The 144,179-nt window shown below is 43.1% G+C and overlaps 2 protein-coding genes and 2 pseudogenes across 4 annotated transcripts; 3 read left to right on the top strand and 1 right to left on the bottom strand.

Annotated features, from left to right (window-relative positions):
* The first annotated feature begins 11,510 nt into the window (after positions 1 to 11,510).
* Positions 11,511 to 12,614, top strand: LOC130865120 (40S ribosomal protein S15-like; annotated as a pseudogene).
* Positions 12,615 to 23,131: 10,517 nt separating this feature from the next.
* Gtf2h1 (general transcription factor IIH subunit 1) lies at positions 23,132 to 53,270 on the bottom strand. Its single transcript, XM_057756433.1, has 15 exons — positions 53,080 to 53,270; positions 44,540 to 44,708; positions 41,986 to 42,178; positions 40,964 to 41,126; positions 38,868 to 38,961; positions 37,453 to 37,602; positions 37,245 to 37,324; positions 33,845 to 33,972; positions 33,643 to 33,730; positions 32,113 to 32,201; positions 30,439 to 30,556; positions 29,102 to 29,192; positions 28,544 to 28,659; positions 26,166 to 26,258; positions 23,132 to 24,098 (listed from the first exon to the last, which is right to left on the bottom strand). The coding sequence occupies exons 2-15, from the start codon at positions 44,691 to 44,693 to the stop codon at positions 24,012 to 24,014; spliced, it is 1,644 nt and encodes a 547-aa protein (XP_057612416.1). The 5' UTR covers positions 44,694 to 44,708; positions 53,080 to 53,270; the 3' UTR covers positions 23,132 to 24,011.
* A 398-nt stretch (positions 53,271 to 53,668) lies between these two features.
* Hps5 (HPS5 biogenesis of lysosomal organelles complex 2 subunit 2) lies at positions 53,669 to 94,140 on the top strand. Of its 3 annotated transcripts, none has more exons than XM_057756423.1 (23): positions 53,669 to 53,949; positions 57,725 to 57,873; positions 60,182 to 60,292; positions 60,422 to 60,486; positions 61,339 to 61,531; positions 62,872 to 63,005; positions 66,330 to 66,542; positions 66,834 to 66,905; positions 73,343 to 73,431; positions 74,382 to 74,560; positions 75,304 to 75,462; positions 76,495 to 76,681; positions 77,342 to 77,465; positions 79,123 to 79,263; positions 79,792 to 79,863; positions 80,131 to 80,702; positions 85,027 to 85,147; positions 85,527 to 85,682; positions 86,540 to 86,659; positions 87,540 to 87,653; positions 90,140 to 90,246; positions 90,924 to 91,194; positions 92,963 to 94,140. In XM_057756423.1, the coding sequence occupies exons 2-23, from the start codon at positions 57,766 to 57,768 to the stop codon at positions 93,021 to 93,023; spliced, it is 3,369 nt and encodes a 1,122-aa protein (XP_057612406.1). In that variant the 5' UTR covers positions 53,669 to 53,949; positions 57,725 to 57,765; the 3' UTR covers positions 93,024 to 94,140. The 3 variants fall into 3 exon arrangements, with proteins under 3 accessions (XP_057612406.1, XP_057612408.1, XP_057612407.1); XM_057756424.1 differs by having other exon boundaries at positions 53,874 to 53,891; XM_057756425.1 differs by lacking the exon at positions 79,792 to 79,863.
* Positions 94,141 to 109,117: 14,977 nt separating this feature from the next.
* LOC130865106 (40S ribosomal protein S26-like) lies at positions 109,118 to 109,442 on the top strand (annotated as a pseudogene).
* The last annotated feature ends 34,737 nt before the right edge of the window (positions 109,443 to 144,179 follow it).

Here is a 144,179-nt window from a genome sequence, read left to right on the forward strand (position 1 = left end):
GGGACAGGGCAGCTTTCAACAATAACTCAGGTGTCTAGGCCTGTGGGACAATGTCCTTATTCAGTCAAGGATGGGACCTGTCAGCTTGTTAAATATGTCCCAGTTGGAAGGAGGAGACTGGCGGAAAGGCAAGAGTGGATTGGGGCTGAGAGCCTTGAAGAAAGGACCTGTGAAGGTACCTCAGGCAGGTTCCAGTCCCCTACATCAGGACACACAACAACAGCCACTCCAAGCACAGCCTCCCTCCTCCAGCACATCAGCCGCTTTCTGACTCCAGGATGAACAAGAATGGTACTTGCAGGGGCCAAAGGTGGGTGTCTCCTTGTTTGCCTTCACTGACTCTTGGAGGTAGACAAGATCATTCCCATTTTCCAGATGAGAAAACCAGGACTCGGAGAGAGTACTGACTTTTCCAAGCCTGTGCAGTTTCTAAACGATTTCAGCCAAGACTTTAACCTGGCGCTCACTGACTCGAAACCTGTCTTTCTCTCTCCAAGGCCTTATGCTCACAAAACCCTGCATAGGACAAGAAACTACCCAGGGGGCTCAAGCCAGTCTTAGGTGCAGGAGCCTCATAGGTGGCCCTGGGTGTCTCTGCCTATCTGCCTGCTTCAGCAGTGACTCTCCCTGGGCTGATGCTATCTTGGTTCTGATTTTCGGATTGGACAGGACCTTCCGTCACCAGCTTTCCCGAGTCTCCAGCTTAGAGGTGGCAGATGGTGGAACCTCTCAGCCCCCACAATCAAGTGACCAAGCCCTCACAATGAATCTGTGCACTCTGCTGTCGCTTCTGCTTGCCTGGAGAAATGTGACCGATATGGTCTATACTGTAGACCTTCTACGCCCACACTGAACTCATAAAATAATTCGGGAAACCTATCACAGAGCAGAGCACCCGCCTGGGCCCCGCCAGCTCTTCTTTGGGTACAGTCTCTTTAAAGGAAAAATCTACAAAGAAATCCTTTGACTCAGGTACTGTCTGGGCTCCAAGAATGGCTGGTACCCCCGGGCGGTGGTGGCGCACGCCTTTAATCCCAGCACTCGGGAGGCAGAGGCAGGCGGGTCTCTGTGAGTTCGAGGCCAGCCTGGTCTACAAGAGCTAGTTCCAGGACAGGCACCAAAGCTACAGAGAAACCCTGTCTCGAAAAACCAAAAAAAAAAAAAAAAAGAATGGCTGGTACCCAGCATGTACTGTGAGGTTTTTCCTAAGGTAGGCTTAGCCAAAGGATGGTGCCCACTGAGTTCAATTCCCGGCAACCACATGGTGGCTCACAACCATCTGTAATGAGGTCTGGTGCCCTCTTCTGGCCCGCAGGCATACACACAGACAGAATATTGTATACATAATAAATAAATTAAAAAAAATTGACTCTTGTGTTTGGGCATCTCTCTCTGTCACCACACTCTGTGAACTAGTGAAAAGGAGATTTCCCTCTCATCTCCATAGCCCTGGCACAGACAGTTTCTGTTTAACTTTAATTTTTATTTTGCATTAAAGGCCTGCTATGTAACGGGGCCATATTAAGTGCCAGGGATACAAAATGAGCAAGACAGTTAGCTGTGGCACATACTCATAGTTCCCAGTTACTTATGAAGAATAGAAGAAACTGGGAAGATAGTTTAGGCTCAGGAGTTTGAGACCAACCTGTACAGCATAGCAAGCTCTGCCTTCTAAGACCGAGATAGAGGGACTGACAACATCAGTAGTAAAAATCCAAGATGGAAGCCAGTCTTGGTGGTTTACACACCTGTGATCCCAGCACTTGGGAGGTAGAAGGAGAAGGATCAGAAATTCAAGGCTAGCCTTGGCTACACAGTGAGTTCAAGGCCGGCCTGGGCTGTAGGAGACTTGGTCTATAAAACAAGCAAACAAAGGTAAGCAAAGCAAAATAGTATCACAGTACCAGAGGAGAAAGCACCAGCTGAGGTCATCTGAACGATAAAATCAGGGAAGGCTTTCTGCAAGAGGCAGCTTCAGAGCTGGGTGAGAAAAGGATTTCAACTATGTGGATTAAGCGTTGAGAAAGTGGAGAAAAAGGGATGAAGCAATGCTGAGACCACAAGCTACACGGCATGTCGGGACGTCTTTAGCCTCCGGTGTCAGGCTAGGACGCTGATTCGGGTTTTGGCAGTCAGAAGTCACTGAAGTTTCTAGAGAATGGGAAAGACAGGTGAAAGCGAGGTGTCTGAAAGGCCGTCGGAAAGAGGGTGCCTTGTTTGGTGACCATACACAGCACACATGCACAGGACACGTGAGGACACGGAAGAGGCCTGTAGCCACATCTATCCAGGACCCTCCACACCCCACAGCCCCTCTGAACACTCACTGCCAGTCTGCCTGTTTTCACCTTGTCCGTGACGGCAAGGCCGATGGCTCTCCTGAGATGCAGGGCCCAAGACGCAGAGGACCTCATGTGCCTGTGTCCTTGACCTGTTGGGGAGTGCTGTGTGCGTGCCAAAGTAGAGGTTCCTCTCTCTCTCTCTCTCTCTCTCTCTCTCTCTCTCTCTCTCTCTCTGACACCTGAGAAACTGCTTTGTGTCACACACCCCCTCCCGCAGTCCCCAGCCCATTCACCCCCCAGATGAGGGGTGTGAAATCTGAAGACTCCGCCCCAGCTTCTCAGGCTTTCTTGGTGCCACCTCCTGGGGTCTGGATGATAGCTCCTAGGATCCCAACGCCTTCTCCTCCCCCTCTGCTCTTCTAGGCACTCTAAATGGTGCCTCTGTTTCCTGTTGGACTGGACTTTTCATTAATCTCTCTGAGGTTCCCTAAGAGACTCCATCTTAGGGACTCCATGCCCCTCCAACCAGGTCTTACCCTGGGGAGAAGAGACAACGGTGTCCTTTGCTCTCCACTCTTCCTGGGAGAACAGGGGTGTCCCGTTGGCAGGCCCCAGATAAAGATTGTCACAGGAAGTGACTTTCAAATTGAGGTCAGTGCTGCAGAGGGAGTCCCAAACCCCACTAGTCCCCAGTGTGGGGTCCCATAGCAAAAGATGGCAAGGAGGATCCTGAACCCTGTGACAGTCCTTTCCTTCTGCTACTTTGGGTGACATGGCTTAACAAAGATGAGTGAAGTGCTCGGTTTGCCGAAGAGGAGGCACTGGCAGGGTGGGGGCGGGGCGGGTGTCTCAAGTCCCCCCCCCAGCAGGCAGGGTGGGGGCGGGTGTCTCGAGGCCTGTGTTCAGAGCAGGCATGGTGGTGCATATCCACAGCCCAGCATTTGGGAGACAGAGACAAGAGGACCAGGAGTTCAAAGGCAATCTGAGCTTTGCAGTGAATTTGAGGCCAGCTGGGCTATGGGGTGGGGGTGGGGAGAGATTTCTGATAAGAACCTATCATTCTTTGAACTCTGTACAGATTGTTTTAACCTTCTTCTACAGAATAGAGAAGTATATTCGAAGTCTTGACTCAAAGAAACAAGGGTAAACTATTGAGAAATACCGGGTGTATCCAATCCAATTAAAAGTATGAAATACAGTCGTAGAGGTCTATTTGTCATTTCCTGGGGCTGAAAGGGGAAGGGACAAGGACTGAGCTGTGAGGCTGCTGGCTGCTTTTCCTTTAAACTGTTTACACAACACTTGTGTGGTCACGTCTCCTAAAGCAGGTTCTAACTGGACATGAAGCTAGGCAAAGCTCTCTGCCCTGTTTTTTGAGCATGCTCAGAGGTCTCCTGCCCTAGAAGGCAGTCTAACCTTTTCTGGGGGGGGCGGGTCTGTGGGTCTGCTCAAGGCCTAAAGGGGCAAGCTCGCCAGTGCCTACAGCAGAGACCTCTGGCTGTGGCGGGGCTGACAGGAGAAGGCTCTGTTTGTAACCTTTTTTTTTTTTTTTTTTTGAGACAGGGTTTCTCTGTAGCTTTGGAGCCTGTCCTGGAACTCCCTTTGTAGACCAGGCTGGCCTCGAACTCACAGAGATCCGCCTGCCTCTGACTCCCAAGTGCTGGGATTAAAGGTGTGCGCCACCACCGCCCGGCTGTTTGTAACCTTATAAGGTTCACTGTGTCCTTTATTTGTGTGCGGCTCATGATAGTTTCGCCATGCCTTCTTATTTATTTATTTATTTATTTATTTATTTATTTATTTATTTATTTATGTTTTGTACCGAAACAGGGTCTCATTTATCCCAGTCTGACCTTGAACTCTGTTATGTAACCATGAATGACCTTGAATTTCTGATTCTGCTGCTTCCACGTGATAAGTGCTAGGATTGCAGGTGTGCACCCCCAGGCCCGGTTTATGTAGCACTATCAATGAATCACTGGTCTTGGTGTATGTGTGAAGGCACTCGATCACCTGCGACACATCCATAGTCCCCCACCCCCACCCCATCCACTGTCAAAGACTTTTGACCCTAATCGGGAGACCTTCCAAAACCAGAATAGGAATGCGGACGTTGTGCTGATAATATTACCAAAGCACAGAGTATTTAACGGCTTCAGATCACGCACCACATGCATTTCAAATTTCTCTACTAGCTTTCCTTGGCCACTGCCTGGACTCTCCTGCCTAGCAGCCCTGGACGATAGTAGGGAAACAGTTGCCCTTTGCTCTCTAGATAACCAGTGGCAAAGGTGATCAGTCCTGCCCAGCAGAATCACCCAGGGTGGTGGCAGGAAGGTACAGGCAGCTCACCAGACCACAAGGGTACTTTGAGGTCATCTAGTCAGCTTCCCTTTCCTGGCACCTCCTGAATCTTGCACGACCCGCGTGCGTGCAGGGCCAAGCCCTGTCTTTGGTGCAAATGCTTGCAGCCTAAGGTGAAATCCAAGCATATCCGAAGGTCCTTCTTGCCCCAGTTGTAGTCGTGAGACAGGCGCTTCAGAGGTCTTCATAGCCTGGATATGTCTGTACTTAGTGACTCTGCTTCCCTTAGCCCCCAGAGAGGACATTATTAATACAGGGGACCCAGAGAAGGGAAGTGAGGTACGCTTGTCTGCGGTGGTGATTCAGACGCCAGACTCTCAGATCCAGGCTTGGGCTTTCCCTTGTGAATCTGCGCGCCCAGGCTTTTCTCCCTGGCCTTGGGGTGTGGCTCTGCTGCTGGTCTCTGGCTTCTGGGTTTTTCCACTGTACCAGGTCTCGTGTAGCAGCCCTTGCTTGGCGGTGGGGGTGGCAATTGGGCCTTGAGGATTTGCTCCGCAGGAGGCCACACCCCAGCTGTTAAGGCTGCAGGCATAGAGACTACCTCTCCAGGTCCCTTAAACTGAGCTGACTCTCAAGCACCAAGTTCCTCCTCCCCTTTAAAAAAAAAAAAAAAAAAAAAAAAAAAAAAAAGAAGAAGCTGCTTCTTAATTGTAGACGGGTCCAAGCTGTGCCAGCATCTCCATGGCAACCAGAGCTCACAGCTTCTTGCCATCCTGCCTGTATCAAGCACTTGCACATTTGTAGGGCTACCTTGTAGATCCCAAGCTTGGCTGTGGCCTCAGGCTCAGGTCCACACACCCTATCAACACATGGACCAGTGTTTAAGGAGGCGATTCAACTAGGGGTTGCCCTGAAGACCTCAGAGTTGTTTGAGGAAGGTTTGAAATGGGAAAGATTAGGAACTGCCTTTTTTTTTTTTTTTTTTTTTTTTTTATGGAGTTGGCCCAACTAATTTCTCTTGGTAGGCTAAGGTAGGCTCCAGTGTTTAGACTTTTTCAGGGCAATGGGTGAAAGTTAAAATTCCACTTTGTTAGTTAGCTCTAGACTTTGCTCCCTGGACGTGGAAATGAGGACGGCAGGAGACGGACCGCAATTCTTGGGCCACCTCCATTCCATCAAAAGGCCCCTGGGCTGTAGAGTGTGCCAGATTCTCAGCAGGCTGCTTATCCGTGTGCAATTAAAGACTCCAGAGAGAGAAAGAGATCAGCAGGGGAGGGAGGAGAGAGAGAGAGAGAGAGAGAGAGAGAGAGAGAGAGAGAGAGAGAGAGTCAAGCCAAGCTAATTTGCACCCTAGTTGGCAAATCAGCTCCTCAAAGGGGTGGGGGTGAAACAGGAAAACAAGGCCGAAGAGGAGTAGAGGAGCCGGCTTCCTCTTGGCCCTTGGCGCCTGACTCCTTGGCTTCCAGCCCTGGAGGAGGCAGAAGACAAACCTGAACCTTTTCCATCCAGTCATAGCTCCCAGCTTCCAGGCCAAGCCTTCGTTTCCTCTTCAATTCCTTTCTCATTCCTTCAGGGGGAGTTGAGTCTTTGTTTCACTAGCTCTTTGGAGGTCTGTGATGCAGAAATCGGGGTCGGATTTAGAAAACAGCAGGGAGGAGGATTTGGGTCTCTATGGGCTGGTAATTGACATAATAAAGACTTGGGGGAATCATCTCAAGGAGCAGGGCCCTCAGAAGAATGGGGCCTCTCCACTGTTTGTAGAGAAAACCACGGATTTGAGCTCTTTGGAATTGTTTTTATTTTATTTTTACATCTTTTTGAGACAGGGTCTTGCTATGTCCTTGAACTCCTTACCCTTCTGCCTCCACCTCCCAATATAAGAACACAGTGTTAGGATCTAGCCACCGCTTTACTTGGTCCTCCTGTCTGAGTTATTGACAGGCACCTACTGGGATCTGAAGATGGGATTTCTCACCTGGAAAGTGAGTTGAGGATGGAGGATCACACTCATCCGGCCCCCTTCCTGCCCGGGCATCACAAAGCCAAACAAGGGACCTCCTCTTTCTCAGCAAGGACTAGAGGAGGTTCCTGCATCTGCCTCAGGATCTCTGATTCTCTTCAGAGACCCTGCCATAATGTCTGTCACTGCTGCTAGGACCTGAACACTCTGCAGAGCCCCCACGATGCTGTTGACCCTCTCTCTGTCTATCCATGGCATCAATAAATCTTGTAATAAATCCGTTAGTCCCTGTAGGACTCAGCCAGTCATGATAAGCTTAATAGGAGCAGACCACCCAAAGGAAGTCCTTAACTTTTAGCCATTATCACCTGCCAGTGTAGGACCCACCATCGATAAGCTTAATGGAGGCCTGAGTCTCAGCAGTTTACCCTGAAGCAATACCTGATTACAGGAAGGACCACAAACTGAGATTCCCCAGGCATCACCTAGAACAGACCATCCAAAGGAAATAGTTAACTTTCCAACCTCTGTAGATAGGACCACCTGCCAGCACACTCACTAGGACACCACTAGACAAATGTCAGCCAATCAGGGGTCCTGAATCTTAGAAACCCCTCATCCCCACCTTTACTACTATAAATTTTATTCTAATTGAGCTCGGGGCTCTCGATTATTCCAATATGGTGGACATACAGAGAGACCGAGTTTGCAAACTTGTATAAAATAAAGGTTCTTTGCTTTTACATATAGGACTCGGTTTCCTTGTTGGTTTTTGGGGGACTTCATAGAACCAGGCATAACCGTCCCCAGGACCCTATTTTGGGATCTTTGTGCTAGGATTACAGGCACGCATCACCACATATAGCTTGAAATTTTTTTCTTTTTCAAAACAGGGTTTCTCTGTGCGACTGCCCTACCTGTCCAGGAACTCGCTCTGTAGACCACGCTGTCCATGAATTCACAGAGACCCACCTGCCTCTGCCTCCCGAGTGCTGGGATTAAAGGTGTGTACCACCACTGCCTGGCTCTTTTTGATTGTTCTTATTCTGTAATTGATTTAAAAAAAAATTCACAGCTTAAAGGCAATATGAGATAGTTTATTCTGGAATCATTTTGAGCGGCCATGGTCTGGGAACACAGACTAAGGTTATCCTAAATTCCATGTTCCAACACGGAAGCATAAATCAAGGCAAGTTTGAAATTCACTTGTGGGTTCATCAGAGAGGCAGGTACAGAGAAATGGGGGTAGTTTTTTGAAAAAGTTTCTGTATCCTGATAAGCCTCTCCGCCGATGCCAACAATCCAAATCAAAGCAAATCAAACCAATTTAGAAAAAGCCCAGGTTTACTGGATAAAATGCTCCTGGATGATTTTCCAGCTCCCCCAGAGAGGAGACGGGGAAGGAAGCCCAGAAAACCACGCATCTGTTTTCTGGAGGGCGGTTTAAGTTAAGTCCCCTGTGGGAGTGATCTCAAGCATCTCTAGGGGAGAGGTCATCATTTGGTGGACTCTCTGAGATGCAGCAGGGTTTGGAGAGAGATGGGAGAAGGGGCTTGGAGTGGAACTTCCACCTGAACATTCCAGAATCTGGGTATATGATGAAGCTTCCACCCAAACATTTTTCTCTAGGCCTGAGGCACTTTCTGAGCTTTATGGTTTGAGAAAGCTATCCCTTAGTCACAAGACGTTAGCTCTGGCACAGAGGTGGACCAGAAGTGACTGTTCCAGAGGGCTAGAACTAGCCCCAGTTAAGGCAGCTAACCTCTGGGACGAGCAATGCAGCATCTCTAAGTACTGGAGTTCCATCAGTCAGTCTGCAAACGCAGCTTCCTTTCAGGAGTTCATATCATACAGGAGACCAAACCTCAGGGGGTCCATTCTTTGTAAGAATTGCAATAACAAGCTGGGCGGTGGTGGCGCACGCCTTTAATCTCAGCACTTGGGAAGCAGAAGCAGGCAGATCTCAGTGAGTTCAAGGCCAGCCTGGTCTACAAAGTGAGTACCAGGATAGATAGGATGGTTATACAGAGAAACCCTGTCTGGACACCAAAACAAACAAACAAACAAAAAAGCCCAAACAAACAAAAGTTGCTCTCTGACCTCTACACACTTGAGCCTGTGCGTGCACATCCACAAGCTTGGACATTCACAAAAAAAAAAAAAAAAAAAAAAAAAAAAAAGTTATGGAAAGATTTTTTTGCCAGGTGTGGTGGTGCATGCCTTTAATCCCAGCACTTGGGAGGCTGATGCAGGCAGATATCTGTGAGTTCAAGAGCAGCCAGGACAGCCTGGGCTACACAGAGAAACCCTGCCTCAAAATAAATAAATAAATAAAAATTTAAAAAGAGAGACAGACAACAAGAGGAGGCCTCTTGTTGGTTCCTGGCTGCTTAGCTCCAAAATAACCACACAGATACTGTATTAATTAAATCACTGCTTGACCCATTAGCTCTAGCTTCTTATTGGCTAACTCTCACATCTGAATTTAACCCATTTCTAGTAATCTGTATATCGCTACATGGCTGTGGCTTACCAGGTAAAATTCTGTCCAGCTCCAGCGTTCTGTTTAGTTTTCCCCTACTACCTAAGTTCTGCTCTATCAACAGGCCAAGTCAGTTTCTTTATTCATTAATGGTAATCACAGCATACAGAGGGAAATCCCACATCAACAGAAAAAAAGATTTTTTTCTCCTCCTCCTCCTCCTCCTCCTCCTCCTCCTCCTCCTCCTCCTCCTCCTCCTCCTCCTCCTCCTCCTCCTCCTCTTCTTCTTCTTCTTCTTCTTCTTCTTCTTCTTCTTCTTCTTCTTCTTCTTCTTCTTCTTCTTCTTTCAAGACAGGGTTTCTCTGTAGCATTGGCTGTCCTGGAACTATCTCTTGTAGACCAGGCTGACCTTGAACTCACAGAGATCTGCCTGCCTCTGCCTCCTGAGTTCTGGTATTAAAGGTGTGCACCACCGCCGCCTGGCAAAAAAAAAAAAGATTTTCTGTAATAATCCCTTATACTGACTGAACATTTCCTATGCAGTAACCCTTTTAAATGAAGCATCTAATTTCTTTCTTTCAGTTATTCTGCTGAGTATGGCCTGTCACACTGGTTTACAGAATGAGAATTTTAGACCAAGTCAGATGTGATAGAGAAAATGAAGACATGAAATGAAATTTCAAAGACATGAAATCCATGTAATCTTGGCACGTGTTCTCTGTGGAGACCAGGTCTCTAATAAGAGCCGGGACAGGGCAGTAGATACACCCCCTTAGCATGCACAAGGCCCAAGGTTCAATCCCTCAGCACCTCATAAACTGGGGTGATGCACACCTACAATTCCAGCACTGGGGAGGTGGAGGCAGAGGTAGAGGAGGCTATTCTTAGCTGCACAGAGAGTTTGAGCCAGCCTGGGTTATACGAGACTCTGTCCCAAAACAAAACAAAAACAAAGAAGAAAAAAAGCCAAATTGAAACCCCATGAAAGGTAAAAAACAAAACCCAGAGCAGAGACAATGCCTCTCCACAGCTCCCAAGTGAACTGCCAGGCCTCCCTGAAGAGCCTCTCAGAAATCTAATGAAGCAGAAAAATCAATGAGGCTGACTAGAGGTGCAGCTGCGCGGAGGCGGCTGAGCTGGGCCGCAGGAATGCGCTGGTTGGTCCAAGCGACCTTCAGGAACAGTTCTTACCGGCAACGTTGCTTATCAAGTTCAAGGGGCAAGGGGCAGGATGCAGGGCCGGGGTGGGGGGTGGGGGCTGTGCAAGCCTGGAGGGAGGAGATGCAGGATGGAGGGGGATGTGGGACCTGGGGAGGGACGCAGGGCCCAGGCGGGGTGGGGACGGGATTCAGGGCTGGGGATCATGTGCAGGGCGTGGGGGTGGTGGTGCAGGGCATGGGGCTGTGTGTACAGGGCCCCGGGGTGGGGCATGAGGGCATGGTTGCAGGGCCCAGGATGGCACACCTTGATGAAGCAATGAGGTTCTCTCTCTGTCTCTCTCATTCATGCCCAGATTTCTGAGAATATGGACATGGCTCCTCTTCCCCACACCAGGGAGAGAAGCTTTCGCTTTTCCAGGGCCTAAGTGGGTGCAGGCAGTAGGGCCCCCAAACACCCTGCACTGTCCCCACAGGGGCAGCCTTTGAAGGAGGAGTTAGACAGGTACTTACCCACACTGGCTTGTGTTCTAGGCAAGTCGTTTAACACGGTACATCCTTTATGTCTGGGAAATAAAAACAATGGCCCTACCTCATAGTGTCATTATTATTACCATCGTTATTTGATGTATGTTTGTTTTGTTTTTGAGATAGGGTCTCACCAGGTAGCTCTGGGTGGCCTGGAACTTGCTATATAGACCAGGCTTACTTTGAAATCACAGAGATCCCAAGAGCTGGAATTAAAGGTGTGCACCCCCACCCAAGTCTGACCTGGTTACATTTAGGGAAAACACAGACCTGATGCAGGCTGTCCTGTAAGAAATGGGTTGGAGTCTGTGATCACTTTTCTAAAGCTTATCAACTTCGGACTACCAATGAGACTCTGAATTTTAGTTATTCATTATTTACTTACTTAAAAAGCAGAATCTTACTCTGTAGCCCAGGTTGACTTGGAATTTACTACTAAGCAGCTCAGGCTAGCTCCCAGCTCCTGGCAATTCGCTACCTCTGCAAAGCTCAGAGATCTTGGTCCTGCACCAAGATCTGTTCTGACTGCTTGCTCAGGCGAGAGCTGCCCCAGAAACTGCTCTCCCCATCTTTCTTTCCGCTGAAGGAGGAACAGATCGGGTTGGAGAGATGGCTCAGTGGATAAGAGCACTGGCACCTCATCCAGGAGATCTGGGTTCAATTCCCAGCACCCAATGGCAGCTCACAACTGTCTGTAATTCCAAAACCTGATACCCTCATATACATATGCAGGCAAAAACACCAATACATGTTAAATGAATATATTTAAGGGGGGGGGGCTCCGAGTCGCTGCCAAGATGGCCGAAGTGGAGCAGAAGAAGAAGCGGACCTTCCGCAAGTTCACCTATCGCGGCGTGGATCTGGACCAGCTGCTGGACATGTCCTATGAGCAGCTGATGCAGCTCTACAGAGCCCGGCAGAGGCGACACCTCAACCGCGGCCTGTGACGGAAGCAGCACTCGCTGCTCAAGCGCCTGAGAAAGGCCAAGAAGGAGGCGCCGCCCATGGAGAAGCCCGAGGTGGTGAAGACCCACCTGCAGGACATGATCATCCTGCCCGAGATGGTGGGGACCATGGTGGGCATGTACAACGGCAAGACCTTCAACCAGGTGGAGATCAAGCCGGAGATGATCGGCCACTACCTGGGCGAGTTCTCCATCACCTACAAGCCTGTGAAGCACGGCCGGCCTGGCATCGGTGCCACCCACTCCTCCTGCTTCATCCCCCTCAAGAAGCTGTGGCCAATAAAGACTCATGTTCAAAAACAAAACAAAACAAAACAAAAAAACAAAAGGGAGGGGGGCTGGAGAGATGACTCAGAGGTTAAGAGCGCTGTTTGTGTTCTTCCAGAGGTCCTGAGTTCAATTCCCCGCAACCACATGGTAGCTCACAACCATCTGTAATGAAATCTGGTGCCCTCTTCTGGCCTGCAGGCATACACACAGACAGACATGATGTAAATGCATGAGAGTTTATGGCTATTGCCACATACTGGCTGCCCCTCACAAAAATTGAGACAGGCATTTCTGCAGAAGAGGCTGTGGCTTCCCTTATGATTAGAAGGATGCAGTCATATGCTGTCACAGAGCAAGGAGAGTGAGGGATACATTTCTGGCTCACCCCTATACTCTGGCCTGCTGAGGTTCTGGGTTGGATTCTTGGCTCTGCCATTCCCTGGGAGAATTTGATCAGTTACTTGATTTTGTAGGGTCAGTATTGAATGAGAATAACATTTTATAAGTTGTGAGGCTTAAATGTAAAGATTTAGGCACCTATTAATGTTAGTAACCTTTCCAAATCCTTTTTAGCGGTGCAGAATGTTGAATCGGACACACTTCTTAGCTGGCTCTCAGCAGCCTACACTCAAGAGAAGCTCCGAGACCTTTGACACCACTGCCTAGCAACCTGTTGCTGCCTTGTCAGGGCCGCCCTTCCGTGTGTCAGCTGCTGGCTGAGGATGGGAAGGAAGAAAGCTTCCAGCTAATTGTCAATTACCAGCTCCTCCTCTACCCCAGGGCTGCAAGCCAGAGAGCCTCAGTGCAGAGAAAGTGGCTGCTGGGGAGGCTGCTGCAGTCCTTACAGACTCCTGAGGCTGGAGCTGAGCTTCAAAAGTCTCTGCTGATCCTGAAGGGTACCTGCACCCGTCAGTTCTCCTCAGCAAAACACAAGTCACCTGAGGTGCTTGTTACTTTTTTTTTTCCCCAGACAGAGTTTTTCTTTTCTTTCTCCCCCCACCCCCTTCTTTTTCTTTTTCTTTTTGGTTTTTAGAGACAGGGTTTCTCTGTGTAACAGCCTGGCTATCCTGGAACAAACTTTGTAGACCAGGCTGGCCTTGAACTTACAGACATACACCTGCCTCTGCCTCTCAAGTGCTGGGACTAAAGGCACATGCCACCACAGCCCAGCTACTTGTTACATTTTCTTTCTTTAAGACTAGAGTTGAAAGCTGGGTGGGTGTGATGGCAGTGTCTTTAATCCCAGGCAGCAGAGGCAGGTGGATCTGTGAGTTCAAGGCCAGCCTGGTCTACAGAGTGAGATCTGGGACAGCCACAGCTGTTACACAGAGAAACACTATCTCAAAAACAAAATAATTAAAATATAAACAAAATGTAGAGTTTTTTTTTTTAAATTATTTATTTATTTATTTGTTTATTTATTTATTTATTTATTAAGTATACAGTATTCTGTTTGCGTGTATGCCTGCAGGACAGAAGAGGGCACCAGATCTCACTACAGATGGTTGTGAGCCACCACGTGGTGGCTGGGAATTGAACTCAGGACCTTTGGAAGAGCAGGCAGTGCTCTTAACCTCTGAGCCATCTCTCAGCCCCCAAAATGTAGAGTTGAAATATATAACTATGAACAGGGTGGTGGTGGCACACGGCTTTAACACCATCTCTCAGGAGGAAGAGGCAGAGGCAGAGGCAGGAGGACCTCTGTGAGTTCAAGGTCAGCCTGGTCTACAAGAGCTAGTTCTGGGACAGTCTCCAAAGCTATAGAGAAACCGCGTCTCGAAAAACAAAACAAACAAAATGATGTAAATGTAAGAGGCTGAGCCAGAGCTTGTGCATGCTAAACACACACTCCCATGCCAGTCAAGATAGACTTTTACATTACAGAATTCACATTCAGGACTAGCATGATGGCTCAGTGGGTGAAGGAGCTTGCCAGCAAGCCTGACACCTGACTGAATTTGATCTCTGAACCCCACATGATGGAGGACTGGCCAGCTCTCACAAGTTGCCCTCTGACTTCTACATGTGTGCTGTTACACGTGAGTGTTCCTTCCAAAGTAAATAAAAAAATGAAAAGATTCAGTTATTTTTATATGCATTGGTGCTTTGCCTGCACGTATGTCTGTGTGGGTGTGTTGAATTCCCTGGAACTGGGAGTTATGAGATGGTTGTGAGCTGTCATGTGGGTGCTGGGAATTGAACCCAGGTTCTTTGGAAGAGCAGTCAGTGCTCTTAACCACGGAGTCATCTATCCAGCCCTAATAAAATTAATTTAAAAAAAGCACATTCATAGCCGGGCGGTGGTAGTGCACGCCTTTAATGCCAGCACTCAAGAGCAGAGGCAGGCGGATCTCTGTGAGTGTGAGGCCAGCCTGGTCTACAAGAACTAGTTCCAGGACAGGCTCCAAAAGCTACAGAAAAACCCTGTCTCAAATAACCACTAATAATTAAAAAAAAAAAAAAAAAAAAAAGCACATTCATTCATTTGTATTTACTATTCTCTGTTTTGTTTTTTCAAGACAGGATTTGTCTGTATAGCTTTGGCTGTCCTGGAACTCGCTCTGTAGACCAGGTTGGCCTCAAAGTCAGAAATTCGCCTGCCTCTACCTCCTGAAGGCTGGGATTAAAGGCATGCGCCACCACGGCCCAGCTTTGTTTATTATTCCTAATACTGAATTTTGTCAATTTAGAAAACACTGGGCTAGTGAGGTTAGAAGCATGAGCTAATTAGAGGGTTTGCTGTTTTCAACTGCCCTCCGGTATCCCAGGCTGGCCTCGCCCTTGCTGTGAGGGGGAGGATGTCTTTGAACTCCTGACTCTGCTGCTGCCTCCAAAGTGCCATGCCTGGTTTGTGTGGTGGTGGAGAGTGAACCCAGGGCTTCCTGCTTGCTAGGCAAGCATTCCACCTTCCGAGCTTAACTTAGGGCAACTAACTTACAGGGATTGTGTAGACATAGCCCTCTTCCCTAGCCCCTCCAATTCTCAGTTTTTTTTTTTTTTTTTGTTTGTTTTTCGAGACAGGGTTTCTCTGTAGCTTTGGAGCCTGGCCTGGAACTAGCTCTTGTAGACCAGGCTGGTCTCGAACTCCCAGAGATCAATTCTCAGTTCTTTTTCATTGTTCTTTAGTAAATCTGTTTTCACTCTGGAAAAAAAAAACAAAAAACCAACAAAAACCCAAGCTCATTCAACCCAAAAAGGCCAGCCAGGGATTGTGAAGTGCCCTGACTAGCGGTAGCGCAACCATCTTCCTTCTTTTCCCAGCACTCTGGGGTGTGGGCGACTGGCTGGAAGCAAGCACACAGACACCCATCCCATGCTCTGGGAGTTGGGAGAATGAGAGGCGTCCTCTCTGAAAGCGCAGCAGACCATACCTTCCAAATGTGTTATGGGCCTGGGCTTGGGTTACGTGGCTTCTGTAGTTCCCCATGTGTGCAACAGTCCCCTGTTTAAAGGTGCCAGGATCCTTTTATTATTTTACATTATAAACATGTATGTGTTGTTATTGAAAAAGTCTGACATAACTTCTGAGTGGCCTGAGGAAAGGGAGTGAGGTTTATGGACAGGGCCAATCTAGCTGCCATCACAGGAGATAAAGAAACGGAATAAAGATGGCGTGCCAGCCTGCCAGAATGAAGCGGCTGACGAGAGATGAGGGGTGGGGGCAGGTCACTAGACACGATGTTTTCACACGTGCCCTCTGGCCCCTTTGACCTTTTAAATTATGTAGCCGTCTGGCTTTACTGAAAAAGTTAGCTCTCCACCAGTTACACCCCCACCAGGCAGAGTTACTTAGCTTTGGCTCGCAGCCTGGAGATGGTAAGTAATAGCTAATAAACTACAGGATACGTATGGACCTCTCATTTGGGGCCAGGCACTAATCTCCGTGCCTCAGGTTTATTGCTCATTTAATCTTTACAGTGAGTCTGAGTCATGCTATCATGCCTGTCTAGCAAATGAGGAAACGGAGGCACCATCAGGTTGGTTTTGCAAGACCGTTCCTTCTTGCCTACGTTACTGCTATCATGTGAAACCCCATATTTAGATCTCAGGACATGTGGAGTGATGGTCTTGAAAATAAGCCCTGTGGACCACTGAATGGTGTCCAGGTGTTTCCAGTTAACGTCACAGTCTTACCCCATCACTGCTATGGAGTAACTATGGCCCCCAGTGATGCAGGCAAGCACTCTACGTAAGCTACATCCCCAGTGCCAGCGTCTTTCATGAGCTCCTCTCACATGAGGCATCTCAGGTGAAGAGTGACTTCACAGGGCAAACGCCCTGTTCAGTAGAGACCATCAGACCCTTTCTGTAGGTTAAACCAGCACAGGCTGTGGGCAGGCTGGGGAAAGTGCTCAAGGTCACAAAGCCAGTGAGCTAGTGGTTGGGACTGAATCCAAACTAGCGGAGTCCAGAGTCTGTGCCCTGTTGGCCAGCTCTGTAATGCCAGGTCTCTCCTGCAGCCAAAGCATCGGTTACCCACGCTTCTCTCTGCTCCCCAATCTCTGGGTTCAAATGCAGAACAGTAAGGATCTCTTAGTACAAACAAAAGTTCCAGGATTTGTTTCAGTCTGGGCATCAATAAGAACAGGTGCCAGAAATGGGATGCAATGGGTAGGGCTTCACAAGAGCCTGGCTTGGAGAAGCAGGGCTGCTAACAGATTCCTCCCTCTGCAGAGCTGAGCCCCTTTTGCCAAGGATTATCCAAAGGGCCATGTGCATAGGTGTCGCTGTCTGAAAATCTCAGGCTTCAGGTTAGAAAACAGAATTCAGCCAGGCCGTAGTGGCACAAGCCTTTAATCCCAGCACTTGGGAGGCAGAGGCAAGAGGATCTCTATGAGTTTCAGGACAAGCTACAGAGAAACCCTGTCTCAAAAACACAAAAACAAAAAACCCACCAGAATACAGAGAACTGTCTATATTAGAGCCAGTGTGAGCCCGAGGTTGAAGTAGAGTCTTTCTACTCCACTATTATATCTAAAAAGATTAGCTATGCTTTTTTTTTTTTTTTTTGAGGCAGTCCATATAATGTAGGCTGCCGCAAACTTACTATGTAACAGTGTCTTAAGAGTTTCTACTGCTGCAAGAAAACATCATGAGCAAAATCACTTGGGGAGGGCTTATTCTATCTTATGTTTCTGGATAGCAGTCTACCAACGAGGGAAGCCAGGCAGGAGCTCAAGTAGAGAAGGAACCTGGAAGCAGAAACTGAAGCAGAGGGTATAGAGCTGCTTACAGGTTTGCCCAGCCTGCTTCCTTGGAGCAGTTAGGACCACCCACAGTGAGCTGGCCCTCCACCAGCAATAAGGAAAAGTCATCACAGATGGCTCACAGGCCAATGTGGTAGCGGTGTTTTCTCACTAGCCAGCACACAGGATGGCCTTGAACTCCTGACCCTCCTGCTGGTGATGGGGTTGCAAGTATCACCACACCTAGTACTTTTAATTTTTTTTTTTTTTTGGAGACAGGGTTTCTCTATGTAGCCCTGGCTGTCCTGGAACTCACTCAGGCTGGGAGATAAGCCTGCCTCTGCTTCCAAGTACTGGGATTAAAGGTTTTTAAGTGCTGGATGGTGGTGGTGCATACCTTTAATCCCAGCAGAAGGGAGGCAGAAGAAGGTCGAGTTCTGTGAGTTCGAGGCCAGTCTGGTCTACAGGGCAAGTTCCAGGCCAGGCTGCAAATCTACAGGGTTTTTAAGTGGACACCACTGGGCACTAACAGGTATTTCACAGCTGTTCCTTACTGAGCTAGTAGAGAGGATACATTTTAGAGTGTGAAGGCCTTTGACATCTAGTGAAGCTGAACTGATAGCTGACAAGAAGGCAAATCCATGGAATTAAACATTTCTTGACTATCACCAGCATGTAGGTGAGCCTTGTTTGATTTGCTTATGATTACTGTAATTGGTGCACCAGGACTTAGGTTTGCAAGTTTGCTATTTATTTCTGTGACAACAGGTTAGTAATAAAACAAGATTATCTGCACTTTTTTTTTGAGACAGGGTTTCTCTGTGTAGCTTTGAGCCTGTCCTGGAACTTGCTCTGTAGATCAGGTTGGCCTCAAACTCACAGAGATCCATATGTTTCTGCCTCCCGAATGCTGGGATTAAATGCATGCACCACCACTGCCTGGTCTAGGAACCCCTATTTCTTTTTTTTTTTTTTTTCTTTTCGGTTTTTCAAGACAGGGTTTCTCTGTGGTTTTGGAGCCTGTCCTGGAACTAGCTCTTGTAGACCAGGCTGGTCTCGAACTCACAGAGATCCGCCTGCCTCTGCCTCCCAAGTGCTGGGATTAAAGGCGTGCGCCACCACCGCCCAGCAGGAACCCCTATTTCTAAAAACAAGGTATTGCCACATAGCCCTGGATAGCCCACAACTCATGACAGAGACTAGGCTGGCCCTGAATGATGTAGTGGTCCTTCTGCTTCTCCCTCCCTGGTGCTAGAATGACAGGTGTTTGCCATCCTGCCTGGCAAGGGGCTGGATCTTAACCTACAGTCTGTCATGTGTCTTAGGTGAAATACATTTTTTTTTTTGAAAGACTGTTTTGTGACTATAAGTTTGAGAACCACTAGATGGCAAAGTTCCAGTCTCTTCTGTGACTTTAATACACATCCAAATAGGGAGGTGGATTACACACAAGGCTAATCACTCCTTAATCAGGTTAAGGCAATGTCCCAGCTCTGGGCAGTTTAAGGGCTGAAAATAACTAAGACTGCCCTGGCCTCTAGAACTCGAACAGCTGAGTCTTGAACAAGCTAAACTGGGAAAGGGCAGAGGTAACCCTGAGGAATCCCAGGCAAGACATGATACTGGAGACAGAGATCTAAGTTTAAAACAGGCAGCTTTCCATCCTGGCCCTGGTGTCCATAGCACAGGAAGGTACTTCCTGGGGACCCAGCAACCCATTACCTTGTGAACTTTCAATCTTGTAATGCTTCAGACTAAAGGAAATATCACAAGGTCATGCAGTGTGACTTCAGAGCTGACTAAGCCGTCTAACCTTAGTTCATTCTATCAGCTTCTTTGCGGAAGGCAAGACATGCTTTCTGAACCGCGGCACCTTGCAGCTCATGGGCTCTCCTACCAGGGGACCCTGGGATGTACTTTGCAGAGAAGGAAACCAGAGGCAAGGGTACAGCAGGATGGCCAAATGAAAAGCCAGCGTGTGACAGCCTGGGCTGGGGATTACTGCTGTCACAGATATGTCTGTCATTCCTCAGTGACTAGGAGACACTTTGCAGTTCGGGGTATATCCCAACTGTGACCTAAAGTCAGTTACTTAGTTAAGACTATTTCTTTTTTCTTTTTCTTAAAAAAATATTTTAAAATTTTATTCTTTTCTTAAAATTTATTTATGTATACAGTATTGTCTGCATGCCAGAAGTGGGAACCTAATCAAATTACAGATGTTTTTATTTCCTCTTTTCTATATATGTCTATATTGTGTGAATGTTTCTGTATTATGAGTGTGCTGCCTGCATGTTAAGTGCACCACGTGCATGTTGGTGCCCAAAAGAGATCCCTTGGAATTGGAGCAATGAACAGTTGAGCTGCCACGTGGCTTCTGGGAAGCAAACTTGAGTCTTCTGTCAGAGCGGCAACATTCTTAACTACTGAGCCATCTCTCTAGACCTCCAAACTCCAAATCACTTCTAATCTGAACAATTTTTAGTGTCCGCTACTTCATTGGTTATTTTCAAAAGGAAGTGAGATATGGCAGTTATGTGTTCTGGATAGGGCTGGCTTATGCCACCCTGTCACCAGCTGCCATTACAGTCCAGGATTTGGGAGGTGGGGTGATACTAGGCTTTGCAAGTGGGTGGTTAAGGTTCTTTCTTGTTTGTTTTTGTGGGACAGGGATTCTCTGTGTAGCCCTGGCTATCCTGGAACTTGCTCTGAAGACCAAGCTGGTCATTTTTTTTTTTTTTTTTTGGTTTTTCGAGACAGGGTTTCTCTGTGGCTTTGGAGCCTGTCCTGGAACTAGCTCTTGTAGACCAGGCTGGTCTCGAACTCACAGAGATCCACCTGCCTCTGCCTCCCGAGTGCTGGGATTAAAGGCGTGCACCACCACCGCCCGGCCCTGGTCATTTTTTTTTTAAAAATTACAATTAGAAAAAAATTTTATCAGTGTGTTGCCTGCACGTATATTCACACATCAGAAGAGGGTGCTGGATCCCCTGGAACTGCTGGGAACTGAACCTGAGTCCTCTGCAAGCGCAACAAGTGCCCTTATAACTGCGGACACATCTCTCCAGCTCCTAAAGTTCACATTAAAAGAAAAAGAATTACGATTATCGAGACAGGCTCTATGTAGCTCTGGTTGTCCTGGAACTCACTATAGACCAGACTGACCTCAAACTTAAGAAATCTGCCTCCCCAGTGTTGGGATTAAAGGCGTGTGCAACCACACGCAGCTGAACAATTATTTTTAATCGCTTGTATGTGCATGAGTGCGGGTACCCAGAGATCAGAGGTATCAATCCCCCTGGAGCTGGACTGACAGTTGCCTCATCCAGTGCTGGGAAGTGACTGTAGGTCCTCTCAAAGAGCATTATGTGCTCTGACTGCTGTAAGCCTTATCTCCAGTCCCTAAAGTTTACTTTAAAAGGATCCCAAAGCCAAACTATTTCATGCCTAAGACAGACATAAAATAGAACTGCTTCTCTTGATCCCTTCACACTCCTGGGACATGGTTACATACATGTATTATTATTTTTTTGGTTTTTCACAGGGTCTCTCCATACATAAAGACAAGCTCAAGTAGCCCTTGGACTTGCTATGTAGTTAAGGCAGGCCCTGATTTTCTGATTCTTTTGCCTCTACCCCCTCATGTGCTCATATTACAGGGCACCATCATGCCTGGAATGGTACTTGGGACTGAATCTAAGGTCTCTGATGTCAGGAGGATGCTATACAAGTAAGCTACATGCCCATCCCATGAACTCAACCTTTCCTGCTCTGCTTATAGGGCTCCACCTTCCTCATCTTTCTAGTCCCAATTACTCCAAAGCATGATAGAATCCGGCTTCCCTATCTGTCAAACCTTTTCTTCAAATCACAAACCCAAGAGTCGGGCGGTGGTGGCGCACGCCTTTAATCCCAGCACTCGGGAGGCAGAGGCAGGTGGATCTCTGTGAGTTCGAGGCCAGCCTGGTCTACAAGAGCTAGTTCCAGGATAGGCTCCAAAACCACAGAGAAACCCCGTCTCGAAAAAACAAAAAACAACCAAAAAAACAACCAAAAAAAACAACCACAACAAAAAAACCAAACCCATTCAAACAACTTCATAGTCAAACCTTTTCTTCTAGCTCTGCCATGCCTAACACATGGGGCCTGGATTTCTGACCTGGGCACAAAATAAAAATGGCCTAAAAGTCATTTACAATTAGAATTAAAACCAAGTTAGGTACAGTAGCTCATGTCTGCTGTAACTATGACACACAAGAGGCAGAGAGAGACACTGCAAGTTCGAGGCCACCTTGTATACGCAGGGAGTTCCACATTAGTCTAAGCTACATAGTAAGGCCATTTCAAACTGAACAATTAGCCCCAATCTCCACCAAGTCTCCAATTTTAACATTTTCCTTGTTCCCCTAGTACTTGAGTGTCTTTCAAACCTTTACCATGCTCTTCCCTAGAACAAATGATTTCCTTCATAAAACCTTAATTCCCACCGGGCGGTGGTGGCGCACGCCTTTAATCCCAGCACTCGGGAGGCAGAGGCAGGCGGATCTCTGTGAGTTCGAGACCAGCCTGGTCTACAAGAGCTAGTTCCAGGACAGGCTCCAAAACCACAGAGAAACCCTGTCTCGAAAAACCAAAAAAAAAAAAAACCACAGAGAAACCCTGTCTCGAAAAACCGAAAAAAAAAAAAAAAAAAACAAACAAACAAAAAAAACCCTTAATTCCCTATGGGTTTTACTGCCTAGCTCAGACTGGTCTGGGTCTCTGAAGCCTCCTGTTTCCACCTTAAGTGCTGGGACTACAGAATGTTCTATCATGCATGCCAAAAATGTTTGATGGTGTCTACTCCAATCTCCTACACTTTTGTTCTTCCTTAAGCTCCTTTATGTGTACCATTTCATCTTATTTCTTGGCGAGAGTGTCACTATGTAGCCCTGGCAGTCTGTCCTGGAACTATCAAGGTAGACCAGACTGGCCTCAAACTTAGAGCTCCACTTGCTTCTGCCTCTAGAGAGCCATCACACCATCATTTCCTCTAACGACACCCCACAGTTGTGCTTATGTCTGTCTTTCTCAACAGACATCTTTCCTTATTTGCTATTACTCTGAGCAACTGTCTTACTAACACAGCTGAGAAGCACTCTGGCCTCTCTTCCATTTACCAGTTCAGAGCCTATGCTTCCAGTGTGATAAGCAGGCGCGGTGGCAGAGGACTTTAGTCCCAGCACTCAGGAGGCAGAGGCAGGTGGATCTCTAAGTTCAAGGCCAACCTGGTCCAAGAGCAAGTTTCAGGACAGTGAGGGATTCACAGAGAAACCCTGTTTCAAAACAACAACAACAACAAAAGAATAATCAGTGTGGAGCCAGGCACTGGTGGCATACCCCTTTAATCCCAGCACTCTGGAGGCAAAAGCAGGCAGATCTCTGAGTTCGAGGCCAGCCTGGTCTATATGGTGGCCTGCCTCATAAAGAGAGAGAGAGAGAGAGAGAGAGAGAGAGAGAGAGAGAGAGAGAGAGAGAGAGAGAGAGAGAGAGAGAGAGAGAGAGAGAGAGAGAGAAAGCAGTTAGGTTCTCACAGAACAAGAAACCACAGCAGTGCCCAGTTAAAGGGGCACAGCACCTGTAAAGGCTTATAGTGTTTAATACAAGTGGTTTGCAGAAGCCGGGCGGTGGTGGCACACGCCTTTAATCCCAGCACTCGGGAGGCAGAGGCAGGCGGAGCTCTGTGAGTTCGAGGCCAGCCTGGTCTACAAGAGCTAGTTCCAGGACAGGCTCCAAAACCACAGAGAAACCCTGTCTCAAAAAAAAAAAAAAAAAAAAAGTGGTTTGCAGAGATGCAGGAGGTGACCCATGGGGAACAGAATGGGGCACAGACTCTGGAAACACGGCAGGTGTGTTATCAATGTCAGTGTCACACTTAGGTTCTTCTGGGACTCTGCAGTAATTACCAACTCACCAAGACAGCAGCACTCAAGACACCAAGAAGAGCAGGTATGAGAAACTTCCTTTATTTCTTCTAAACAGGTGAAAATAAGCAATTCTTATATTTCTCACTTGTAAGATTTTTAAACTCTTAAAAATGCAATTTCTTCTTTTCAAAGCACATGCCATCTTTAAAAAATTCTCAGCAATATACATTTGCACCCAAGAAATACATGCAGCATCATTGTCGCCCGACAATATTCTGCACTAAGCCACTGACTCCTGTAGATGTGCCTCTTAACTTGGGAACTCCAAAGCACAGGCTTCAGTGCAACACTTATTTCCGTAGGAAACACAGGACCAGTGGTGTCTTCTGACAACTGCTTCCTGAGGGCTGAGCAACAGCCTCCTTCGCCCTTGTTTAAAGTACTCTCTTTAACGTGCTGATGTAAGGGACAACTGGAGTTCAGAAACATTGGAGAATCCTGGTGGGGGATGGAGGAGGGATACTTAGGGCTACCCTGTGCCATAAACTTAGGGAAAAAAAATTTACCCAGAAAACAAAACTGAAAAATCCCTCAGATTTTATCAATGCACCCTTTAAGTAATTTTTTTAAAATTATTTTTTCTTTTAATTTTTGAAAGCAGCTTAACGTAAATCAAAAGCAGTTCCTGAGTAACTGCAATAAACAGTCTTTAAATACATATACATGTACACATACATATATATTCGCAACTTAGCTCATTTTGGTTCTGCCTTAGTTTGCCTCCCTAGAGTTAGGTGAATCCCGCCCCTCCTCCTTTCGGCTCTTATGTGCAAGTACAATAACATCAGCTCTGGGAACCGGCATGCAGATGTTTCCCTGGTGCGAGCATCTGCTTGTCTTCAGCCAGGTTTCCAGAGTCACTGCAGGTCAGTGTTTTTCAACCCACAAAACCTGTGAGTACCACGAATGCTTCACGTCTTCTTCATCAGACGCCGTGATTGCCACGAGTGGAGCTTGTTGTAGGCTGTTTGCAGCATCTCTTCTATATGACTTACCAGCTGAAAGTCACAGGGAGACACTGAAGTGAGCGAGCAGTCAAGGAGGCTGATGCTTCACATCCAAACCTGGCACACACTTCCCAGCACATCTATCAGTTAACAAGGCCTCAGCAAAGGTATAAGCACACACTGTGCATGCAGAAGACAGATGGTGGGTGCAGTGCAGGGTTGGACAATCACCTGCTCTGTCTGGTCATGATTTCCACCTGGTCATTAACCAGATCAGGATGTGGAAGCTTTCACTGCACTCTAGGCTTGCTTCTTTTGTGCAATGATAGCCAAACCAAGGTGATCTCTAGATTTACATATTAGTCAGCTAAAGAAAGGTCATAGCTGGGCAGTGGTGGTGCATGCTTTTAATCCAGCATTTAGGAGGCAGAGGCAGGCGGATTTCTGGAGTTTGAGGCCAGCCTGGTCTACAAAGCGAGTCCCAGGACAGGCTCCAAAGCTACAGAGAAACCTTTTCTCAAAAGAGAGAGAGAGAGAGAGAGAGAGAGAGAGAGAGAGAGAGAGAGAGGGAGGGAGGGAGGGAGGGAGGGAGGGAGGGAGGGAGGGAGGGAGGGAGGGAGGGAGGGAGGGAGGGAGGGAGGGAGGGAGGGAGGCAGTGGCAATACTTTTTCTAAGACATGGTCTCACTGTGGGAAGCTCAGGCTGGCCTGTCTGAGTGCAGGATCACAGGCAGGCACCATTCTTCATCCCTGACTCAACACTCATCTTTATACTCCTTTGAAGGGTTCTGCCTCCATGTGTCTAACAAGTCACATCAAACATCACACCAACTCTTGAGGTTAGAAAGCCTTGGAATGTGTTTCCGTAAAGGTGTTGAGTGTTCAAATGGTTAGGTTTATCATTCTAGGAGGAGGGGGACAGTTGGGGTCCCAAGTCCTCTTAGCAGTCAGTGACCAATCTAAAATAGAGATTTAAGTTTGCCCCCACCCTGGCTGAAAGTGCAAGGCAGCGCAGAGCAGAGTGCTTGCCTAGGATGTGTAAAGTGCAGATTCAATCTTTAGCAACCCTCACCTCTAGTCCCATTTTGAAGGAGAGAAGGGTGTGTCATTATCTCTGTCTGCAAAATGTAACAGCTCCTTTCTCTCAACAGGTAGCAGGGGCTTTACAGCAACAGTGAGATGCGTTCCACAGCCTACTCTATGGCTACACATGGCCCGAGAATCCTCAACATGGTGCTGCAAACAGAATCAACTGAGGCGGCACAGAGGGCAGAGCACCTGCTTAGTGTTCTTGGCCTGTTGTAAGGCACTTAAGGCTGACTGGGGAAAATATTAAGTGATGAAGATTTTGCAAAACCCCATTTCTGATCATCCTAATTATTGAAATGCTGGATGTTATGTCTGCACAAACCATTTCTCACCAAATCAGTATCTCTTGAAGGGATCTCTTCTTCATCTGTTCTACTTTTGCTTGGGAACAACGCTAAAGACCTTGTGCAAAAAAACATGCCCAATCACTGGCCTTCATTGCTGTATAACACCATTCAGGGACAGTTGAGCTTCCTGTCATTCATCAACAGTGTCTATCCTTCACTAGCAGGTTTGTGAATGCTTCTTGGTTTTTCCAAATTAGTAACAGATTTTTAGGATTATACACTTAGTAAATCTATCAAGAAAAATAAGGAAGGCTTGGTGGTTAAAGGCACTTGGAGCCAAGCTTAACAATCTGGGTTTGATCCCCACGTCCCACTTAGTCTGGAGAGACCTGACTCTGCAAGACGTCTTCTGAGTGTGGCACACACACACCTTTGTCCTGCTCAACACTATATGAAAAAAAAAAAACCAACAACATTGGGATGATTCTTATCAATGCTGAAAGGAGGCACTGATAACGTACAAACTATATAGGGCAGTCAATATTTTCACTAAATGACAAGTACTTTTTTTTGAGACAGGGTCTCTTACTATGTAGTCCACGCTAGTTTAAATACATTTTGAATACACGACACATTTTAAAATTAAAAATAGGATACCGAGCAAAGAAAACAATGAAGCCATTTAAACAAAAGCAAAGTTAATTTCATTATTCAATACAAAGAGGCAGAACATTGGCACTTACATTTGTGCTTAAATACTGCCTCCGAATCTTTTCTTGGAATGGGCAGAGCTTTGTAACTTGGAACCGTTCCAAATTACTCTTCATTTTCACTACCTAAAAAAGACGAGAAACAATGAATTATAGAGAAATTGCAAAGAACCTGTAGGAACCAAGAGAAAAATGTTATCTTCTAAGAAGGTGACTTCTGTTAAATCTAAACATTTACATTTCACTACTCATCATCTTTTTTATTTTAAATATTTAATGACAGGCGCTGGGCCTCAGTCCTAACAATAACGTCTATAATTCACATTCCACACATTTAGTCATGTGTGCATCAACACATGCAGAGAAGCAGGTTTTACTATTTTAAAATTTCTCTTTAGTCAATTTTCTTGGTAGATATTTGAGCCATTTCTACTTTTTGAGTCTTACATGGTGGCACTGGAACATTTCTCTAGGTAAATATTTATTCACATTTTAATTTCCTTAATGTAAATTTTTATTATTTCTCTCAAATGTTTTTAAAATTTTATTTTATGCATGAATATTTTGCCTGAATGTATGACTATGTACCCTGTGTGTACCTGGTACCCTCAGAGGAAGGCATCTACTGGAACTGAAATTACAGATGGTTGTGAGCCACCATGGGTGCTGGGAACCAAACTTGGATCTCTGCAACTTCTCTCGAGATCCTTCTCTCAACTGCTGAGTTGTTTCTCCAGTCCCATCTTTAAGGCAAATTTTTAAACAATGAATTCTAAGTCAAAGAATGCTTATAACTGTGGAAAACAGACTCTTCTCTTAGCAATTCAGCACTAGTAACCACACCAAATGTTTTACTTATTTAGTAAATTATTAGGAAAAATGTTCTTTTACTGAATCTGAGTGAGTCCGAGCTACCTGGCTCCACTCCTCTCTGGTAAAGGATCACCTTGCACATGGCTACGAAAACTGCTACTAAGCTCAGCTGTCAGCACTCTTCCTTCCCCATCCACTTTGGTGGTGCAGGGAATCAAATTTGGGGTTGCATACCTACTAAACAAGGGCTGAATGCTCAGCCTTTTGTTCTTATTTAGTTCTCAATATGGAGTTTTTTGTTTTTTTTGTTTTTTTAAATATAGAGTCTCCTTATGTATACAATTTTTTTTTTTTGGTTTTACGAGACAGGGTTTCTCTGTGGTTTTGGAGCCTGTCCTGGAACTAGCTCTTGTAGACCAGGCTGGTCTCGAACTCACAGAGATCCGCCTGCCTCTGCCTCCTGAGTGCTGGGATTAAAGGCGTGCGCCACCACCGCCCGGCTACAATGTACGCCTGCCGGCCAGAAGAAGACACCAGACCTTATTACAGATGGTTGTGAGTCACCATGTGGTTGCTGGGAATTGAACTCAGGACCTCTGGAAGAGCAGGCAATGCTCTTAACCGCTGAGCCATCTCTCCAGCCCCAAGTAATTAATTTTTTGACAGGATCTCACTGTGTAGCTCTGGCTGGCCTGGAACTCCCTGCCTGCCTCAGCCTCCCAAGTGCTGGAATTAAAGGCGTGCACCAGCATGCCATGCCTGTCCCTTCTAATCCATTGTTTAAAAAAGTTTAAAACCAAAACCAAAACATTTTCCCTTTCTTCTTTTGCTGCTGACTGAGCCCTATGTCTCAAGCATACTTAAAGCACATGCTCTACCTGTCCCATCTTCCCTTAATGTCTGCCCAAAGAGCAGTTTATATAGGACACTTAGTAATACCACAATACAACAAATATTTCCTTGTTAATTGCTTTTTAATAGGCAACAAGGGTTTGTTTTTGTTTGTTTTTTGTCTTAAACATTTCATGCTGGAATTTAGGATGTAGCTTACTGGTAAAGCACTTATGTAGCATGAGTGAGTCTTTGGGGTTAACCTTAGCAGTAAGAAAAGAAAAAGCAAACCAAACAAAAAGGAGTACTGTTGAACTGTTGATGACAGTCCTTTTTTTTTTTTTTTTTTTTTTGAGACAGGGTTTCTCTACAGCTTTGGAGTCTGTCCTGGAACTAGCTCTTGTAGACCAGCCAGGCTGGCCTCTAACTCACAGAGATTCGCCTTTCTCTGCCTCCTGAGTGCTGGGATTAAAGGCATAAGCCACCGCCGCCTGGCCTTTGATGTCAGTCTTTATTTTTAATTTTATCAATACTAGATGTACCAAATACACAGTGACCTGTGCTGAGTGTCTATTCTCTAATTATTTATGGTCTGGAGGTGGGGTGCTCCAAACTGTATGCTCAGAGTTATATAACTGCTGTGGCTCAGTTTCCTAACCTATGACATGGGTATTGAGTCTAACAGTTGTACTAATCTGGCACACAGTAACTTAGGTTTAGTTCTGTTATTACCACAGTAGTTGGCTGTATTTACAATCGGTTCTAACCTTTTCTTCTAGGAATGGTGTATTAACAGGAAAGCAGGACCAGAAATGCCGCAGAAGTTCTCCAACAGCCACGTACAAGTGTTTCAGTTCAGACTGAATATCGTTTGGCACCATCTCTGCAACAGGAAGAAGAGGCCCTAGGGCAACAGCACTTCTGCAGTCCTGAAACTGACCACTCTAGGTGCTGAGCATACAGTTCAGCAGTGTAGAGCATGCAGAGCATGTCTGGGTTATCACCCCAAACCCACTCCCATACACCCACTTACTCTTAGCAAAATAGCCCAGTTCTTTAAAGAAAAGCCAATACAGCACTGGTGAGGTGGCTCAGTGAATAAAGGCACTTACTGCTAAGCCTGGTGACCTGAGCTCAGGACCTACGTGATGGAGAGAACTGACTCTGTAAGCTGTTCTGACCTCCACATGTGTCAACACTCAGACAACCTCTCTACTCCCAGTAAGGAAACTTAGCAATTAATTAAAGAAAAGCCAAGCCATCACAAGCTTACATTTCCTTAGTACTAAGCAAGGGAAGAAGGAGAGAAGGGGCCCAGAACATACGGTTTACGGCTTGCTGTGTCCCTCCCTGCATAAGTGCTCCTCCAGGTGACAGGGCTGCGATGGTGCTGCTAGCAGCACTGCTCGAGAGAACCTGAAAGAAACGAATCAGAAGCTGACTTAGCATCCTTTTGGAATCTTCTCCGCCCCCACCCACCAAGACAGGGTTTCTCTGTGTTATCTTTGGCTGTCCTGAACTCACTTTGTAGCCCAGGCTGACCTTGAACTCAGAGACCCACCTGCCTCTGCCTCCCAAAGGTGTGCACCACCATGCCATTCCTATGCAAACATGTTACAAACAGTAACCAGAGTGAAACACTTTTTTGATGCTAGAAATGGTCTGTGTGGAAAATCCCACATACCAGGAATATAGGAGATCCCTTAACAGAACCTTCGGAAAAATTGATTTTACTACTACTTTTTATATATGTGTATGTGTGTCTGTGTTAGTGAATATACGTGTGCGTGTGTGCGTGTGTGCGCGTGCCATTGGCACCCAGAAAAGAGTATCAGATCCCATGGAGCTGAGTTACAAGTGGCTGTGAGAGTTAACCACTGTGGGTTATGGGAGCTAAATGTTGAGTCCTTTGAAACAAGAGTAGCATATACTACTAGTCTCTGAACTACATAACTATCCTTCTGGCCTTCACAATTTTGATTTTTGAGGTTTTGGTTTCTTATAGTCAACTATGGTCAGACAAAATTAAATAGGTGACACCAAGATAGCTCAGTTTGTAAAGGTGCTTGCTGGCAGTTTGACAACCAGAGCTTAATCCCAGGACCCATATGGTGGAGAGAACTGACTATCCCAGGTTGCCCTGTGTGCTTCAAGCTAGTTATGCAACTGCTTTGCCTCCCCGCCCCCCCCCCCCCCCCGTTTTTTTTGAGACTGGGTTTCTTTGTGTAGTTTTTTTTTTTTTTTTTTTTGGTTTTTTTCGAGACAGGGTTTCTCTGTAGCTTTGGTGCCTGTCCTGGAACTAGCTCTTGTAGACCAGGCTGGCCTCGAACTCACAGAGATCCGCCTGCCTCTGCCTCCCGAGTGCTGGGATTAAAGGCGTGCGCCACCACCGCCCGGCTCTTTGTGTAGTTTTTTGACTGTCCTGGAACTCACTCAGTAGACCAGGTTTTCCTGGAACTCACAGAGATCCACCTGCTTCTGCCTCCCAAGTGCTGAGATTAAAGGTGTATACCATCAGGCCCACTCAGTTTCCTAACTGAAAAGGGCCTCATGCAACCCAGTAGAAAACAAATGTTCTGTTACACAGCTCACTCCGGTTGCGCTTATAATGTGGGGTAGCAGCTACAAGAATTCTGGCTTTCAAAAAGTAAAAGTCACCTACCTGAGTTAAGTTGGGTGTATAAGCTTCCATTTCTTGTCTAATACTTTGAAAAGAATTAATAATGTCCTGACTTGTTGCATACTGTAATGACTGAATTGGAGTAGGACCATGATAATACCTGGAGGTCAGCACAGGAGAAATAACCGATCAAACATAGAAAAGGTGTTCAATATCAGTCTTTCAAATATTTTAGCATCAACAAAACATTCCCCATGGCAAAAACTGATACCACACTTGAAAAATTTAAAGTTACTAATTTCTTTTTAAAATAATTTTACTGTTATTATTTTAGTTAGTATGTATGTTATGTGGTGGTAGGCAAGTAGGCGCATGTGAGTGCAGGTGCCTGTGGAGACCAGAGGTGTTGGATTCCCTGGAGGTGGAGTTACAGGTGGTTGGGAGCCACCTGATATGGGTGTTGGAACAAACTGGAGTCCTCTGTTAAGAACAACATGTGTTCTTCACCATGAAGTGATCTCTCCAGCCCTTATAATTTATTTCTATAAAACGCAGTAAGAAAAAAAAATAGCATGAAGATCCAAAATTTGAGCCTGTGAAGTGGCTCAGAGGGTAAAGGTACCTGCTAAGTCTGACGACTAGAGCTGGGTCCCAAGTGAAAAGAGGAAACAGATCCCAAGCTGTTGTGACTTCTACACATTTGCTGTGACATTCACACATACTGACTTTCACACTTCTGTGACACACATACATATATACCAAGTGTAATAATAGTTTTCTTGCTGGGCAGTGGTGGTGTATGTCTTTAATCCCAGCACTCGGGAGGCAGAGGCAGGCGGATCTCTGAGTTTGAGGTCAGCCTGGTCTACGGAATGAGTTCCAGGACAGGTTCCAAAGCTACAGAGAAACCCTGTCTCAAAAAACTAAAAACAAAACAAAACAACAAAATTAGTTCTTGGCTTTAATCATTTAGAATACATTTCAGGTGGTTATACACACATACCTTTTTCTTTCTTTCTTTTTTTAGATTTATTTATTATGTATACGTTGTTTTGCCTGGGTGTATGCTTGTACACCAGAAGAGGGCACCAGATCTCATTGCAAGCCACCATGTGGTTGCTGGAAATTGAACTCAGGACCTCTAGAAGAGTAGTCAGTGCTCTTAACCTCAGAGCCATCTCTCCAGCCCCGCCCCCCCATTTTTGGTTTTTCAAGACAGGGTGTATTTGTACAGCTCTGCCTGTCCTGGCCTTGCTTTGTAGATCAGACTGGTCTAGAACTCACTGAGACCAGTCTGCCTCTGCCTCCCAAGTATTGGGATTAAAGACATGCGCTACCACCAGCTATATATTTTTTTAATGACCCATTTTATGAATGTCTTTCCTGCATGTATGTTTGGACACCACATGTGTGTCTGGTATGATTAGAGGTCAGGAGCGAGTCAGATCTCCTGGAACTGGAGTTCTGGATGAGTCTTACTAGTCTAGGCTGGTTTTCAATTTGCTGCACAGCCAAAGATATCTTTGAACTACTGCTCCTCCTACTTCCTCCCTCTTGCTGAGGTCACAGGTATGTACAATCATACCCAGTTCACAAAGTAAACATTCAAAAAGAAAACTACTGCACTTTTATAGCAGCCAAACTGACTTTAGACTTTCAGAGTACATTCTGTATTGACTATTACATAAGTGTTTCACTTCTATCAGCCAAACTGACCTGTCTGACTTCTTGAGATTCAGTGCAATTGTTTTCACAGAATTGTTGTTTCCCAAGTCTTCATATTCAATGGACTCCTGTAACTTCGCCTACAATTGACAAGGTATTTTTAATTTTGTCAGAAACTGACTAAAAACTAAAATTAAGCCGATAATGAAAAAGGAAGCCTTCCCACCACGGAGCTAGAAATGGCTAAGCTGGTGTTCTTATCAATAATAAACATGAAGTACTGTGACGTGCCGGTCTCCACCCCCTTCCCCTAAGACAGGGTTACTCTGTGTAGCCCTGTCTGTCCTGGAACTCACACTGTAGACCAGGCTGGCCTAGAACTCCCTGAGATCAGCCTACCTCTGCCTCCCAAGCCCTGGGATTAAAGGCATGCAACACCGTCAAGCTATATTGGGTATAACTAAGACAGTTCCTCTGTGTATCCCTGGCTGGTTTCAAATTTAACGAGATCCACCTGCCTTTGCCTCCTGAGTGCTGATATCAAAGTGGTACACCACCATACCTGGCCTTTAAAAAATGAGAATGAGTGATCTGTAGTATATGATATATAGACTTTTGATCCTATCTCAGTCTGCTAAAGATTGGGATTATGGGTGTACCTATTATATCTGGTGCTATCAGCTCTTTTTGAAGCAATACAGACATTCTCCATTTTGAATTAGGCCATACATATCCTACTATAATAAGTTGAAAATATTGCTAAGTTGAAAATGTGTTTAAAATCCTGATAAGGCTATCATAAAAATCAGTAATCGTAACATGGGGGCTCATCTATATGCCCCTTTTTTTGGTGCCGAGGAATCAAATCCAGCATCTTGTGACTCAGTAAATTCTTTACCACCACGTTATGCCTCAGCCCCATTAATTCTAATAACGTTACAATGGCCGCATATACCTCATCTGTATGGATATGCTAAAGACATCAACTTTTTGCTTTTGTCCTGACTGCAGTCCTGCGTTAGGTATTTCTATCTAAATCTTTGCACACTGCTCCCATCTTTACCACAAATGTGTAGAAGTAGGAGAGTATAAACCTTAAACTTCTCATGTGTACTGTTTAACTGGTCTCTAAGTATCCTTTCTGTAAATAGGGAGAAGGGACTTAGAATGCAATGAAATAATGAGCAAGTAGCTACTTTGATCCACAATTCCTCATTCTCTCAAAGGAGAGAATGTTAATGTTAGGAACAATTAACTTTCTTTGCAAACAAACACATGAAACTTTCTATCTACTGTCTTTGTTGAAAAATTTCCCTCAGAAAACAGAATCACACACATACACAATTTATATGTACACACAGGGAAGGAAAAATTGAATAAAAACTACTGATCAGAACTGAGTCAATGGAAAGTTTGCTGGTTAAGCTGACACTGAGTTTTATAATGTTCTGCAAGTGATGGTAATGCCTCTTCTTGGTTAAAATCAAAACCAGCCTTAGGAAATAATAAGCAATATAAAGAATTTAAATACTTATACCCAGAGAAATGCAATCCCCAAATGGCCTAACTTGATGTCCATACCCTTTTGACTGCTGGCTGAAAGCAGTCTGCATCTCCAGAATTTCCATCTATGCTGCTGGGCTCACCATTCTGTCCATTTTGTGCTTGTCTTAAAAACAAATGGGAAAACAAGCTCATGTTAAAATTGCTGAACTGAACACTACCACCATTTCACCTGGTCATCCTGAAAAGGTCGGTGACAGTCTCTACATGTACACTTAACTGTTTCCTGAGACCAGCAGCCAGGACCATGGCACTGTGGTGGTTAAACCTTTTGATGATGGCAGCATTACTGTTTTCCTTTATGGATTTGGAATTGGAAGTAGATGGCAAAGAGCAAATGCCATAACCCTGTGAGAAACAAGTAAATACCAAAATAAAAATTTGACTTATTATGGAATACACAATTGGGAAGCTAGATTGTTGGGACACAGAAAGAGGTGAAATCCTGGGACTCGTTTGCCATTCAGCACATACCACCCAATGAGAGATCTGGTCTCGACTACCAGGTCAGTGATCCTAAGTAATATCCCAGCACCAATTACACTCTTGGTCTCACAGTGGCACAAGTATATGGGTAGTTAACTGTTTTCTGCTTGGATTCCAGGCTTGATCCACATCCACAGGCAATAACTCATGCTTGATACAGAAGACCTAACCAAAAGTTGGTGGCTAGAGAAATCACAGGTGCAAAGCAGTGAACCACTACTATTTAAACTATTTTCTGAATGTCTCATGTCCACATCCATATATTGGTAGTGCCAGATTCATCAAATTAACCTCAAAACAAAACAATTACTCCCTACAAAATGCCCAACAACAACCAAAACAACAACAACAAAAACCTCCCAAAGTCCAAAAAAAAAGACAGGTTTGATAGAGAATGTCTTTAATCTGGCCCTCAGGAGCCAGGGGCAGGGGGATCTCTTAAATTCAAGGCCAGCCTGGGCTATAGAGGAATGCTGTCTTTAAAACAACCGGAAACTTAAAGGAAAAAAAAAATCGAAATCACAGTATAATTTTTTTTTTTCGAGACAGGGTTTCTCTGTGGCTTTGGAGCCTGTCCTGGAACTAGCTCTTGTAGACCAGGCTGGTCTCGAACTCACAGAGATCCGCCTGCCTCTGCCTCCCGAGTGCTGGGATTAAAGGCATGCACCACCACTGCCCGGCGAAATTACAGTATAATCACATCATTTCTCACTTCCCTTTTTATCCCCTCCCCCAACCTCCCATCTACCCCTTCTTGCTCTCTTCCAAATTCATGACCTCTTTGTTCATTAATCTTGTTTTTCGGAGACAAGGTTTCTCTGTGTAACAGCCCTGGCTGTCCTGGAACTAGATGTGTATGGAGATCAGACTGGCCTCAAACTCAAGAGATCTGCCTGCCTCTGCCTCCCAAGTGCTGGATTAAAGGGTATATCACTACCATGCGATCCATTAATCCTTCTCATATATACATGTCGAAGCTTCTTACTATAGTGAGTGGCGGTTATAAGGTGGAAGTGCTGAAATTAAGGGATGGTAGAGAGCTTGCCTTAAGTGGGTAATTTATTTCGCACCCTCTACGGCTCAGGGAATACTGTGGAAGAATTGGAGGATGGAGTGGCATGTGGCAAAAAGGCATCTTCTGGATATAATGCCACCATTGCACTCATTTCAGCCATTGCACAAGACTTGCATAAAATTGGGCATAACATTTATCACGGGAGGGGATAAGTCCATGACTATTGACAATTGCCTCTGGGGAAAGGAGTATCATTTTTCTCAGTAGTGCAGTTACTGAAGCTGCCTATGCTTCAGTAAATAAACTACCATGGTCATGAAAGAAACCCTGACAAAACTCAGTGGGTCACAAACATACAAAAGACACGAAAGTAGAAGACTTATTGGGAAATTTCATTAGGAGAGGGGAACAGCAGGGGTTAAAATTCATCATGTTCATGCACACAACAATCTAAAGAAATAGAAAATGAAAAGGTGCATGGAAGCTAAGGAACAATGGCTGAAGTTGCACCTGTCCCTGTACACACATGTATACAAACACATACAGGCTCGAAATGAACAAACAAGATGCAGATTCAACTCCTGGTTTTATTATATGTTCCAGCTGTTAGTCAGGGCATGTGATCAGCTTTCTAAGGTCTAACTACAACCAACCCCAACCCCTGCAGTTATCCATACCACCCTTACTGCTTTCTTCACAATTTTTCATTTGACAACTGCCACTCAATCTGTTCTCAGCAAAATGTAGCTGCCCTGAGTCAGCCTACTCTTGCTCAGTGGCCTTCCCTAGCACATGGTATAATTTTTTTGTAATTATTTGATAAATTATTAAAACCCTGTAAGCCAGTCAGTTTATTAAGGTTAGGAAATAAAGGAGCTATGAGGGAACATGATCAGCATTACTGGAGGGGAGGTGGTTCAAGTCACTACCTAAGCAAATGTTAATGCTTTTTAAATAAAACATGGAAGAGCCAAGAACAGGTCCATGAGGATCATCAAAGGTTTGTTTTATTCTGAATGTTAAATACCTAAGCAAAGGAACCAGACAGATTGCTCAATGGTTAAGGGCACTTGCAAAGGGTACAGGCTCAGTTCCCAGAATCCACATAGCAACTCACAACTGTCTGTAACTTCAGTTCCAGGGTATTGCATGCCCTCTTTGCGTACTCATGGGCACCTGCATGTACATGGCACCCATTCAAACAAGCAGGTAGGCAAACTAAATTTTTTTTTTCATAAAAATTTAAATAAATACCAATCTTACAGTTGAGTAAATGATTTGGCACCTTTGGAGTTAGATCATTACATAATTAGTATTCACAGAAATGAGCAGGAGGCCTGGAGTCATAACCGTATGGGTTAATACCAATAGAGGCTGGCAGATAAGCAAATAGATGTATGCTTGTTTACTAGAACAATGGGAGTGAGTTCAGTTTCTGGAGAACTGCTCATGGGGAAAGCTTAAAAATTATTTCTAAAAAGGTTAAGCAATTCACAGAGAACTGAGTTTTTTTTTTTTTTTTTTTTTGGTTTTTCGAGACAGGGTTTCTCTGTGGTTTTGGAGCCTGTCCTGGAACTAGCTCTGTAGACCAGGCTGGTCTCGAACTCACAGAGATCCGCCTGCCTCTGCCTCCCGAGTGCTGGGATTAAAGGCGTGCGCCACCACCGCCCGGCGAGAACTGAGTTCTTTAAGGCAATTTTAACTTACTTCTTAAAGCATGTGTGTATGATCTACGTGTGTGGTGAGCATGGGTGCTCACGTAGAAGTCACAGGACAACCTTTGTGAATTGGTTCTCTCCTCCCACTGTGGGATCTGGGGCTCAAACTCAGGAGGTCAGGCTTGTGAACAAGTACTTTTGCCCCACTGAGTCAACTCATTGGTAGCCTAAGACAATTTTAATGGCAAACAGCAGTACCAAAAAAAGTTCCCGCCCCACTTAAAAAAAAAAAAAAGGATGGAGACTCAGGGCTTGTTGCATACTGAAAAGCACTTCTGACACGTTAACAGTACTCTTTTTATTTTAGGGTATTACAAGTGGATTATCTAATTTAGGGCATATGTAAAACAGAAACACTGAAAACCAAGAAAAGATCATTTTGTCTCTTTATAACTTCTTACCTCATCTAACGATTTATCTTCCAAAGCTGTCAAATCTAGCATTGGGTTTTTTACTCCTAATGAAACCATTGTTTTTAATCCTAGAAAAATCAACAAAAACACAGGTTTAAAGCTCATCTTTCTCAGATATATTTAAAAGATATTATTAGTAGGTCTAAGAGTCAAGAATGGCGAGGTGAGTGTCAAGGGGTCAGGGAGAGACGCTTACCCTTTTCATCTATTTTGGCACATTCTGCAAAGAGATCCTTTGATCCCGTATTTAGTCGGTCCCTGTGAAAATAATGAGACTGGAAAAAACGTGTCCAGAACTCCTTTTCCGTCATGTTGTGTGGTACAGTTTCTGCATATTTCATTTTTACTGTGGGGAGAAAAAAAACCCCACATAAGATCTTATATGAGTTCCTATTTCTTAAGAACCTTCCAACTTAAGAACTGGATAAATACTAAAAGTTTTCATGACACTCATATACTACAGGATTATAAATATGGGATAAAATTTAATAGATTTAGGTGAGGTACCATCTATGAATCTTTACAAACTATAGACATCATTTATAAACCACAAACATTTTTTTCAATAGCATACTTGGAAATCAGACCTCACTAATACAAGAAAATGTTAGTTGGTGGAGAATGAAACTTTTAATACTCATGGCACTACCAGTTCAGCTCTCCTGGAAGCTTCCAGTTTAGTTATCAGTGTTTAGAATCACTGCCATTTACTGTTTAGGTCACCCTAGAGCAAACTGTTTTCTTTGTACATTAGTTCCTTATTAGTACCTACTTCATAGTATATTTATGGTGATTAAATATATGCACAAAGGGAACACTAAAGTCTGTGCTAATATTCTAGAACAGTGGTTCCCAACTTGTGGGTCATGATTCCTTTGGGGGCTGCATATCAGATATTTACATTACAATTCATGAGAGTAGCAAAATTACAATTATAAAGTAGCAACAAAATAATTTTATGGTTGGAGGTTACCACATGACTAACTGTATTAAAGGGTTGCAGCATTAAGAAAGTTGAACTACTGTCCTAGAAATGGCAAGCAGCCATCGCTGGGTAGGTGAGATAAGACAGTATCTGACTCAAGGAACACTGTTTAGAGAGTAGAGTAACTGAGAAAGCAGTGGCTCTCATTCTTGGCTGCGTATCACAAGCCATCAGGGCTGGGGTCAAGGCACGAGTGAGGGGATGAGCTGGGAGTGGGGCAGAGCAGCACACTTACTGTTATCTGCAGCATTCATTTACTCCAGTGTGCTGAAGGCTAAAGAGCCCCTGATAGGCTTTTCATTTCTACAAATAGAATTCATCTAAACAATTCCTTTAATCATCTAAAGTTAAAATCAGTTACTGGGCTGGGCAGTAGTGATGCACACCTTTAAGCCCAGGACTTGGAAGGCAGAGGCAGGCAGATCTCTGTGAGTAAAAGGCCAGCCTGGTCTACAAAGTGAGTTCCAGGACAGCCAGGGCTGTTACACAGAGAAACCCTGTCTTGAAAAAACAAAAACAAACAAAATCCCAAACAAACCAACAAACAAAAAACAAAAACAACAACAACAACAACAAAACACCAAAACCAAACCAAACCAACCCCCCCAAAACTTGAGTCATCTTACCTGCTGGATAGGTCCTAAATATAGATTCAATGATATCAGAAGTTAAATTATATCTCAAACCATTACAGCCATCTGTTTGGGGCCGGACATCAGCCTAAAACAAAGACCACAAATATAGGTACTTACATACATTTGTTAGATATTCACAGAGTATATCTAAGCTCCCAAAGGATAATACAGAGGTGAAACAGACTTTGTGAGCAAACTGTAGGCAGAGCAAGCCCCATACACGAACCCTATACATAGAGACAGGGCTTAAATAAGCCTGGACTTGTTTATCAGATTCCAGGAGACTTGTAAGCCTGCTTCTTTTTAAGTCTGAAATGGTTATATAGACACGTTCAACAGTGGCCAACATCGGAGATCTACTGCAGCTTTGAAACAGAAGTCTGTGGATAGCTGCCAAAGCCTCTGTGAACCTTGGCTAGTAGTTAAATGGACACTGGCTAACTGGTTTCCTTAGGAAAGGATCTATGAATCTGACTCACCGCTAATCCCCCAGAAACATACTAAATACATGTAACAGCTACTCATAGTTTTTAGTTTGTCTGCTGAGACAGGAATTCTTTGGAACCAGCTTAGGCTGGAACTCTCTAAGTAGTTCACGTTGGCCTCGACCTGAAGATCCTCCTACCTCTGCCTCCCAAGTGCAGAGATTACAGGTACACACATTCCTGGCTTCCTATTCATATTCTTGTTAATGAGTAAATATTGATCTCATCCTTTTCCTATAAAAAAAACCCCGTTTCTTAATTGAAAAGATAATGCAGCCCTAATTTTCCTATTAAATAGGTTTCATGGTCTTATTTTTTCCAAATGATTGCAGTCTCTGTACATTTAAGTCTGTATTATGAGTGAAATATAGCAATCATTTTATGAAAGTACCAGAGCTGGGTGTGGTGACACACATCTGTAATCTTACTTCTCTAGAAGCAAAGGCAGGAAGATCGACTCAAGTTTGAGGCCAGCCAGGGCTATACAGTAAGATCTTACCTCAGTGTAAAAATACCATTTACATTTAAAAGATTATTTTAGAAGACTACCATTGACAACAAAATTTCCTTTCTCTTTGAACCAGGTTTCACTATGTAACTGCTCTGGAACTCACTGGAACTCATATAGACCAGGCTTCCTTGAACTCAGAAATCTACCTGCCACCTGATTCGTGTGCTGGGATTAAAGGCATTTGCCCTTACACCTACAGACAATAAAATTTTCACTAATTTACTTCAAAGAAAATGCCAAAATTTTCAAGAGAAACTGCTTTTTTGGCTTGGAAAGATGACTCAGAGAGTAAAGTCCAGGAAGATTGAGTATCAATGGCCAGAACAAACTAAGATAAATTGGATGCCGCAGGGCATGTGTCATCCCTGCACTGCTACAGAAAAATAGAAGGGAGAAACAGGAAAAACTCTGAAGCAATTGAGCCAGGACACCTGGCAGATGCAGGAAAAAACAAACCCCGAAACCCAGAGACTTGGTTCAAACAAGCAGAAGTAAGGACCAACACCTAAAGCTATTCTCTGTGCACACTAAGGCACACATGTGTCTGTATTTATACAACCCCCTCCCCAAACCCAGAGGATTTTCCCTCTTTTTGTTGAGACATTTTCTCACATAGTTGAGTGGGGGTCTGAATGAGAGGCTCCCTAAGCCTCAGACATCTGAATATTCGGTTCCCAGTTAGCAGCTGTTTGAGTATGATTAGGAGGTATGGCCTTGCTGGACCAAGTATTTTACTGTGGTTGGGCTTTGAGGTTTCAAAAGTTTCACACCAATCCCAGAGATGTAAGCTTTCAGGCACTGTTCTGGCAGCCTGCTGTCACGCCTTTGCTCATTCATCATAGACTCTAACTCTGTAACTGAAAGCTCCATTTAATTCTTTTATAAGCTGCCTTGGTCATAATGTTTTATTACAGCTATAGAAAACTATTAATATATTGAGACTGTTCTTCAACCACTGATCCTCCTGCCTTTACCTCCTAAGTGTTGGTATTACAGATACGTTCCTCCAACACCTAAATGTCCCTATTATAAAAATGCTGGAGTTTTCCTATTCCTAGTTTTCCCTTTAGAAATCTAGAAAGGTCACATACCAGAAATGCTGCAGAAATGCCAACATCCTGCTTGTAACTGGATGTAGAACTATCTGTTGCATTCACATTTAAACGATTGGCCCAGAATTCCTCAGCACTGATTACTTGGCTCATAACAAGGTCTTTATAGAGCTGGAATAAAACTGGATCTTCTTGGAGCATTCTGGTGATAGATATAGTAAATGTAATTAAACTTCTGTGATATTCACATGACTCCTTTCATTTTGTGATGGTTGCGCAGTAGAAGTCATTGGATTAGATAATTTTTAGAGTAATAAATGAAGTACAAATAAAGGGAAGGAAGTGTGAAGAAGCAGACTAAATTTCCTAAAACAAAGAATTGCCTTATACATATTTGCATGCTTACAATACAAAGTGCACTTTGTATTTGAACAGTACTGTATTTCCCCACACACAAGGTGAACAAGAAAAGGGTCAGAGTTCACAGTACTCATTCATCATTTTAACAAGCACAAGGAAGTTTAAGTATCAATAACTTGGACAGATATTGTTAATGAAATAATTTCTATTGCCAGAAAATTTCATTGCTTTTGTATCTTTATCTTTCACACTATGAATTTTTTTAAAAAATTATTATTTTTTAAATAATTGAATAAAGGCTTTTATTAGGGCGTAAGGAAACAAAAAACTAAACACACAGGGAGAAAGAGCCTCTGGTGGTAGTGGTGGGTGGGGTGAGTGAAGGGGGATGACTCAGAACTCTGAAACCCCACAATATGGATTCTGGGCTTCTTATTCACAAACATACTTCTAATAGTTTAATATCTTCTGTTATAAGAACTGGGGAAAGAGAAAGCAACCAGTGTAATGTCAGGTCTCCTAATCAAATGATAGACCTGATGCAGTAACTTTTAGGGCTGCACGGTCTTGTCAGAAGTCACACAGCAAACACATGTTAAAAGTGGAGAATCAGAGGCAATGACTGCACGGATCCTTTTTTCCTACAGAAGGGAGATGTGCCAAGCCCTTAGCAGAGTGGGGAAGCAGAATCTACACTTTACCTGTTCTTTTCTTCCAGTTCTTTATTGGCTTTCCGCTTGAACTTGGGCAGTAACTGCTGAAGCAGGTCCTTCACTGCATCCCGTTCTTTCACCGCTGTGCTTTCATTGGAAAAATGGAAGTTTGTTGTGTCCCCCGCATGCAGGACCAGCTGAAGTTGAATTTTAGCTTTTCCCTCTGGACTGATTTTCTGGCCTAAAAGCATGAAGCTAATTAGACGAGAACACTCAGACTGTAATCCCAGCACTTGGGAGCTGGAAGCAGGACAATCAGAACTTCAAGGACAACCTGGGCTATATTACCAAGCCTGAGTCTAGCTTAGTATACAGGAGATACTGCCTTAAAAGCAAGTAAGCAACAATGGAAGTGAGAATAACCCGAGTACATTATATAAATGCATGACATTGTCAAAAAAAGTTTTAATATGAAGAAAAAAAAAAAAGAGAGTGAAACTGAGAGTGAATGATTAAGGAACAACCTGGGAGATGGCAACAGTTAGTGGGACTCTTGCTCATTTCCTATGAGGATCCCACGTATGATTCTCAGCAATGCAAAAACTTACCTGTCTCTAAACAAACCCCAAGCATACAGGTATTGAGAATATTTTATATAAGTCTACTGTAGTATACTTTGGAAGATGTCAGAGTCCACAATCAATGGGCCTTTTTCTTTGGAGGCAAGGCCTCTTATAGCCCAGGCTGTTCTCAAGCTCTGTTTGTAGTTAGAGATGACCTTGATCTTTTGATCTTCTTTCCTCTACATAGTATGTGCTAGGATTTGCCACCACACTGGGTTTATGTAGTGTTGGGGACCAAACTCAGGGCTTTGTATGTGCTACACAAGCGCCCTACCTACTGAGCTACATTCCTAGTCACTGAAGATTACCACCACCACCACCACCATCACCATCATCATCACTATTACCACGAGCATTTGAAGATTGAAATTGCTTAAATATATGTACACAGCAAAACTTGTGTTCTTTTTCTTATGTATTTTGTCTTCATGTATGTATGTGCACCATGTGTATGGCCTGGTGCCAAGGAAGCCCGAAGAGGGTGTTGGATTCCACCCCAAAACTGAAGTTACAGATGGTTGGGAGCTGGCATGGGGTCTTCTGCAAGAACAGCAAGTACTCTTTTAACATCTGAGTCATCTCTCTAGTCCCAGAACCCATGTTCTTAATAAATGGCTGTCATGGCAACAGTGCCTTTCCTTCCTCAAAGAGTTGGAGACGGAGGGCTTTGTCCCACTAAATTGGCAGGCAACTCATGGCAGTGTGGCATACTGTACAGAGTTCTCACTTTAACGTAAACAGATTTCTGGAGTGAGAGAGAGACAGACAGACACATATACCCAGAATGTCTCTCATTTTGTAGTCCAAGCTGGCCTGAAACATGGCTGACCTGGAATTTGCCATGTAGATCTGCCTGTCTCTAAATCTTGAGTGCTAAATTTAAGGCTGACACCATCCACCCAGTCCTTTATTTCCTATTTCTAAGCAATACTAATACAAGTAGCTCCCAGTTATAAAAGGAATTGTTTTTTTATTATTTCTTTGGGAAATTAAGATCCCAAGTTATTTCAATGGAAAAGGTAGGGATCTTGGTCATTTCCAGCCGACACAGGGAGCTGAATCGCTGGGAAAGGACTGTTACTTGCACACAAAGGATGCTTACTGGCATGTTCATTGCTTTTTAGTTTTAGAAGTACCACGGTGCTTAAAATCTACACAAGACTTTTATCTATAAGTGGATCTATACTAATGGTCACAGTTAAGGACTCTCCTGGGTTTATTCTTATTCAAGATCCCCCCCCCCCCCCCAGTTCAGGTGATTGTAGAATTGTAGAAATCTCTTTCAAGTTAAAGATTCCAAATTTCTGGTGCACTTAAACCTATTGTTCAACTGCAAAATACTATACATTTTGAACAAATTCCAAGATAACCTTGCAAATACGGAAAAAGGAGGTATGTTGATTTTAGCCTTTAAAGGTCAATGTTCTTGGGTAGGGTTATTGTAACTCAGTGGTAGAGTGTGCACCCAGAACACAAAGAGTCCTTGGGTCTGATCCCCAAGGGCTCCTACTGTGACCTCAAAAGCTCCGTATACCTCCCTCTACCTTTGTTATAAAGTTGAGTCTACTTTTTCCAACAGATAATAGCCATATCAAAATTAGGTAACTTGCCTAAATGCAAAATTTTGGTGAAGGGACAATTTGCCATCTTCTACCAACCTACCTACAAAATCTCAAAGATATTAGTACACAGTTTTATTATGTGAAACTATCTGCAGTAAAAGATTCTAAAGTAATCCTTAATTGTCCTTCAAGAGAGAACAGTTACGGACTAGACTGCATATCCGCTCAAAGCAATATTATGGAACTTTTCAAAGTACACATGGAAAAAAAAACTTTTTTTTAAATGAAGATAGGTTTACACTATGTAAATCTGCAAGGTATTTGATGATCCTATTTTATAATTACCACTGTATGTTCTTCAAATATAAAATATAAAACTGTCAGACTACACATGAGATGTTAGTACATATAACTTACATTTAATATCTGCATACATATGGCTGATTGTAAATCTATCTTTGCCTTCAGGTGCCCAAGCAATTCTTTCTGCCATGAGGTACAGTGCTCCATCCTGCTTCTTCTGACGAACCTTCTTCACTATCAGCAACACTTCTTCAGATGAAGTTGCCATGATGCCTATAAGGTGCTAATGGGGGGAAGGGTGAGGGAGAAAAATCAAGTACATAAATGTAGGTTAAAAATAAGTAAATAAAAATGAATGTATAGGGGCTGGAGAGATGGCTCAGCGGTTAAGAGCATTGCCTGCTCTTCCAAAGGTCCTGAGTTCAATTCCCAGCAACCACATGGTGGCTCATAACCATCTGTAGTGAGGTCTGGTAGCCTCTTCTGGTCTTCAGGCATACACATAGGAAGAATACTGTATACATAATAAATAAATAAATAAATATTAAAAAAAAGAATGTATAGAGGCTGGAGAGATAGATGGCTCAGTGGTTAAAAGTACATGGTGCTTTTTCAGAGGACCCAGGCTGAATTCCCAGCACCCATATGGTGGTTCATAACTGTAATTCCAGGTTGACCAAACTTCAGGGATCTAATATTCTCTTCTGGCTTCTGCAGGCATAATATACCTGTGGTTCACATACATACATGCAGGCAAAACACCCATACAAATTAAAAATAAATAGATGTATAACTAACACACCAAGGGCATTCTGACTCTTGTAAAAATTGTGCATGTCTACATACCACAACCCAAACCACACAGAACATTTTTAGAACACCCCCAATGCTTCTCCATGCTTGTTTCTAGTCAATTCTTTTCTCAAGCAGCTAATTCCCGATTTGTATTATCCCAATTTTATTTTTAGCACAGGAATGCCTGTAATCTAGTACTCAGGATTGTGAGGAAGGAGGATCAGAGTTCAAGGCCAGTGTGCACAATAGTAAGACAGTTTTCATGAGGGGTGGGGCGTGTCGTGAAGAAGAAGCAATGGCAGATTATACAAGGTGCCATTATAAACTTTAATCTCATTTAGTCTCTACTTAATAATCTTCTGAAGCAGCCTCTATTGTTAGTTAAGTTTTATAGATAAGAAAACTGTTGTGAGGGGCTGGAAAGATGGCTCAGAGGTTAAGAGAACTGGCTTCACTTCCAAAGGACCTGAGTTCAATTCCCAGCAACCACATGGTGGCTCACAACCATCTGTAATGAAATATGCTGCCCTGTTCTGGCCTGCAGGGACACATGCAGGCAGACCACTGTAAACTTAATAAATAAATAAATAAATCTTAAAAAAAAAAAAGAAAAGAAAACTGTTGTGAGATGCCAAGATGTTTTTCTGAAGCATCCAATTAAGTAGGACTAGGTTTCTGTCTTTGTCATGTTGACCTCAGAGTTACACTACATATGTCATGTATGTTCTACATGTATGACTAGATGGACAGACAAGTTGATTATTTCCCCGGATTATCTACAAAAACATGAATTTTTGCATTGCAGGAGCTGATTTCCCTGGATCCCACAAGAGGACAAAAGAGAACTGATTCCTGACAGTTGTCCTTTGACTTCCCAGAAGGTAAGCTGTATTTTATGAGTTGGTATGCACACATGCACTCATAGACTGAATAAAATTGTTGGGAAGTTCCACCTAGTTCCATTCCTCCCAGTCCAGACCCCTGAGAATGCCCAGCAAGCCACCAACAGCATTTCCTCCTCCTCTGGAACTCAAGACCTCCTACAGGCTATTTAAGACCCGCTAGACCTGCCACGTGCTCTCCCCATCCTGCCTTCCTAAAAGTCACAGGAAGTGCTCCGCCTTGCTTTGCTCTGTTTATTAAATCTGGATTTATTAATAAGTTTGATTTGGCTTATCCCTTCAGAGAAGGAACCCAATAACTGGGGATCCATTACTTATCAAAAATGACTAGCACTTAGGAGAAGAAGGCAAAATGAGGGCTGTCTATTCTACGTAGTGAGCTCTAGGACATATAGGGAAACCGTGGCTCAAACAGATTAAAGCCAAAATAAAAAAGTCTTACCAATAGTTGATTATTTATAAAACCAAATGTAGAATAACATGTGGGTAAGAACTAAAAAAGCATTAGTTATTTTTAATTTTGCAAGAGTAAATATCTACTTTGTAACATTTATGGAGCTATGAACACCACCCCCCCACCCCCATTTTTTGGTATAGCAGAGCTATCCAGGAACTCGGACCAGGCTGGCCTCAAAGACAGAGATCTGCCTGCCTCTGCCTCTCATGTGCTGGGATTAAAGGCCTGCACCACCACTGCCTGGCATCTGTTAAATGCTTAATATCAAGTTTGTATAGATATTCCTAACAAGTAATTAGAAAAAATTTAAATGCTCACCCTGACTACAGAATGTAAAATGATACTATGCACGATATAAAACACATTTTAGGAAACATCAATCAAAACCCGTGAAAGATTGGAGAAAAGTTAGGAGGGAGTTACTACATAATTACCCCAATAATGTTAATCAGTAGTTTGAAGAAAAGCTCCAGCAAAGACAGTCTATAGCAGAAGCTTCCAATGAACTGGGCTTGAAAAATAACAGAAGCACCTCTCAGCGGGGAAGGTAAGAAAACAAATGGAGCGAAGACAAAATCTGGAAAGTAAAGAGTTCAGCACATCAACAGAACCGAGTTTCAGTACTTAACAATGGCCTTTCCTATATAACACAGAAACTATTTCTACTAAAATTTATTTGAAGCAAGGCTGAGATGCAGCTCAGAGGTTGAATGTTGTCCCAGTATTCTCTAGGCCCTGGGTTAATCTTCCCCATTAAAAATTAAAAAAATTCAGAAATAAGTTATTGAACAGTGGGCACAACTGTCAATTGTCTCAGATAATTTGCTTGCCAAGTTTTTCTGGTCATCTGTAGTATCTTTGTTAGTATAAACAGGACACATTTGGAAGAGCTAAGAGACCCACTGGGGTCACCCTACAGTGGCTTCTGTGATTTTCAGATTCCTTGGAGGAATTTCCTTGTGTTTTTCCCGTTAGAACTCTGTAAGAGCTATAATATTTCTTTTATGAAAAGTACTGCTGTAGGCCACTTTAAACCCAATGCAGTCAATGAAAAGATGTATTATTTTATGGAATTATCTGTCATAAGACTCTTCTTACAGTTAAAACCCTGCACAAAGCTGCATGTGTAGGTCTTTGTTCTCAGACCTGATACAGTTTTCCCTCTCTGCTCAACTGGTTTCATCAATTTTATTTTGAGTGGATTCTAATCTCTGAAGTTATTACTCTTTTCTAATATTCTCCTCATAGCACTTACTTTGGGGGTGTTTTGAGACAGGGTTTCTCTATGTAGCTCTGGCCATCCTGGAAGTTACTTTGTAGTACAGGCTAGCCTGGAACTCACAGAGATCCCCCTGCCTCTGCCTCCTGAGTGTTAGAACTGAAGTTCTGCATCACCACCATCTTGCTAATAAATTTAAGTAATTCTCCTGAAGCAGCATGCATAGGCCTTCATGGCTCTGCACCAGGTCTTCTGATAGATTACGGCTTCCTGAATTGTGTTTTTATGAGGTCCCTGAGTATGTGAAAGTGTGGGCCTGTTTCTTGTGCCTTCTTGAGGGCTCTTCTCTTCTTTCTGCTTGTTCTATCAAATTCTGACAAAAATTTTTTTTTTTAAAAAAATCTTACTATATATATTTTATTTTGTTATTATCCCTTGGGAGTGGATCTGGATGAGAACTAGAAAGAGAAGAGGGAGGAAAAACAATTAAATCAGGATATATTATGTGAGGGGAAAAAAATTCATTTTCAATAAAAGAAAAAAATTAATTAAAAAAAAGGGGGGAACACAAAATAAGTCTCCAAAATCAAGATCTTATAATATACAAAATTAAAGGATACACCGCTTTTCAGTGAAATGTGCTGAATATGTATGTACTATATAACATATTTCCTTAATATTTTACAATGTAAAGGCATGACTAAAAACTTTACAAAAACACCACCCCCTTTCAAAACTATAAGCATATTTTCAAATTCCACCACAAGTAAACTACCATTTGTTTTAAAGCCTTGGAGATCATACTGGCTATGGGTTTGAGCTCTGTATATTAAATGCAGTTTGGGTTCATAGTACCATGTTTTTCTTAGAGATGGAACCCAGGAGTAAAGTTTCACTTAGGTAGCTCTTCTCAGCCCTAACGTCCCTGAAGTGGGCACCGTTTGGCATGAAATATTTAACACTGCTGTTACATGTTTCTTGGAACCAGCAGCCCAAGTTGGCATTTAGGATATGTGTATACTTTAAATAGTTCTCTTGACTTCCAAAGATTTCTGACATATTGGAAATCATAACATGAAATCCATAATGATATGAGATCCATAACAATGGGATCATATGCACTATATTTTACCTTCCAGCATTAAATATGTGAAAAAACATGTATATATCCCTTGGCAGACTGCAAGCTTTAGAAAGATCAAGGTTCAATGTGTTATGTTCATTATAATATAGCACCCAGCAGCACAGCATAATCCTCAAAAGGATCTATTATGTACTTATAAAATTGAAAGAAAATCTTTATTGAAGAATTCAGCCTTACCAGGACATTTTAGGAAAAATTTACAATGGTTCAACAGAAATCTTTAATTTCTGAATGTCTCTAAGTATACAGAAAGATAAACTCTTTTTTTTTTTTTTTTTTTTTTTATTTTTCGAGACAGGGTTTCTCTGTGGTTTTGGAGCCTGTCCTGGAACTAGCTCTTGTAGACCAGGCTGGTCTCGAACTCACAGAGATCCGCCTGCCTCTGCCTCCCAAGTGCTGGGATTAAAGGCGTGCGCCACCACCGCCCGGCTTAAGATAAACTCTTTTATCTTTAGCACTCTTGTTTCCTGGAAAGGAGGTTTGCAAGAGTGAGCTATATCTACTAGCGTAAGACATGGGCATTTGCTCAGGATATCAAAGGCAGAATGAAGAACTGCCATGTTCAAAGGCTGTCTGAGATACATGGTAAGACCCCATCTTAAAGAAAACGAGTGAAAAGAGACCGAGAATGCTTGCTATCAAGTAATCAAAAAATGTTTTACCAGTACAACAACACAGGAAATAAAACCTTGGAGGTTCCTTTTTGCAAAGGAACCCCAAAGGGGTTGGAGAGATGGTTTATTAGTTTAGAGCATTTACTGTTCTCAATTGATGTGGACCTGGATTTGGTTGCTAGCCAACTTCAATTCCAGGGGATCTGATGGTCTCTCCTGGCCTCCTCAGGCACCAGGCACATAGGTGGTGGGGGCACAGACATACATGTAGGCAAAACAACCATATAAAACCACAAAAATTAAAAGGAAACCACAGTGGACTGTTATTGTTATAAGCATGGTTTCACAAACGAATTACTAAGGAAAATACTAAGTGCACGATAGAAGGAAATAGGCAAATACCCACTAATAAAAAACTGCATGCTGATAGAGTACTATCACTAAACTTAAGAGAACTCCAGTGCTAGGATCAAAAGGCATGCACCACCACGCCCATTGCTTTACTACTTTTAACTGATTCTTTTTTTGACTGCAATTATCTTCCAGGTATTTTTATTTTTTTATTTTTTGGTTTTTCGAGACAGGGTTTCTCTGTAGCTTTGGTTCCTGTCCTGGAACTAGCTCTTGTAGACCAGGCTGGCCTCGAACTCACGGAGATCCGCCAGCCTCTGCCTCCCGAGTGCTGGGATTAAAGGCGTGTGCCACCACCGCCCGGCTCTTCCAGGTATTTTTAAAGAACACATACTCCTCTGTACTTCACTTATTTCTGCTGTGGAATATTCCGTCTGAATACTGTGTGAATATATGTCACCATGATTAGTTTAATAAACAAACTGACTGGCCAATAGCTAAGCAGGTTAAGTTAGGTGGGAAAGCCAAACTGAGAAAGATGGGATGAGGAAGGGTGGAGTCAGGAGTTGCCAGCTGGGCGGAAGATTGAGCCGGAATCAAAAAGTGGGATAGAGGTAAAATCCATGAGCCTCAGGGCAGCACAAACATCAATGAAAATGGTTTTAAGTTATAAGAGCTAATTAGTAACAAGCTTGAGCTATTAGCCCAGCATTTATAATTTATATTAAGTCTCTGAGTCGGTTATTTGGGAGCAGGCAGCTAGAACAGGAAAACACCTATACTCTTCTTTTTCTGAGACAGTGTTTCAATACGTAGTCCTGACTGGCCTGGCACTTACTATGTAGACCAGGCTAACCTCAAACTCAAGAGAATCACTGCCTCTACCCACCAGGTGCCGGGACTAAGGGCATGTGCCACCACCAAGCCTAGCTCTTAAAACTACTTTTATATATCTGTACTTCTGTAACTACTGTAAGAGAAATTCAAACCCATCAATCTCACTCAGTTGGCCAAGTAAATACAACAGATCTCTCCTTTTAAATTGGGTGTGGTGGGGCTGGAGAGATGGCTCAGTGGTTAAGAGCACTGCCTGCTCTTCCAAAGGTCTTGAGTTCAATTCCCAGTAACCACATGGTGGCTAGCAACCATCTGTAATGAGATCTGGTGCCTTCTTCTGGCATGCAGGCACTCATGCAGACAGAATACTGTATACATAATAAATAAATAAATTTGGTGTGGTGGCTCAAGCCTATAATCCCAGCACTTAGGAGGCAGAACTGTCTCTATGAGTTCAAGGACAATTTTTACTACACTCGGGAGACCCTGTGCTTCGAAAAAGATTCAAGCCTGTTAGCTAATTTAGGCACAAAATTCTTTCCAGAGTTGTCCTTATAAGACATCAGGATGCCACCAGAGGTTATACCTCCTGTTTTACGATCTCATCATGTGGCTATTCTGGTTTTGGCTTTTAAGAATCTTTGATTAGCCGGGCGGTGGTGGCGCACGCCTTTAATCCCAGCACTCGGGAGGCAGAGGCAGGCGGATCTCTGTGAGTTCGAGACCAGCTTGGTCTACAAGAGCTAGTTCCAGGACAGGCTCCAAAACCACAGAGAAACCCTGTCTCGAACCCCCCCCCAAAAAAAAGAACCTTTGATTAGGCCGGGTGGTGGCGGCACATGCCTTTAATCCCAGCACTCGGGAGGTGGATATCTCCGTGAGTTTGAGTTCCAGGATAGCCAGAACTATTTCACACAGAAATCCTGCCTCGAAAAACAAAAAACAAAACTTAAGGTTTTGACAACTGTGACTCAGTGGTTTCCAAATTGTGTTTTTAGGGGATGTCCTTAGAGATAAGATGCTGACCCACCTAAATTCAGATTCACTGAAGCAACTGATTTTTTATGTTGGAATTCCAGACAAAAATTCATGGGAGAAATGTTTCTCTTTAAAATGTTTTAAAAATCACAAGGCTGGGACAGGGACAGGGACGGGGTATGGTGGTGCACGCCTTTAATTCCTGCACTGAGGAGGCAGAGACAGGTGGATCTCTGAGTTTGAGGCCAGCCTGGTCTACAAAACAAGTTCCAGGACAGACAGTAATATAGAGAAACCTTTTCTCGAAAGACAAACAAAAAACAAAGAAAAAAAAAAAGAAAGAAACCCCAAGTTTGGCTATTGAGACTATTGTACGGGGTCAGACCCGGTTGTTTTCAGACCTGTCACTTTCCGGTACCCAGGCCTGCATGCTTATCAGCCCGCACTGAGCTGGACCCACAGTCCTCTATTTTTTCCCTTTGCCGGTTCTGGTGACGAAATCCAGCACTTTACACATGTCCAGCAGGCACTACTAACTTTGAGCTCACAAACCTCTGTTTTACCCTATTTTAAACTGGAGTCTTTGAATGAACAACAACAACCAAACAAAACGCACAAAAGTAAGATTAAATTGTGTATATGTGAGGATACAACTTCCGGTAATTGGTTCTCGCCTTCCAACACGTGGGTCCCACAGATGGAACACAGGCTTAGCAGCACCTTTACCAGCTGAGCCATCTCACTGCCGCCCTGGGCAAGTTTTAACATCTTTCTCCCACCCTTATTTTACAGATGGCAAAAATGGGCACGCAAGCGTCAATTTCACCGCAACTTAGCCTTTGAGAACACCGGAGAATTTATAAAATAATCGCACATTGCCATGTATCGGTCCACTTCCCATTCCATGGCTGTCAAGCCGGTCATACCTAAAACTGGGTGTATGGCTCACGCTTAAATAACAGTTTGAAGAGCGGGATGACAGGTGGGAGCAAAAAGGCACGCAGCCACCAAGGTGGGGACTTCTCCTACAAGAACCGAAAGACTCTCCCGGGCAGACTTTCTAACGGGAAGGGCCTCCGTGTCCCGGAGAGGCCTCACTTCCTGCATTCTCGGGAGGTGAGTCTGACCCGGTAAACCTTCGAGTCCGTCTCGCCGGAAGAACGGAATGCCTTCAGGCAGTCGCTTAAGGGGCAGGGCACCTCCTTCCCATTTCGGGATAAGGAGGGCAAGCCACCCAGCCAGCTTGCAGGGCCGTGAAGACTTCCACAGCGAGGGGCTGAACCCGCGCCGTCCCGCGCCCCCGGGGCCTGTCAGACCCTCACCGCCCGCCCACCCCCATTCTTCGGTCTGAACTCACCAGGTGGGAGCTACTGCCTCCGGCCTGGGCTCCGGGAACGACGTCCGGTCAGGGTTAGCTCCGCCGCGCTCCTCACAGCCGCTGCAGGGGCGAGGCTGAAACCCAGCCGCCGCAGCCGTCGCCACCGCCTCTGTTGCCGGGGGGTCTCGCCTCCATCGCTGGCTGCGAGGGCGCTGAGGGCACGTGACCGGAAGTTCCAGGGCGGGCCTCCGGGGCACGTGACCGCCGCTGCGGCCGCCATGACACCTTCCGCTAGCTCCAGCCCTCCCCCACCGATTCCCGCCTGTTTTGTTTCCCGTCTCCGGTCTCGAGTGGCGAAGAGTTTCGGGGGTTCGGCTTGCCTCGTCGTTCTGCCCAGAGATCACCCGGTCTGGATCGGCGGCGCGTCCTCGGCCCGCGGCGGCTCTCCTACTGCAGGCCGCAGGGAGCGTAATCGCGACCGCGGCCGGAGGGGGCGGGACCGCGCGCGGGGAGGGGCGTGACCGTCACGTGACGAGGAAGTGCCGTTAACAGCGCTTTCTCCGCGTCCCCGGCGCCGCTGGATGACGTCGGCGAGGGCGGGGCGGGACTTGGGGGTGGGGACCAGGATTCGAGTCTGGAGTTGAGGTTCCGCTGTCAGTGCATGGGGTTTGGGAGGCCCCCGGACGGAAGCGGCTGCTGGGCTTTGGAGGCGTCGCGGCTGGCTTGTCAGCTTGCAGCTCTGTGAGCCACGCTCGGAAAACCCGCGTCCCAGACTCTCCTCCTCCACAGCGACAGACGCAGTTTAAAGTCACGGCCGTTTGAAAGGTGGTTGTGATTGACAAGAGCTTGTGGTAAGGGACTGCTCTGCTCACCCTCGTCTCCAGAGGGGCCTCCAGGACCTAGAACACGGTAGGCCCTCGCAACGTGGAATGAATGAATGCATGCATGCATGCATGAATGAATTCATGAGCGAGTTGTTAATTTTTCTGAGGCAGAGTTTCCTGATCATTATTTCCTGAACAGGACGATTCTCTTCTGGAAATAAAGTCTGTTAATCTCCCATTGCATAATTTCTTCAATTTTTGTTACCCTTGTCTCTGTGGAATCTTTCCTCCCGTGCACCTAGTAGGACTAGGTGCGTTGTGATTTGCACTGGCCGTGTAAGCAGCAGTCATTGTCTACTGCTCTTGATTATCATCAGGATAATCCGGGAAAGTGGAAAAAACGTTTCGATCTTTCGTGTGTTCTACTTTCTTTTATTATTGGGGAGAAGGTGGCATGACACAGCACACATAGAGAACAACTTTGTGTATTTGGGTCTCTCTTTCCAATTGTTGTGAGTTCTTGGGACCAAAGTCAGGTCTCCTCCTCCTCGTCTTCTTCTTTTCTCTTGTGTATTCTACTTTCAAGGCTACTTTTTGTGAGCGTTGTGACCCTTGGGGAATCCAACCTTTTAAAAAGATGTTAGATGTTCACTGATTTTTAGCAAGCATTTGCCACCATCTTCTACAAGCTTGGCGTTTTTATAAGTTTTTATTTCATTTTATTTATCTGCTAGCACACAGAAGCAATGCTTAAACTCAGCTCTTTAGAAAAGTAGGGCTTATTGGTTCGAACAGCATAATTAAAGCTACAGAAGTTCACATTTCTGGAAGGAAAGAACAGGATAGTCCAGAATAGTTGAATAATAGGAGAGAGGGTAAGGAGATGAAGCTAAAAAAGGAAGCACTGAGGAGATAACATTGTATGGAAAAGGAAGCTATTCTTTGCTTTTAGTTACTACTAGTAACAAATGAGTTTTAAGTCTTCTCTACTCAGAATGTCAAAAGAGAGGTTTTCTTTCCCACAGAGTTTCTGGGTAAAGGGTATGCCTCATCTTCCCTTCTTCATAACTCATTCCTTACTTTTAAATCCACGTTTTCTAGCATCTGCCCGTAGCACTTTACAGGAATTGTATAAATTCTCCACAGTAAATCCTTCTGTGACTCTGCAACCTACCAAATTAAGTTAGGTCCCTTGGCTTAAGGTTGAAAGCGTTTTGTACCTCAAGTCTAAATTTATGGCAACAGCTTTCTTGCTCTGTTATTTCCACTTTATATTTAACTGAGGACAAGACCTGTATTTTCTGAACACCTTCAGCACTTTCTGCCTCTCCTCTTTCAGCTCTGCCTGCAGCCCTTCCCCTTTCTTCATGATAAAAGCTGACCTGGGAACAGTGTACTTCTTTAGGATGTTTTTTCTGACTAACTGTGATTCCTTATGAGAGCTGTGGATATGTATGTATATGTATATGTGATTTTCTCTTTATTTGACTGGAACTGCTTTCTGGAATTCTTTTATTAATCATGTCCATTCTCACAACTGTCCCTGTTATTTTACTAACTATTTAAGATAAATGACTGGAGGGCTGGAGTGATGGCTCAGCGGTTAAGAGCATTGCCTGCTCTTCCAAAGGTCCTGAGTTCAATTCCCAGCAACCACATGGTGGCTCACAACCATCTGTAATGAGATCTGATGCCCTTTATGGCCTGTAGGCACTCATGTAGACAGAATATTGTATACATAATAAATAAGTAAATATTTAAAAAAGAAAGATAAATGACTGGAGGCTGGAAAAACAGCTTTGCGGTTAAGAGCACTGTGTGACCTCCAGAGGATGCTCTTCCAGACGACTCAGGTTCAATTCCCAGCATCCACATGACAACTCACAACTTTCTTTAGCTCTTCTTCTAGGGGATCTGACAAACACCAATGAATATAAAAATAAACTAATTAAAAAAGATAAATGACTGAAATTTTTCTTGGGAAAGGAATTGTCAGATACTTTGAGTATAGTCGTGCTAAATTTTGTTTGCTTGTTTCAGAATATACAGTTATATACAGAATATACAATTATAGAGGTCAAGTTGTACTGAGAACATATTACTATCAGAGAATACATGTATATAATTAAAAAAAAATCACAAAGGCGGGCAGGTACACTCAGTGATAGAACACTTGCCCAGAATGTAAAGATCTTGGGTTTGAGTCTGTCACACTACAGAAATAAGAGAAACCAGCTTCTACATGTTTCTGTGTGTTTTACCACTGGAAGCTCTGAGAAGATTAGGATTTTTTTGTTTGTCCTCTGCTATGATCTTCTAGACCAATGTCTAGCATATGAGTGATGCTCAGTACGTATTCGCTGAATGAATAAATGTGCTTCTAAAATAGTGTCAAAAATACAAACAGATGCTTCTGAATTTCTTTTTCATGGTATCTGTTTGCTTTAGAACTTTTAATTCTTTTTTGTGTGTGTTGGTGTGTGTGTGTGTGTGTGTCCCATACCCATTTGCATGTGGAGGCCAATGGTAGATATCACGTGTCTTCCTTGATGTACTCCCCTGTCAGGCTTCTGTGTGGGTGCCAGAGATCCAGACTGAGCTCATGTCTGTGCATTAAACCCTTTTCCACTGTGCTGTCTTCTCAGCTGCTGCTGCTCCTCCTTCACTAACTTTGTAGGTAGAAGACTGAGAAGTTAAATTAGTGAGGAGCAGTTTTGAAGCTGCCGATGTGCCTTGTAGCTGCTTGATATTTATTAGCCACGATCAACTCTGTTGTGCTCCTTGCTATTGATGGCAAGCCCTCGAGCTCGCCTCTTTCAAGCTGTTTACAGATAAAGCTCAAAAGGCAGCAGAAAACTTGCACACTGGTCACTGAAGTGATTGGTTATAGGGCTCCCGCTTTCACAGAATTATACCTGGACTCATACACCGTCATGGCACTGCTGACACTGGAGGAAAGTCTCATGAGGATGATGAGAACCTCGGCTTAAAGCCTGCAGGTTCTGGCGTCATGCCCATGGTGAACGCTGCGCCAAATACAAGTGCTTCCTTGTTTGTCATGTGTGCTGTCAGGATTGAGTGGATGGCAAGCATTTGATTTTTGATCATATGAAAGATGAATATCTTTGAACACAACAAAGACCGGGAAGATCACCAATTTCTTTTCCTTTTTCCCATGGAAATTGGTGACATTTGACTCCCAATTCCCCCCAAAATGTGCTTGAGAGTAGTTGAATAGATAAAATGTTTCATTTGGCATTATATTTGTTGTTTTTTTGAGACAGAGTTCTCTGTAGCTTTGGAGCCTGTCCTGGAACTCATTCTGTAGACCAGGATGGCCTTTAACTCACCTGCCTTTGCCTCCTGAGTGCTGGAATTAAAGGCGTGCGCCATCATTCCTAGCTCAAGGTTGCCTCTTAACGAAAGCTTCCTATAGACAGATGACTTATGATATAAAGAAACAGTGGGATTGCTACCTTACCCTTGAGGAGCTTGGCAAGTTTTCCTTTTAAGTCCTAGTCTATTCATTTTTCTTACTTAAATTGTTCCACACTATAGTGGGATAGAACTGGGGAAGGACTCGGAAACCAGACCTAAAATTCTGAGAGTTAGGGAATGGCACAGTGTGAATGAACCTTTGCATGTAATTGATACCTAGGTATGTCCCTCACAGTGTGAATGAACTTTTGCATATAATCTAGGTATGTCCTTCACAGTGTGAATGAACCTTTGCATGTAATTGATATTTAGGTCTGCCCCCCAACGCCCAATTTCTAGAGATGGTTGCTTCTTTCTCTGTTGAATGTTAATATATGTTGAATGAGTGATAATTTTAAATTATATTTTTAATTTTGTTTTAGTGGGAAATCCTTTGCAGAACAACCTTCATCTTTCTGCCTAAATGACTTTTGTGCCAGTGATACCAGAAGCCTACAGCCATGTTCTTGCAGAATTTGAGTCCTTGGACCCGTTACTCACAGCTTTGCGGCTGGATTCTAGTCGTCTAAAGGTGAACTTCTGCCTTGAGACAGAGTCTTATGTAGCCCATTACTTTCATTTTATATCCAAAAATGTGTTTGTGTGCTCTGCCATTCTTGCTCCTACCTGTGTTCTTGCCCCTCTTGTTTTGTGGACTCTTGGGGCTTTTGCCTGTTTTACCTTACATGGAAGTAGCTCTTTCTGTATTTTTTGAACTATCAATTGATTCTTTCTCAGTTCTGGAATATACTACTGTTGCCTCATTTTCCTTCTTCTTGGTAGTCTTACTGTCTTCTCTTAGGAAGTAATGTACTTTATTGGCATTAAAATAGTATAAATGAGCATACCCTATTTTGAACAACATGAATTACTGCACTTACTTCAAGAGGAGAACTTTGATACAGCCATGTGTAGGGAATAAGGCAAAAGCCAGTTAGCTCCTTGGAAAGTACATGGTTCTCTGAAACCTCAGATTCTTGAACAAACACAGGAAAGTCACAGTGAAGAATAAAATCTTAATCACAAATGATTTTATTCTTAAATTTTTGTTGTTGCCTTAAATCACCCACCCTTCTCCCTTCCCTTCCCCTTCCCCCTTCCCTTCTCCTCTCTCTCTCTCTCTCTCTCTCTCTCTCTCTCTCTCTGTCTCTCTGTCTCTCTGTCTCTCTGTCTCTCTGTCTCTCTCTCAACAGAGTCTCACTCTATTGCCCAAATTTGTTGGAACTCACTGTGTAGCCCAGGCTAGTCCCACATTCATGGTGAAATGCCTGCCTGAGCTTCCTCAGTGCTGGGATTGCAGACATAAGCCTGATGTCCCATTGCAGGTCTGGGTCCTCTGAAAAAAGGGAGAAGAGGAAGCAACAGCCAGGCCAGTGCAGTCCACAGTGGTGAAGGTCACCATCAGCAGTGTTCTCAGCTGCAAGTTACAGCACACCGTACTGTTGGACACAGGCCAAGAGTGGAATTGTGGGAGAATTTGGAGTGTTTGAGAACACGCCAAGAAACAAGACAGTTCCTTCAAAACACAGAATTGTTCTTAGAATATGTTTCTGTGCTCCTCCCAGGTGTAGCAGATAGGAGTGAGCTTCTGTCAGCTGTTGTTGTTCATATGCCTCTATGGAAACATGTTTTTGCATGTGTGGCTTGTTCTTGTAATTGAACACATTACTCATGTTTTTCCATCCCTCTTCTCCCATCATATCTATTGGCTTAATTACAGTGGTAGTAGTGATATAATATCCTGCCTGGCCTTACTCATCTTGTCTACATTAGTAACTCCAGCAAGAATGAGGGGCCAAGAACAAAGGTTTGGACATTTTCTTAACTCTACTTTTCATTAGAGAAGACAAAGCTTCCCAAGAAGTTTCTAGCAAGCGAGTCCACTGGCTGGGACTGAATACCTTGGCCACCCATGGCAGCAAAGGAACCTACAAAAGTGAATACTTGGATTTGTCAACTTCTGTGTTGGAAAGAAAGTTGAAGAGGATTAGGAATGGTTTTTAGTCAACTTATTAACACATTCTGACACAAGAATTGTGTACAGCATGACCACAACTTGCTCTGGTGGCTCAGTCAAAAATGATTTTGAGGGCTGGAGAGATGGCTCAGTGGTTAAGAGCATTGGCTGCTCTTCCAAAGGTCCTGAGTTCAATTCCCGGCAACCACATGGTGGTTCACAACCATCTGTAATGAGGTCTGGTGCCCTCTTCTGGCCTGCAGACATACACACAGACAGAATATTGTATACATAATAAATAAATAAATAAATATTTAAAAACAAACAAAAAACAAACAAAAAATGATTTTGAAGAGACATGGCGATATGAGACCTGCACCTGAGGCCTCCCAGTTTCATTTGCTATAAGGGCTGTGGTGTATGTGCTGGTTCTGCAGATAGAAATGATTTAAGTGAGAAAATGATTGAAGTAGCTCTTTTGTTCCTGGTAATTATTTAGTTTCCTCCTATTGTGGTCAGCACTGGAATGGCCTGACCAAAATATGAACCATTTAATAATTGGCTTGTAACAAAGAAAAATTACTCATTAACATAAGTGAACCTATTCAGCTTTTTGAGATTCAACTAGAAGTTTAAAAGCAAAATGTTCTTTGGTATATTTCAGCATTCTAGATTTAGAAATGAGTGCTGTTCATTCTGTCCTTCTGGGCAGGGGAAGATGGAAGGGATGCAGTGAGCACTCATTTCCAGGGTTATTTTTGACAGTTCTGGGAATGCAGCTTATGTTTTGTCAGTTCCAGGCAATTGTCCTGCAACCAAGCTGCATCCCAGTGCATAGTGGTAATGGCACAATCATCTCACGCTTGTCTCTTCATGCTCTCAGTGCACCAGCATAGCTGTGTCTCGGAAATGGCTGGCACTGGGCAGCACAGGAGGAGGACTCAATCTTATTCAGAAAGACGGCTGGAAGCAAAGGCTGTTTCTCTCTCACCGGGTAAGAACGAGGACATTCACACATTGGTTGGAGTATGCTTTCTTGAATGTGAACTTTTCCAATGTAATTAATCATTTAGAGTAAAAGAAGAATGGAGACAAACTAACTGTTCTCTGTCTGATGCCCTAGGAAGGTGCGATCACTCAGATTGCCTGCTGTTCGCATGATGATGACTATGTTGCTGTAGCTACCAGGTAAGATACTCTTTGAATGGCAGTCTTTTCTAAGTGCATGTTAAGCTGACAAGTGTGCTTGTTGTTAGGGTGACCAATCATTTCATGTCACCTAGCATTGTACTGGTTTAGCATGGAAATTTGTATCCTGAGGAATCATATCTGCTCAGTGCCCAAGCCATCTGGGAGCGGTATTTGGTCACCTTAGTGTTTGTGAAAAATGCTGATTTGAGGCAACAACATCTAAAATGGGAAGAGCCAGGGGCTGGAGAGATGGCTCAGAGGTTAAGAGCACTGACTGCTCTTTTAGAGGTCCTGAGTTCAATTCCCAGCAACCACATGGTGGTTCACAACCATCTGTACTGAGATCCGGCACCCTTCTCTGGAGTGCAGGCATATATCAAGGCAGAATGTTGTATACATAATAAATAAATAAATCTTTAAAAAAAAATAAATAAAATGGGAAGAGCCGCCTCTCCTTGAGGAGTCCCTGCTCACACCTGGGTATGTCTTACTTTTCTCTCAGAACCTCCTGCTTTGTCTGATTTTCATGTATAAGCCTATATTAAAATATTTTAACAGTATCTCTAACCTTGTACACACGCACACACAGACACACATACACACAGACAGACGGACAGGCGGGGAGAGAGAGAATGGAAACAGATAATTTAGAACTTAAGTTCTCCTAAATTATTGATTTGATGGCCAAAACAAAGAAGTGAATGCTTTGATTTCTACTTTTCCCCCTACAAACAAGAGTTTACACTGTATTTAATATTGTAAATGTTATGGTGCAATTCAGTTGTATCTTTTTTGTCATTACCATAACTTTTTTTGTGGTGATTTGATTTGCTTATAACTTATTTGCAGTCAAGGTCTCGTAGTTGTTTGGGAATTAAACCAAGAACGTCGTGGGAAACCAGAGCGAATTCATGTATCCTCAGAACACAAAGGCCGAAAAGTTACTGCTCTCTGTTGGGACACAGCTGTTCTGAGAGTCTTTGTAGGTGACCATGCAGGCAAAGTATCTGCCATCAAACTCAACACTTTGAAACAAGCAAAGGTGAGGAAACCCTCCAGCTCCTTGCTTCTGTGCTGTGGTGTCAGGTGTTAGTTTGTGGAGCTTTGAATGGAAGGATACAGTTTTATTTGCCGTATTTCCTAAGCCTTGGAGAATTTATCTTTTACTGACTTGTTTTAGTGTAGAGTGCTGGCAGAAGAAATATAGCTTCTGTTCTTTAACTGGACATACCAGAATATTCTGACTTGTCCATCATGACCCATCAAAGTTATTATTTGATTCCTGATACATGTTTGATTTAAAATACAATTGAGCTGGACAGTGTGGCACATGCTTTTAATCCCAGCACTTGGGAGGCAGAGGCAAGTGGATTTCTGAGTTTGAAACCAGCTTGCTTAGTTCTAGGATAGCCAGGGCTACACAGGAAAATCCCATCTTAAAAAACCAAAAGTAAAAATGCAGTTGAAACTCTACATATAGCTAAGACTTTATTTGCTTTTTATTCAAAAGGAGAAATACTGTCATTAGGAGAAAAATTGTCTCATATATTTCAAAACTAATATTTTTTTCATTCCAAGTTACAAATAGATAATAATGAACCGAACACTGAGAAATTTCTGTAGTTAGCTATCAAATTATTTCACAGATTTTTATTTAATTATTTTGTTCTTTTGAGACAGGGTTTCTCATGCCTTGGCTGTCCTGGAACTGAATAGGTAGATCAGACTGGCCCTGAACTTACAGAGATCCTCTAGCCTCTGCCTTCCAAGTACTGGGGTCAAAGGTGTGTGCTACCACCTTCAACCTCACAAATTTTAAGTGAGGGACACTTTAATGTCCTGATAGACAAATTAAATTCTGGTTTATTTTATTTACATTATTTTACATGCATGAGTATTTTACTGAAATGTCTTGTACATTCTGGGATTGGAGTTATGAACTGCTGTAAAGAACTGTATGGGTTCTGGGAACTGAACCCTAGACCTCCACAAGAATAAGTACTTTTAACTGCCACTCATTCATTCATTTATCAAGACAGGGTCTCTCTACATAACCTGAGTGTCCTAGACCTCATTTGTACACCAGGCTGGCCTCAAACTCACAGAAATCCGTCTGCCTCTGCCTCCCAAATGCTGGATTAAAAGTATAAGTCACCCTGCATGGCTTTATTTTTAAATTTTTTGAACTTTTTCTTTTCTAATTTATCAAGATAGGGTCTTACTTCATAGCATGAGCTGGCCTTGATCTCATAGGAGTCCTTCTGTCTTGATTACCCGAGTATTGAGACTTTAAGTGTGTGCCGCCACTCCTGGTGTGTTTTACCAGGGCAGACAGAGAGATTGTGTGCATCATTGTGAATGTATTTCCTTCTCCCCTTTTAGGCAGCTGCTGCCTTTGTGATGTTTCCTGTTCAGACAATAATAACAGTCGACTCCTGTGTTGTCCAGTTAGATTATCTGGATGGAAGATTACTTGTGTCTTCACTGACTCGATCCTTCTTGTGTGACACTGAGAGGTATACTAACCGGCGACAACATCAGCTGTCTAGAGTTTCAGAATTTTCAGGCCAAGTACTGCTAATCATGGAGCCAGAACCCTTCCAGTAAATTTGTAGTTGTTATAAGGAACCAGTTAAATGAAAGCTGACATTAGAAAACAGGAGAAAGAGGAGACAGACAGGTGACTAAGACAATCAGTGAGCCCTACCCTGTGACATCACCTAAGTGCCGTGAGAACGCCAAGCACTTGCTTCAGTGTGTGGAGTAAGACTGCCCTGATTTTCTCTATTGCACTTTTTAAAATTTGTTGTGTATTTAATGATATTTTACTAATGGGCAACATTGGGTAAGGAATTACTATAGGCTTTGTGGAGCTGACAAAATCCCACTAAAGTCTCAAGTTGGAGACACAGGTAACACTGAATGACAAAGGGATGTTTTAGAGGTGAAATATCAGAGCAGATTAGTAAACAGCTTAGATGAGTATTACCTATCACTGCCCAAGTTCCTTAGCTATTTCCCATGCTCAGAAGTATTCAGTGGTTATTCTTTACATGCGGGCCCTGACTGGTTTGCTGACACCCTATTTCTTAGGGTCATTCCTTCTTTACAAATTTGCTATGCATCCATCTCAGTGAGCTCAGTAGTCAAGCTGTTGGCCCACCACAGTTACTGAAATCTTTTGAACTGTGACCAACCCTCTTTCACAAACACACAGGCACCACATGAACAGACATAGGTCGACATAGAAGTACACACAGAGACACACAAATAAAATTTGAAATTAAAGTAACCACTCAGTAAAGTAATAGAACAAGAAATGAAAAACTGCCAGTCAGAAAAACCCTTCCTGGAGTTAAAGAAATAGAAGGAAACTGGGTTTAGTTTTACATGCCTTTAATTCTGTCACTCAAAGAGACAGAGGCAATAGAATTCTGAATTGGAGGCAGGTCTTAGCTAGGTAGTGATTTTCAGGGCTATGTAGAGAGACCCCTGTCTCAACTAAATTAATGAATAGAAAAGAATTGTTATGCAGAACTTCAAGCATGCATTAAAAAGTGAGAATTCTGCAATTAACAAGATGTTGAGTGTTCATTTCATGGGGGTACAGCTGGAGTTGAGTTGCAGTAATGTAGAACCTGCTGCAGAAATAGCATGTTGAACTGCCCCTTCTATTAGCTGGGGTTCAGTTTGGAGGGTAATAGATAATATAATTTAAAAGTTCAGATAATCTTTTTTAGTTTTAATCCACATTCTGTCCAACAAATGACATTCTCTAAAACTTGGGACTTGTGGACTGGACAGATAGCTCAGTGGTTAAGAGCACAGACTGTTCTTCCAGAAGTTCTGAGTTCAATTCCCAGCAACCACATGGTGGCTCCTAACCATCTGTAATGGTGCCCTTTTCTGGCCTGCAGGCATCTATGCAGGCAGAACACTGTATACATAATAAATAAATCTTTAAAAAAAAATTGGGACTCCTAAGCTGGGCTTGGTGGTACATATTGTAACTACAGCACTTGAAATGATGGAGGCAGGAGGATTAGAAATTCAAGGTTCTCTCTTTGGCAACATAACAAATAAGTAGCATAATAAATAAAAGTATAACTTCTTTTATTGCTCTGTATATTTCAAAGCATTTTTACATCCAGATTCTTATAGTAAAACAGTTTATTCACAAAACAAATAAGTGGAAGACTATTTATTGATTCATCGAGAGTCTCAGAGTTGACTCCTGCTAAAGAGCATATTAAATCATTCTCCAAGAACAGATTGAGCTTGGCAGTGGTGGTGCAAGCCTTTAATCCCAGCACTCAGGAGGCAGAGGCAGGCAGATGTCAGTGAGTTTGAGGCCAGCCTGGTCTACAGAGCGAGTTCCAGGACAGCCAGAATGTTACACAGATAAACCCTGTCTCAGAAAACAAACAAACAAAAGACTGAGGTCATGAGCCTAGTGAGCTGGAGCATGCCTCTATAATTTCAGTATTTGAGGGCAGAGATGGGGACTAACAGACTGAGTTTGAAGCCATTGTGGACTGCGTAATTAGACCCTGCCCCAAACAAAACAAAATTACTAAGTGCTTTTTGTGGACCCGACCCTGTATTTGTAATTCTTAGTCTACCATTCAAGTAGACTCAACTGCCATGTGTGATGTGGTACTTGCTGCAAAAGCAGAGTATAAGAAACAGATAATTGAGCAAATGGAAGCCTAGGACATTTTTCAAAGGAAAAATGATGCAGGCAAGTCATGAAGCAGACTTAAAACGAAAAGAAATAGACAAATGTAGAATCTAGACTTGAATAAAAACATATGCACACATGCTTACACATGAATGACCGGAGGAGAAGGCGGAGGAAAGGGACAAACACTGCACGCTGTCGCTCATGTGCAGTCTAGAATTATATGTGGATGTTTAGTGAAGAAGCATATGTGCTTGTTTAACTGCATCTGGATCTTGTCAAAGCAGATGGAGAAGGGACTAGTAGGAGAGGAAATTAAGAGGCTAATGGGGAGGTAATTACAAGCAGAGTACATGGCGTACATGCGTGAAATGTCAGAGTGGAACCCATTAGTTTGTTTGTAAAAAGAAAGTTATGATTGTAATCTCAGCATTTGGGAGGCTGGGGCAAGAGAACTGCTGAGAGTTCAAATCTAACCTGGCCACATAGTAAGTTCTAGGTCAGCCTGGGCTACAGAGGGAGATCCTGGTTCAACAAAGAAAGCCAAAACCCAAAAGACAAGAAACAGAAAGAGAATAGATAACAGGAGTTTTTAGGAAGAAGCTGATCATTATCACTCTGTTTCCCATGCAACTTAGCTCTCATATCTAACTCATGGACACTGCTAAGGGAGCAGAATGTTCCAGGACACAGAATTTCAAAAGATTTTAAGAAAAGGAAGAGTTAATTGAATATTTGTAGTGAGGGAGACATTTGGAAAGGTAGAGGAAGAGCCTGCATGGAATGTCCAAAGAATTGTGCTATACATAGTGATTTGGAAAGTGGTCAGTAAGATTCACAGGTGAACAGAGTGGTTTTTAGCAGTAATGCCTTTTGGATCTGAAACAGGCTGTCCTCATTCTCTTGTTAATAAACAGCACTGAAACGAAGATCTTGGCTTCCTGTCACAGAGTGGTTACGGTAACCAGCCCTGTTTGGACCAATCCATGCCATTGTTTTCTGGTGTAGTACAGAGAACAGAAAGAGGAAAAGGACATGTGGGTGTGTGGGTTATATGGCCATGCTAATTTGTAGTGCTATTCTCAGTTCCTTAATATGATTGTTTTTAACATTTCTTTTTTGTAAATAAGCCTGCTTTGTCTTTGTTTCTGGAAATTAGGGAAAAGTTTTGGAAAATTGGAAACAAAGAAAGAGATGGAGAATATGGAGCTTGTTTCTTCCCTGGAAAATTTGCTGGGGGCCAGCAGCCTTTGATTTACTGTGCACGCCCGGGCTCCAGGATGTGGGAAGTGAACTTTGATGGGGAAGTGCTGAGTACACACCAGTTCAAGAAGCTCTTGTCATTGCCACCCCTTCCTGTGATCACTACAAGGTAGCCATTCTCTGCATGGGACTTCCTGGAGCATTGGGTTAAAATCTATAGTGTTGTGGAATGTCCAAGATTTGACTATTCCTTGTGAGAGTGGGGTATAATTTCTGTCAAGATTTAGAGATACCAGAACAGTCCTTAAGCAGTTGTCTTTCTTATGACTAAAATGACTTGAGTAAAGCGAGGTGCAATTTAGACTCTTGAAGTGGTTTTCAAGTTGAAATTTTCTCTATATTGCAAAAAGTACTCTTTTAGGTTGTAATCAAACCGTCAGCAGGTGTGTTTGCCTTCCAGATCAGAGCCTCAGTATGATCCTGCAGTTGGATCCTCCCAGTCTTTGTCATTCCCCAAACTCTTGCATCTTAGGTAAGTTTTTCCTTTGTCCTTTTCTCTTTATTCAGAAGTATTTGCTTTTATAATTTTCGGATTTGTTGTTGTTTCATTTTTTCCAAGATGGTCTCACTATGTAGTCCTGGCTGTCCTGGAACTCACTTTGTAGTTCAGACTGGCCTCGAACTCAGAGATCTGCTTGCCTTTGCCTCTTGAATGCTGGAATTAAAGATGTGTGCCACTACTGCCCAGCCTGTTTTTCAGTTGTTTAAAAAATGATGTTAGAGTTTGAATACAGGGCCTGTATAGCTGAGTGATTCCTCTTCCCATAAGCTAAACTCCAACCAGTCAGCTTAAAAAAATTTTTTATGTGTTTCTGGGAGTCAGACTTGGTCTTATGCACGCTAGGCAAGCAGTCTACAAGGGAGCTGAATCCCAGGATAGATTCTTGCTGTGTTGTTAAGGCTGACCTCCAATTCTTGGGCCCAAGTAATTCCTTTCTCAGTTTCCCAAGTAACTGGGACTACTGTTGCTTGTTACTACATCCAGGCCTTTTAACTTTAGTGTGTCTGTGTGTGTGTGAGTTTTTTTTAAAATCTTACTTTACACATGAGTGTTTTGCCTGTTTATATGTCTGTACACCACTTGTATGACTGGTTCCAGCTCTCTTGGAACTGCAGTTACAGACAGTTATGAGCCACTGTGTATGTGCCAGGAATTGCATTTATTTCCTCTGGAAGAGCAGCCAGTAGTTTTAACCCCTGAACTATATCTCTAGCCCCGCTTCCAGCTTTTTTTTCTTTAAATTTTATTAAAAAAAAACAAACAAACTTGCTTTTCATTTTACATACCAATCCCAGTTCCCATTCCCTCACCTCATTCCATTCCCTCCACCTTCTCCCCCCCACCCCCCAATCCACTCTTCAGAGAGGGTAAGGCACATTGCTTTAAGGAAGGTCCAAGGCCCTCCCTACTATATCTAAGCTGAGCAAGGTATCCATCCAAAGACAGTGGGTTCCAAAAAGCCAGTACAAGCAATAAGGATAAATCCTGGTACCACTCCAGTGACCCCCACAGTCTGTCCCAGCCGTACAACTGTCATCCACATTCAGAGGGCCTACTTTGGTCCTATGCTGATCCCTTCCCTGTCTGACCACAGTTGGTGAGCTCCCATTAGCCCAGGTAAGCTGTTTCAGTGGATGACCCCGTCATGGTCTTGACCTCTTTGCTCATATTCTCATTCCTCCTACTCTATGACTGGACTTTGGGAGCTCAGCCCAGGGCTCTGCTGTGGCTCTCCGCCTCTGCTTTCATCAGTTGCTGGACGAAGGTTCTATGGTGACATTTAAGACATTCTTCAATCTGACTACAGCGCAAGGCCAGTTTGGGCACCCTCTACTCTACTGCTTAGGGTCTTAGCTGGGGTCATCCTTGTGGATTATTGGGAACTTCTCTAGTGCCAGGTTTCTTGCTAGCCCCATAATAGCTCCCTTATCAAGGTATCTCTTTCCTTCCTCTCTGACTCTGTCCTTCCCCCATTTGACTATTCCATTCCTTCAAGTTCTCCTCTGTCTCCCCTCTTCCTCCCTTTCAACCTTTCCTTCTCCCTGCGCCCCAATTTTCTCGGGATATTTTGTCTATTTCCCCTTCCCAGGGTTTCTCTTAGGGTTCTTATTGTTACTTATCTTCTCTGGGGTCATGGACTGTAGGCTTGTTATCCTTTGCTTTACAGCTAGTGTCCACTTATGAGTGAGTATATGCCATCTATTTGCATGCAAATTTCAAGATGCTATTTTTTTTAACCACTGAGTAGTACTCCACTTTGTAAATGTACCAAATTTCTTTATTCATTTTTCAATTGAGGGGCATCTAGGTTGTTCTAGGTTCTGGATATTAAAATTAATGCTGCTGTGAACATAGTTGAACAAATGTCCTTGTAGCATCATTGAGCATCCTTTAGGTATATGCTCAAGAGTGGTATTGCTGGATCCTGTGGTAGTTTGATCTCCCCGTTTTCTAAGAAACTGCCATACTGATTTCCAGAGTGGCTATACAAGTTTCCATTCCCAGAGTGTTCCCCTTACTTCACATCCTCTCCAGCATATGCTATCATTGATGTTTTTGATCTTAGCCATTCTGACAAGTGTAAGATGGTATCTCAGAGTTGTTTTGATTTGCATTTCCCTGATGGCTAAGGATGTTGAGAATTTCCTTAAGCGTCTTTTGGCCATTTGAGATATTTCTGTTGAGAATTCTCTGTTTAGGTCTGTGCCCCATTTTTTAAATTGGGTTATTTGGTATTTTGATGTCTAATTTCTTGAGTTCTTTCTATATTTTGGAGGTCAGTCCTTTGTCTGATGTGGGGTTGGTGGAAATATTTTCCCATTCAGTAGGCTGCTTTTTTGTCTTATTTGCTTTACAGAAGCTTCTCAGTTTCAGGAGGTCACATTTATTTATTGTTGCTCTCAGTGTCTGTGCTCCTGGGGTTATACGTAGGAAGTGGATTCCTGTGGTCGTGCATTGAAGACTACTTCCCACTTTCTCCTCTGTCAGGTTCATTGTGGTATTCCAATAAGATAAAGGCACTATTCCAGTTTCTTTTTCTTTTTTCTTTTCTTCTTCTTTTTTTTTAATCTGTGGGGGTTTGCTTTGTTACTGAGTATGTGGTCAGTTTTTCAGAAGGTTCCATGAGGAGAAGAAGGTACATTCTTTTGTGTTTGGGTGGAATGTTCTATAGATGTCTGTTAAGTTCATTTGAGTCATGACATCTGTTAGTTGGCTCTCTCTCTCTTTTTTAAAAGAACTATTTATTATGTATACAGCATTCGGCCTCCATGCATAAACCTGTACACCAGAAGAGGGCACCATATCTCATGATAGATGGCTGTGAGCCACCATGTGGTTGCTGGTAGATGGCAGTCATTTTATAAATATTTGTTGAATATGTGATGTGTGGAGTGACCTAGCTATGTTAGAGATTGTATTTTTTTTCTCAGGTTGGGGATTTAGCTCAGTGACAGAGCACTTGCTAGGTATGCAAGTGCTCCTGGGTTTGGTCCTCAGCTCCGGGGTCGGGGGGTAAAAAGAATGTATTCCTTCTTAGGAGCATGCTTGCTTCTCCAGGTAGACTGGCACTTTGAATTTAGTAATTTAAAGGGAACTCTCTTACCTCCCTTGCTGCAGGAAGCCAGGCCTTTCAGGGTCAAGCTTAGCTTTCTCAGCAGTAATTGATGCTGCTTTGCCTTCATGACTGCTCTGGCGTGGGTTAGATACTTGTTTCTCTGTCCTTTCTTCAGACGACGTCATCCCTCAGTCATTGCCACTATCAGTATTCATTTGATTATCACAGTGCTAAGTACACGTTAGACCATCAGACAGCCGTTCATTCGATGAAGGCTGCTTTTGAAAAACAATAGCAGGCAAGCTGCTTCTGTTCTGTTTGTTTGTTCTTGCCCCCACATTTGTGTCTTACGGTGTTTCTGCTGGTACCCTCCAAATCTCACATGGAGGCATTCTCTAAAAAATATTTTTGGATATATTTACTTAATATGTATGAGTGTTCTTTCTATATGTGTGTATATGACCCACGTGTGTCTCGGGCCTCCAGATATCTTGGAACTGGAGTTATAGATGGTTGCCAGTTTCTTTTTTTTTTTTTTTTTTTGGTTTTTCGAGACAGGGTTTCTCTGTGGTTTTGGAGCCTGTCCTGGAACTAGCTCTTGTAGACCAGGCTGGTCTCGAACTCACAGAGATCCGCCTGCCTCTGCCTCCCAAGTGCTGGGATTAAAGGCGTGCGCCACCACCGCCCGGCTGGTTGCCAGTTTCTTATGTGTTGTATTTTCTTTTTTTTTTTTTTTTTAAATATTTATTTATTATGTATACAATATTCTGTCTGTGTGTATGCCTGAAGGCCAGAAGAGGGCGCCAGACCTCCCTACAGATGGTTGTGAGCCACCATGTGGTTGCTGGGAATTGAACTCAGGACCTTTGGAAGAGCAGGCAATGCTCTTAACCGCTGAGCCATCTCTCCAGCCCCGTGTTGTATTTTCTGAAGGTACATTGGTGTCACTTTCTTATCTCTGACTTTGTTGTTGTTACTGTTAAGAGTGCTGCATAGCCCTGGTTAGCCCTGTACTTGCTTTGTAGCACAGGCTGGCTTTGAACTTGTGACAATCCTCTTGCCTTAGTGTCCTTAGTGCTGTGATCATAGGCTTCTGCCCAGCTTCCTTGACTTTATCTATCTATCTATCTATCTATCTATCTATCTATCTATCTATCTATCTATCTATCTAATCTATTTATCATCTATTTGTTTTGAGACAGGCTTTCTCTGTGTAGTCCTGGCTGGCCTAAAACTTGCTGGGTAGACCAGGCTGGCCTCAAACTCAATGAGATCCACATGCCTCTGCCTCCTGAGTGCTGGGATTAAAGGTGTATGGCACAATGGCCAGCCTTCTTTGAATTTTTTGTTTAAATTTTTTCTTTGACTCCTTAAATAATTCTTTTAGCTTTGGTGTCCTGGTTTATTACCAGTGAAGGAATAAGAGGATGAAGAATGTTACAAATTATAAGTATGGGCTCTTATGTCTCCTTTGTATCTTTCATTTAATCCAGACTGCTATCTGCTATTTCTTTTATATTCATTTCACTTAGGTGTGTGTGTGTGTGTTTACATATCTGCTCTGTGTGTGGGGTGGTGAAGGAAGTCTGAAGATAGCATATTGGATCCCCTGTTGCTAGAGTTGGCAGCAGTTATAAGCTGTTGGTTATGGGTCCTGGGAACTGAACTTGGGTCCTCTGGAAGAACAGAATGCCCTTAACCACTGAACTAACTTTCCAGCCTCTGGGTTATTATTTCTTTTCTCCTTTCTTCCTTTTTTTTAAAAATTTTGTGTGCATTATTGTTTTGCCTGCATATATATCTGTGTGAGGGTGTCAGATCCCCTGGAACTGGAGTTACAGACAGTTGTGAGTTGCCATGTGGGTGCTGGGAATTGACCCAGGTCTTCTGGGAAAGCAATCAATGTTTTTAACCACTGAGCCCTCTCTCAGCCCTTGGATTATTACATCTAGGGCATTTTGCGAGTTGGTGTCTGAAATGGCTCAGTGGATAAAGGTGCCTACTACCGAGCCTGATTACCTGAGTCTGAGCCATGAGATCCACACGGTCAAAGGAGAGAACAGATTTTTGCAAGTTGTCCTCTAACCTTCACAAATGTTTCTGTCACATGCATTCCCATACACATACACACAAAGTAAATAAAGATAGAATTTTTAGCCTGTTGTGATGGTGCATGCCATTAGTCCCAGCACTTATGAGGCTGAAGCAGGCGGACCTCTGAGCTCCAGGACAGCCAGAGCTATATAGAGAAACACTGCCTTGAAAAACAAAAGCTAAAGCAAAAACAAACAAAAAATGTAATTAAAAAATAAATTTTACAAGTTGAATATCCCCTCTGGCTCTTAAAGGTATTTTACCAATTTTACTGATTATGATCATAGGCATGTGATTATATACTGTTGGATATATATGGAAAAAAGCTGCAAGTTCTCAGGATTATAATCTTGTTGGAGATATTTCTTTCTGCAAAATAGACTGCAGTGCACGATGAAGCAGTGGACAAGAAGTAGCCACCTCAGGAGAAGGTGCTAGACTGTGGACTGTGGGGCATCAGGCTAGGCTGGGAGAGCACGTGTGCTTGGTAACAACCTGGCAGCCACGCGAAAGGAAGTGACGTCTATAGATATAGGGGAGACAGCTAGAGAGTCAGGGATGTGTACTGAAGAAAGGACCAGAGTTTCTGGTGGGAAATGAGGGAGAAAGTCCTGTGAGGTTCAGAGGGAAGCTCCAGCTTTGGTGGCTGCACTCTGCAGTCTAAATGTGAGGTCTTCTGCCTTCACGCTGAATAACCCTGGCATGTGATTACCTCTCTGACAAAATAGCACTTTTGTAGCTTAATGGGCCTCATTAGAGAATATAGCCGGAGCCCTTCTTAATACTTCTGGTACGGATGGACTTGGCCAGGTCTTCTTAGCCTGTGTTCACCTACATACACAGATCAAGTCAGAATTTTGCCTTTCTTGATAGGGATTCCTGAGTTGATTGACTATAAGTTACTGGTCTATTTAAAAGAGTATCTGTCTGTTTTATTGAGAAGTTGCATAAGGATCACATAATTCCCTCTTAATAGGTTTTTATTTTTCCATAGATAAGTCTCTTTTTTTCATAGAAGTTATTTGTGTTTGTGCCTGAATTTTCCCAACTTGACACCACTTGATCCTATGTTTTTATTGGGCTTAGGAAGAAGATGGTGAGGTTGAATCAGCTGGGCCACTGCTGTATTTCCTTTGTATTGTTGATTTTACTTTAATAGTCAATGAGAGATTGAGTCCAGAGAATTTTAAAGTTCTGTGCTCTAGTGTACATGAAGGTGTTTTGTTTTGTTTTTGACCTCTTTTATTTTCTCTTCCAGTGAACACTGTGTGCTGACATGGACAGAAAAAGGAATTTATATTTTCATTCCTCAGAATATTCAAGTTCTTCTTTGGAGTGAATTCAAGGGTAATTGTATTTTTCTTTCTTAAGTAACTTTTAGTCTTTTAATTGTGTGTGAAAATTAATTATATTATGATTATTTTATAATGTGAGAAGTTGAAAATGCAGGGAATAGTCATTGTATGTGACTAACAGAAAACCAGTCCCTGTACTCATGGTTGAAACCAGAAATATGGGAAAGTTTAGCATAGCTGGTAAGATAGTGCTTTGGCTTTGACTTTTAGAGTCTTTTCTGCAGAGAAAGGAGGGAGGTCATGATTGATTCACATTGATTTCTTATAGGCTTTTTTCCACTAATTGAGGATGTCCCTTGCAAATTAGTATGTTAAATTCTTTCATGGTGTTCATACCTACTCATGCAAGATTCATCCATTTATATACTTGTTAAAATCTATTCATGTGAGTGCCAGGTGGTAATTTTCTCAAATGTTATAGTCTGACTCAAAGCATACGCTCTACTTTTGTACTCCCAATTCCTTTTCACAGGAATTAGCATTTTAAAATTAGGATTTTAGATCAGAAAGCTCATTTGTTTTCTAATCTTAGAAAAGTGTCTAACTATGACTTCTTCATTGAAGTACAAGTATGAAAAGAAATGAAACTACACTGAGCCGAATCATTTTTTCCAGGACAGGGTTTCTCTGTGTAGCCTTGGCTGTTCTGAAACTCACTCTGCAGACCAGACTGGCCTGGAACTCACAAGATCCTCCTCCTGCCTCTGCCTCCTGAGGGCGGGGATTAAAGGCATGCCCTACCACAGCTTGGCGAGCAAAATCTTATTTAAGATTTTTGTAAGTATGATTTTAGCCCATGTAAAAATTATAGGGTTTCCCTTCCACTGCTGGGGATCAAGAGTGGGGCAAGAGCCCAATCGCTAAGCTGCTTCCCCAGAAAAAGAGCAAGAGGTATTTGATTAATGTCTTGTCTGTTCGCCTTTGTGTTTTTGTTTTTTGTAGATATTCAGGATGTAGCTGTCTACAAGAATGAGTTGTTCTGTTTACACTTTAATGGGAAAATCTCCCATCTTTCCCTGTTGTCTGTTGAGCGCTGTGTGGAACGCCTATTAAGGAGAGGCCTGTGGGACCTGGCTGCTCGCACGTGCTGTCTCTTCCAGAATTCTATCATTACCAGCAGAGTGAGTTAGAGCTTACCTGTGATTGTTACTTATGGGTTGTTCAAACCATCCTAGCTTTCAGGATTGCTATAAAGTTGCTTATCTTTATTAACTGTTCTGTATGACTTACACATGTAAAGTCTTCAAAGAAAGCTTGGCAGTTATATCTGTGAAGGGTAATAAAGATGGTGAATTTTTTGGTTTTAAGAAAATATCAGAGCTGGGTGTGGTGGTGCATGCCAACACTTGGGAGACAGGCAGGTGGATCTATGTGAGTTTGAGACCAGCCTGGTCTACAAAGTGAGTTCAAGGACAGTAAGGACTAGCAGGGTCTCTAAATCCTGTTTTGAAAAACAAAAAGCAGCCGGGCGATGGTGGCGCCTGCCTTTAATCCCAGCACTCGGGAGGCAGAGGCAGGCGGATCTCTGTGAGTTCGAGACCAGCCTGGTCTACAGAGCTAGTTCCAGGACAGGCTCCAAAGCCACAGAGAAACCCTGTCTTGAAAAACAAAAAAACAAAAACAAAAACAAAAAAAAAATTCAGATTAGTTTACAAATATTTTAATTTCAGAGCTTGATTTAAAGAGGATGATTGTGCATATGGTAACTCTTAATATATAATATGTACTGATTAAGTCTTGCTAGCTTACTAAACCTCAAAATACCTGTGAAGGCTTATTCTTGTGTGAGTACTGTGGCTGTTTAGATATAGATGTGGCTGTAAACAGTAAGCTGTTCTCTTGGGATTTTTTATCCTTTTATTAGGCAAGAAAAACACTGACCGCAGATAAATTAGAGCGTTTGAAATCGCAGCTGGACCTTGTAACCTGCAGTGAACTAATTTCTCACCTGGATGAACTGGTCTTAAAACTTGAGCCTTTGGATTCAGCTTGCAGCAGTAGAAGAAGCTCCATTTCATCACACGTGCGTGCTTTTCTTTTTAGCTTATTTGTTTAGTATGTGTGTGTTGGGGGAGAGGACATGCACATGCCAGCAAACACAAATGGAGGTCTGAGGCCAGCTGTCAGGAATCAGCTCTTTCCTTCCTCCATCTGAGTCCTGAGGATTGAACTCAGGTCATTATACATAGCATCAGGTGCCTTTACCCACTAAGCCATTCTGCCAGTCCAGTAAGTCCTTTATGAGTTTTTGGATCTTGCAGGGAAATGAACAAGTCCAAGGATCTGTTTTGCTTTCCATGGAGTAATTTTTTGGGGAAAGTGTCATGGAGATGTCAGCTTTTTTTTGTTACTTTTCAGACTCCCTGAGCTGAACACTTTGTAAGAAGGGAAAGCTTATTTTGGTGTGTGGTTTGAGAAAGTTTAGTACATGGTTAGCTGGTATTGTCCACTAGGCCTTTGGCAAGAAGAACATGGTAGAAGAAAGCTGCTCACCTAATGATATCCAGGAGCTGAGAGAAACGAGGAGGGAATGGTCCCAGTATCACATTTAAGAGCATACCTCTAGTATCCCAACTTTCCACTGCGCCCTACCTCTGAAGGTTTGCCACCTCCCAGTGGCACCATAGAATCCAAAATATAGCAGGAGAGCTTTCTCCCATGATGGGCAGCTAAGGAAAGTCAGGTGTGTTTTGAAGCTGCATTTGTTTATGTCACTGTTTACTGCCTGCCGTTCCCAAATGCCCTTCACATAGCTTCCTGTCTAGGTGGGGTGGCTTTCAGGCTGGGATTTCAGATGTTTTCTGTCACCTGAGGTCTCAGTGCTACTCAGGACTGTCTCATTTCAACTCCCTTCCTCACTGCCTGCTTTCCAAAGCCAAGCCGAGAATTTGGTGGAAGACATGGTGTCACTTGCTCGGTGCCCGCACTCTCCACTAGTGTGTGCTGGTAACTGTAGTTGACTGCTGACCTCTGGCCCAGTGTTGGTCTTATTCTGAAAAAGGTGTTGCTTACACAGAAGAACGTTGATTTTGAGGGGAATTCTTTTCATATTTAGGAAAGTTTTAGCATCTTGGACTCTGGTATTTATCGGATCATCAGCAGTAGAAGAGGCAGTCAGTCCGAAGAAGACTCTTGCTCCCTTCACAGTCAGACCTTCTCAGAAGACGAAAGACTTCGAGAATTCGCCTCACCCCAGGAAGAAGAACAGCCAGAGCAGGACTGTGGAGCAAACAGAAATGACGGTGATGAGTGCATCTCTTGTTGGTCACTGATGAGGGACAGTGCTCTCTGTGAATTGACAGGATAATCTTATGCAGAGAGTTTCTGTCAGTTATGAGTAAATTTTAAGGTATTAGAGACTAGCCACCTATAGATCTGCTGGTCACTCGGAGATAGTGATGTGTAGGTTGTTTTTAACCTCTTGTTTGGACTAACATTTGTAAAGTGTCTAATTTGGTTCATGTATCAAAATGCTGGACAGGTTAAGACTGATCATTAGCCAAAAATAATGAATACTTTTTTTTAACCATAACTAACCACATTATTTTCCACCAGGAATGAAAGATAGCTCCAGTTTTGGGAGCCATTGCCTTCCCTTTTCAATGTTCCAGCATTCCTGTGACGGAACTGTTGAGAAGAGATTAGTAGAAACTCTAAACTACCTTTGTGACTTGTGGGGATACAGGGTTAGTAGTTGATAAAGGTACCTGGCTCAGTGTTTCATGTGGACCATCCATGCATCCCAGAAACCTGTGTTCTGTGCTCATTTGTATCTGGGTCAGTTATGATTTTGGTACTGTATTCTTCATTTCCTTTGGTTTATTCATTGCGAATTTGTTTAGCTTTGTATAAAAAGCTTTCATGTGATTAGATGTTTATTTCTCCCTGGTTCTGTTCATTAGACAATGTTTCCCATGGCCCAGTGATGTCTGAGACAGAGAAGAGTGAAGCTTTTTTGCCCTTCAGCATTCCACTGCCATTTCGTTCCCCATCTCCGCTGGTGTCTCTTCAGGCTGTTAAAGAAAGGTGAATGAGCCAGCCATGCCACTTTGCTTCAGTTGTCACATGACATACTGAGAAGGAGAAGGCATTTTAAATGTTAAATAGAAGGTCTCACGCTATTTCTCTAATAATCTGTTAATGTGAACTGTGTTTTCCCCTTTTAACCTTGGGTGAACTGAGTGTTCCTCTTCATTTGTGTAGCTGAGTAGTTTAGTCGTACATGAGCCCCTACTCCTGCCACAGACGTGGCACAACTAAGTATGTTAGCCTCTTCCCTGGTGTACGCCATAGTGTGTCCACGCGGAGGTGGAGGACAACTTCATCTCATCAGTTCTTTCCTTCTCCGTGTGGAGTCTAGGGATCTGACTCATCTTGTCAGGCTTGGTGGCAAGTGCCTTTACCTGCTCAGCCCCTCTCTGGCCCATTTAGTCTTTTCTGTGTGTGTGAAGATTTATCTATTTGTATTGATGTGTGTGAACTTGTGTGAGTTCATTTACACCATGCTGCCTGGAACTGGAGTCACAAGCAGTTGTGAACCTTTATATGGGTACTGGGAACTGAACCAAGGTTCTCTAAAAGAGTAGCAAACACCCTATACCAGCTGAGGTGTCTTTCTGGCCTATTAGTTATTTCTTGATCCTTTCTCACTTACTGGGTTAATCTGCAGGATTTTCCCCCTTCTTGAGACGTGTTCTTACTATGTAGCTCTAGCTGGTATGGAACTCCATATGTAGACCAGCCTGGCCTCAAACTACGGAGATCTACCTGCTTCTGCCTCCTGAGTGCTGGGGTTAAAAGCACACCACCACATCTGGGAGAACTGGAGATTTTATGAACATTAATTACTGTGTGTATGTCTGTGAGAGGATGTCAGATCCCCTGTAACTGAAGTTAGACAGTTGTAAACTGCCATATGGGCGACTGGAATTGAACCTGCATCCTCTGGAAAAGCAGCCAATGTTCTTAACCGCTGATCCATCTCTCCAGCCCTTGAGAATTGGAGATTTTTAAAAAATTTTTATTTATATTTTATGTATGAGTGCTCCTCATATATACCTGCATGCTAGAAGAGAACATCAGACATCAGATCCTATTATACATGGTTGTGAGCCACCATCTGGTTGCTAGGAATTGAACTCAGGACCTCTGAAAGAGCACCCAGTGCTCTTAACCATTGAGCCATCTTTCTAGTCCCAGAACTGGAGATATTTGAGAATTCTTTCTAATCTGTGTATGAAACCAATCTTGGCACTGATAATGAGAGAGAAGATGTATCTTCTGCCCAGCTACTTGCCTGTGTCCTGCTGGGTGCACATTCTTCCTGTAGAAGGGTCTGTTCCTTATTATTCTCTGATCAGGAAGTGACTGATGATCACATGCTTAACTGAGTTGAAAGAGACATTACATTGAAGAGACAACTGCCCTAGAAACCTACCCTTTAGCAGTGACTCACTGGCCTCAGGACAGCTTTACAAACACAGTGAGGCATCTTACTGTAAGTTTATATGAGCCTCATGTGAAATGGGGTTGCTCAGAGAAATTGTTTTAAGTAACCTGTCTTGTTGTTAAACTCAAGCTGGCTATGTAGTACTAATGGAAACAGGAACGGCAGGAACCAGATTTTTCACTCTTGACAGTGTTGATAAATTTTCATGTTAGGTTTTTGATATTTGACTTCCAGTGTTTCTTGCTTTGTACGTAAAACAACTGAGAAGATTGGCACCCTTCACGCAAGCCCGGAGCTGAAAGAGACATTTGAATCCAAGGATGTTGACCAAGAGGAAGTGAATGCAGTTACCTGCCGTCTAGAGGAAGACGCTGAGTAAGCCTTATGTCAGAGTCTGAAATGCTAGACCACTGTCAGTGTGAATGTGTCAGAGACTGTACTGTGAGAGACCCTGTATGTATGACGCTGCTCACTGAAGATTGTTGTGTAGCTCAGAAACTGTAAATTCTAGTTTACGAGGAATTAACTCTGTTGAGACAGGGTTTTAGTTTTGTATCTCATTCACCTTTCTCCCTCTCTGTCATCTGTCACCTTCCTGGAATGTCAGAGGAGTGTTAGATTAAGAGGAGGTGGCTGAGATCCAGGTCCTGTCCTAGCTTTTCTGAATAGCTTAAACTCTAAGTCATTAATGCTACCTGGCCTGTCAGCTCTAGGCCATGCTATCCCTTAGTGAATAGAGACGGAACGTTTGGTAAAGATAGCAGGGAGTAAGAGACTCCAAGGCGGTGTGACATGTGGTACACTCGCCATTTAGTAAGCAGTAGACAGAAGGCTTGGTCTAAGAAAGCTCTGGTTGCCCCTAATGCTTGTGAATAGGATTATTTCTTTTTCATGCTTTTCTAGGGAGAAAGAAATTAGTCAACTTCCTGAAGAAGACAGGCTTCAAGAACTCAGAGCAGGGACAGCGGAAGCAATGTGAGTGTGGAGGATTTACCATGAGTGGGGTTGGCCTTGGGCAGTATCAGTAGGTCAGAGGTATTTGCCATGGATGTACAGGAGTCAGTAACGAACTCCAGAGGTGGTGATGTCTGTCTCGTTGGACTTTTGGGATAATTGTCATTTAAAGAACTCAAAAGCAACATTTATTCTAGAGGAGTATGCTTTATCAGTTAGGTTTGTTCTAAAATAATCTAATTTTTAAAAACAAATGAGACAATGTTCACATTCATCTGTTTTGCATAGGACCAAGTTACTGGACCCTCTGGTTTTATTTGAACCCAAGTCACTAAGAACAGTTTTACAGAAATGGCTTTCACAATTAGAGAAAACGTTCGCCTTGAATGGCTCTGCTGGCATTTCCTGTAGCAGCAGTCTGCCTGTGAGCCCGGATGTGCACCTCCTTAGTGAGTCAGAAGAGAGAGGATTAGATGAAGACAGTGAAGAAGAAAAGAGGAATTCTTTAGGCGTTGAAGAAACTGGTGGTCATACAGCCTGTGAATCTGTAAGCAGCCTCAGTGAGCCCTTGGGCGACATTTTTCGAGTGTATTCTCCATATACCATATCAAACAGTCTTCAGAAAGACCTGGCAGAATTGACAACGCTGTGTTTGGAACTAGGTGTGCTGACTTCTGTAGTGGACAGCACAGGTGGACATGTGGACTGTGCTTTACAGCAGCTCTCTCCTGAGGTCCTGGCTTGCCGTTTCCTGAAGAAGTATTTTTTTCTCCTGGACTTGAAGAGAGCAAGGGAGAGTATCAAGCTAAGTTACACCAACAGCCCTTGTGTTTGGGACACTTTTGTTGACGGACTGAAAGGTAATAGTCAGATGTCATTACCACTTGTAGAGGTGTTTATAATGTGCAGGCTTGACAAAGACTTGAGTAGAAAACTTACCTCTGCTGACCAGCACTCCCTTTTGTTTTCTATCCATTTCTCTCTCTCTCTCTCTCTCTCTCTCTCTCTCTCTCTCTCTCTCTCTCTCTCTCTTCTTTCTTTCTTTCGACAAGGTTTCTTTGTGTAACACCCTGGAACATGCTTTGTAGATCAGGCTGGCTTGAACTCACAGAGATCCGCCTGCCTTTGTCTCCTGAGTGCTGGAATTAAAGGCAAGTGCTCCCACTGCCCAACTATTGACTCCTTTAAAAAAGTATTTATTTGTTCCAGGATGGCCAGGGCTACACAGAAAAACCCTGTCTTGAAAAAACAAACAAACAAAAACAAACAGCAAAAGAAACAAAAAAATCATTTGTATTTTTTGTATGTATATGTGTCTCTTGTCTCTTTGTATATATTCCATATAATGCAGTGCTTGAAGAAGCCAGAAGAGAGCATCAGATCCCCTGAAGTAGGGGTTACAGGTGGTTGTGGGTGGATGAAAACAAAACCTATGTCCTCCTCAAGAGCAGCAAGTACTTCTAACTGAGTCAGCTCTCCAGCCCCTCCAGTCTTTTTAAATTTTTTATTTGTATGTGTGAATGTATGTATGTATGCATGCATATGCCTGCATATATATGTGAATGTATCATGGCACAATTTTAGAGATCATAAGACAATTCTGGAATCAGTTCTGTCCTTCCACCATGTGGGTCCCCAGAATTGAACTCAGGTATCATCAGACTTGGTGGCAAGCATCTTTTTCCACTAAGCCATCTCAATGGCCCTGTGTTCTACCCATTTAAGCTTTAATAGTTCTTCAAACATTGACTTTTTTTTTTTTTTTTTTTTTTTTTTGGTTTTTCGAGACAGGGTTTCTCTGTAGCTTTGGTGCCTGTCCCAGAACTAGCTCTTGTAGACCAGGCTGGCCTCGAACTCCCAGAGGTCCGCCTGCCTCTGCCTCCCGAGTGCTGGGATTAAAGGCGTGCGCCACTAGTGCTCCGGCTTGGATGCAGTTCACACTAGCTGCTGTTTACCTGTACAGATTTGTATTCATACCTGTTGCTCTTCTCTGCTGCCTTACCCTATTTTTGAAGTTTTTTTTTTTTTTTTTTTTTTTTTGCCTTCAAAATTCTGCTTGAGTAACAGAAGCCACATTGACTATAGCTTGTATTGTGACAATGAGTTGTGACATTAAACACAATTTTTCTTCATTGCCCAGTCAGTTGCCACAGGTAGTGACATACTTGCCTGCTATCTCACTTGAAGGTCTTTTGGCTTCCTTGAAAATACATCCACAGTTACAGTTCTGCTTCAGGTCACATACAGCAGCTTAAGAGCACAGGTTGTGTTTATGTGACATAAGCAAGATACTTGTTTTCAAATAGTTAGAATGCTGACAGCAGCACTCCTAACTTAAATTGCATCTTTTCCCTTTGTGGTCAACTTCAACCTTTATCCCAGAAATTGGCAGGAAAGTCTGTGAGTGCTTGGTGACCACTATACCAGTCCTAGCTAGAGCATGCAGTGTGCAGCCGAAGTCATGGGTACTGGCATGAAGCCGCTCTTGTGTCCCCAGCTCTTTAAGTTCTTGTCTGACACAGTCAAATGGAAAGCAGCATGGGGGCAATTGTTCTCTTTTTAGTAGAAGCTGAAAATTGACTTTAGACAGGTGTCACCTGTCTGATAATATTTCAGTTATGGACTGTGTGGTTTTGTTGTTTTGTTTTGTCTTTAATGGTTTTGAGGATCAGAGAGATGTTTATGAGGGCAAAAGCACTTGCTGTACAAGGCTGGAACTGTGACTCCCATCTCCAGAACTCATATTAAGATGGAAAGAGAGAACACTCTCCACCATGTGTTCATATACATGCTGTGGCGTGCATTCCCTCCCACACATGCAAACACATCACACGCATGCACATAAGCACACACACTGATAATAAGTACGGGTATTTTCTAGGTTACCACAGACAGTAAAGGGTTTCATCATGACATTGTCATATATGTGTCATCATCTATTTTCTCCTTCATTTCCTACCTTTTTCCTCCTTCCAGCTGATGCCTTTCCTCCTGTTTAGTTCCCTTCTGTTCTATTGCTCTCTCTGTGTCAATATAAGAGAGAACATATGGCATTTGTCTTTTTGAGTCTGACTTGTTTTGCTTAACATGATTTCCAATTGCAGTCATTTTCCCACAGATGTCTTAATTGCGTTTTCCTTTATGACTACATAAATTCTATCTTTATATGTACCATCTTTTTACTCATTCATCTGCTGATGGACATGCAGGCTTGTTCAGTTTCTTAGCCGTTGTGAACACTGCAGCTACGACAGATCAGCTGGTGTCTTGGTGTGTTGACTTGGGATCTTCGGGGTGAATGCCCAGCAGTGGTGCACCCGGGTCATACGGCAGATCCAGTTCCAGCTTTGTGAGAAAACTGTAAATTGTTATAGCGACTGACAGTTTGCACTCCTGCCCCAGTGAGTGAGCCCTTCTTTTCCCGCATCACAACAAGCTGACTGTTTTCTTGATGGAAGGCAGGTTCTGAAACTATTCTTGATTATGTGTCTTAGCACCACTGAAAACTACTGGGGAAAAAAAATCTCATTTTACGTTAGAGTCATACCCTTTCTCTCTTGCTCTCTTTCTTTCTCTCTTTTTCTTCATCCTTTCTTTCCTCCCTCCCTCCTTTCCTCCCCCTTCCCTCCCTCCTTCCCTCCTTCTCTCTCTTTCTTTCTTGACAGCGTCTCTCCACAGAGTCCTGGCTGTCCTGTAGCTCACTACATAGACCAGGCTGGCCTCAAACTCATGAGATCTGCCTGCCTCTGCCTTCTGAGTGCTGGGATTAAAGGTGTGCCACTACACTTGGCCTTTTCTCTTTTTAACCCTAAAGAGATTTGTAACAAGATTGTAACTCACTTCATTCAGTAAGTTTACCTGTAAATGATTTCTGGCTGCTCCTCAAAGTCAATTCTTCCTACTTAGGATGAATATTTCCTTGAATATTGTTTTTAATTTTGTTTTGGTTTCATTTTTAAAGGTGAACTATTTTTAAATCAACTTTACTGAGTTTATTTCTAAGAGATGATATGGGAATACTAATTCTGTAAAACTTGAGAAATTTGGCATTGATAATAGAGATATCTGGCTTGTGATACACACACACACAGAAACATATACACATGCACACACATACCACAAACACACACAGATACATACATACACATATGTATATATATGGTACACAGCCTATTATCCTATTTTTCAAGCATAGTAGAGACTATTTGTTCTCTGAAAATTTCAGTACATGAGTCTGAAGAGGAGAAGCTAAGTGCTAGTGCTTGCTGCTCTTGTAGAGGACCTGAGTTTGATTCCTAGCATCCACATCAAATAGCTTATAACTCCAGCTCCAGGGGATCCAGTGCTCTCTTCTGATCTCTAGGTACCCCAGCACACACATATACAAAATAAAAATTCTAGTGAGTTTTACTTCCCAATTTAACTTTATGGCTTTAAAAAGTTGAGATTTTATCCTGTCAGGTTCTGTTTTTGTCTCCTGCAGTGCTTAACAAATATTGGGGTGACACTAGTGGGGGACAGTAGGGTGTGGTGAAGATGGTTAAATGAATGTGTGCAGGAACACTTGCAGCACAGAGGTGTGGTGAAGATGGTCAAATGAATGTGTGCAGGAACACTTGCAGCACAGAGGTGTGGTGAAGATGGTCAAATGAATGTGTGCAGGAACACTTGCAGCACAGAGGTGTGGTGAAGATGGTCAAATGAATGTGTGCAGGAACACTTGCAGCACAGAGGTGTGGTGAAGATGGTCAAATGAATGTGTGCAAGAACACTTGCAACAAAGAGGTGTGGTGAAGATGGTCAAATGAATGTGTGCAGGAACACTTGCAGCACAGAGGTGTGGTGAAGATGGTCAAATGAATGTGTGCAGGAACACTTGCAGCACAGAGGTGTGGTGAAGATGGTCAAATGAATGTGTGCAGGAACACTTGCAGCACAGAGGTGTGGTGAAGATGGTCAAATGAATGTGTGCAGGAACACTTGCAGCACAGAGGTGTGGTGAAGATGGTCAAATGAATGTGTGCAGGAACACTTGCAGCACAGAGGTGTGGTGAAGATGGTCAAATGAATGTGTGCAGGAACACTTGCAGCACAGAGGTGTGGTGAAGATGGTCAAATGAATGTGTGCAGGAACACTTGCAGCACAGAGGTGAAGGGAAAGGCTGCTTTTTTCTTTCTTTTCAGAAGTGGCAAGTTCTAATCCTGCATACACGGAGATGGAAGACAGAGACCTGCCTACAGCATTACAGTTCCTGGATGGCTCGGTCCCTTCAGATAGCCCCTTGTTGATCGCGTTTGCCACCCGGTGGGTAGTCTTGTACATTGTTTGTGGGACCCTAAACATTTGCAATGTTCTTATGGGTTAGTATCTAAAGTTTGGCGCATTTGCATATACAGCTTCTTCTTCTTCTTTTTTTTTTTTTTCCGAGACAGGGTTTCTCTGTGCAACAGCGCTAGCTGTTCTTGAGCTAGCTGTTGTAGACCAGACTGGCCTTGAACTCACAGAGATCCACCTGTCTCCTCTTCCCAAGTGCTGGGATTAAAGACATGTGCCACCACTGCCTGGCTTTTTGTGCAGCTTCTTATTAGAATATTTATTTTTATTTCTAATGAGTCCATAGTATAACCAAATCAGTATCATATGGCATTGAAGTTGGAGACTAATGTGCTGTTTTCAAATACAGATTGTATGATAGGTTTGGGGAGTCTGCCCTTCGAGCCTTCATCAAGTTTTACCCGTCCATCTCGCCTTCAGACATCGCACAGCTTTGCCGTCATCATCCAGCTCAGTTTTTGGCCTATCTCGACAGTCTGGTGAAGTCAAGGCCTGAAGATCAGTGGTGAGAAGGCGTGTGTAGTCTCTGTTCTAGGTGGAGCGTTGTTTCTATTGTGTGAGCTGTGGTCACATTTTCACTGCCGGCTATGAGGAGGGTGAGGCACCTACTGTGGAAGATGAGGATTTGGGCATTTTTATACCCTCAGCACACACTTCCCCTCCCCTGCCCAGCATACACCGCACTTCACCTCCTCTCTGAGAGAGTCTCAGATTCTCGGCATAACATTCAGTCCTTCATGCTGCAGAGATGCTGGCTAGGCAGTTAGGAGTGCCTGCTGCTCTTGCAGGTGACCCAGGTTCCATTCCCAGCATTCATGTGACAGCTCACAACAGTCTGTAACTCTAGTTATGGAGATCTGAGTGGCCTCATATGGTGCGCATAGGTGCAGGCAACACACACACATAAAATAAAAATAAATAATCTTCAAAAAGAAAATAAATTCTTGATTCAACAGGACTTCATGCAAAGCAGACAAGATTTTTATTCCCCTGCCAGTGAGTGCTTTTCATTACAGTACCTGGCTGTCAGGAGTGGATTTCTGTTCCTGCTTCCTTTCTTTCAGGCTGGGCCATCATTTGTCCTCTCCATGGCAGTCAGCTCCCGTTTAGTTATATGACTGGAGAGTCTTCCTTTCCCTGTGTTCGCCACTGGGCCCCCCCTCCTTCCCCACTGTCTCCTTCCCCCACCCCTTTCCCTGCCTCTCTAGCTTTTCCTTATCGCCGTACACCTGGGTTACTCATTAGTAGACTGGTGCTCTCACCAGAGGAGACTCCAAGTTGTCCTTTATAGTCGTCTTTACATCCACCTCCTTTGTTTTCTCTCGTGAAAATGAATAGTTTCCACCCCCTCTTGCCCCCCAGGCCATCCTTCCTTGAGTTCCTTCTACAACCGGAATCTTTAAGACTTGACTGGCTGCTTTTGGCAGTGTCCCATGACGCTCCGCCAAGCACAAGTACAGTAGATGATGAAGGACATCCCAGGTAAGCAGTCCTCCTCTGTGGACCTCCCTCAGAGTGGAACTTAATTTCCCCCCGTAGTGTTCGGCCTCCCTTCAGGAACAGCAGTAGAAAAGCTGAACCAGGTACTGGGAGCATCAAGATTGTGTATCCATGTACATCCTAGTGGTTCTGAACAGTGTGAGGTTGTGGCCCTGTAAGAATCTCACAGTTCCTTTCAGAAAAATGCACATTCATGTAAAAATTTGCACATAACGTCAAAGAATTAAACTGGTCTCCCTGCAGCTCTTTTGGAGACCCACAGTGACCCCTGGATTGGCCGGTTTTAAAGAAAACAGTGTGTGTGTGTGTGTGTGTGTGTGTGTGTGTGTGTGAGTGTGCGTGTGTGTGCATGTGCATGCATGTATGTTTTCTTTCAAAAGACATGTCAATTAATTTGTGAATTTACCCGGAGGATTTGAAAAAATAGAATCTGCAAATAAAATGACCAGTACATGACTCAGTCTTGTATTCTCCCCAAGGGAAGCCTTTCGAAAGCAGTGCCTCTGGCCAAATGCCTAATTTATTTGACTTACTCCTCAAAAACCCTAGGAAGATAGCAGTGGCTGTGGGTGGTGGAATCAAGGATTAGGATTAAATTGGATTAAATCAGAATTAGAACTAAACTCAGTACCTGCATGCTAGGCAGATACAGCCCCAGGCCCCATTTCTGTTTGTTATTTCATTTTGAGATGAATGAGAGATAAAAATATAGTTATGTTTAAATTTTTAAGGAGTAAAATAGAAATATTTGGAATCTATAATCGTGGTAATGCCTCAGCTGCAGTCTTTCCTATTAGATGACTATGAAGAACTTTCCAGAATTTGTTTCCTGTCTAATTTCCTGCATTTTTTCATTTCATAGGCCCCATTCACATTTGCTTTCCTGGGGTTATAGTCAGTTGATTCTTCTTCTGATTAAACTTCCTGCAGACTTTACAACCAAAGAGAAAATGACTGACATCTGTAGGTGCTATGGGTAAGTGAGGATGTTTACAGATTGGGATCCAGAAATACCCTCTAGTCAGGGTCCTGCACTTCTGTGCTCTATTTTGTGCAAGGATTCTATTTGATGCTTAAATGTACCTTTTTTAATACTAACATTTTTACTTTCTGTGTGTGGCCGTTTTGCCTGAATGAATATCTGTGCACCACAGAGTCCAGAAGAGGGCATCAGGACTTCCTGGGACTGGAGTTACAGACAGTTGTGATCCAGCCAGGTCCTCTGCAAGAGCAGCCAATGAGCTTAACTCCTGAGCTGTCTTTCTAGCCCATGATTTAAGGGATAGTATTTAGGTGCTCATACTCCCTCTGCTCAGTTGCTGAGCCAGTTCCCCCCACACCAGTTACAACAGATAAAAGACTTCCCAGAAGGGAGAGATCAGGATGGGTTTCCTGGTGAAGGGCTCAGGAGGAAGGGGGATTGGCAGTCAGCCCTGAAGGCTGAGGAGTGGGGTGAGTCTGCTAAGGGAAGCAGGACGGGGTGAAAACCTGACACTGCTGATGGAGGGTAGCTCACTGGCGGGTGCCCTCTGCTTCTGCTCCTGCTGATGGAGGGTAGCTCACTGGCGGGTGCCCTCTGCTTCTGCTCCTGCTGATGGAGGGTAGCTCACTGGCGGGTGCCCTCTGCTTCTGCTCCGTTAGAGGGAGTTCATGCAGTGCAGCTGTGTGATACTTACTCATTGACTGGGCGGTGGCAGCTGGTGAGGTCATGAGATACTCTTTGGAACTTAAACAATAAATAGTCGTTTGTTTTATTTTTAATTTAATTTTGGGGGGCGGCAAGTGCATGCTATGTCACCTGTGTGGAAGTCAGAACAGCCTTCTAGTGTTGGTTCTCTTGCGCCGTATGAGTTCGAGGGATAGAACTCGGGCAGTCAAGGTTGGCAGCATGTCCGCTAACCTGCCGACCCACCTCTCTGGCCGTCTTTCAGACTCCCTGGAGATTATTTCTAGTGCTGTCCATGAGAAAGGAAAGCCTGCAGGAAGAGGTTGTGTGAATTATTGCAGGATGAAGGGTTGGTGATTAGGAAGCACCAAGGAGAGTCCATGGACTGGGATTTGGAGACACATTCTGTTTTTGTATTGAATGGTAAAACCTAAAAAATAGGGGTAGTGATATGGTTCAGGGGTTAAGAGCACTGGCTACTCTTCCAGAGGGTCTAGGTTTGATTTTCAGCACAACCGTCTGTAGCTCCAATTCCAGTGGATCTGATATCTTCTTCTAGCCTCCCCAGGCATCAGGCATGCATATGGAACATGCAGGCAAGGTAGCCTTATACATAATGAAAATAAAATTGAAAAACAAAACTACTTACAAAGTACATAAAGCTTTGTTTCTTACTCACACTAGATCCAGGCTGTCGAGTAGAAGTTTGTGTGATGATGGAAATCTTGTACTGCACTGCCCTCTAGCCACATGTGATCACCAAGTTTTAATTACAAAGCTGACTTTTAGAGACTGGAGAGATGGTTCGGTGATTAAGAACACTTGCTGCTCATGCAAAAGATTTAGTTTCAATTCCCAGCTACGTGGAGGTTCGTAACTGAAGTAATTCTAGACCTAGGGGATCTGATGCCTTCTTCTGACCTTTGGGGACACCAGAGTCGTACATTATGCACAAACATATATCTAGACAAACATATATACACATAATATACAAATAAATCTTGAGTTGTGTGGTGGTGGTGCACACCTTTAATCCCAGCACTTGGGAGGCAGACACAGAGGCCTCTTTGGCCTACAGTCAGCTCTTTGTGAGTTTGAGGCCAGCTTGGCCTACAAAGTGAGTTTCAGGACACCCAGAGCTATACAGAAAAACCCTATCTTGAAAAAAAATCAAACAAATACAAAGCAGTAAAGCAGTAAATACATACATACATACATACATACATACATACATACATACGTAAATCTTGGGATTGGGAAGATGGCTCAGGGGTTAAGAGTACTTTCTAGAGAGCCCAGGTTCAATTCCCAGCACTCACGTGGCAGTTCACAGCTGTCTCTAACTCCAGTTCCAGGGAATCCAGTACCTACTTTTGGACTCCTTGGGCAACAGGCACATGTGATACTCAGACATACATTTAAACAAAATACCTATACACATAAAAAATTTTAAAGTTTTTAAAAATAGATAAATCTGAAAAAAAAGACTTCAGAGCCAGAGGGTGGTGATGCACGCCTTTAATCCCAGCACTCAGGAGGCAGAGGCAGGCGGATCTCTGAGTTTGAGGCCACCCTGGCCTATAGAGCGAGTTCCAAGACAGCCTGAACTACATAGAGAAACCCTGTCTCTGGAAACAAACAAACAAAAACAATTATTGTAACAACAAATTAACTCTGAGTTTTAATCTTTATTTACTTTTACCTTTAGCTTTAAGGACCACATGTGGCTAATATGAACAGTGGCATTCATAGACCTTCATGCACTTACTCCTTTTATCAACTTTGTTCCCTTTAAGTTTCTGGCCCGGATATCTTACACTGTGTCTGGAGCTGGAGAGGAGGAGGGAGGCCTTCACCACCATTGTGTATCTGAACGACATAAGTCTGATGGACAGGGACAAAGGTATAGAAATCCCACTGCTAACTCCTCGTTGTGGTGTTCTGGAAGTCTCGCCTCAGTGTTCAGCAAGCATGTTTGAACAGTTTAGTTGTTGTCTACACAATTCGGGATAGCTGTAAAAGTTGTGGGGACTTTGCCTAGTCTTTGGTGCATTACAGCATCTTTTCTGTTTAACCACTGCTTTCTGTTTTAAGCACTCTACTCCATGTTTTCATATGCTGTTGTAAAGGAGATCACTCCTGGGATGGAGTCTCACAGCTGGACCTCTGACTTTCTTCCTTGCCCACTTTAAAGCTCTTTCAGCAGCCAGAATGAGTCTGAAGGAAGAAGAGGGCTGGAATATGGCAAAGCAGGGAAGAGCACACGGTGTTCTTGCAGGGGAAGAGTTTGGTTCCCACCCACCCCCATGCTGAGTGGATCACACTCGCCTATGATCCTAGTTCCAGGGACTTTAACACCTTTTCTGCGTCTATGGACACCTGCACACGCGTTCTCACATATGTGTCTGTTCTCTTCCTTGTTGCACATCCAGAAAGTTTGAGGACGGTTTTAACTCTGTGAATTCAGAGGGTTGTGCTGAAGTGAGGAGACGCTGTTCTTGAATGTGTCTACTTTGCTGTGTTCTTACAGTTCTCATACTTCATGTATGGAGCTTGTGTGCTCTGTGTTTCTTTGTGCAGGGTGGATCCCTGAGACCTTGGAGGAATGGAAGCTTCTCTTACATCTACTACAGAACAGGAGCACAAGGCCAACTCCTCAGGAGCCACTAAATGGGAGCCTGAGTGATGGGCCTGCTCCCATCAATGTGGGGAATGTGGCACTCCTGTTAGCTAAGGCCTTGGGCCCAGATCAGGCCTGGTCACTGCTGCAGGAATGTGGTCTGGCCCTTGAGTTGTCAGCAAAGTTTACCAGAACCTGTGACATCCTGAGGATCACTGAGAGAAGGCAGAGGTAATGCCAGCCTGCTATACACTGTCTGTGGTGTCTGAGCGTGTTACTCGAGACTTTCAACAGTAGAAGATGGGAGTGCAGAGATCATGCAATCTCAAGCCCTCACTAGCTCATGAGGAGACTGAGACACATCTGCTGATTATGGTGTAAAAGAGGAGGCCAAAGTAAAATTTTACTCATTACCATGATCAGGGTACTCTTCAGGTTAGTGTGAGTGCCCCACTACCATGCACCTCAGTTCTGTAAGAATGGTATTGTTACTGGCCAGGCCTGGTAGCTTGGATCTGTGAGCTTGCCGCCTAGGAGGTCAATGCTGCAGAACCACAAGTTCAAAGACACACAGGGGATTTAGTAAAATCCATCTCAAAGGTGAAAAGGGGCTGAGCATGTAGCTCAGTGGCAGGGATTTAGTTATTATGTATGAAGCCCTGCGCTCAATATCTAGCTTAAAACACAGGGCAAAACACACACGTGTACGCGCGCGCGCACACACACATGTTGAAGGAGCTGCGGGCTGCATTCCTGCCGCCCGGCTCCCAGCCACCTGGCTAGCTTATGCCCCAAAATAATGACACACAAACTGTATTCATATAAACACTGCTTGGCCCATTTCTATTAATGTGTGTAGCACCACGAGGTGCGCCTACCAGGAAGATTCTAGCCTACATCCATCCTGGGTTGGAGCTTCATTGTGTCTGCTCTGGAGAGGGGAGGCATGGCGTCTGAGCTCACTTCCTCTTCCTCCCAGCATTCTGTTCTGTTTACTCCACCCACCTATGTTCTAACCTGTCAGGCCAAGCAGTTTCTTTATTAATTAACCAATGAAATCAACAGATTGATATGACACTCCCACATCACACACATATAAGCACACATGCACAGTTATTTTAGTTTAGTTTTTCTTTTTCTGTTTGTTGTAAAATAGATGTTGTAGAAACAGCACAAACCAAGGCAAGTGTGAAGGCACACACTTGTAATCTCAGCTCTGGGAGGTGGAGACAGAGGGTTAGCAGTTCAAGGCCAGCCTGGACTGTATGAAGAAGAAAAGGAAAAAGCAAACCCATGTGAAAATGCCATCTAGAGCATTTAGTCACTTAGTGTGTGCATGTTGCTGGGCAGCCAGTTTCCCGCATATTTTCCTCTGAATTGATGTGCCATAGCTATTAAACAGGCCTTCATTCCCAGAGCCCTGGCGACCACCATTCGACTTTGTGTTGAGTCACAGTATAGGTTTAATATCCCATAGCTCATATAGCTTGGAACATAAGCATTTCGGGTTTCAGAAATTTTTAGATTTGAGAATATTTTGGAATTTTACATTAGAGTTGCTCAACTGGTTTACATTTCCCTAACAACTGGTGATGCTGAGTGAACATTTATGCTTACTTTTATCCTTAGAGAGATAATTAAGTTCATTGCCCATTTAGAATCAGGTTGCTAGTTTGACTGTGGAATTCTACTGGTTTCTAAATGTCTAGATGCCTCTTACCAGGTGGGATCTGCATATTTTTCTCCCATTCCAGATTGCTTGTTCATTCTGTTGATCCCTTTCTTTTTTTCCAACACTGGTCATTGACCCCGAGGCCTCGTCCATGCTTGGCCATGTTCCAGTTCCCTGAGTGATGACGCCCTAGCCCCCTCTGCTGGTTTCAGCCTATGTCTTTTGACCACAGTGCTTGAATCCTCAAAAGTCTTTAGAGTTTTTGCTTTGCTATTAAGAATGAACTTGGACAACTGAATTTGCTGTTTTCTTTTTGTGGGATTTCAGAGCATTGATACAAGGCATGCTTGAGAAATGTGACCGGTTCCTCTGGTCACAGCAGGCCTAGTGGGAGATCTTCCAGGACATGGTATCATTTTGACCACATGGACTCCTGCTCCAGAACCTTCAGAGGGCCTTGTCGCAGAAGGAAAGGGGATACCTGAAACCATGCCAATACCAGAACCTGCCATGCTGCTGCAGCTGCTGTTGCCACCATCTCCACCTTGGCACGTGGCACTTGTGCCTCTGTGACCTCAAAGTTCGTCAACCAGAGTTGGTCCTGGGACAAGTTGGTTATTCACTGGGACAAGCGTGGGAGTGCTCGCTGCCATGTGTTTTCCGGCTTACACAGTGGTGTTCGCACTGTTCGTACATCAGGGAATTGTGCTCTACTGTGGCAGCTCTGTTAGGGGCGGACACTTTGTTACACGAGGACAGATAATGTTATGAACTGGAGTTCAGTACTGTTTACACTGTCTGAGGCCATCTAGAAATCACTGAGATAGGACTAGAACAATGACTTTTTCGTTGACAATATGTATTGAACGTTGAAGATTCAAACAAGAGTTTTAAATAAAATTGCCCATATCTGAGTTGAACTCAATTTAGAGTATTTTTCTAGTATTTGATATGTTTTCTATTCTAAATCTATACATATTGACTAATCATTGGAAATATATTTGTTGCAGAATTTCCTGTTGGCCTGGTGCCAGAGAGTTAGCAACTAGCACCCAGCCCCAATCCATCCTTTGTGCACAGATACCTTCTGTTGCCCTATGTGGATCTTGTCTGAGAGTTTCCCAAGGATACAAACCCTATGCAAAACTTGGTTTGGAGGAACCCAGAAAATATGATATGATTTATCGAGAGTTTTCACTTGGCTGTATTTTTGGAAGCTTCAGTCAGGTTGTTTTGAGCATAAGAAAATCAACTGGCTAACGTGTAAATATGGGAAAAGTAGTAACGCCCTGGGCGAAGGGAAAGTGCGTCAGTCCACTGAGGGTGGGGGCCCTGTGGCCGCCAAAGGCTAAGTTCATTCTAAGGGTGTCTCTCTCTGAGTCTTCATTACACAGACTTGTGAACCCACACCTGTGCTGTGACATCATGACTGTAATGTTTAAAGAGAGTTACTCAAAAGCATCATGAGCCGGTTGTGGTGGCGCACGCCGGTAGGATTTGCTGAAGGAGGCAGAGGCAGGAGGATCACGAGTTCGAGGCCAGCCTGGGCTACACATTTGGGCTGGAGAACTGGCTCAGTGGTTAAGAGCATTGCCTGCTCTTCCAAAGGTCCTGAGTTCAATACCCAGCAACCACGTGGTGGCTCACAGCCATCTATAAGGGGGGCTGGTGCCCTCTTCTGGCCTGCAGGCGTACACACAGAAAAAGAATATTGTACACATAATAAATAAATAAATTAAAAAAAAAAAAGCATCATGAACTTTTTCTTTTTTTTTTGGAAAGAGAATCTTTCTTTGTAACCCTAGCTGCCCTGGATTTTGCTAGACCAGATAATATCAGCCTGGCCCCGACCTTAAGAGATCCTCTGTCTCTGCCTTCTGAGTGTGAGTGTTAGGATTAAAGGTATGTGCCACTGGTATCACCACACACACACACATACACACACTTAAAAATTATTCTTTTTTTCTTTTGAGACAGGGTTTCTCTGTAGCTTTGGAGTCTGTCCTGGAACTAGCTCTTGTAGACCAGGCTGGTCTAGAACTCACAGAGATTCTCCTGCCTCTGCCCCCCGAGTGCTGGGATTAAAGGTGTATGCCACCCAAGAGAAAGTCAAACACTAGTATAAATTATAACAAATGATTGTATTATATAAGCCATATAAACAAATAGTCATTTATGAGGTAATAAATTCATTGGTAATAAATGATGATGGTTTCGCTTGAACAGAACATGAAGCTGAGACTTACTTCTGAGCAGTTTGCAGGAATGTGTTGGGTAAATCCAGTGTGGAATGGTGTTAGACACACTGAATAAGCAACCTCTTTCTTTTTCCCCATTAATACCAAACTAGCTGTCATACCCACCCACAACCTTGGGTATGATCTGGCCTGGTGGACTGAAGTAACTGTCAGGAAAACAAGGCTCCACAGAGTTGCTTAGAGTTTTGTGAAGCGTGGCAGTCCTTTCCTTTGGCAGCGCCCGGGTTTTGGGTCTGCCGGCTTATGCAGATTGTGAGACTGTATTGAGGTGATAAGAGCGAGCTCTCTTTCACTTTTCAGCCCCATAGCACATCTCAAGGCAAGCAGATGCAAGAACCGACATGGCTGCCATCCTGTCCTCATCTCCCTGTCTAGGGCAAGTTACCACAATCCTTATTTCCAACAAGGATGCCTGGCCCACATCACCTGAATTCATCTCCCAAGGCAAAGAGAAAAGAATCCTCTTCAGCCAAACATCGACATTGGAACAGTCTGAGCACGAGGCTGTGTTTTCACATCTGTCGTTTGCCGAAAAGTTCCAGACGCACTTGACCACTCTGTAGTGAGCCCCTGTCTAGAGAAGAAAGAAGAGAGGAAGTGTGAGCCTAGAGCAGAGCAGTTCCCAACATAACATCCGGTTCCTGTGAGAAGGTTCAAACAGAGGTGAAGGGAGGGGAGAGCTCTGTCTCAGAGTTTGGACACATGGAATTGGGGACCGAATAAATGAGTCTGGGAAGACAGAGGTGGCAGGGTGGCTTGAGCAAGCTCAAACTGGCCTTGAGGGTGATATGGTCGTGGACTTGACTCCAGGAGGCTGAAGTACTGGGAGCCAGGTCCGTGGTCAGATTGCTGCTGCAGAGTGAGGGCCCAGGTGAGGCTCTAGATTTTCAGGCAGTGCAGGAAATGAAAACAAAAGGCCAGAGAAAGATGAGCTGATAAAGCAAGCCTTCCAAGTTTGATACATAGGAGGTACTTTAAACCAGCACGCTGCGGGAGAAGGTGGCTCAGTGGGTAGCACTTGTCTGAGAAGCAGGAGGACCGGAGTTTGGATTCCCAGAGCCCACATAAGAGCTGGGCATGTGTGGTAGCCACCTGTAACCCCAGTGCCCAGGGAGCAAGGAGAGAGCTAGCAGGAGCAGGCCAGCTGCAGCTTGAGAGAGAACCGACTCAGTAAACAGTGCAGAGTGGCAGCAAAAGACACCCATGCTGGTTAGTCTCCGTCAACTCTACACAACCTGAGCCAATGAACAGTGTTCCTCTGTGGTCTCTGCTTCGGCGACTGCTCAGGTTCCTGTTTTGGCCTCCGTTAGTGGCAGACTGTAACTGTAAGCCTACTGGTCAAAGTGGTGATCAGAGCAGAGAAGCAAAGTAGGACATCCCCACCATCAACAGAGTCTCCTAGACCTGCACACACTCGCCAGCATGAGCATACTCACGTCGTAGCTAGGGTTACCGTTGCTATGACGAAACATGACCAAAAGCATGCTGGGGAGGAAAGGGTTTATTTGGCTTACACCTTCACATCATAGTCCAGCACTGAAGGAACTCAAACAGGGCGGGAACCTGGAGGCAGGAGCTGATGCAGAGGTCATTGAGGGGTGCTGCTTACTGGCTTGTTCATCATGGCTTGTTCAGCCTGCTTCCTTATAGAACCCAGGATCATCAGTTCAGAGATGGCACCACCACGTTGGGATTGGCCCTCACCCACCAATCACTAATTAAGAAAATGCCCTACAGCCAGATCTTTTTAATGTGTGTGCATTCAAGTTACACAACCTAGCCAGATCTTTTGGAGGTGTTTTCTCAATTGAGATTCCCTCCTCTCTGATGACTCATGATGGAGGTGGGTCATCTTTCTATCTGTTGTTTTATTGGTTAAATAATAAAGAAACTGCCTAGGCCCATTTATAGGCCAGCCCTTAGGTGGGTGGAGTAAACAGACAGGATGCTGGGAGAAAGAAGCCGAGTCAGGGAGTCGCCATGATTCTCCCACTCCAGACAGATGCAGGTTAAGATCGTTCCTGGTAAGCCAGCTCGTGGTACTACACAGAATATTAGAAATGGGATAGATCAATATGTAAGAGCTAGCCAATAAGAGGCTGGAACTAATGGGCTAGGCAGTGTTCAAAAGAATACAGTTTCTGTGTAATTATTTCGGGGCATAAGCTAGCAATGCAGGCGGCCGGGTGCCGGGGACGAAGCCCTGCCGCTCTTATTTCTACAGAGTGGCACCCAACGTGCTAATGAACTCCACGTAAAAGCTGAGAGGGCTTAAAAAGGAGAGACAGAGAATTTAACACAGCTTTTTGCTGTTTGTGGGTTGCTTGCGGCAAAGAAATTGTCCTGACTCAGCAACAGGAAAAAACTGGCTGTTTTAAAATGCCGGCTTTCTGGGCTGTGCCGCCATTGCAATCTCTGTCTGGCTCCTGCGGGAGACAGAGCTTTTCAATGGAGCATTTGGAGTAAACTGCTACGATTTGTTTGATGGCAACTAGACTCACTACTAGTACACTCCCACACACCATACTCATCTAAAAAATTTAAAGAGCCTGGTCTGGTGACACATGCCTGTAATTCCAGAACTTGTGAGCCTGAGGCAGGAGGATCCCTTGAGTTCAGGACTGGCTTGAGTAACATTGTGAGACCCTGTCTCAACAACCACCACCGCTCATCTTGTGACAAGTAGAACATGTGGACAGAGAAGTGCATTCCCTAGTTCGGAAAGGTGAGGTCATCTATCTTTTAACTGCAATATGGGGAAAACATCCAGACTAAGTGTCCAAAGAAGTGCTTAAGGAAGACCCCAGCCTCAGTATGTAAAAGCAAAGAGCATTTATTAATACCCGCATACATGGGGTCGTTCTCCTGTACAAAATGGTGATGACCCCAGAGGAGCATGCAAGTTCCTTCTAAGTATAGCAAAGGGACGTTTCAGGACCAGTTAGGTCATTTCACATATAATTGGTTAAGCAAACAGCCATCACATTAGTATACCTTTAATTGGCTGAAACTGTCTTATCATTTTGGACATTTTTGCACAAGATTGGGCAAGTTTGGATGTGACTCAGATGGGGGCTGCTGATGCTGACCTGACTTAGGCCTCTGTTTGTTCTCTCTCATCCCTGAGTGCAAGGGTATAATGGATAAATTACCTTTCTCAGAGAATGGAGACCTAAGCTTGTTGTGAGAGTGAGAGAGTTTAACCCTTCAAGAGTTCCTATCTAAGGAGGAAAGTGCCCAGATTCCTCAGGAGTGTGAGGTTTGTCCAGCCATGTAGATGGAACGGCGGGCTGCATTCCTGCTGCTCAGCTCCTGGCCGCTGGCTAGCTTATGCCCCGAAATAACAGCACACAAATTGTATTCTTTTTTTTTTTTACATACAGAAGAAATTTTAATGATATCTGAATTGAAGATTTCACACAGACCCGTGTCTTCCCAAGCATTATAAACATCATTGCTTATGCCAAAAATGTTGAACTCTTGAAAGGAAGGACTGGATATGATCCTGATGTTGAATTCTGCCTCTGAGTGGTTTCCAACACAGGTTGTGCAACCACTTTGGAAATCAGTGTGGTGGTTTCTCAGAAAAATTGGGATCAACCTACCCCTGGACCCAGCAATACCACTCTTGGGAATATACCCAAGAGATGCCCTATCATATGACAAAAGCATTTGTTCAACTATGTTCATAGCAGCATTATTTGTAATAGCCAAAACCTGGAAGCAACCTAGATGTCCTTCAATGGAAGAATGGATGAAGAAAGTGTGGAATATATACACATTAGAGTACTACTCTGCGGTAAAAAACAATGACTTCTTGAATTTTGCATGCAAATGGATAGAAATAGAAAATACTATCCTGAGTGAGGTAACCCAGACCCAAAAAGAAGATCATGGGATGTACTCACAAACTGTATTCTTTTAAACACTGCCTGGCCCATTATATCTAGCCTCTTCTTGCTAACTCTCACATCTTGCTTAACCCATTTCCAATAATCTGTGCAGCACCACAAGGTGGTGGCTTACCGTGAAAGATTCAGCATGTCTGACCTGGCGGCGGGCTCCATGGCTTCTGGCTCATTTCCCTTCTTCCCAGCATTCTGTTCTGTCTACTCCACCCACCTAAGAGCTGACCTATCAAATGGGCCAAGGCAGTTTCTTTATTAACCAATGAAATCAACACAAACAGAAGACCCTTCCACATCACAGCCAGAAAAGGTTTAGAAGGACAGTGGCTTTTTCCCCTGAACAGAGATGTCAAAGGCTACAGAAAGAGCTTGCATCTTGGTGTTGATGCTGTGTCTGTCTGTATCCCCAGACACAGTTTTTCCTGGGACATTTCTCTGGACTCAGTGCAAGTCAAGCAGAGGTATGCTTGCTGGTTTTGTGTCAACTAGACACAGGATAGAGTCACTAGAGAAGAGGGAGCCTCAAGTAAGATAACGCCCCTATATAGCTATATGCATTTTCTTTTTCTTTTTTTTTTTACTTATTTATTTATTTTTATTCTTTTTTAATTAAAATTTCCACCTGCTCCCCATTTCCCATTTCCCTCCCCTCCTCCCAAATATTGCCCTCCCCCCACTTCCCTCCCCCTATCCCCACTCCTCTTCTCCTCCCCCCACTCCATTCCCCCTCCCTCTCGTTACTGAAGAGCAGTCCAAATTCCCTGCCCTGCGGGAAGACCAAGGTCCTTCTATCTACGTCCAGAAAGGTGAGCGTCCAAACAGGCTAAGCTCCCACAAAGCCAGTTCATGTATTAGGATCGAAACCTAGTGCCATTGTCCTTGGCTTCTCATCAGTCTTCATTGACCGCCATGCTCAGAGAGTCCGGAATCAACCCATGCTTATTCAGTCCCAGACCAGCTGGCCTTGGTGGGCTCCCAATAAATCAGTTCCACTGTCACAGTGGGTGGGTGCATCCCTCGTGGTCCTGATTTTTTATATGCATTTTCTTAATGATTAATGGGTGAGGGCTGATCCCATCATGGGTGCTGCCATCCCTGGGCTGGTGGTCCTGGGTTCTATAAAGAAGTAGGCTGAGCAAGCCATGAGGGGCAAACCAGTAAGCAACATCCCTTCAACAGCCTCTACGTCAGCTCCTGCCTCCATGTTCCTGCCCTGTTTTGAGTTCCTGTCCTGACTTCCTTCAATGATGGGCTATAATGTGGAGGTTTAAGACAAACAAACCCTTTCTTCTCTATGCTGTTTTGGTCATAGCATTTTATCACAGTAGTAGTGACCCTAAGGCAAGAGGGAACTACTTTGAAATATTTCTTAGGATGGAGAAGTAGTGTGATACTGGATTTGTATGTGTTGAGTAATGAGCAAGATCAAGGTGAATAGCTGCAGGCTAAGCAGGGACCAGTCCCTATGGTTTTGTTCCTGGTCCCCAGAGACAAGGATATTGAGAACTAAGGCTGGGGAGATCAGAACAGGTGACTGGACATGGTTGAAAGGGAGTAATGGCATGTCATGGAAAGGTCTGAAAATGACAACCTATACCCAGATCACAAGGGCCCAGAGAAGGGATCATAGCAGATTCTGGGCCAGTGGGGTCTGCCCTGTGTAATCCTAGAAATGACCTTCAATGACAGATGCTCAGGCTCAGCTCCACTTCCATGTTAGTGTTTATTACCCTCTTCTCAAGCAAGTAGTTACTACTGCTAGAATAACAGGTTTGAAACTCTTGGTCTGTGTGCATGTGAGATAACCTACTGTGTGTTCCCCAGCAACTTCCGTGATCATGGGAATGAAGAGCCCCACATCCTGTCCCCAGAGCCCGCAGCACAGCCTCCTGAGGCTGAAGGGAGGATGCTCAGTATTTGTCAGGCAGCCTGCGGGTCTGTAGTGATTGGGATCTTTGCCACTGCTGCCCCATCCATTGGCTTCCCCGTCAGTCCTGGAATCCTCATGTCCGCGGCCTATGAGACTCTGAATGTTCTCTCTTGCATCACTAGGAGAAGCAGACACGGAAGAAGTCCACCACCAAGCTTCTTAGTCGCAGTACAACCTCCCAGTTCCCCCATTGGCATGAAATGGCTGTAGGAGGAAATGAGAAAGGGTCAGGAAGGAGGGGCTGAGGCACTGGTCAGCCCACGCTAGATGAACATCACCAGAAACACTGGTGATGATGAGAATCATTCTGTCTACATTCGGGAGAAGCCCACATAGCATGGCTGTATGCTCACTGTCCACAACCAGGGTCTATACTGGGCACAGATGGAGGCAGTAGCTGGATGAGCAAGTGGAGGAGGGTTCACAGATTAGCACGACACTCTCCAGAGCTCAATCCCTGCTACCCAGACCCAGCGTCCCAACAGTCTGTGTTTACCTGAGGACTTCAGCAGCCCAGGCTCCCCCGGGACCCCGTCGGGCAGCATCATAGTTCCCTCTAGCATGGAAATATTTGTCTGCACCTATCCAGTTGGCCTCCCTCATGTCAGTGTAGGCTCACCACATGTCCCTAGTGCCTGGGTGGGAAAGACGACAGGAACATGACCTAAAGACTCTGCCTATGACTTAGAGAGGATGAAAAGGAATAAAGGAACGCATGGCTTGAGCCTGTGGTCAGAGCAGCCTGAGACCATGAATGGGAGATCATTTCCTCATCCTCTCTGGTTTCTCCTAGTAACTCTGGAGGGCCATTGGTGGCACACCTGCCCTGTGTTGTTTTTCTTCCACAGTGCTGCTGTGAGCTGCCACTCACCTGGGGGACGCAGACAACGAGGCAGGGCAGTGGCATTACATAGCAGGGCGTGTCAGCTTCAGCACCGTGGAAATGTTTGCCCCAGAGTCGTCAGCTTCTACCACCAGACCCCACAGCACGTTTCCCCAGTAGTGCAACCTAGTGTAGCCAGAGCCACTGAAAATGTCCCTCCGAGCACACCGCCTCCAAGCAAGGGCCAGTGTTTCTGGATGCAGCTACCCCTGGCTAGGAAGTTCCATCTTGAGGTGACTGTTAGTACACAGAAGGCAGAGGAGGGCTGCACACAGGAAGCATTGGCTCTGATCCCTAAGAATTCTGTCCTGACAGAGAGTGTGTGTGACCACAGTGACACTGCCATCTCTGCCCTTAGTATCTTGTCCCTGTGGGACAGTTTAGTTGATCTACCTGTCATATTATCAAGAAGGTGGAGGGAGAGGTGCCCTCCCTAAGTGCTGAGAGCTGAGTGGGCCTTGGAAGCATGTAACGTCTGCTATGGCTGGCTGAGCAGTTTTGCAATTTTAGTTTAGATGTGAACTCAAAAAGGCTTAAGGTCAGCCATGCCACGGTGGCACACGCCTTTAATGCCAGCACTCAGAGGCTAAGGCAGGTGAATCTGAGTTCTAGGCCAGCCTAGTCTACAGAATGAGTTCCAGGACAGCTAAAGCTATACAGTAAAACCCTGTCTCAAAAACAAGAGGAAAGAGAGAGAGAGAGAGAGAGAGAGAGAGAGAGAGAGAGAGAGAGAGAGAGAGAGACGACTTAGGTTCAAAAGAAAAAAAAACCCAACCTGAGGCAGTGTCTGGGAAAGCAAGCATTGGCTGCAAGAATTATTCTTACTCCTTTTGGTAGCAGCCCTGATCATCTGAGATGGCCACTCCTTGCCTCTCAACATCCTCAGTTTGGTCAGTACTAACCAGCATCCATGCTGACCCAGAAGACTGTGAAGACAAAGCTGTATTGTGTGCTCATATGCACAATTAGGGGAAATGGCCTGTGGATGAAGGAAGATTTCTGTTGCAGTCTTTTACAAGAAACGACCTGCTGGGAGTTTCGCAGGCACCATGCCCGTCCCTCTCTGTCCCTGACCCCAGCAGGGAGGCTCAGCATTAGTACCAACCAGCCTCCTCTCCCTGACAACCATAACGCACCAGGCTCTGCCCACCAGACACCAGGTGACAGACAAGCCCATGCACAGAAACTTACTGTAGGCTGTGTTTCAGCAAGCGAGCTTTCCTCTCACGGTAACCTCCTTGCTTCCATTCACTTGGGGGTGGAGTTTGTTCTGGGCAGAGGGGACATGGGAAATGCTTACTGCTGAATCGGGCTCCTGGAGAAAGTGAGGACCTGGTACCTGCTCCATCTGTGCTGCCTTCCCCAACAGAGCTAGTTCAGCAGGCATGGTGGGTCAGAACTGAGACCTTGTGCTCTGAGGTGGGTCCTGCTGTGAGGTCTTCAGGGGCCACGGCTAGGACACTCCTGAACATCAGTAAGAAGAAACAGCCAGGGCCTCTGTGGAGGAGATGCTTGAGGATGAAGTACCAGTCTGAGAGCAGCTCCTTGGGCCTGTCTTTTCATTTCAGTAGGATGAAGCGTCTCACTGAACTCACTTTCTGCTCCCTGGTCCTGGAAGTCAGCAGTCAGAGCTGGTTTTCATTCCTTGGTGAAGTTTACCAAGGCAAGACCGGGTGGGAGAGGGTATGACACATGACCTCTATTGGTCTCCTGAGCACTCAGGAGGGCTGGACTCACTGTCCTGCTTGGCAGGATGGACCAGAGACTCCTGCAAGACTCTGAATATGCATTACCTACAGCAGAGCAGAGATCACAACCCACCTGTACTTGAGGCAGATCCTGTCTGCCAAGTCTGCCTGACACTTCCTAAGTACATTGTAAACAACGTGAGGTACAGTGGCATCACCAGGAGAGCAGTAATACCACCTAGGGCTAGACCTGTCTTCCCTCTGTATCTAGTCTCGAGGTTGGCCTTGAGTGTGGCCTAGTATGGAGACTCTCAGTGTCTCCTCATGGGATCCGAACCTGCAGCCACAGCCGAGATCTTTGCTCCAAAGCTCCTCAGTCCTAGGAAGGAGCATAAAGTCAGGTCAAGGCTTTTTGGAGTAAGGAACTAAGAAACAACAGAAGGGAGGAAGGAAGTACCATCTTTCACAGAAAACAGTACCCATTGGTTGGGGGGATGTTGCGTAAGTGAAATTACTGGGCATAAGAACAGATCACAAGACACACAATGGAACCCACTTCAAGAGTTTATTAAGAGGAGGAGAGAAGAAGGTGTTCAGTCTGGGAAGAGAGCATGGAGTGGGCATGTCCAGCTTTGAAAGGCTCTCTACGTGTGCTCAGGGGCTCACGTAGCCACAGCACATGTAGATCACGTGAACACGCTGTACATAAATTACATAGGGCTTGAGGACCCTGGGTGGCTATGTAAGTTGCCTGAATGCTTAATGGCGCATGTGCAGCTGTGGAACCGAAAGTGCCAGAGCTTGGGGTGGCTAGGCATTGTGCCAGAGCACTGGCAACTTTGGGTGATGGAAATAACGTTTCACACTTTTGTTTATTATAAAAACTGGGGGGGCTAAGGGTAGCAGATGGGCATGCATGGAAGAGTTGGGTCCCTCAAGACTGCTTCCTGCTGATTTGTGGCCACTGAAATCTTGGAGAATTTGAGAAAGCTGGGATGCTGGTCACGTCCTGGGGTAGCTGGTTACTTCAGTGTTTTTCAGTCTTTGAGGAACTGTCCAGCTGACAGCTTGGAGCCGACAAGATACTGGCAAGACAGAAGATTATGTTTAGAAAAAAATATGATCCTGGTAGAGGAAGGTCCTAAGATGGATGGGGGTTACCCAGGGTTCCCCATATGGAGGAAGGAGTTTTCTAGGGATTCCAAGAGCAAGGAAAAGTTAAATGATACTCTGTGGGAACTCTTTCAGTCAATGGTCTTTAAGATACCGGCCTACTTTGGGCATGGTGTCACGTACTATAAATGTGCGGGCCTCTTGGATTTGGTTCCAGTTCCCGGTGCATACATGTTAGGGTGAGCTACTTGTTTGTCCTGGCCACCCAGAACTGAAATAACCACACAGAAGCAGTATTAATTAAAACACTACTTGGCTCATTAGCTCTAGCTTTTTATTGGCTCTTACACATTAATTTAAACCATTTCTATTAATATGTATATCACCACAAAGTCATGGCCTACCAGCAAAGTTTCAGCACATCCATCTCAGGCAGTGGCTCCATGGTTTCCCTCCAACTCTACCCTACTTTCTGCTAGCATTCAGTACAGTCCTCCCTGCCTACCTAAGTTCTGCCCTATCAACAGGCCAAGGCAGATTCTTTATTCATTAATGGTAATCACAGCACACAGGAGACTCCCACATCACATTCAGAGGACTATGGATCCCTACTCTTTCTGTGAGCTTATTTCCAGATAAATAAACCTTTGTTACATTCCATTCTGGGCTATTGTGGAACTCTTTTGTATGTCAACAAATTAGCACCAACATGGTCTGTATTCATGCTACTGCTGGGCCCTGCCCAGGCTCCCACAACCTTCTTCCACCCCATGCAGCTAAACTACCCCTCTGGGCAGCTGAGCAAGGTTTAGCTGGACTGGCCATGCCCACGTGGCCTGGTCCCACCTACTAAGAGGTTGACTTACTGCTGCCCGCTCTTTCTGCTGCAACTCCTCCATGGCTTCTCTGGTTTCTGCCAGGCCTGCTCTGTCAGGCTGAGCTCAGACTCCAGGAACAGGGGCTCTAACCCTGCATCTGCAGGCTTGCCTTCCCAGTTCGTACTCGTGAATACCTGGCCTGAGCTCTGGGTTCCTTGATATTCTGACCAACTCAAGCCTCCATATGCGGATGTGCTGCTCTTATGTAATTAACTAAATTTGTTAGTAATTCTAAGTCTCAGATATTTCAGGTACTGATCTTGGACCTGCCTTACTGCGCAACTGCGACACCTGCTGGCCAATCAAGCATATTATACCTACAACAATTTCCTAAAAATTATTACAGAGGTAAGTTAATTTGATTAATAAATAAATATATAAATTTGAAAATTGTCAACCAGCCCCAAGATAATTGCAGACAATATCACTATTCAGGAATTTTTTTTTTATTTTCAAGACAGGGTTTCTTTGTAGCTTTTGGTTCCTGTCCTGGAACTAGCTCTTGTAGACCAGGCTGGCCTCGAACTCACAGAGATCTGCCTGCCTCTGCCTCCCGAGTGCTGGGATTAAAGGCGTGCGCCACCACCGCCTGGCTACTATTCAGGAATTTAACAACCTTTTTGTTTCAACTATGGATGGAATTCTGCAAAAGCTATAATGAGCTACCTTGTATATATATTTTTGTGATCATAGTGACTATTAGCTTACTCTTTATATTATATCCTTAAAGAAATAGTTGATAACAGAGTCAAGAATGAGAAACTTTTAGAAAGGATACAGCCTTCAATTGAACTATTGAAAACGATAACCTTAATTTGACAGACAAAATTCCACCCAGGTCAATGGGTTATGAAGGAGTTGTGTTGCAGGTTCATCTGTTTGAGCCATGAACCCCACTATCAGTTGAACTCCTCACTTTGACCAGTTGTGGTTTTCAGTAATGGTCACCGTGTGTTGCAAATATAAGATCCTTTGATGACAGGTGAGAGCTACATTTACTGTGGACATAAGGAGAAGCTTTAGAAAACAGAAATTATGCTGACCTAGAAGAGCATCAGTAGTAGGTTCTCCTTTAAGATGAATTATATATATATTTGTATATTTATATTACACATACATACATATACACATGTACACATATATACACATACATACACACATGCACACACACATACACACACAAAAACACACATGTACACATATGTGCACACCCACACCCACATGTACATATATACACACATGTACACACATATATACACATCCATACACACATGTACACATATACACATACACACATGCACACATATATACACATACAGACACACATGTACATATACATACACATGTACATATATACACATGCACAATACACACATGTACATACATGCACATACACACATGTACATATATGCATACATACACACATGTACATATACACATACATACGCACATGTAAATACATGCACACATGCACATATATGCATACATACACAATGCATATACATGCATACACACATGTACATGTACACACATACATGCACATATATAAATACATATACACATGTACATATATACACATAAATACACACATGCACATATATACACATAAATACACATGCACATATATATGCATACATACACACATGTACATATATACACATAATACACACATGTACATATATATACACACATGTACATATATACATACACACATGCACATATATACATACACACATGTACATATACATACACACACATGTACATATACACATACATACACACATGTACATATATATGCATACAAACACACATACACATACATATATACATACGCACATATACACATATATATACATACACACATACATACACACATGTACATATATATACACCCACATGGTGTATTCGAGTGGCTTACAGGGTGTGGTCTAGTAGTGCAAAGATGGCCGATTCTCAATAGAAAGGCTAAAAATCAGCAGTTCTTCAGTTGCCAGGGACAAATGTCTCAGATGGTCTTGAGTGTGCCCCGCAATTCCAAAGAAATAAGTTCTAATACTAACAAAGCAATGCTTCAGCAGCAGGATAAATGAGCTTTGCCAGTGAGAGTAAGGGAAAGCATGCAGAAGCATAGGCTTCCTTCTCTGTGTCCTTTTACATAGGCTGCCGCTAGAAGGCATGACCTAGATTTAGGATGGGTCTTTTGGCCTCACATTATCTAGGTTTAGGGTGGGTCTTTTGATTTCAAATGATCCAACTAAGAAAATCCTTCTGATGGAAACAACTGCTTGGGTTTGGCTGATTCCAATGCTGGGAAGCTGACAAGTGAGTCTAGCATCACAGTCTACACCTTCCCAAAGTGACACATGCTCACATCTCCTGTCATTCTAGTTTCCAATGAGAACAGTAACCAAGTCATAGCTCCACCTACGTTGTATAACATTTCATGTCCAACTGTAAATGTATTATATACTTTAGGATCGGTACCAGTATCCCATGGGGAACAAAATCTTGATGTCTTATAACTTAAATGCAATATCCTGATATTATCTCAAAGGACTTAAAATTACACGATAAGAAAGAAGAGGGATGAAAACATAAAAACTTACTATATGTGTGTATATTCATAAATATGTTCTTAACAAAATATGACAGAAACACTCATGTCACTTGTAATCCTTGTTTCGGCAACAGTGACGTTAGATTGTATTTATAACTACCTTTCTCTGCAATCCATTCTGTATTTCCTCCAACCTCAGCAATACCAGAATAGGCTTTGGTACTTTTCCTGGAGGAGTGACCCATACCTCATCCCTGAAGGATCTGGGTCCTTTCTCATCCTGCCTGGATTGGTTGTTATACTTTACTGTTAACATGAATCACAGGATATGCTAACGCCAAGAGAAACAGTGTAGGATCTCATGCAAGCCAGACTGCCTTATCACCATTTTGGAGATGCAATCCAAATTTCCCCCAGGAGTCTTGATAAATCACATCTCCTCTTAAAACTGTTATTACAGTCTTAGGCTGTTGAGACAAAAGCATCAGAATTTCAAAGTGACTGCTGTGAGGAGCCCGAGCTTCTAGTTATATGGGAATTTTATCATGTCTCCAGGCAGATGCACCCATCTCTAAATTGGAACCAAAACTTTTAGGCCAGCAGAACAGAAGTCATTCACAGGCAGCAAAAACTGTCCCAGCCACTAGGGGTGATAGTGAGCCATCCATTTACATTTCTACCCCCTTGATTCCTAGACTCACTGTTCTATTTTTTGGACTCTGATCCAAAGCTTATCTTATGCTGTGGAGGTGTCTTAGCCCATTAGGCTACTGTCACCTGACTGGCAGGTGTCTTAGCCACTGTTCTATTGCTGTGAAAAGACACCATGACCAAGGCAAGAGAAAGCATTTCATTGGGGGTTTCCTTATACTTTCACAGATTTGTACCATTACCATTATCTTGGGGAGCATAAAGGCAGGCATGGCAGTGAAGCAGTAGCTGAGGACTGTATTGCTGATGAGCAGGTAGCAGGGCAAGAGAGAGATGTGGGCCTCTCCACTTCTTTTAAAACCTTAAGCTCACCTACAGTCACATACTTCCTCCAAGGAGGCCAACAAATCTAATGATAATCCTATCAAAGAGTTTCAGTCCCTGGTGGTTTAGCATTCAAATACATGAGCCTCTGGGGGCCATTGTTCAAACCACCACAGCATAGTAACTGCATCTTCAAAAGGCCATTCTATACTCACTGACTCAGAAGAGCCCACAAAGTCACAATCAGATGTTAAGAACCGATGTGCGGCCTCTTTCGGGACTTGACTCCAAGATGACCAAAAAAAGGAGAAACAACGGTCGTGCCAAAAAGGGTCGCAGCCATGTGCAGCCAATTCGCTGCACTAACTGCGCCCGCTGTGTGCCCAAGGAAAAGGCCATTAAGAAGTTCGTCATTCGGAACTTTGTAGAGGAAAGCAAGTGTCTTCGCCGCTTATGTGCTCCCCAAACTTTATGTCAAGCTGCATTACTGTGTGAGCTGTGCTACTCATAGAAAGGTAGTCAGGAATCAATCTCGGGAAGCTCGGAAGCTCAGAACACCCCCACTACGATTTAGACCTGCTGGTGCTGCCCCACGACCTAAACCAAAGCCCATGTAAAGTGGCTTCATAAAGATAGAAGAAAACACCTTAGAAAAATAAAATGGGATTTATACTTAAAAAAAAAAAAAAAAAAGAACGGATGTGTGTGTTGTCCTCAAGATTTCTTGTGGGGATACACTCTTATTTTTAATGATGTTGCTTTAAGTGGATGTGCACAGGTTTTATTACCACATCTTTTATACACTGACACCATTCTGAGTGAGGGGCATGAATGTCACATAAAAGAGAACTGGGGAAAATGGTACAAGATGTACAGTGTGTCTATCTGAGTTTATTGCAATGACAGTGAGAGTCCAAAGTAAAGTAAGGTTGATTACATTGATCTTCTTAAAGGTCTTCCAAATATATAGCAGATCTTATTGTTCAAATTTTCCTCTGAATTTTTGTATTGTGATAGGTCCCCAGACAATATGACTGACACCATATTAGAAGTACCACTCTGACCTTAAAACCCAGTGCAAAGGTCCCAACACCTGCCCAAAAGGGAACTGAAAAGAAAAAAGGGAGGATATATATATATATATATATATATATATATATATTTATTTAGGCAGATTATTTAAATATGTTACAACAGATTGGACTTTTGTATATTGTATACAATTTTGTATATTGAGATTAACTTTGATAGAACATACCATGCATATATTTCTACTTTTGTTGAAGGTATTGTACCTATATAACTCTCTTAACAATGTAATGCAAATTTATAGTTCTTGAAAATTATTACGACCAATTGTTTAGGATAATAAGGAAATGCAAGTTAGTAGTTAATCACCTATTATAATTAAACTTGTAGCCACATTAGGTATGTTTTCTTTTTCTTTTTTTTTTTGAGTCAGGGTTTCTCTGTGGTTTTGGTTCCTGTCCTGGAACTAGCTCTTGTAGACCAGGCTGGTCTCGAACTCACAGAGATCCGCCTGCCTCTGCTGGGATTAAAGGCTTAGGTATGTTTTCAAGGTCAAACAAAGATATATTTTAGACAGGTCATCTTTAAACACTTTAGAGATTTACAGAATATGGCATTTAAGTTGTTTTAACCACAAAGTTTCTTTTTTTATGACAACGAGACATGTCTGCTCCTGGCAGCACCAAAGATATGAGCATCGATGAACTTCCACATATAATTTACTTTCTTTGTGGTAAAAGTAAGCACTGGGCAAGAAAGTGTCCCTGCTTCGACTGCTGACAGTATGCTGTCCTAACTGGACAGGAAAAACACAAAAGAGAGAGTGACTGCCAAACATTGTCAAGATAGGAGGGACAGCCCTTCAGAATAGCCTGCTTCACAGAGAAGTCTTTAGGACTTGTTAGGCCTGTAGGCCAAAGACGGATGTCCCAGTGTTGCAGATGTTGTTGTTGTATTTATTTCCTATATAAAAATTGTACATAGTTACTCTTCTTATTGTATATATTTTCTTATATTAGTTATAGCCTTTTTAAAAATTTTAGACACAAGGGAAACCGTAGTGATATTTTATCCATGTATTATAAATAAAGCTTGCCTGAGGGCCAGAAGGTGAAACTAAGCCAGGAGAGGCCAGGCAATGGTGTCACACACTCTTAATCTCAGGAGTTAGGAGAGTGAGGCAGATGGATCTCTATGAGTTCAAGGCCACCCTGGGCTATATAAGATCAATGCAGAAACAGATCCAGGTGGTGGTGGCTCCCATTTTTAATTCCAGTACTAGAGATGCTTTTTCAGCATCTAATGAGATAATCACATGGTTTTTTTCTTTTAGTTTATTTATATGATTGATTGCATTGATAGATTTTCATATGTTGAACAATTCCTGCATCTCTGAAATGAAGCTGACTTGATCATGGTGGATGAATTTTTTGATGTGTTCTTGGGATTCAGTTTGCCTGTATTTTATTGTGTATTTTTGCATCTATGTTCTTGAGTGAGACTGGTCTGTAATTCTCTTTTTTGGTTGAGTCTGTGTGGCTTCAGTATCAGGGTAACTGTAGCCTCATAAAAAGAATTTGGCAATGTTCCTTCTGTTTCTATTATGTGGAACACTTTGAGGAGTATTAACTCATCTTTGCAGTTCTGGTAGAATTCTACACTAAAATCATCCAGCCCTGATGACAGCTTCTCTGTCCTTGCAGTTTATAGGTCTATTTAAATTGTGCACCTGGTCTTGATTTAATTTTGGCGTATGGTACCTATCCAGAAAATTGTCCATTTCTTTTACATTTTCCCATTTTGGGGAGTACAGATTTTTGTAGTATGACGTAATGATTCTCTGGATTTCCTCAGTGCCTATTATGTCCCCCTTTTAATTTCTGATTTTGTTAATTTGGATGTTCTTTCTCTGCCTTTTGATTAGTTTGGGTAAGCGTTTGTCTAACTTGTTGATTTTCTCAAAGAACCAGCTTTTTGTTTCATTGATTCTTTGTATTGTTTTCTTTGTTTCTATTTTATTGATTTCAGCCTTCAATTTGATTATTTCCTGTCATCTACTCCTCCTGGGTGAGTCTGCTTCTTTTTGTTTTGAGCTTTCAGGTGTGCTGTTAAGTCACCGGTGTAAGCTTTCTCCACTTTCTGTATGTAGGCACTTAGTGCTATGAACTTTCCTCTTAGTACTTATTTCATAGTGTCCTAAAGGTTTGGGTACAATGTGTCTTCTTTTGTTGAATTCTAAAAAGTCTTTAATTTCTTTATTTATTTCTTCCTTGACACAGGGGTGACACTGTTCAGTTTGCATGAGTTTGTACGTTTTCTGCAATTAGTGTTGTTGAATTCTAACTTTAAACCATGGTATTCCAATAAGAAAGACATTATTCAATAATTTTTTGTTTCTGTGGAGGTTTGCTTTGTTACCAAGTATGTGGTCAGTTTTTGAGAAGGTTCTATTAGGTGCTGAGAAGAAGCACCTTTTGTGTTTGGGTGGAATATTCTGTAGATGTCTGTTAAGTCCATTTGAGTCATGACATCTGTCAGTTCTTTTATTTCTCTGTTAAGTTTCTGTGTGGTTGACCTGTCCATTGACGAGAGTGGAGTGTTGAAGTCTCCTACTATTAGTGTGTGGAATTTGATGTGTGCTTTAAGCTTTAGTAATGTTTCCTTTTCAAATGTGGATGCTCTTGTATTAGGGGCATAGATGTTCAGGATTGAGACTATATCTTAATGGATTGTTCCTGTTATGAGTATAAAGTTTCCTTCTTTATTTCTTCTGAATGATTTTAGTTCGAAGTCTATTTTGTTAGCTATTAGGAAAACTACACCCACTTGTTTCTTAGGTCCATTTAATTACAAAAAAACTTTACCCAATCCTTTGCTCTGAGGTAATGTCTGTCTTTAAAGTTGAGGTGTGTTTCTGGTATATATCAGAAGGATGGATTCTGCTTTCATATCCATTCTCTTAGCCTGTGTCTTTTTATAGGTGAATTGAGTTCATTGGTGATATTAAGAAATATTAATGACCAGTGGTTGTTAATTTCTGTTATTTTTCAGTGGTAGTGTGTGTGTTTCTCTTCCTTGGGATTTGCTGGTGGAAGGTTATCTGTTGCCTGCATTTTGGGGGTACAGTTAGCTTCCTTGGGTTGGGGTTTTCCTTCTAGTACTTTCTGCAGAGCTGGGTTTGTGTAATGTATTGTTTAAATCTGGTTTTGTCATAGAATATCTTGCTTTCTCTGTTGATGGGGGTTGAAAACTTTGTTGGGTATATTAGCGTGGGCTTGCATCCATAGTCTCTTAGTGTCTGCAGCACATCTGCCCTGAACCTTCTGGTTTTTATGGTTTCTACTAAGAAGTTGGATGTAATTCTGATTAGTCTACTTTTATATTTTACTTGACCATTTTCCCTTGCAGCTCTAAATAGTTTTCTTTATTCTGTGTGTTTTGCATTTGGATTGATTATTATATGGTGAGGGGATGTGTTTTTTGGTCCAGTCTATTTGGTGTTCTGTAAGCATCTCGTACCTTCATAGGGATATACTTCTTTAGGTTGAGGAAGTTTTCTTCTATGATTTTGTTGAATATATTTTCTGTGCCTTTGAGTTAGAGTTCCTCTCCTTCTTCTATCCCTATTATTCTTGGTTTGGTCTTTTCATGGTGTTCCACACTTCCTGGATGTTTTCTGTTAATAATTTGTTGGATTTAATGTTTCCTTTGACCAATGAATTGATTTCCTCCATAGTATCTTCAACATCTGAGATTCTCTCTACCTCTTGTATTCTATTGTTTATGTTTGCCTCTGTAGTTCCTTTTGTTTACCCAGATTTTCCATATTCAGAATTCCTCAGTTTGTATTTTCTTTATTGCCTCTATTTCAGTCTTCAAGTCTTGAACTGTTTGCTTCACCTGTTTGATTGGTTTTTTTGTGGATTTCTTTGAGGAATTTATTAATTTCTTTCATTTTTTGTTTGTTTTTTTCTTGCATTTCTTTAAGGGAGTTTTTCATTTTCTCTTTAAAGGTCTCCATCATCTTCATAAATTTATATTTAAATTTGTTTTCTTCTCCTTCTGGGTTAGGATGATCATGTCTTCCTGTGGTGTGTCCACTGGATTGTTGACAGAAGTTTCTGTCCCTTCCTTTCCCACAGCCGTTTAATCCCAAAGAAATAAGCAGAGGTCTACATTAATTATAAACTGGTTGGCCTATTAGTTCAGGCTTTTTATTAACTCTTACATCCTACATTAACCCATAATTCTTGTCTTTGTTAGCCACGTGGCTTTCTACCTTTTATCAGTGAGGCATTCTCATTTTGCTTCCTCTGTGTCAGGGGGATGACTGCAGACTGAGCCTTTTCTGTTCCCAGAATTCTCCTGTTCTGGTTACCCCGCCTATACTTCCTTTCTGGTTACCCCACCTATACTTCTTGACTGGCTACTGGCCAAACAGCATCTTATTAAAAAGCAATATAAGTGACCCATCTTTACAGGGTAGAAGAACATTGTTCCACAGCACTGGATTCTGGTGTTACCATGTTGATTTTTAGGATGTTGGATGAATTCCTGCATTGGTGCCTACCTATCTTTTCCTTCAATTGATGTTGGCAGTATCTTTGCATCTTGGTACAATCCTTGCAGTGGCTGTCTGTGTCTTTCGGAACTGTTCTTGGTCTGCTCTGTACTGTCAATGTCTGTGTCTCAGGGAGCCACTGAGGTCTCTTTTAGTCTGCTCTCTTGGTCTGATGTCCTGGTTTGCTCTCTTGGAGCCCTCTGTGCAGTCACAGCTTGTGCTTCAGTTTCCCTCTGGTTCCTCCTCTCTCGTGGTCCTCTCTGTGTAGTTGCAGCTTGTGTTTCAACATTCCTCTGAGGTTGTGGGGCTGCAGGGGGGTGGTTGGAGGATTTGGGGGTAGAGTAGGATTTGCCACTTTCAAAGTGCAATGAATGGGATGGGGTGTGTGAGCAGCCTACCTGCAGGAAACTCTCTTGCTGGCTAGTTAGAGAAGCTGAGGCAGATGGGGGATGGACCCAGAGTTTTTTCCCCCTGTATTGAGGGCCTAGAGAATTGGTTGTCCTGCTGGGTGACTAGTCACTCACCTCTTGGACCTCTCTTGTGTAGTAGCAGGCTGTGTTTCAGAGTTCCACCTAGGTTGCAGGATGATAGGCAAGTTTGGGGGCAGGATGAGGCTTGTAGCTTGTAGGGTCTGGTGGATGGGGGATATTAGGGCAGTCTACCTGCATGAAACTCTCCTGCTGCCTAACTAGAGAAGCCAAGGCAGGTGAGGGAGGGGCCTGGGTTTTGCCCCACTATGGAGGGCCTAGAGAGTGGGGTATCCCACTGGGTGGCTGGTCACTCACCTCTTGGTCCTCTCTGTATTGTAGCAGATTGTGTTTCAGAGTTCCACTGAGGTTGCAGGAGTATTGTCAATTTGGGGGTGGGGTGGGACTTGTAACTTACGGGGTCTGGTAGATGGGGGTTATTGTAGTAGCCTACCTGTGTAGGAAGAAGGCCGCTTCTTGGTTCCCAGCTGCCCAGCTAGCTTAGACCCAAAATAGTCACACAGAAACTGTATTAACAGCCTAGGCTCCCACAAAGCCAGTATGTGCAATAGAATCAAAACTCAGTGCCATTGTTTTTGACTTCTCAGCAGCCCTCATTGACCACTATGTTCAGCGAGTCCGGTTTTATCCCATGATTTTTTTTTAAGACCCAGTCCAGCTGGCCTTGGTGAGTTACCAATAGATCATCCCCATTGTCTCAGTGTGTGGGTGCACACCCCTGACTGCTCTTCGGGCTGCTGAGGGAGGTGGAGTTGATTGGGGGAGGGGGAAGGAAATGGTAGGCAGTGGCGGGGAGGAGGCAGAAATCTATAATAAGTAAATAGATAAATAAATAAACAAATAAATAAAAAAAGAAATGGGAAAAAAAGAACTTAAAAAAAAGAAACTGTATTAACTAAAATCCCTGCTTGGCCCATTAGCTCTTTAACTCTGAGAATGAGTGTGCAGTATATAAAACCTTTTTATCTGAGTAATAGCTAAATCTGCCATGCAGAGCATTGCCCAGCCTGGAAATATCTCTGTGTATGGCAGCAGGAATCTGCCATGCTCTCCTGCCTGTGCATTCATTCCTAGCAGTCCTGATCCTGCCTCCTACCCAGTCAGGGGGTGCTGAGCTGTGGGCATGGTCTTAGCTACCTTCCCACGCAGTCATACAAGCACTTGGGCCCACAAACCCCATTCCAGTGCTCCATAGCTGACCTCAAGAAAGAGTCAGAATAAAGCTGGCATTTCAAAACCACAACTTTTTTTTCCTGCTACCACTGAATCAGGAAAACTTCTCTTCAAGGAGCCATGACTCTGCTTGCTTCTAGCAAACAGAGCCTAGCCAAGAAAATGTTACTACCAAACTATGCTTAATTCTGTTCTTTTGTGTCTAGGATTCATTTTTAAGATCTCTCAAGTTTTTAAGTGGATTTTAGTTGACCCCACATTGGGCGCCAATTTGTAGAAGGAGGCTGCTTGTTGGTTCCCAGCCACCCAGCTAGCTTAGACCCAAAATTATCACACAGAAACTGTATTAATTAAATCACTGCTTGGTCCATTAGCTCTAGCTTATTATTGGCTAATCTCTTACATATTAATTTAACCCATTTCTATTAATACATGTATTGCCACGTGGCAGTGGCTTACCGGCAAAGTTTCAGCAGGTCTGACTCTGGCAATGGCTCCACGGTGTCTCTCTGACTCCATCCTTCTTTCTCCCAGCGTACAGCCTAGCTTTCCCTCCTAGTTCTGTTCTTCCCTGCCATAGGCTCAAAGCAGTTCTTTATTCATTAACCATAAAAGCAACACATAGACAGAAGGACCTCCCACACTATAGCTGCAGGAAATTCTTCTGCTGGCTGGCTCGAGAAGCTGAGGCAGGTGGGGTCCTTCCAGGTGGCTTGTCACTCACCTCTTGGTCCTCTTTATATTGTAGCAAGCTGTGTTTCAGAGTTCTACTAAGGTTGCTAGAAGATAGGCAAGTTTGGGAGTAGGGTGAGCCTTGTAGCTTGTAGGGCCTCTGCTCCTCTCTGTTATAGCAGACTGTGTTTCCCAAATCCTGTTTTTAACCAAGAGAGACAGAATGAAGAAATTGAGGGTCACTGTAAGCTGGTGTGTCTACAATTTACCCATATGGGCAAGTAGAAAGCAGATTCATGTGGGATATACTGCTATATCAAGATGGATTAGGCTTGAGCCTGGGTGCTATCTCCACAGTCTGGTTAGTATAGTGGACCGCCCTACAGCAGTAGGCTCAAACCAGGTGATCAGCCGTCCTAGGCTCACAACCTTGGCACTCAGGCCAAGCACCCTACATCTTAAGGACATGCAAACTGTATAAACCTGGCCTAGTACCTATTCCCGCAATTACCAGGAACCCATGGGCCATTTGGTCCATACCGAAGCGGAGGACCCACTTCTGACCCTCCTCTACCAGTCATTCCTAGTCCTAAACACCACTAAGCCCGGCCTAACAGTCTTGTTGGCTTTGCTATTGTGCTGCTCCCCCTTATTACGAGGGAATCTCCACCACAGGAACTTATACTCAGGCCTCGGATTCTACCCAGTACCATTGGCAATCTAAGGCCCAACTGACCTTACAGCAGATTTCACGCCAAGGCCTCTGAATAGGGAAGGTCCCCTTGAGTGACAGCTCTTCTACAGCAAGACCCTGATGCTCACAAACCCCTGATTTCTGATTTCGGATTTCTGATTTCCCACAGTGACGCCCGATGGGCATGCTCAACAGCACTGACGCCTTGTGCTCACACACTGGTTCTGGACAAAGCCAAAGGTTTACGTGTGATGGCATGGTTGGCCCCATGATTAATTTATCACACCAAAGAGGACGTCTATAGGAAGCTAGAAGGGGGCCCCTCCAAAGTTAAGAGTGAACCGGTAACAGCCCTAATTCTGAGCATACTGCTGGGAGTCAGCTTAGTAGCCGTAGTGGCAGGGGTTGTTTCTCTGGTCACCCAGCACCAATATTATTCCTGCCTGTGTGAAGCCATCGAATTGGATCTAGAAAAACTAGAATATTTTATTTTCCGTATCCAGGAAATCTTAACACACTTAGCTGAGGTGATGCAGAATAGACGAGGATTAGACCTCATCTTTCTCCAACAGGGAAGACTATGTCCAGCATTGAGTGAGGAATGCTGTTTTTATGTCGACAATTCAGGGATAGTTAGAAAAATCTATGGCTAAAATTAAAGAAGGATTGGCCAAGTGTAAAAGAGATTTTGAAGCCAATCAGGGATGGTTTGAATCCTGGTTTAATTCATCACCCGGGCTCACCAACTTGGTCTCTATCCTGCTGGGACCACTTCTTATCATAACCATGCTACTCATTTTGTGGCCATGCATTTTAAACAAGTTGGTAAAATTTATAAAGGAAAAGTTGGGGGCAAATCAACTAATGGTAATATGGGCCCAATATTAGCCCCTCAATAAGGAGACCAGCAGCAATACACACTAGGAAGGGCCAGGACCATAGGGGCCCAGAAGACTTTCTGGGCCTATAGAGGGGATCATGGGTTTGAGTCCTACCTCCCTGTGGAGGAATCTCCCATGGTCTGTTTGATCAAGGACAGGAGAGAGCCTCGAGTCTGGATGGTTTGGATATAACTGAGCCAGGAGGGTCACTCCCACCTGAGAATGCCAATCTGTCACTGTTTTCAAAACATTTTCTGTTTCTTGTTAGGACAAACTTTTCTCCTTTGCCCTTGGTCTTTGTGATGTTTGCAGCTGTCTGTATTCATGTTTCTGACCGACTGACACAATGGAACATAAAATTTCTTCCACTTTCTCTAAACCCACTTCCTGGCATGAGTCATGTGCCTCACAGTCAGTTCTGATTAAACTTAAACTTACCTTTTGTGGGTCAGAATAAATTGGCATGGTGGGTGAGATGCCATGTCCACAGAGCTCGAATGTAGAGTATTTTTGGGAGAAGAGATGGGAGTGGAGAAAAGGAGAGAGGGACAGAAGGACGCTTCTTCAGAAGGAAGGTGGCAGGAATGGAGTGGCTGAGAGAGGCTGGCTGCAAGAGCCAGAGCCTGGAGATGGGTGCCCCTAGGCTACCTATGACTTTGTCAGCTTGGCAACATCAGATAACCAGATCCTTCCACATGGCTATAGCCAGCTTTTTAGCTCATTATATATAGAGATCTGAGGATATAATCATGAGCTTCAAAGGTATCAGAAGACGATTTAAGATGTAAATACAGCTTACAACAGTATAAATAGATAAATAAGATATAAAAATGTTTCAAGTTTCTTTCCCTTTCTATGGCATAGTTCTCATAACCTTGTAGAAAAGTAACTACTGCTGGGCGGTGGTGGCGCACACCTTTAATCCCAGCACTCGGGAGGCAGAGGCAGGTGGATCTCTGGGAGTTCGAGGCCAGCCTGGTCTACAAGAGCTAGTTCTGGGATGGGCACCAAAGCTACAGAGAAACCCTGTCTCGAAAAACCAAAAAAAAAAAAAAAAAAAGTAACTACTTACTGTTTGGGTCACAAGCTCAAGATTTTAGAACAAACAAAAAGAAAGCTAAAAATATAAACACAACTTATTTTAATATATCCTTGAGTATTTTCCTCTATCATGAATATTATGCTGTGTATTTGTAAAACTGTTTAGGAACCACAAGTATGCAATTCATTTTATAGAAAAGAAGTTATGATTCAGACACAAGACATTGTTCTGTGACTCTGCTCGAAAGGGCTGCCAAGGAAGGTTTTCTGTGCTCTTCCCATGCCAGCACTCCAAAGCCACCAAAGCTGGGATTTTAAATTCCAGCCACTTCTCCTGCTGGCAGCAGAACTGTCATTCTTGAGCAGCTAGTTTTTAAACATGCAGAATGCAGATGGTCTAGTTTCACCCCTATTGTGTGATAAAATACTCTGACCCAGAGCTCCTTGAGGAGGAAAGGGGCAAATTGGCTTAGAATTCACAATCCAACACTGAGAAAAGACAGGGCATGAACCAAAAGCCCAGACCATGGTGGACCATGGCTAGCTGGCTCACATTCTGCCTAGTTCACCCTGCTTTATTACACAGCCCAGGACTAACAGTCTGGGGATGAAGCCTACCACATTGTGCTGGATTCTCCCACATCATTGATCAATCAAGACATGGCCAGAGTCTGAAATGATCTTAGGCATTGCTCAGTTGAGATCCCCTCATACAACACAGGTCTGCATCAAGTTGACAGCTGAGGCTGAACAGGAAAGCAGAGTTATGGAGACACAAAGACTTGCACCAAGATCTCAAAAATAGTTGGATTGTTCAGGTGGTGTGCAATAATATTGAATTCCATACTGAAAGCTCCAAAGAAGGCAATTTATAAATCTGTGAGGGTCAGGTTTAAGTTGTTATGGACCAATCAGGATGCTGAAGATGCCAGGACAGTAGGATTGTGTAAGGAAACCTGTGTTCAATTCTGGGATTGGATTGGATTGGAGTGGAGCAATCCTGGGAGAGAGGCCATGTGAGCTGCAGAAGGAAAGGTTGAGGAGGATGCCTATGCTCTTTGGAGTTCATTACCTGAAATCAAATAACTGACTTAGTGGCCGGATCTGGAGATATGCGACTTTGTGTTTTCCTCATGGAGTTTTGGTTTTGCTTTGTTTCAGTCTTTCTTTACTATTCTTCTGTCTTCTGTATAGTAAATCAAGCCCTTATTATTTGATAATGTTATCATTAAGGACACCCTTACAACCATTTAAAAAAAGAATTCTCCTATACAAATATATTAAAAGTATATTATCACCTGGGCTTGGTGCTGAGGCTTAGATAGTCTTAAATCCAATCACTGATCTCCTCCCACCTCACCCCTGCCCCATTGCCAGGCCTTGATCCCACTCCTGAGGACTTCCACTGCTCAGAGCCAGGCCACTCCAGTCAGAAAAACAGGGAGTGACCTGCCTGACAGCTGATCTGCACCACTTCCTAGATCCAGTTCCTAAAGCCCCATTCAATTCCCCTGTTCTCCCCCAACACATCCCCACCTTCTGCTGCACCAAAGACCAAGCTAGCTGCCAGAAGTCTAGCCCCCAATGTGGACAGATTCTCTCTCCTGGATCAGGTGTCACAGTAGCCACAAGAAATCCAGACTACAAGGACCAGAAGACCAAAGAGGAAACAGAAACCAATGAACAAAACATCCATCCACAAAGACAAACTCAGAAGTCAGCATCTAGACCTATAATCATTTCAAACCCAGATGCCAGAATAAGAACACAATCAACAACAACCAGGGCAATTTGACACCACCAGAGCTCGGCTATCCCATGACAGAAAGACCTGAATATTCCAACACATTTGAATGACAAGAAAATGACCTTAAAACCAATTTTATGAAGATGATAGAGGTACTTAAAGCAGAAGTGAAAAAAATCCCTTAAAAATTGAGAGAAAGACAAACAAAAATTGGAGATCATCAATAAATTCATTAAAGAATTCTGAGAAAGCCAAGAAAAACAAACAGGTGAAGGAAATTGTTCAAGAACTGAAAATAAAAATAGAAACAATAAATTAACAGAAACTGAGGGAATTCTGGAAATGAAAAATCTAGGTAAACAAACAGGAACAACAGACAGAAGTATCACCAACAGAACAAAAGAGATGGAAGGCAGAATCTCAGGCATTGACGATATGATAGAAGAAACAGATTCATCAGTCAAAGAAAATGTTAAGTCTAAAAATTACTAACACAAAATATTCAGGGAATCTGGGATACCATGAAAAGAATAATGGAATAGAAGGAGAAGAATCTCAGCTCAAAACTCCAAAAAATATATTTAACAAAATCATAGAAGAAAAGTCTCCTAACCTAAAGAAGACCATGCCTGTAAAGATGAGAACTTCACAGACCACACAGACTGGTCCAGAAAAAACATCCCCACACCATAAAATAATCAACGCAGAGAGCACAGAAAGAATATTAAAAGCTACAAGGGGGAAAGGCCAAGTAACGTGTGAAGGTTAGACCTATTAGAATTACACCCAAATTCTCAATGGAGACTCTAAATGCTAGAAAGGACAGGATAGATATATTTCAGACTCAAGAGACCGTGGATGCCAGCCCTATAGCAGGATGCAGCCTACTATACCCTGCAAAATTCTCAATCACCATAGGTGGAGAAAAGCTACTTCATGACAAAATCAAATCTAAACAGCATCTAGCCACAAATCTAGTTCTACCAAAAGTACTAGAAGGAAAATTCCAACAGAAGAGGTTAACTACATCCACGAGACAAGGCAATAAATAATCTCACTCCAGAAAACCCCAGAGAATGTAACAAATACACATTCCTAAACATATAAAAGCAATATACATCAAGTCTACATCCCAAACCAAATTGAATGGAGAGAAACTTAAAGTGACTCCACTAACACCAGGAACAAGACAAGCTTGTCCAGTCTCTCCGTATCTACTCAACACTGCACTTGAAGTTCTAGCTAGAACAAAAAGATAACTGAGGGATATCAAGGGGACACAAATTAGAAAGGAAGAACTCAAAATCTCACTATTTGTAGATGATATAGGATACATAATTGACCTAAAAATTTCTATCCTGGAACACCTACAGCTGATAAACACCTTCAGCAAAGTAGCTGGATACAAAAAGTCAGTAGCTGTCCTATATGCAAATGACAAATAGCTGAGAATTAAATCAGGAAAACAACACTCTTCACAGTAGCCACAAATAATATATCTTGGGGTAACTCTAACCAAGGAAGTGAAAGATATGTATGATAAAAACTTCAAGTTTTTGAAGAAGGAGACTGAAGAAGATACCAGAAGATGGGAAGCTCTCCCATGCTCATGGATCAGCAGGATTAATGTAGTAAAATGGAGATCCTATCAGAAAGAATCTACAGTTTCAATGCAATCCCCATTAAAATTCCAGCACAATCCTTTATTACCCTTGAAAGAGCAATACTCAGCTTCATATGGAAAAGCAAAAAGCCCAAAATAGCTAAAACAATGCTATGTAATAAAGACCTTCCAGGGTCATCACCTCCCTGATTCCAGGCTGTGCTACAGAGCTGTAGTGATAAAGCTGCGTGGTATTGGGGAAAACAGACAGGGGGGTCAGTGGAGTCCAATCCGAGATGCAGACTCGAATCCACACAGTTATGGACACCTGATAGCTTTTAAATACAGATGCCAGAAATATACAATGGGAAAAGAAAGCAGTGGGAGCAAGGGCTGTCTCTGACTCCTTTGCCTACATGTATGATCCTTCTCCTCCTACTGGGTTGCCTCATCCAGCCTTGATGTGACAGTATATGCCTGATATTAGAGTGGCTTGTTGTACTGTGTAGGGGGATGTCCCTGGGAGGCCTGCTCTTTTCTGAGGGGAGGCAGAGGTGTGTGGGTCTGTGGGAGAAAGGAGGTGGAGAGAAAGTGAGGAGATTTTTTTGTAAAAGATTTATTCATTTATTATATATACAGTGTTCTGCTTGCATGCCATAAGTGGGCACAAGATCTCATTTTAGATGGTTGTGAACCACCATGTGGTTGCTGGGAATTGAACTCAGGACCTCTGGAAGTGCATATGCGCTCCTAACCTCTGAGCCATCTCTCTAGCCCCATAGCCCAGGAGATTATTAAAACTGTAGTTCCTGCTAAACACATGTTGAATTAGTATGCTATTCTAGGTCCCATTCTATGCTTTCCCAGCTTTCTCCACATGTATTCAGTAATTAACTTGGGTGCTGCAATAGGCCAATGTTTTATTAGAGAGCAACATCTATTACACATGGTATTTTATAAAATTTACTACTTACCATTGTCGATCAAGCCCAGCATCAAGCTCAATATCACCAAGGGTGTCTTTCAAGGAAGCAACATCCTCTGCAGCCCCTGTGGTGTCCTCCAGTCCCAAGACAATCTGTGAAATGGTCATTGATGATGTGTTTCAGGGAGGATGTGTTGGCTTCTAAGAACACAACTGCACTCTAAGATTCAGAAAAGAGCACTTGCAAATAAGTGTCTGAAGGGTGTACGGAAACCTAGAGTTTGGCACAGAAGATCTCGTCTTCCCACTCAACCATCAAGCCATTGAGCTCCTCCTTAGACAAGACAATAGACCAGAGGAAACACATTCACAAGCAGAGCTCCACCCATGTGTACAGATTGACCAAGGTAATCATTTCTGTTCATATATCTCACCATGGTTTTTATTTCCTACTGAGTATGTAGAACATATGGACAGCACACCCAATATGACACAAGATGGGTCATGACAGTGAAATGTGCTTTTATCCCATAGGGACACTAAATTGGGTGATGACTCACACAGAAGTAACATTAAAATTTGGAAAACTGGTTAATATACATCAAAGGAAAATAGAAAATGATGTGACTGAAATCTAAGAATGTTATGAGATGTAAGATATAGTAAATGCTTTCATGGCAATAATAAAGTATTTTCTCGTTAACTCTCCAAAGTAGCTGAAAATTCACACCATTTTGCAGGTGGTAATATCCTCAAACACTTCTAAGTCAGTAATGTGACTGTCATGTGTCTGCAGTTCTCCTTCATGCCCGAAGGGAGCTTGTCTCACCTGTTGGTAAGTGTACACATTCGTTACCATCAGCAGGAGTACAAATATTAGCTGCTGTTTAACAGTAATCAAAAACACACTTACAAACTGGAATACTCTAAACCGAACATAGAAGTATTGAATGCTAGATGACACTATATTTCAATGATTGTCTCATTTATGCTGAAGCCATACTCAGTGCCTCAATCCCTTCCTGTTTTCTGTGCCATCAAGACATAGCTCCTTCTTCAGTCCTTGCTACCTCTCTCGCATCATGTCTGCCTCTGTGTCACCATATTCTGACATGATGATAATGCACTAAACTTCTGAACCTGCAAGTCCCCAAAACAGATGCTTCCTTCTTCAGAATTGTCAGGGAAATGGTGTCTCCATAGCAATAGAATCCCTAAGACACTGCCTTAAGACTATAACCACTTTGTACTTTGCTCATTCACAGTACAAATTTCAGGCAAAGTCGGAGAATGCTGCTATGGAGGATGGATTGTGTGTTATGAAATTATATAAACATATGTAGATATGTGAATACGATGCAGGCATATTTCAACATACAGAAAACGATAAATGTAATCTACCATATAAACAAACTAAAAGACAAAACCTACATGATAACCTTATTAGACTATGAATGGGTCCTTTGACAAAATTAATCCCACTTTATGACAACTTTCCTGGAGAGATTATGGATTGAGGGACATAACTGACAATAATAAAGACAGTTTACAGCAAGCCCATAGCCAGCATCAACTTAAATGGAGAGAAACTCCAAACATTTCCACCAAAATCAGAAATGAGGCAAGGTTGTTCACTCCCTTCATACCTATGCAATAGAGTACTTATATTCTTAGCTAGAGCAGTAAGAGAACTGAAGGAGACCAAATGCATACTCATAGAAAGGGAAGACCATAAAGTGTTTACTTGCGGACGAGATGACTACATATGTACAAACAACCTAGGAACTTCTATGCCAAGAAACCTTTAAAACTGACAAATACTTAATGCAAGTAGCAGAGTACAAAGTTATCACACAAAATCAGTAGCCTTCCTAAATACAAATGACAAATGGATTGAGAAACAAGTCAGAAAAACAACACTTCTCAAAACAGCCCCTAATTATACATGTATCATCTTTGGGTAACTCTAACTAAGCAAGTTAAAGATTGTAGAATGAAACTTTAAGACACTGAAGGAAGAAACTGAAGATGATATCAGAAGACAAAAAGATCTTCCATACTCATGGACTGGAAGGGTCAGTTTAGTGGAAATGACCACCATATCAAAAGCAATATGCAGATTCAATGAAGTCAGCAAAATTCCAACACAATTCTTCACAGATCTTGAAGGGACAATGTTCAGCTTCATATGGAAGTACACACACACACACACACACACACTTACACACAGAGGAAATATCTAAAGCAATCCTATATAATACACACAGAGAGAGAGAGAGAGAAAGAGAGAGAGAGAGAAAGAGAGAGAGAGAGAGAGAGAGAGAGAGAGAGAGAGAGAGAGAGGAAACATCTAAAGCAATTCTATGTAATACAAGAACTGCTGGTGTTCTCTGATCTCAAATTGTACTACAGAGATAGAGTAATAAGAAAAACTTGGGCCTGGCAGTGGTGGCGCACACCTTTAATCCCAGAACTTGGGAGGCAGAGGCAGGTGGATCTCTGTGAGTTCGAGACCAGCCTGGTCTACAAGAGCTAGTTCCAGGACAGGCTCCAAAACCACAGAGAAACCCTGTCTCGAAAAACCAAAAAAAAAAAAAAAAAAAAAAAAAAAAAGAAAAACTTGGTTGTGGCATCAAAACAGACATTGATGAAGAAAATCAAATTGAAGACTTATCCGTAAGGACACACACCTATGGACACCTGACCTTTGATAAAGGAGTTAGAAATGCCCACTGGAAAACATACAACACTTTCAACAAATGGTGCTAGTAAACCTGGATGGTGGCCTATAAAACACAAATATATCCATATTTATCACCCTGCACATAATTTGACTCTAAATGGATCAACATTAACATCAACATACAACTAGATACACTGACCCTGATAGCAGAGAGGGTGGAGAACAGCCCTGAACTCTTTGGCACAGAAAAGACTTGAACAGTACGCCATTAACACAGGCAGTGAGAAGAACAATTAATAAATGGAACCTCAGGAAACTGAAAAGCTTCTGTATGGCAAAGGACACCATCATTTGGACAAAGCAGCAGACTATATAATGAGGAAAGATTGTTTTCAACTTCACATCTGATAGAGGGATAAAAAGTAAAACATGAAAGGAACTAAAAAAAACTGGACAACAAGTTTTTTGTCTGCAGGGTCCTTGGACCTCCAGGAGTGCCTCTCCCTGTGCTAAGGATAACCATCCAGACCGGTGAGTGGGTGCCATCCCGGGGTGGGGAGGAACATCTAGGAAGGGAGCACAGGGCCCCTTAAGCTCCTGCTGCAGGGACTTCTTTGTTCCACATGATCCTGCTTCCCCCAAGCCTGCTCTACTGTCTGCGAGGTCCTTGGCCCAGGAACAGTTTCTGCTCCTGCACTGAGGAGATCCACCCAGAGTCAGTCACAGCATAGATTGGACAAAGACGCCAAGACTCTCCTGGCTGCATTTGAAGGAAAAGATGGGCAGGCTTCAGTGCAAGAATTCCTCCAACAACCTGAAAGGCAACATGACAACACCAGATTCCAGGGATCAGGCAACAAGAAGACCTGAACACCCTATTCCAGAAGAAGTAGAAGAAATCGACTTTAAATGTAACATTATGAAAATGATAGAGGACCTTAAACAGGATGTGAAAAACTGCTTTAAAGAAATGGAGAAGACAAGCAAAAAGGTAGAAGAAATGAATAAATCTCTCAAAGATACCCAAGAAAACCAAGAGAAAGCAATAAAACAGGTAATGGAAACAGTTTAAGACTTGAAAAATGAAATGGAGGTAATGAAGAAAACACAAACTGAGGGAAGGTTGGGTATGGGAAATCTGGGTAAATGAACAGGAACTACAAAGACAAGTACAACCAACATAATACAAGAGATGGAAGAAAGAATCTCAAACACTGAAGATACTATAGAGGAAATAAACTCATTGATTACAGAAAATAATAAATACAAAAAATTCTTAACACAAAAATCTGGGACACCGTGAAATAACCAAACCTAAGTATAATAGGGGTAGAAGAAGGAGAAGAATTACAGCTCAAAGGCCCAGAAAATATATTCAACAAAATTATAGAAGAAAACTTTCCCAACCTAAAAAAGGATATTCCTATGAAGGTACAAGAAGCATACAGAACACCAAATAGACTGGATCAAAAGAAAGCATCCCCTCGCATATAATAATCAAAACACAAAACATACAGAATAAAGAATGGATATTAAGAGCTGCATGGGAAAAGGTCAAGTAACATATAAAAGGAAACGTATCAGAATTACACCTGTATTCTCAGTGGAAACCATGAAAGACAGAAGGTCTTGAATAGATGTGCTGCAGACACTAAGAGACCATGGATCCAAGTCCAGACTACTATACCCAGCAAAGCTTGCATTCACCATCGATGGAGAAAACAAGATATTCCAGGACACAAACAGGTTTAAACAATGCATAGCCACAAACCCAGCCTTACAGAAAATACTAGAAGGAAAACCACAAACCAAGGAAGCCAACAACACCCATAATAACACAAGCATCTAACAACCCTCCACCAGCACAACTCAAAGAAAGGAAACACACAAACTCTACCACCAGAAAAAATAACCGAAGTTAGCAACCACTGGTCATTAATATCACTTAATATCAATGGACTCAATTCACCTATAAAAGGTGACAGGTTCAGAGAATGGATATGAAAACAGGATCCAACATTCTGCTGTTTACAAGAAACACACCTCAACCTCAAAGACAGACACTACCTCAAAGTAAATGGTTGGGAAAAGGTTTTCCAATCAAATGGACCAAAGAAATAATTGGGTGTGGCTATACTAATATCTAACAAAATTGATTTCAAACTAAAATCAATCAGAAGAGACGGAGAAGGACGCTTTATACTCATAACAGAAACAATTCATCAGGAGGAAGTCTCAATCCTGAGCACCTATGCCCCTAATATAAAAGCCACCACATATGTAAAAGAAACTTTACTAGAACTCAAATCATACATCAAACCCCACACTGTAATAGTAGGAGATTTAAACACTCTGCTCTCACCAATAAACAGGTCAACCAGACAGAAACTTAACAGAGAAATAAGAGAACTAACAGATGTAATGAACCAAATGGACTTAACAGACACCTATAGAACATTCCACTTAAACAGAAAAGAATATACCTTCTTCTCAGTATCTCATGAAACCTTCTCAAAAACTGATCACATACTCAGTAACAGAGCAAACATCCACAGATACAAAGAAATTGTAGTAACCTTCTGTGTACTATCAAATCACCATGGAATAAACTTAGAATTCAACAATAATTCTACCCCCAGAAAGCCTACAAACTCATGGAAACTGAACAGTCAACTCCTGAACCATCCCTGGGTCAAGGAAGAAATAAAGAAAGAAATTAAAATCATCCTTGAATTCAATGAAAATAAAGACACAACATACCCAAATCTATGGGACACTATGAAAGCAGTGCTAAGAGGAAAGTTCATAGTACTAAGTGCCCACGTAAAGAAAACGGAGAAAGAACACATTAGAGACTTAACAGCACACCTGAAAGCTCTACACAAAAAGAAGCAGACTCACCCAGGAGAAGTAGAAGACTGGAAATAATCAAACTGAGGGCAGAAATCAACAAAATAGAAACACAGAAAACAATCCAAAAAAATCAATGAAACAAAAAGCTAGTTCTTGGAGAAAATCAAGAAGATTGACAAACCCCTATCCAAACTAATCAAACTGCAGAGAGAGAACATGCAAATTAATAAGATCAGAGATGAAAAGGGGGACATAACCACAGAAACAGAGGAAATTCAGAGAATCATTAGATCTTACTACAAAAGCTGGTATGCCACAAAATTGGAAAATGTAAAAGAAATGGACATTTTTTTTCGATAAGCACCATATACCAAAATTAAATAAAGACCCGGTGAACAATTTAAATAGACCTGTAAATTGTGAGGAATTAGAAGCTGTCATCAAAAACCTCCCTACCAAAAAAAGCCCAGGACTAGGTGGTTTCAATGCAGAATTCTACCAAAACTTCCAAGAAAAGCTAATACCTATACTCCTTAATGTATTTTACAAAATAGAAACAGAAGAGTCATTGCCAAACTCCTTTTATGAAGCTACAATTACCCTGATACCAAACCACACAAAGACTCAACCAAGAAAGAGAATTACAAACTGATCTCACTCATGAACATCGACGCAAAAATTTTCAATAAAATACTGGCAAACCGAATCCAAGAACACATTAGAAAAATTATCCATTATGATCAAGTAGGCTTCATCCCAGAGATGCAGGGCTGGTTCAACAAATGCAAATCTATCAATGTAATCAATCATATAAATAAACTGAAAGAAAAAAACCATATGGTCATTTCATTAGATGCTGAAAAAGCATTTGACAAAATTCAACATCCCTTTATGATAAAGGTCTTGGAGAGATTAGGGATACAAGGTTCATAACTAAATATAATAGAAGCAATATACAGCAAGCCGACAGCTAACATCAAATTAAATTGAGAGAAACTCAAAGCCATTCCACTAAAATCAGGAACAAGACAAGGCTGTCCACTCTCTCCATACCTCTTCAATATAGTGCTTGAAGTTCTAGCAATAGCAATAAGACAACATAAGGAGATCACGGGGATTCGAATTGGAATGGAAGAAGTCAAACTTTCTTTATTTGCAGATAATATGATAGTGTACATAAGCGACCCCAAAACTCTACCAAAGAACTCCTACAGCTGCTAAACACCTTTAGTAATGTGGCAGGATACAAGATCAACTCCAAAAAATCAGTTGCCCTCCTACACACAAAAAACAAAGAAGCAGAGAGGGAAATCAGAGAAGCATCACCTTTCATGATAGTCACAAATAGCATAAAATATCTTGGGGTAGCTCTAACCAAGGACGTGAAGGATCTATTTGACAAGAATTTTAAATCTTTGAAGAAAGAAATTGAAGAGAATACCAGAAAATGGAAGGATCTCCCTTGCTCTTGGATTGGGAGGATCAACATAGTAAAAATGGCAATTCTACCAAAAGTAATCTATAGATTCAATGCAATCCCCATCAAGGTCCCATCAAAATTCTTCGCAGACCTTGAGAGAACAATAATCAACTTTATATGGAAAAACAAAAAAACCTAGGATAGCCAAAACAATCTTATGCAATAAAGGAACTTCTGGAGGCATTACCATCCCTGACTTCAAACTCTATTACAGAGCTACAACATTGAAAACAGCTTGGTATTGGCATAAAAACAGAGAAGTCGACCAATGGAATCGAATAGAAGACCCGGATTTTAATCCACAAACCTATGAACACCTCATTTTTGATAAAGGAGCTAAAAGTATACAATGGAAGAAAGAGAGCATCTTCAACAAATGGTGCTGGCAGAACTGGTTGTCAACCTGTAGAAGAATGAAAATAAATCCATATCTATCACCATGCCCAAAACTCAAGCCCAAATGGATCAAAGACCTCAATATCAGTCTGAACACACTGAACCTGATAGAAGAGAAAGTGGGAAGTACTCTACAACACATGGGCACAGGAGACCACTTCCTACATATAACCCCAGCAGCACAGACATTAAGGGCAACATTGAAGAAATGGGACCTCCTGAAACTGAGAAGTTTCTGTAAAGCAAAGGACACTGTCACTAAGACAAAAAGGCAACCCACTGAATGGGAGAAGATCTTCACCAACCCTGCAACAGACAAAGGTCTGATCTCCAAAATATATAAAGAAATCAAGAAAAGAGACGTTAAAATGCTAATTAACCCAATTAGAGTTGTGATTTTTGACATAAACGTCTTTCACTAGTTTGGCTAGTGTTACCCCAACTATTTTATATTGCTTGTGGCTAGTGTCAAGGGGGTTTCCCTGATTGTCTTCTAATTCCATTTGTCATTTGCATATAGGAAAAATAATGAGTTTATCTTATAGTTTAACTTGTATCCAGCCATTTTTCTGAATGTGTTCATCGGCTGTAGTAGTTCTCCAGTAGAATTTTTTCGGCTGCTTGTGCTTTCAATTCTATTGTCTGCAGAAATAACGCTTTGGCTTCTTCCTTTCCAAATTGTATCCCCTTGATCTCTTTTAGTTATCTCGATTCCCCTGCTATTACTTTAAGTACAATACTGAATACGTATGGAAAAAGTGGACAGCCTTGTCTTGTTCCTGATTTTTGTGGAATCACTTTGAGTATCTCTCCATTTAATTTGACGTTGGTTGTAGCTTTGGTTTAGATTGCTTTGACAGTGTTGAAGTATGTTCCTTGTATCCCTACTCTCTCCAGAACTTTTCTCATAAAGCAGTGTGGAATTTTGTCAAAGCCTTTTTTTGAATCTAATGAGATCAAGTGACTTTTTTTTTCAGTTTAAACATATGGTGGGTTACATTTACTGATTTTCATATTTTGAGCTACCATCTCTGCATCTCTGGGATGAAGCTTCCTTGGTCATGGTGGATGATGTTTTTGATGTGTTCTTGGATTTAGTTTTTGAATGTGTTTTGAGTGTTGTTGTGTCTATGTTCATGAGAAGAATTGGTCTGTCATTCTCTTTGTTCAGTCGTGGTATGCTTTGACTATCAGGGTGACTTTGGCCCTATAAAATAAATTTTGCAATGTTTCTCCTTTTACTTTGTGTAATATTTTGAGGAGTATTTTCTTTAAAAGTGCGATAGAATACTGCCATAAAACCAGATAACCCTGGGCATTTTTTTAAATGTTCAGAGACTTTTAATGATTGCTACTATTTCCACAGTGGTTATATGTCTATTTAAAATATTTATCTGATCTTGATTTAAGTTTGTAAATTGGACCTATTAAGAACATTATCCATTTCTTTCTTTTTTTTATCATGGAAAGTTTATTTTAATTTTTTTGTTAGAATTTATTTATTTATTTTTAATTAAATTTTTTTAATTAAAAATTTCCGCCTCCTCCCTGCCTCCCTTTTCCCTCCCTCCCACTCCCCACCTCCCACTCCCCTCCCCTCCCTCTCCAGTCCAAAGAGCAGTCAGGGTTCCCTGCCCTGTGGGCAGTCCGAGGTCCTCCTCCCTACATCCAGGTGTAGCTTGGGCAGCTGAAGAGAGAGAGCCTGAAATGGCCCAATCCTATAGCCATACTAACGAATATCTTGCATATCACCATAGAACCTTCATCTGGCAATGGATGGAGATAGAGACAGAGACTCACATTGGAGCAATGGACTGAGCTCCCAAGGTCCAAATGAGGAACAGAAGGAGGGAGAACATAAGCAGAGAAGTCAAGACCGCGAGGGGGGGCACCCACCCACTGAGACAGTGGGGCTGATCTACTAGGAGATCACCAAGGCCACCTGGACTGGGACTGAAAATGCATGGGATAAAACCAGACTCAATGAATATGGTGGACAATGAGGGTTGCTGAGAAACCAAGGACAATGGCACTGAGTTTTGACCCTACTGCGTCTACTGGCTTTGTGAGAGCCTAGCCGGTTTGGATGCTCACCTTCCTAGTACATTTCTTTTTTATTTTCCAATTTTATGGAGTACAGGTTTTTAAAGTGTAATAAAAATTCTTTAGATTTCCTTGGTATATGTATTATGTCCCCCCTTTTTCTGATTTTATTAATTTGCGTATTCTTCCTGTTTTTTATTTAGTTTATTTTGTTTGTCTGTCTATCTTGTTGAGTTTTCCCAAAGAACCTACTCTTTGCTTCATTGATTCTTTGTATTGTTTTCATTGATACTTTGTGATATGAATCTGCTCTCAGATTGGGATATTCCCTACTTCCCTCTCTTCTTGGGTGTGCTTGCAGAAATTCTAAAGTTTTCAGGTATACTGTTGAGTTGCTAGGAGATTTCTCTATTTTTTTATATAAGCACTTACTACAATTAAATTTTCTATTAGCACTACTTTCATTGTGTGCCATAAGGTTAGGTTCATAAGGTTAGGTATGTTGTATATTCATTTTCATTATATTCTAGAAGCCCTAAATTTCTTTATTTCTTTCTTGAGCTTGTTTTAATTTAGCAGAGAATTGTTCAGTTTCCAGAGTTTGTTGGCTTTCTATTGTTTCAGGTGTTGAACTCCAACTTTAATCGGTGGTGGTCTAATATCATGAAGGGGATTATTTCAATTTCCTTGTGTCTGCTGAGACTTGCTTTGTGACTGAGTATATGTTCAATTTTGGGGAAAGGTCTGAGAAGTTATACTCTTTTTTGAGTTGGATGAAATGTGTTTATATCTGTTATTTCTGCATGGTTTAGAATGTCTCTTATCTCCGCGGGTAGGGGCGGGGCATAGAAGAGAGGCGTGGCTTAAGCGCACCCGATTGGCAGCAGGTCGCACGGATGGGCGGGGCTTCTCGGACTCCACCGCGCGCACCGCCTTTCGCCACGCCCCTCCTGGGCCGCTCCCACTCCTGCCTCAACGTGGCTCTTCCGCGCGTGTCCCTCGCGTGTCCCCGGAGTTAACCGAAACCGCTTGTCCAAGCCGGGCGCAGAACGAGAGCGCGGGGGGAGCCGGCCTGCGCTGCCCCGCCCGCCATGGCACCGCGTGGGTGAGCTTTGCGTGGGTGAGCTTTGCGTGGGTGAGCTTTGCGTGGGTGAGCTTTGCGCGGGGCGCAGTCGCGGACTCGGGCTCCTCTGCTGCCAAGCGGGGCTGAGGTCGTAGCCTCCAGGGCCGGGGCCGGCCTGTCGCATTAGCCACCCGCTTGTCGCCTCCATCCATGGCGATGTCCAGCTGTCTCTGCGGAACCGGGGCCGGCGCGGCTTCCGTCCTCCGCGGGATACAGGCGACCTGCGTTGCTCTGTAGCCGGCGCCTGGGCCCGGGGGCTACCGGCCGGGCGGTCAACGAGGGAAACACAGCCCCGTGCTGCGTCGTCCAGCCCTAAACTCCGGAGGAATGTGCACTCGAGGATGGAGTCCTACCGGGCCGACAGGGACCTCAGCCGCGAGGACACGGGCTGCAACCAGTGGCACATCAGTGACCTGGAAAACTTGGACGGTGAGCTGCCCCTCTTCTCCCTCCCCTCCCCAGCGCGACTTGGAGCCTTGCAGGTCCCCTCCCCAGAGCTGAGGTAAAAGGTTCACCTTAGAATGCTGTTTTTTTTTTTTTCTAAAACAACAACAAGTGCAACAAAAAAACTATTACCAGGCGACTGTGGGTTAAGTGATTTAGGTTTTGCAAGGGCTACAATTAAAATCCTATGAATTTCAGATTCATCTGGATGACCTGGTTTGTGTATTTGAAAAAGTTAAAGGCATCATTACTACAGCTAGCCATGTTTTATCTTACTGATTTTGCAATAACCCTCTCAGTATTGTTTTATCATCAAACTTTATAAGTAGCTTGTGCATTGGGCATAAAATACAGTTCACAATATTTGAAGTCGGAAATATATCCTTATGCCTCGATTTGTTGTTGTTGTTTTCGTTGGTTTGGTTTTGTTGTTTTCTCCTCAAATCACACAATTTAGTTAAACTCACTTGAAGTGTATTTATGAGAACGAGTAGACTGTCTTTGGAATGGAGCGTGAATTGTAAAAGCTACTTTTAAATTCTAAGGAAAGGATTTTGTCAGCATTTCAGAGGCAGGCGGATCTCTGTGAGTTTGAGACCAGCCTGGTCTACAGAGCTAGTTCCAGGACAGGCTCCAAAGTCACAGAGAAACCCTGTCTCGAAAAAATAGCGTTTCATTTTAGGACGGCAGCTTTATTCAATAAGGATACTCACAGTTTATAGTAAATTCTGGTACTACATGATTTTTCTAGTGTTATTTAGGATTTATTTTTATTTATCTGTTTGTGTGTTTGTGAATGTGTTACTTGTGGCGTCAGTTGAGGTGAGAAGGAGGTGTTGTGTCCCCTTGATCTGGAGTTCCAGGTGGTTGTGATGCTGGCAACCTCTGTCAGGTTTTCCGGAAGAACAGGAAACATTCCTTCTTAATCACGGAGCCATCTGTCCAGCCGCTCGGTGTTACTTTCTGTGTCCATTAGCTTGATCCTCTCTTTAGATGACTTTGAACTGTAGCCATGTGTTTATACATTTTAAAACGTGCAGAAGAATATTAAAGTTAGAAATCCCCCTGAACACCATAATAAAGCTGTCTTTTAAAAGGAGTGAAGAGAGGAATGGGTTCATTGTAGTAGACTGGTACCAGTCCTGTCCACGACTGACAAGCAAAAGCACACGGGATACTTTAATAGTTCATTTTATTATTATAAAGGTTTACATCCGACGGGTATGCGGTGGACTTTGAGTTTACCCCCCATCCCTCCCTCCTCTCACCATTCTCACGCCTCCCCTTTCCCGTCACTCTCCTTTGTTCCCAGTTTTGCTTCTATGTGCATACCATTCCACATAGAGCATTTGATGTACCTGTTAAGTATGGGGCCCATGAGTGAGAGAAAACATGGGGATTTGTCCTTCTGAGGTGACGTAATTTGCTTGCTATAACTATCTCCAGTTATCCCATTTTCCGTAGGATGATGTAATTTCATCTTCATGACAGAAATGAATTCCATTGTCTGTAAACCACATCCTTGTTTTCCATTCCTCAGTGCTGGGCAGTGGTGCAGTAAACATTGAAGTGCAAGTTTTTCTGTGATTTGTTTTAATTTTGGGGCAAATACCCAGTAGTGCTATAGCAGAGCCATAACGGAGATTCATTTCTAGATTTTTCAAGGACATCCATATTAACACATTCTGGACTTGTTTACGTGGTCACCAGCAGTGTATAAGGGTGTCCCTTTTCTCTGCATTCTTACCAGCATTTGTCATTATTTGTTTTCTTAATAAAGGCCATTCTGAATGAAGTGAGATAAAAATCTCATTGTTGTTTTTAATTCATGTTTATAATGCCTAGTGATGTTAAATGTTCTTTCATATATTTTGAAATTTTCTTTCTCTTGAGACAAGACCTCACTATGTGGAACTTGATGTGTCTACCAGGCTGGCCTTGCTCTCACAGAGATCCACCTGCTTCTGCTCCAAATGTTGAGATTAAAGATGTGCTCTAACATTCTTGGGTTCCTACATTTGTTGCCTGTTTGTACTTCATCTTTTGAGAACTGTCAATCTAATTCGTTAGACTGGTTTTTGATTAGGTGGTTTAGTTTTTTGATAACTGGTGATCAGGTTTTTGAGATTTTTGAGTATTCTAGATTTTAACCCTTTGTCAGATGCATAGCGGCAAGGGTTTCTCTGATTCTGTGAGCTGTCTCTTCGTGCATTTGTCTCCTTGAGTCTGTATACATTTTCTTTATGTTCATGCAAACCCATTTCTCGTTGTCACTGCTATTTCTTGAGAGACTGAGTTTAGAAGTATTTGCCTGTGCTGGCATGTTAAATATTTCTTCTACTTCGTACTTACTAGATTTGGGGTTTCAGGTGTTGCATTAAGGTCTTTGATCTGTTTAGAGTTGGTTTTTTTATGTTGTGAGAGACACAGGTCTAGTTGTATTCTTCCACTGTAGATAGCTAGTTTTGCCAGCAATGTCTGTTGAGAAGACTGTTTGCTCCGATGTATATTTTTCTGATTTTTGTAAAAACATCTTGTGGCCTCTGGGTTTATATCTGGCTCTCCTGTGCTATCATTGATTTCTGTCTCTGCCTTTGTCCTATTTTATGATGCCTTTTGTTTTCTTTTTGAGTCAGGGTCTTACTTTGTAGCTCCGGCTGGCCTGGACCTCATTAAGTCCCCAAGGCTGACCTCAAGCTCACAGAAATCTACCCATCCCTTCCTCTTGAGTGCTGAGATTAAAGGCTTGTGCCAGTGATGTCTGTATTACCATGCCTGTGTGGTACATGTTGGAATCAGGTATGGTGAGAAACTCCATCATTTTTCTTTTGCTTTACTAACTTTGGTGTTTCTTGGTGAATTTTTAGCCTTTTTTCCTATTTGTACAGGAGAATGGTGTTGGAATTTTGATGGGAATTGCATGGCTTGTATGTTGTGGGAGCTGCGGGCTGTGTCACCCCAGCTCCTGCTCGCCTGGCTAGCTTATGCCCTGAAATAACAACACACAAACTGTATTCTTTTAAACACTGCTTGGCCCATTATATCTAGCCTCTTCTCGGCTAACTCTCGCACCTGGACTAGCCCATTTCTAATAATGTGTGTAGCACCCCAAGGTGCGCTTACCGGGAAGATTCTATCTAGCCTACGTCCATCCTGGGTCGGAGCTTCATCGCATCTGCCCCAGTGATGAGCTGCATTGCGTCTGTCTCTGAGAGGAGCTGCCCTGCCTCTGAGCTCACTTCCTCTTCCTCCCAGCATTCTGTTCTGTTTACTCCACCCACCTATGTTCTAACCTATGAGGGCCATGCAGTTTCTTTATTATTTAACCAATGACCTTCCTCCATCATTTGTATATTATTTTTATTTATTTATTTATTTTTTATTGAAAAAAAAATTTCTGCCTCCTCCCCACCTCCCATTTCCCTCCCCCTCCTCCCGCCCCCTCCCCCTCCCCCCACTGCTCTTCTCCTCCCTCTCCAGCCCTAAAGTCTTCCTTCTGTCCATACCAGATGGCTCCCAGTATGAGACAGAAACTCTGAATGTTCCTTTTAACAAAAAGCTTGGATTTAGAGGAGTACAGAGCTCCTGCAGCATATTTGTAAAGTTTGAAATTTGTATCTCAAGAGTTCTTTAGTGTACCTTCACTGTCTTATATCTTGAATACCGTCTCTGGCAAATGCTAGTATAGAAAGTTACAGTTTGTTCATGACTCTTCCATAATTTCTGATTTTCTTTCAATGGCAGATATATGGAGTTTTCTATCACACCCCATACATACAAGCAGGGAGCATTTGTTCCTGCTACGTCAGTGACTTGCATTACGGTAGGTGGGTTTCTCTGGTGCCCATTGGGAGCTTGCTAGCCCTTGTACTAGGGTTAGATTATTTGTGGTTTTGAAAGTCATGGTTGTTTAACCCACTCCCTTGGAATTATTTCTCATGTAGCCATTCGGAGGTCAAGAAATAAGAGTTCTCAGCACTGATAGAGAAAATCACAGTCATCCTATCACACTGCTGTACCTGCACTGCTCAGCATGTAATGTAAGGATGGATATCGTCTTTACAGTTACAAAGGTGAATAAGTAAAGATAATAGGAGATGGAAAAGGATAGAGAATGCTGTTAGAGAACACATGAGTCATGGCAGGATATAAACCTAAATTTTTTCTAGTTTTAATTCTGTCTTGAATCCTCACCCCCATATAAACACACATAGAGACACACACACACACACTCACACACACACACTTTTAGTAGAGAAGTGTATAAAAATCTAATTGATAATACACATATAAAATGTAAAACAAAGCTTCACAACTTCAGGATGGCTATTGTAGCTGTATAGAATTTCATTAAAGTATATGGAATTTGGATCTGGGTAAGCACTTGCTTGAGTAGTTACATTGATCTAGCTAGTTCCATCGTTATGTATGTATCTATCTTCCTGTATTTCTTCCTTTTGCCCACTTTTTCTTTCTTTATTCCTTTCTTTAGCAAGATATTTACAATAAAGTTGTTTTCAGTAAAAATGAAATGAAAAGAAATAGAAAACTTTCAGATATTTTCATAATATTGTGAAGCATCGAGTTTGTTTTGAAATTGTTAAACTTTGGGAAAGAAAAAAATTGCTCATTTTCTTAGTAAAGATCAATTAAATGACTTCTATATGAAAGTGGAAGATCTTTGTGAGATTTATCTCCATCTACCTAGAAATATCAGCTAGTTATATCATTGTGCAAGTCTTGTTTGGGTGGCCATATTGTTAAGATTTCATGGGTATTCGTCTGTGTCATGCATAGAAAGCACTGTTTTCTTCTCAGCAGGCATTCTGGTCATCTGGTTTTGATAGTTTTTCTGCCCAGAACATTTTTCGTGGTGTTTCCTGGGCCTTAGGTGTAAGGGTTGTGTTGCAGATGTATCGATTATGGATGGGCACCCCAACCTTAGTTGTCCTCTTCATTTTGATCAGGTGTGAATTTCAGGGATATTCTCCATCTGCTGCCAAAAGATGTTACTTTGGTATCAGCGTGAGTTACACTTCTCTGTGGATATAAGGATAACTATTTAGACTGGAGTTGGGAATTATACTGGTTTAGGAAAGTGTCAGTAATGGGTTCTCCTCTAGGGTTCATGGCCTCATCAGCCATGGGTGGTTGGTTAGGTTACAGTACCAGGCATGAATCCCCTACTTTTGAATGGGCCTTGGGTCCAATTAAGTGGCTGTTGGTTCCCTAAAGATAGATATGCCATTACTGCACCCTTGGCTGTGTCTTGCTGTGCTGGTCATTGCTGTGGTTTGTAGTCAGTGTCTGCTGTGCCTCTACCTGCCATCTTTTTATCCACTGATTCGAGCCTGCCAGGGAGCGTGTATGACACACAGGAATAAGCATACTGTTTTGTTTCAGAATCACAGAGAAATATTTTAAGAAAACATTTGGCTGAAGCTAAGAACTTCAGAATTTTGCATACTGAATAGCACTTAAAATGTTGACGAAGCCCAAGTGAGTGTCCTGTGACTGACTCTTGGGAACACAACTAGTGCTTTGGTGTCATCAGAGGCATTGGGAACTTAAAGCTGGTCATGTTGTGGCATTGTGGTTTGATGGTGGTATGTGATATTCCCAGCCTCCTGCTGTGCTCTTAGATGATCAGCTCAGACACAAACCCAAAAAAGGCAGCATCCCTGGCAAAGGCTCTCCTGGTAGCGTTCTCCTTTCAGCATCTTAGTGGAATGAAGTTTTAGGTCAGAGGCAGTTTGAACTCTGAGATTTTCAGAGAAAGAAGCAATGTTGTGTCATACTTAGGATTTCCATTGCTGTAGTAAAATAACATGACCAAAAGCAACTTGAAGAGGAAAGGGTTTGTTTTGGTTTAAATACCCATCCCCTAGTGAATTACAGGGCAGGAACCAGAAGAATTTGTTGGATTTAAAGTTTTCTTTGGCCAATGGTATTTCCTCTACAGTATCTTCAACACCTGAGATTCTTTCTTTCATCTCTTTTATTCTATTGGTTATGCTTGCCTCTGTAGTTCCCATTCATTTACCCAGATTTTCCATATTCAGAATTCCCTCTGTCTGTATTTCTTTATTGCCTCTATTTCAGTCTTCAAGTCTTGAACTGTTTGCTTCACCTGTTTGATTGGTTTTCCTTGGTTATCTTGGGTTTCCTTAAGATATTTATTGATTTCTTCTAATTTTTTGTTTTTCTTTCCCTCCATTTCTTTAAGGGAATTTTTCATATCCCTTTAAAGGTCTCCAACATCCTCATAAAGTTACATTTAAAATCATTTTCTTCTGCTTCTTCTGGGTTAGGATGATCAAGTCTTTCTATGGTATAACGATTGGGTTCTGGTGTTACCATATTGCTTTTTAGGTTGTTGGATGAATTCTTGCATTGGTGTCTACCCATCTCTTCCTTCAGTTAATGTTGCCAGTGTCTTTGCATCTTGTTCCAATCATTCCAGTGGCTGTCTGTGTCTTTGGGAAGTGTTCTTGGTCTTCTGTGTACTGCCACTGTCTGTGTCTCAGGGAGCCACTGAGGTCTCTCTTGCCTGCTCTCTTGATTCATTATCTTGGTCCACTGTGTGCAGTCACAGCTTGTGCGTCAGAGTTCTTTCTTGGTTCTCTTTCTTGGTCCTCTCTCGTGGTCCTCTCTGTGTATTTGCAGCTTGTGTTTCAGCATTTCTCCGAGGTTGTGGGGGTTTGATAGGAGGGTTTGGGGGCAGAGTGGGACTTGTAGCTTTCAGGGTCTGATGGCTGGGATGGGGGTGTTGGGGCAGCCTATCTGAAAGAAACTTCCTTCTGGCTGGCTAGAGAAGCCAGAGTAGGTGGGATAAGGGTTCAGGGTTTTGCTATCGTATGGAAGGCCTAGAGAGTGTCCTGCGGGGCAGGTGGTCACTCACCTCTTGGTCCTCTCTGTATAGTAGGCTGTGTTTCAGAGTTCTACTGAAGTTGTGGGGGATAGGAGGGTTTGGGGTCAGAGTGGGACCTGTAGCTTCAACCATAATATTCTTATTACATTTTACAAAAGTGAATAATCATTCATTGTAACCTAATGTGGAAAGCAATAAATTATCTAAGTCAGGCTTGGTGGCACTTGTCTCTAATCCCAACACTGGGTAAACTGAGGAAGCAACATGAATTCAGACCAGCCCAATTCCATATAATATTATTTCCCCATCCACCCACAAAATCTATTCTGAAGACAGTAATGAATTTGAAGACACTGTAGTGATATTTGGGGTATAGAAAACATGTTCTGTGAAGCACTAGTAGAAATTTCCCAAGGTTCAAGGAAATATATGAGCAGGCTTTAGAGAAGACATTTAGAATCACATCAGTCGTGTCTGGAAAAGAGCATCTCTATATCATCTTCTAATCAAAATAGTCCCCTCCCTTTTTTTGAAGCAAATTTTTTCTTGAAGGCAGGTTTCCCCATGGAGCTCTGGCTGACCTGGACCTCTCTATATAGACCAGACTGGCCTTGACCTTGAACTCACAGAGATCCCCATGTCTGTGCCTCCTGCCCAGTACATCACTCCTGACCATGCAGTAAATATAACTTTAATGTCTTTCACTACAGTGAAAACATCAAGAGAACATAGACCCAGAAGAACTTAGAGAGAAGTGTCAAGAGAGAAGTACTGGATCTCATGCTATCATCCCCATCCCTGTAGCAGACCATGGCAGGCCTGTCTTCCCTGTCTGCCTTCCCTGGGAGCTGTGTAGATCTTCTTACCACACTTAGACCTCCTTCCTCACCCCATCCCCTGGTCACAGCCAACAATACCCAGAGTCCTTCTCTACCTGGAAACCCATTGGCCACACTAACCTGCCAATCAGGTGATTTTAATTCTCCTTCTCTTCCTCTAGTTCCAATTCCCCAGTCTCATCCCCAGTCCTGTAGTTGACATCTACAGAAGCCCATCTTCTCTCGCTATGTCCACTTCCTGGGTCTCTGTAGATCTTCATGGTAGACTGAGCTTCCCTCCCTCCTGTGGACCCTCTCACATCCCCCAGCCTATCATTCACTTTTGTCAGTCTCCAGTAGCTAGAAAGACATTCTGCACAGCAACCCCAGTGTAGGCAGGAACTCAGATGCACTTCCTACTACACAACCCATGGCCATCACCCTCTCCTAAGGTCCAAAGAGTTCAACAGAAACCCAGGAATGGGACACAGACCCAACAAAGCCCCTGAGAAATGCAATGTAACTGAAGCACAAGACAAAGCCTTCAAAATAGCTAGTGTAAATAAGTTTAAGGACCTTAAAGAGGATCGAAGAACACCAACAGTGGAATGGAATGAAGAGAAATGTTCAAACCATGAAAGTAGAAATAGATTCACTAAACTGAGGTAAACCTGGAAAGGAAAAATTCAGGAAGTTCAATCAAATCCTCAATTGTAAGCCCCACCAATAGAGTACAAATAATGGAAGATAGTCGTGGGCATTGAAGACAAATTGGACAAGTGGATATCCCAGGCAGAGAAAATGTGAGATCTAAAAAATCACCCAGGCACAAAACATCAAGGAAATCTGGCGCACTCTGAAAAGACCAAATCTGAGAATAATGGGGATAGAGGAAGGATAAAAACTGGGGCAAGCTCACAGAAAATGCTTTCCACAAAACCATAGAGAAAATTGCCATAACTTAAATAATGAGGTGCCTATCAAGCTATAAGTCATATAAAGAATACCAGATAGACTGGACTAGACAAGAATTTCCCCACAACACAATAATAATAAAAGCACTAAATCTACTGAACAAAGAAAGTGTATTAAAGTCCACAAGGGAAAACAATCAAATAATATTGAAAGGCAGACCTATGAGAATAACAACCGCCTCTCAGTGAAGATGCTAAAAGCCATGAGGGCCTGGATGGATAGTCTACAAACTGAGAGACCACAGCCCAGTCTTGCCAGCCAAGATGACTGTACCCAAGAAAACTTCCAATCACAATAGATAGAGAAAATCATTCCACAATAGAACCAAATTTAAGCAGTGTCTATCTACAAATTCAGGTCTACAGAAGGTGATAGAAGAACATCAACCTCTAGTGGTATCCACACCCAAGAAAACACAAAGAATAAATAATCTTAGATCAGCAAATCAAAAGAAGGGGAGAAAAATCCAACACCATCACAACAAATTAAAGGGACTAACATTCTTCACTGATAGCTTTGAATATCAGTGATCATTATTCCCCACTTAAGGACAGGCCACATATTCAGCAGTAGTTGGCCAGCACAGAAGGAACTAAATGGTAATTTTTTTAGTGTTTTTGTCTCGTAAAATTTTAGATGGTCTTTTAAAAAATCATTTTGCTTATGTATCATGGATTCTAATTTTGTGTTTTATTGGGATTTCTCTGTGTGCAAAGGTGTGTGTCTCCCTGGCTGTATTTGTTTCTTGTGCTTCTTATTTGGCCTGCATTTTTGCTTTGTTTGTTTTTCACTATTATGGTTTCCTTGTTTCATTCTATCTTGTATGGTTGTTGTATTTATTATATTATTATATC

The sequence above is a fragment of the Chionomys nivalis genome, chromosome 23, assembly GCF_950005125.1.
Source record: "Chionomys nivalis chromosome 23, mChiNiv1.1, whole genome shotgun sequence".
NCBI classification, from domain to species: Eukaryota; Metazoa; Chordata; class Mammalia; order Rodentia; family Cricetidae; genus Chionomys; species Chionomys nivalis.

Excerpts from the sequence above, each read along its gene's own strand:
- Gtf2h1 (XM_057756433.1), bottom strand. The coding sequence starts at position 44,693 with ATGGCAACTTCATCTGAAGAAGTGTTGCTGATAGTGAAGAAGGTTCGT. Across the intron at positions 29,193-30,438 it reads ATACACCCAACTTAACTCAG|GTTCTCTCGAGCAGTGCTGC; the intron begins GTAGGTGACTTT and ends CGTTTCTTTCAG. Across the intron at positions 26,259-28,543 it reads CACCATTCCTAGAAGAAAAG|GTAGTGAAAATGAAGAGTAA; the intron begins GTTAGAACCGAT and ends CGTCTTTTTTAG.
- Hps5 (XM_057756423.1), top strand. The coding sequence starts at position 57,766 with ATGACTTTTGTGCCAGTGATACCAGAAGCCTACAGCCATGTTCTTGCA. Across the intron at positions 63,006-66,329 it reads TTCTTGTGTGACACTGAGAG|GGAAAAGTTTTGGAAAATTG; the intron begins GTATACTAACCG and ends TCTGGAAATTAG. Across the intron at positions 66,906-73,342 it reads CCCAAACTCTTGCATCTTAG|TGAACACTGTGTGCTGACAT; the intron begins GTAAGTTTTTCC and ends TTTCTCTTCCAG.